Source organism: Amblyraja radiata, chromosome 45 (assembly GCF_010909765.2).
Source record: "Amblyraja radiata isolate CabotCenter1 chromosome 45, sAmbRad1.1.pri, whole genome shotgun sequence".
In the NCBI taxonomy this organism is placed as follows: domain Eukaryota; kingdom Metazoa; phylum Chordata; class Chondrichthyes; order Rajiformes; family Rajidae; genus Amblyraja; species Amblyraja radiata.
Window position 1 is genome coordinate 8,133,067 of NC_046000.1, and position 144,179 is coordinate 8,277,245.

At 45.6% G+C, this 144,179-nt stretch overlaps 2 protein-coding genes and 1 long non-coding RNA gene across 3 annotated transcripts; 2 read left to right on the forward strand and 1 right to left on the reverse strand.

Moving 5' to 3' along the window:
• Positions 1–13,797: 13,797 nt before the first annotated feature.
• Positions 13,798–95,232, forward strand: ahnak (AHNAK nucleoprotein). The gene is given in 8 exon segments (XM_033015172.1): positions 13,798–13,942; positions 66,727–66,833; positions 68,957–69,110; positions 70,987–71,177; positions 72,667–73,411; positions 73,523–76,572; positions 76,574–87,641; positions 89,397–95,232. Coding segments are annotated over 6 exon segments (19,635 nt in total). The 5' UTR covers positions 13,798–13,942; positions 66,727–66,833; the 3' UTR covers positions 93,824–95,232.
• LOC116968390 lies at positions 66,578–107,748 on the reverse strand. Its single transcript, XR_004410465.1, has 3 exons — positions 107,611–107,748; positions 68,293–68,374; positions 66,578–66,736 (listed from the first exon to the last, which is right to left on the reverse strand). It is a non-coding gene; the product is annotated as an uncharacterized LOC116968390 (long non-coding RNA).
• An 8,471-nt stretch (positions 107,749–116,219) lies between these two features.
• On the forward strand, positions 116,220–136,019 carry polr2g (RNA polymerase II subunit G). Its single transcript, XM_033015419.1, has 8 exons — positions 116,220–116,371; positions 120,587–120,696; positions 123,566–123,725; positions 127,196–127,246; positions 131,607–131,672; positions 133,806–133,877; positions 134,304–134,337; positions 135,473–136,019. The coding sequence occupies exons 1-8, from the start codon at positions 116,360–116,362 to the stop codon at positions 135,484–135,486; spliced, it is 519 nt and encodes a 172-aa protein (XP_032871310.1). The 5' UTR covers positions 116,220–116,359; the 3' UTR covers positions 135,487–136,019.
• Positions 136,020–144,179: the final 8,160 nt, after the last annotated feature.

Sequence of the window (144,179 nt, forward strand, 5' to 3'; positions counted from 1 at the left end):
AGCCGGTTCGAATCCCGCTTGGAGTGCATACTGTCGTTGTGTCCTTGGGCAAGACACTTCACCCACCTTTGCCTGTGTGTGAATGTGTGTGAATGTGTGTGAGTGATTGGTGGTGGTCGGAGGGGCCGTAGGCGCAGATTGGCAGCCACGCTTCCGTCAGTCTGCCCCAGGGCAGCTGTGGCTACAGAAGTAGCTTACCACCACCGAGTGTGACTGAGGAGTGAATGAATAATGCGATGTAAAGCGCCTTGAGTATTAGAAAGGCGCTATATAAATCCCATCCATTATTATTATTATTATTATTATTATTGTAGGCAAATGCCGAGATGTGGGTTCAGTTCTGCCCGAACAATTTCTAATCTTGTGATGTGATGTTCGGCGTCGGTGTTCCACCAGCCCGGCGTGAGGGCCTGAACATCGGGCCACCCGGGGCGGCGACTGCGGGTGCTAGGAAGGCCTAGACCACGAGTGAACATCTGGGAAGAACGGAGTGGAGGCTGGCTGGACTATGATGCCTTCCTCACCTTGGTGCCACTGTGTTATGTTGTGTCGTGGACTTACAGTGTTTGTGCTTTTTTTAAAATTCTATTTCATTTTTAATATGTTTTATTATTTATTCTTATTTATTATTTTTATGATACTGCCTGTAAGGGAAATTCATTTCGTTGTCTCTAACTGAGACAATGACAATAAATTTGAATACAATACAATACAATACAATGTGGACTCAATAAGAAGAAGTTGCTCTCGAGAAGAAGGTGGGATGAGCTGCCTGCCCAGTCCATCATCGGCTCTGACCTCCCTTCCATCGAGGGGATTTATCGCAGTCGCTGCCTCAAAAAGGCTGGCAGCATCATCAAGGACCCACACCATCCTGGCTACACACTCATCTCCGAGAACACTGATGCAATTATTAAGAAAGCACATCAGCGCCTCTACTTCCTGAGGAGATTACGGAGAGTCGGATTGTCTAGGAAGACTCTCTCTAACTTCTACAGGTGCACAGTAGAGAGCATGCTGACTGGTTGCATCGTGGCTTGGTTCGGCAACTTGAGCGCCCTGGAGCGGAAAAGACTACAAAAAGTAGTAAACACTGCCCAGTCCATCATCGGCTCTGACCTCCCTTCCATCGAGGGGATTTATCGCAGTCGCTGCCTCAAAAAGGCTGGCAGCATCATCAAGGACCCACACCATCCTGGCCACACACTCATCTCCCCGCTACCTTCAGGTAGAAGGTACAGGAGCCTGAAGACTGCAACGACCAGGTTCAGGAATAGCTACTTCCCCACAGCCATCAGGCTATTAAACTCGGCTCGGACAAAACTCTGAACATTAATAGCCTGTTATCTGTTATTTGCACTTTATCAGTTTATTTATTGATGTGTGTATATATTTATATAATGGTATATGGACACACTGATCTGTTCTGTAGTCAATGCCTACTATGTTCTGTTGTGCTGAAGCAAAGCAAGAATTTCATTGTCCTATCTGGGGGACACATGAGAATAAACTCACTTGAATCGTGAATCTTGCATTCCTGTCTCTTTCGTCTTGGTCCAGAAAAAAATGATTTTAACTCCTTCCAAGAAACAGTGAATCCCTCAGAATTGGAATCCATTTATTTGCCAAGTATGTGTACAGCTTCTCCGTGGATGGTCACCTTGTCGCGGTGGAGAAGCTTGTGTGGATTAGAGATCCTGAGAGCGATGCCGACTGGAGCGATGCTCCTGGTTGGGCCACCCATGGCGGTGAGGTCGAGGGGCGAGGTCTCTGACAAAGAGCCAATCCAACCAAGACCTCAACGGGGTGGAACAGGCGCAGGACGATGGCTGACCTTAGTGGAGGAACATGTCACGACGGCTGGGAAGGCGGATGAAGGCTGCGGCAGAAAAGGTCGTCTTGGACTCCACGCCACCGGATCCTGACCCAGATCTGTCAAGGTGGTTGTCTCTGCACCAGTCTCCCCACGTTAAACAAAGTCTCGCACAATGCGACCTCCAACCCTGGTCTGCCATGACCGAAGGGGGCCTAAGGAGGGATATGGACCAAGCACGGGCAGGTGGGACTAGTGTAGCTGGGACATGTTGGCCGGGGTGGGCAAGTTGGGCCGAAGGGCCGAAGGGCCTGTTCCCACGCTGTACCACTCTGTGACTCGATGGCTATCTATGATATATTAATGATCTGGATGAGGGAATTGAAGGCAATATCTCCAAGTTTGCGGATGACACGAAGCTGGGGGGCAGTGTTAGCTGTGAGGAGGATGCTAGGAGACTGCAAGGTGACTTGGATAGGCTGGGTGAGTGGGCAAATGTTTGGCAGATGCAGTATAATGTGGATAAATGTGAGGTTATCCATTTTGGTGGCAAAAACTGGAAAGCAGACTATTATCTAAATGGTGGCCGACTAGGAAAAGGGGAGATGCAGCGAGACCTGGGTGTCATGGTACACCAGTCATTGAAAGTGGGCATGCAGGTGCAGCAGGCAGTGAAGAAAGCGAATGGTATGTTAGCTTTCATAGCAAAAGGATTTGAGTATAGGAGCAGGGAGGTTCTACTGCAGTTGTACAGGGTCTTGGTGAGACCACACCTGGAGTATTGCGTACAGTTTTGGTCTCCAAATCTGAGGAAGGACATTATTGCCATAGAGGGAGTGCAGAGAAGGTTCACCAGACTGATTCCTGGGATGTCAGGACTGTCTTATGAAGAAAGACTGGATAGACTTGGTTTATACTCTCTAGAATTTAGGAGATTGAGAGGGGATCTTATAGAAACTTACAAAATTCTTAAAGGGGTTGGACAGGCTAGATGCAGGAAGATTGCTCCCGATGTTGGGGAAGTCCAGGACAAGGGGTCACAGCTTAAGGATAAGGGGGAAATCCTTTAAAACCGAGATGAGAAGAACTTTTTTCACACAGAGAGTGATGAATCTCTGGAACTCCCTGCCACAGAGGGTAGCCGAGGCCAGTTCATTGGCTATATTTAAGAGGGAGTTAGATGTGGCCCTTGTGGCTAAGGGGATCAGAGGGTATGGAGAGAAGGCAGGTACGGGATACTGAGTTGGATGATCAGCCATGATCATATTGAATGGCCGTGCAGGCTCGAAGGGCCGAATGGCCTCTACTCCTGCCCCTAATTTCTATGTTTCTATGCATCACCCTGATGGCTCCACTGGCATTGAGCAATGAGACCGGGATCAGTCCAGGTTTGATTGCACACAGTTGAGAATAGGATCTGTCAACAAGTCTCAGTGATAGCGAAAAGGGAGTGCTGCGCATTTGAAATGTGTCATCGTCTCCTGGGCGAGATTTAAGATGTAATGGCCATCCACCCACGCACAGGTGAATGCATAGGATTCTCAGCTCATGTTGTGTGGTCGGCTGGGGATCGTGGGCCGGCACGGATCCGGTGGGCCGAAGGGCCTGTTTCCACGCTGTACCATAAGCTCAGGGGCGACCCGTACTTTTGCGGTTGCCGCACCTAGACTGATACTCCAGGTGTGGTCTCACCAGGGCCCTGTACAACTGCTGTAGGACCTCCTTGCTCCTAAACTCAAATCCTCTCACAATGAAGGCCCACATGCCATTGGCTTTCTTCACTGCCTGCTGTACCTGCATGCTTGCTTTTAGCGACTGATGTACAAGCCCACCCAGGTCTCCCATTCTCCTAATCTGACACCCATTCAGCTCATCTGAACATAGAAACATAGACAATAGGTGCAGGAGTAGAGGCCATCTTTTTTTTATTTTTAGTTAGTTAAAGTGCTTTTGTTTCTGGAGTTCTAGACTTTTTTATGTGGGGGGGTGGGGGGGGGGGAAGGGGGAAACTACCTTTCAGGGTCCCTACCTGGTCGGAGAGGCAGCTTTTCTCCGGGCTGCAGTTTCGACCCGTCCTCGCGGCCTACCAGCGGGCCTGGAGCGGCGTTTCCTGTCGAGGACCGCCCAGAACCACAGCTTCGGCAGCGGCACAGCGCTGGAGCGCTATCGCGGAGCGGGCGATGCCTTGCCTGCGTCGCCGCGCTGGAGCTCCGGTGAGCTGAGACTGCCGGGAACAACATCGCGGAGCTGCGGGTCTGAGGAGCGGCCAGCTGTGGGCGGCGGCGCCGAACTGTACACCGGGAGGCTGGGATCTCGCGACGAGATCGCCAGTTGTGGAGCTCCAACCGGCGCGGCCTTGTCGGCTTTGGAATCCGCGGCCTCCAGTACGGAAGCGGCCGTTCCAGGTGTCCCAAGCCGCTGTGAGGACTCTCCCGACGCCGGAGCAACATCACCCGGCGAGAACGGCCTGGAACATCGGGCCTCCGTAGAGGCAACTGTGGAGGCCTCAATGGGCCCGACTATGGGTGAACTGGGGTTGGGGACTGGACTTTGTGCCTTCCCTCATGGTGGGAGCCATTGTGGGGGGATGTTCTTTATGTTTAAATCTCTTATTAATGTTATGTCTGTATTCTTTCTTTATGTGCTGCATTGGCAAGAAGCATTTCACTACACCTAGGTGTATGTGACTATAAATAACCTTTTGAACCTTTGATCTGGCCCTTCGAGCCTGCACCGCCATTCAATATGATCATGGCTGATCATCCAACTCAGTATCCTGTACCTGCCTTCTCTCCATACCCCCTGATCCCACAAGGGCCACATCTAACTCCCTCTTAAATATATCCAAATGAACTGTGTGGCCTCAACTACCTTCTGTGGCAGAGAATTCCACAGATTCACCACTCTCTTCCCATCAGAACTATCAAGTCTAGACTTAAAACCTATATCTATTCACAATCGTTTCTTGAGGTCCTCTGAGGGAGTGCTATATGTATGTATTTATGTATGTATTGTTAGATCTATGTACCACTGTTGTTAGTACCTGCACTGATGGAAAGCGCGGGAGTTGTTTTTAAATGTGCTATAGAAATAAAATTGACTTGACTAGACTTGACTAGTATCTCTAAACCAAATGCAGAGGAGGTCTCGTTGTCGTTCTGGCCAATAGTTATCTATCAATACCATCACTAAGAAAAACCCACCACCCCCAAACGAGCTCATTGTAGACTTCAGGAAGTCCAGGGGCGACACGCACACCCCCATCCACATTAACGGGACGGAACGTGTTTCCAGCTTCAGGTTCCTGGGGGTCAACATCTCCGATGACCTCTCTTGGACCCACAATACCTCAACTCTGGTCAAGAAGGCTCACCAGCGTCTCTTCTTCCTGAGGAGACTGAAGAAGGTCCATCTGTCTCCTCAGATCCTGGTGAACTTCACCATCGAGAGCATCCTTACCAACTGCATCACAGTATGGTATGGCAACTGCTCTGTCTCCGACCGGAAGGCATTGCAGAGGGTGGTGAAAATTGCCCAACGCATCACCGGTTCCTCGCTCCCCTCCATTGAGTCTGTCCAAAGCAAGCGATGTCTGCGGAGGGCGCTCAGCATCGCCAAGGACTGCTCTCACCCCAACCGTGGACTGTTTACCCTCCTACCATCCGGGAGGCGCTACAGGTCTCTCCGTTGCCGGACCAGCAGGTCCAGGAACAGCTTCTTCCCGGCGGCTGTCACTCTACTCAACAACGTACCTCGTTGATTGCCAATCACCCCCCCCCCCCCCTCCTCCCCGGACACTCCTCCCACCAGGAAAAAAAATACTATGACTGCATGCACGTAAATAGATTTATTTATTGCTCATATTCTATGTCGCTCTTCCAGGGAGATGCTAAATGCATTTCGTTGTCTCTGTACTGTACACGGACAATGACAATAAAAGTTGAATCTGAATCTGAATCTGAATCTGATTCCTCCTGCCCCCCCGAAGAAGAAGGGTCTCGACCCGAAACGGTTACGTCACCCATTCCTTCTCTCCAGAGATGCTGCCTGTCCCGCTGAGTTACTCCAGCACTTTGTGTCTACTTTCTATCTACAGAAAAAAAAGGTCTGTAGTCTGCAGTCGCCTAAAGAAAATCGTCTAAGTGGGACGGGGCGTCAGCAAATGTCACTTGAGCCGCGTGGTCGAATTTCTCGCCGTAATTGCTGGCCGCACCTACTACACCCAATGTAGCAAAGACCAGGAGCTGAAGCTGCAATCTCCTTGAGAAACTCAGCGGGTGCAGCAGCATCTATGGAGCGAAGGAAATGGGCAACGTTTCGGCCCGAAACGATGCCCATTTCCTTCGCTCCATAGATGCTGCTGCACCCGCTGAGTTTCTCCAGCATTTTTTGTGTACCTCCGATTTTCCACCAGCTTTCTGCAGTTCCTTCTTAAACGCTGCCGTTTCCTTGGTCTCTCACGATGCTATCTTTCTTCTCCGCTGCTCTGTCTGCCTGTTCAGAACGCTGTTGCTAGAGTTCTAACAAAGACCAAAAAATTTGAACACATTACACCAATTCTTAAATCCTTACATTGGCTCCCTGTATGTCAGAGAATTGATTTTAAAATCCTGCTGCTCACCTATAAATCACTACATGGTTTAGGGCCAAAGTATATCACTGACATGCTTCCACTATATAAGCCTTCTAGACCGCTAAGATCTCCTGAAACCAATCTGCTAGTGATTCCCAGAGTAAATACAAAACATGGGAAAGCAGGATTTAGTTACTATGCAACAAATAGCTGGAATAAACTTCCTGAAGATTTAAGACTTGCCTCAACTTTGACCACTTTTAAAACAAGACTGAAAACTTTTATGTTTACTTTAGCTTTCAGCTAAATCTTAACTACATTGCACTTTTAGTAATGCATTTTTAATTTTGCTTTTCTTTTCTTTTAGTTCTTCTATTTTATTTCATTTTATTATTTCATTTATTGTATGACATGTTTTATGTGAAGCACTTTGAGTCTGCCTCGTGTATGAAATGTGCTATATAAATAAAGTTGCCTTGCCTTGCCTTGCCTTGGGTTCATCCACTTCATGTAAGGCCGACTAGGAAAAGGGGAGATGCAGCGAGACCTGGGTGTCATGGTACACCAGTCATTGAAAGTGGGCATGCAGGTGCAGCAGGCAGTGAAGAAAGCGAATGGTATGTTAGCTTTCATAGCAAAAGGATTTGAGTATAGGAGCAGGGAGGTTCTACTGCAGTTGTACAGGGTCTTGGTGAGACCACACCTGGAGTATTGCGTACAGTTTTGGTCTCCAAATCTGAGGAAGGACATTATTGCCATAGAGGGAGTGCAGAGAAGGTTCACCAGACTGATTCCTGGGATGTCAGGACTGTCTTATGAAGAAAGACTGGATAGACTTGGTTTATACTCTCTAGAATTTAGGAGATTGAGAGGGGATCTTATAGAAACTTACAAAATTCTTAAGGGGTTGGACAGGCTAGATGCAGGAAGATTGCTCCCGATGTTGGGGAAGTCCAGGACAAGGGGTCACAGCTTAAGGTTAAGGGGGAAATCCTTTAAAACCGAGATGAGAAGAACTTTTTTCACACAGAGAGTCGTGAATCTCTGGAACTCCCTGCCACAGAGGGTAGTCGACGCCAATTCATTGGCTATATTTAAGAGGGAGTTAGATGTGGCCCTTGTGGCTAAGGGGATCAGAGGGTATGGAGAGAAGGCAGGTACGGGATACTGAGTTGGATGATCAGCCATGATCATATTGAATGGCGGTGCAGGCTCGAAGGGCCGAATGGCCTACTCCTGCACCTAATTTCTATGTTTCTATGTTTCTATGTTCCTGCTCACGTTGAATCCCGCAATCCTTTTCTCAGCTCAGCTTAAGTGGTTAGGTCACTGCACAAGTGTCTGCTTACACCAGCTACTGAGTTCAACCCTCCTCACCGTAGGTGGGGAATTAAACTCGGCCAAACCCCAATGAACCCTGGAGTCAACGTTTCACGACATGGCCACCAGGAAGTTGTAAAAACACATCGATGGCTTCGAGGAGAATAGGCCAAACAGGAGGGAAAGTTGGACTAAAGCTTGGATGGGGAATCTTGGTCGGCATGGACGAGTTGGGCCGAAGGGCCTTTTTCCATTGCAACATAGAAAATAGGTCCGATCATCCACAGTCAGTACCCCGTTCCTGCTTTTTCCCCATATCCCTTGATTCCGTTAGCCCCAAGAGCTAAATCTGACTCTCTCTTGAAAACATCCACTGACTTGTGGCCTCCACTGCCTTCTGTGGCAGAGAATTCCAACTCTCTGGGTGAAAAGGTTTTTCCTCATCTCAGTCCAAAATGGCCGACCCCTTATTCTTAAACTGTGTGTGTGGCCCCTGGTTCTGGACTCCCCCCAACATGGGGAACATGTTTCCTGCATCTATCCATGTTGCGTGATTCTACACTATCCTTCAGGAACCTGCTCTTCTATACGTGACTCCAGACACATAGCAATGTGATTGATTGGTGGTGGGGCCTAACGGCAGCGGCTCAACTACAGTCGACCATCTTTTTTTAAATTTTTGTCTTGTTAAATGTATGTTTTGAGCTTAGTTGTTATTATTTTTTAGCTGTGTATATGTGGGGGGGGGGGGGGGGGGATGTGGGGGACGCTGTTTAATCTCTTCCCTGTACGGGGACCCCACTTTTTCCCTGTCGGGTCTCGGATGTCGTTGGGCCCGACTTTGGAGCTTCGGAAGCTCCGGCTGTAGGCCCGGTGGACGGGAACATCGGGAGCTCCAGGCCCCTGGGGGGGGAGACCACTTTTCGGAGCTCCCGCAACGGCAGCTTCTCCCGCTGAAATCGCGTGGGTTGAAAGGACACGGAGCGAGGCCTGACATCGCCCGGTGCGGGTTAGTGGCCACAGGGACTTACCATCGTCACCGGGGGCTCTAACATCAGAGCCGCAGTTCGCCTAGACACTGCAGTTAGACCGCTGGTTGGTCTGCTTGAACCGTGAGGTTTAAAGGACAGGGAGCTGGGGCCTAACATCACCCAGCGTGGCTAAATGGCCACCGGACTTGCCATCGCCCGCCGGGGGCTTTAACATCGGATCCCCAGCTCACCAAGATGCTGCAGTTGGACCGCGGGAGAAGGAACAAAGGGATGAGATAAGACTTTGCCTTCCATCACAGTGAGGAGGTGTTGGAGACACACTGTGATGGATGTTTATGTAAATCGTGTTAAGTGTGGGTCTTGGTTTTTTTTGTAATGTAAAAACTGTAGTAAATGTAATTTCGTTCAAACCTAGGTTTGAATGACAATAAATAGCATTCCATTCCATACTTAAACACCCAGCAACAAATTAAAATATGTTCCAGAGTGTTTTTATACACCTTGTTACTGAGACACTCGCTGAAACCTGTAATATTGCGAGGAGCTTCAGAGCCTGTGGAGTTGTAATGAAGAAAGTATTACTGTTCCGGCTTCCACCTCCACTTCCTGAGAAGATTACGGAGAGTCGGTATGTCAAAGAGGACTCTGTCGAACTTCTACAGGTGCACAGTAGAGAGCATGCTGACCGGTTGCATCGTGGCTTGGTTCAGCAACTTGAGCGCCCTGGAGCGGAAAAGACTACAAAAAGTAGTAAACACTGCCCAGACCATCATCGGCTCTGACCTCCCCACCATCGAGGGGATCTATCGCAGTCGCTGCCTCGAATAGGCTGGCAGCATCATCAAGGACCCACACCATCCTGGCCACACACTCATCTCTCTGCTACCATCGGGCAGAAGGTACAGGAGCCTGAAATCTGTTACATCCAGGTTCAGGAACAGCTCCTTCCCCACAGCCATCAGGCTATTAAACTCACTAACAAACAGACTCTGAACTGCACTTTCTCTGCTTATTTATGTGTATATTGAACTGAACTGTTCTGTATTTTTGCTTACAATATTCTGTTGTGCTGCAACAAGCGCAAGATAAGTGTCCTATCTGGGACACATGACAATAAATTCTCTTGACTTGACTTGGCTTGAAAATTCAGGATTCGAAAAGTGACGAAAATTCAGTACACAAGTGATGGTTTGACCTGGCTTCAATGCGTTGTTAGTTAAGCTACCTTAGCCAGAATTAAGCAACGTGTACCGATCGCTCGCTTTGTTCAGGTCAGGTCGGGGGTAGATCCTCCCGCCACGGGTACCATGTAATCCCGTGCTACCTGCCCCATGGTTGGATAGTCGGCGATTAAACCGTCTTCCCACAGCTGGTTAGCCAGGTGAGGATGGGGGCTGTGGACCCCCAGCAGGACCAAAAACAAGACCTGTCAAAGGGCGGATGAGCTCCTAGCGAGTCAACGACCATCCACTCTTCAGTAGAAGTTGCGATCACTGTCGTACACGGCATTGTAAGGAGTGATGTTAAAGCACACACACACACACACTCCAAGATCCAATACTTCCAGAGGCAGGAACTGGAGGACGGGGGATGTGTGGTGCGTCCGTCACCGTTCCCGTCAGAAACCAGCGCCACTGCGTCGCTGATGTTTTCAACGGTGATGAATGAATGAACACTGAGGGTCTTATCAAATTCCCGACCACACCTGGAGTATTGCGTACAGTTTTGGTCTCCTAATCTGAGGAAAGACATTCTTGCCATAGAGGGAGTACAGAGAAGGTTCACCAGACTGATTCCTGGGATGTCAGAACTTTCATATGAAGAAAGACTGGATAGACTCGGCTTGTGCTCGCTAGAATTCAGAAGATTGAGGGGGGATCTTATAGAAACTTACAAAATTCTTAAGGGGTTGGACAGGCTAGATGCAGGAAGATTGTTCCCGATGTTGGGGAAGTCCAGGACAAGGGGTCACACAGTTTAAGGATAAGGGGGAAATCTTTTAGGACTGAGATGAAAAAAACCGGTTGCATCGTGGCTTGGTTCGGCAACTTGAGCGCCCTGGAGCGGAAAAGACTACAAAAAGTAGTAAACACTGCCCAGTCCATCATCGGCTCTGACCTCCCCACCATCGAGGGGATCTATCGCAGTCGCTGCCTCAAAAAGGCTGGCAGCATCATCAAGGACCCACACCATCCTGGCCACACACTCATCTCTCTGCTACCATCGGGCAGAAGGTACAGGAGCCTGATAAGGGGGAAATCTTTTAGGACCGAGATGAAAAAAACAAATTTTCACCCAGAGAGAGTGGTGAATCTCTGGAATTGTCTGCCACAGAGGGTAGTTGAGGCCAGTTCATTGGCTATATTTAAGGGGGAGTTAGATGTGGCCCTTGAGGATCAGGGGGTATGGAGAGAAGGCAGGTACGGGATACTGAGTTGGATGATCAGCCATGGTCACATTGAATGGCGGTGCAGGCTCGAAGGGCCGAATGGCCTACTCCTGCACCTATTTTCTATGTTTCTATGTTTCTATGCCAAGATAGCCAGGCTCAAGCTGATAAAACCCCAACTTTAGTCAAGGGAAACAGGGCCTTCGGTTCAAGGAGTCCGCGCTGACCAGCGATGCCCGAACACGAACAGTATCCTACACACGCCAGAGTCAACATGATGACGCCAAGCCAATTAACCTACAGACCTGCACGTCTTTGGAGTGTGGGAGGAAACCGGAGAAAACCCACACAGGTCACGGGAAGAGCGTGCAACCTCCATACAGAGAGCACCCAGAGTCCAGATCGAACCTGGGTCTCCGGTGCTGTAAGGCAGCCACTCTACTGCCGCCCATCACTGCCAAGTCCTATCACCATAGACACAAAAAGCTGGGGGAACTCAGCGGGACAGGCAGCATCTCTGGAGAGAAGGGATGGGTGACGTTTCGGGTCGAGACCCTCCCGTCTGCCTCATATTTCTTTTCCCTATGTTTCCCTACACTGGCTTTCTGGATGGGGACCTACAGTCCCGTTTGTGTCAACGGGGTCGATGGTTGAAAGGGTCAAGAGCTTCAAATTCCTGGGCGTGCACGTCTCTGAAGATCTTTCCTGGTCTGAGAACACTGATGCAATTATTAAGAAAGCACATCAGCGCCTCTACTTCCTGAGAAGATTACGGAGAGTCGGTTTGTCAAGGAGGACTCTCTCTAACTTCTACAGGTGCACAGTAGAGAGCATGCTGACCGGTTGCATCATGGCTTGGTTCGGCAACTTGAGCGCCCTGGAGCGGAAAAGGACTACAAAAAGTAGTAAACACTGCCCAGTCCATCGTCGGCTCTGACCTCCCTTCCATCGAGGGGATCGATCGCAGTCGCTGCCTCAAAAAGGCTGGCAGTATCATCAAGGACCCACACCATCCTGGCCACACACTCATCTCCCCGCTAACTTCAGGTAGAAGGTACAGGAGCCTGAAGACAGCAACGTCCAGGTTCAGGAATAGCTACTTCCCCACAGCCATCAGGCTATTAAACCTGGCTCGGACAAAACTCTGAACATTAATAACCCATTATCTGTTATTTGCACTTTATCAGTTTATTTATTCATGTGTGTATATATTTATATAATGGTATATGGACACACTGATCTGTTCTGTAGTCAATGCCTACTATGTTCTGTGTGCTGAAGCAAAGCAAGAATTTCATTGTCCTATACAGGGACACATGACAATAAACTCACTTGAATCTTGACTTGACTTCTCAAGGTTCTTTACTCTCTATAGAGGCTTGACGTACAGAAGGAACTCACATTTCGGCAGCGCCTTTCATGACCTCAGTGCCCGTTACGGTTTCGATAAGCTTGGGTGAACACAACAGGAAATAATCTGCTGGGGGAACATCGCAGCTAGGACAGCATTTGGCAGGGAGAGAGGGAAGAACTGTCGATCATCCAAAATCTACTGCAGTTGTACAGGGTCTTGGTGAGACCACACCTGGAGTATTGTGTACAGTTTTGGTCTCCACATCTGAGGAAAGACATTCTTGCCATAGAGGGAGTACAGAGAAGGTTCACCAGACTGATTCCTGGGATGTCAGGACTTTCATATGAAGAAAGACTGGATAGACTCGGCTTGTACTCGCTAGAATTTAGAAGATTGAGGGGGGATCTTATAGAAACTTACAAAATTCTTAAGGGGTCGGACAGGCTAGATGCAGGAAGATTGTTCCCGATGTTGGGGAAGTCCAGAACAAGGGGTCACACAGTTTAAGGGTAAGAGGGAAGTCTTTTAGGACCGAGATGAGAAAAACATTTTTTACACAGAAAGTAGTGAGTCTGTGGAATTCTCTGCCACAGAAGGTAGTTGAGGCCACAGTTCATTGGCTATATTTAAGAGGGAGTTAGATGTGGCCTTTGTGGCTAAAGGGATCAGGGGGTATGGAGAGAAGGCAGGTACAGGATACTGAGTTGGATGATCAGCAATGATCATATTGAATGGCGGTGCCGGCTCGAAGGGTCGAATGGCCTACTCCTGAACCTATATTCTATGTTTCTATGTTCAAAAGTCTGAAGAAGGGTTTCGGCCCGAAACGTCGCCTATTTCCTTCGCTCCATAGATGCTACTGCACCCGCTGAGTTTCCCCAGCAATTTTGTGTACCTTCTATGTTTCTATGTTTCCTGCCTCTAGCGTGTCCAAGCCCTGAACAATCTTATATGTCTCAATGAGATTCCCTCTCATCCTTCTAAACTCCAGAGTGTACAAGCCACTCAGTGTACAAGTACAGGTTGTATGGTGACCACAAATTTCACTGTTCAACTGGTGCATGTGACAATAAATATCTCTGATTTTCTTCCATAGAGAGGAGGCTGCCTGCGTTGTCTCCTTTGCTCTGGGTAGAGAGACTGTAATGCGGCCTCTGATCATATTTCTAGCTCGCATGTTGATGTTGACTTGTGCCACGGCACATGACACAGCCCTGACAAATGCTGGATGTAAATTTGGATTTTCTCCCTCCCCTCCCCTCCCTCTCTCCCTCTCTCTCCCTCCCTCAACACGACACCAGTCTCCACCCCTAAAGGACACACCCGGCTGTGTACAAGAGCCCAGCCCTGCAACAGGCGAGGTTTATTACCGAGATCTGGAGACTGGAGCTACACTCGTGTGCTGCATTCACTAACGGGGCTATTTCGCATCAAGCATAGGAGTGCCCTTGGCACACAATGCGACGTCGGAGGCTTTAGCTTGCAATCGCTGCCCACCCAGGTAAAGAACACATGAGAATTACTATTTAAAACAAATAATAATACTTGCATACTTCGTTTGAAGTTTTGGCTCGGAGATTTTTTTTAAAGGGGGGACTGAAGAGTTACAAAAAGTTTATTTTTCGAGATTTCAAGTGTTTTTCCAGCTGTTTTCTTGCCTGGAAGAAAGTTTGGATGTGGGGAGTGAATTCTTCCAATACTTTTTTTTTTTTAAGTTTGACTGTCTTGTGCATGGACAAATAGTGATCAAAAACACAAGGGAAAGTTGGGCGGGTATCTCAATCCGAAGCATTTGGAGATTGTAAACAGCTCAGAAAAGTTTTTTAAAAAAAACTCATTTTTGAAAGTTGCGAAACTCCCAAAGTTTTGGAATGCCAGGAGAAATCTCAGGTGTTGGGGGATTTGGTTGTGTGGGGGAAAAAAGTGAAAAGGGAGGGGATATTGTCAAGAGTTTTAATTTTGAAGGGATTTTTATATTTGCATCGTGCAAGATATGGGTGTGGGAGAAGTAGGAGAGAGAGGGAGACAAAAATCTCTCCTCGCCCAGCCTCTGGGCAACGAGCCAGAGTCTAAACCTTGGAATTCGTGGCTGTGGTTGGAAACACTAGGTAACTTAAAGCAGACTGGAGAAGGAGGGGAGGGGAGAGGGAGAGACCTATATACATTACCATGACCTTGTGAAAGGAAGGAACGAGAGGGGGGGAGAAAAAAAAGTGACTTTAAACCTGGGCGAATTAAAAAAAAACACACACACACATTTCGAGTGGGTGTGGCGAAGTTTTCTCGTTCAATTAACATACATTTTTGCAGGAATTATCTGGAGTCGTTAGACTTGCAGAGGGTTGGCTGAGTGTTATTTGTGTAGGTTGTGTGTGTGTGTGTGTGTGGTGGGGGGGGGGGGGGTGGAGGGAGTCTTTTCCTGTGTGTGTGTGTGTGTGTGTGTCGATTGCTTCGGGTTCAAACGGGTGCAGAATCTCAGTTGTGTCTGAAACTGCAGATGTATGAAACTAACATGCTGGAGTAACTCTGGAGAGAGGGATTCTGTCTGTTTGTCTTTTTGCACAAAGTCTGCGAGCATCGCCACTTTTTATTTCACTACACATCTCGTATGTGTGTGTGTGTGTGTGTGTCGAATAGACTTGACTTGACTTGGCTTGAAATTCCTCCCCTCCTCTCTCCAGAGATGCTGCCCGTCCCGCTGAGTTACTCCAGCCTTTTTTGTTGCGTCTATCTACAAGGGCAATCGGCTTGTTGATTCACATTGCAGCCCCTAGCAGATTATGGGTTAATATACTTTTTTTTTTTTAATAAGGGGGTCTTTTGATTTTTAAAAAGTCAAAGTCTCCTTTATTGTCATTAAGACCGAAAATTTCGTTCCTTGCAGTCATAAAAAAGAACAAAAACACACAAATTTTAACATCTACCACAGTGAGTTCTTTCACCAGGCACCTCCTCACTGTGATGGAAGTCTTAAAGGTCTTTGTCTCTTCCCTCCTTGTAACAAAAAATGCATACTTTTTTTGTTGTTAAAGGGCATCAGCGCCTTGTTTAAACTCGACATTAAAAAATCAAGCAGCATACAATAGCAGCATAGACAGTTTCAGTATAGACAGCTTGCATTAAGAGCTCTTCGATGTACAAGGGCGTGTCGCTGGGCATGTGCGCCTTGCGAGCTCCGCTTGAGTAACCGTGCCAAGAGATTGTGTAACTAACTTGGGTGGAGGAGTGTGTGTGTGTGACCCACCCCAGTCCCCGATAGCTCTTTTTCACCCTGAACCAAACGTAAAAACTCTAAATAATCTGTGAAACTCGAAATAATCTGATCAGTTTTCTGATTTAAAAATGCTGCATGGGCTGGCTGAGTCTGAAGAAGTCGGTTCTCGACCAGAAACGTTGCCCATTTCCTTCGCTCCAGTTCCAATCCCTTCTCTCCATAGATGCTGCCTCGCCCGCTGAGTTTCTCCGGCATTTTTGTCTCCCATGGCTGGGGAATAAATGTGTTTCAAATAAATTTTAAAAAAATTTTAAAAATCCAAAATGCTTTTTATTAAATTGGTGACAGAATCAAGACTGCCATTTGACAGTTTACAATCAAGATTAAATTATTGTCAACTTTTATCTACAATGCACTCGATCCTGGGGAATGTTTTGGGGGGGTTGTTGTCTTGAAAAGCTTTGGGAATGGCTTCCGAGTGCCAAAGCCAACCCCTGGTGTGTCACAGTTTGAGATTATTCTTCCCCCCACTCCCCTCCGCCCCACCCCATCTCATCCCAATCTGGGCTGTGGAAGAGTTACTGGTAAAGCGTTAAACATGCGAACCCCCTCACAGTGAGCAATGCAAAACGAGCTGCTGCTTTGGGTGCGGCTATGTGCAGAGTAACTCTGTCGAGTGCGTTTTGTTCTTGTTAACCTTTTCCATTCTGACTGGGGTTGGGCTGGGCTGGGTGGAATTGCAACGAAGGCTCTTGATGCTAGGTGGTCCATTCTTGCTCGTTCGGTGGGCAACCTACAACCTGCCTCTCCTCGCTGCTCACCTCTCGCCCCCCAATTATTTTTCGATGGCAGTGATTGAGGCATTGGCTGGTCCATATTTTAAAATGGGCACAGAGGGTCGGTGGAATAAGGCATGGCGCAAGACCAATGTAGACTCAATTCGAAACTCACTCCGACATGTTCTTCCCTCCCCACCCCAAATGTTTTTTTAAAAAAAAGACTTCTATAACTGGCACAGTAGTGGTAGAAGGTGCCGCAGACAAGACTGAAGTATAGAAGTGTGAAAACGAACGCACACACACCTCCAGATTGAGGGGCAGTTTCTTCCCGGCTGTTATCAGGCAACTGAACCACCCACAACCAGAGAGCGGTCCTGAACTAACATCTACCTCATTGGTGACCCTCTGGACTATCCTCGATCGGACTTTGCTGGCTTTACCTTGCACTAAACGTCATTCCCTTATCACCTATCTGTCAACGGCTTGATTGTAATCATGAATCATCTTTCCGCTGACTGGGTGGCACGCAATAAAAGCTTTTCACTGTAGCTCTGTACACGTGACCTTAAACTAAAACTTTAAGGTCTGTGCCCCTCGGTGTAGTGTGGATATAGGGTGGCAGAGAGGACAATGCATCTGGTCACTAGAGTCCTTTTGGCCAACGTGTTTGTGCAGAGATGTGAGGTGAGGCCCGTAACATACAGAAGCATAGAAGGATATGTGCAGGAGTAGGCCATTCGGCCCTTCATGCGAGTGCTAACATTCAATATGATCATGGCTGATCATCTAAAATCAGTACCCTATTCCTGCTTTTTCCCCATATCCCTTGATTCCTTTAGCCCTAAGAGCTAAATCTAACCCCCTCTTGTATACTCTAGAATTTAGAAGGATGAGAGGGAATCTTAGACATAGAAACATAGAAATTAGGTGCAGGAGTAGGCCATTCGGCCCTTCGAGCCTGCACCGCCATTCAATATGATCATGGCTGATCATCCAACTTAGTATCCCGTACCTGCCTTCTCTCCATACCCTCTGATCCCCTTAGCCACAAGGGCCACATCTAACTCCCTCTTAAATATAGCTAATGAACTGGCCTCGACTACCCTCTGTGGCAGGGAGTTCCAGAGATTCACCACTCTGTGTGAAAAAAGTTCTTCTCATCTCGGTTTTAAAGGATTTCCCCCTTATCCTTAAGCTGTGACCCCTTGTCCTGGACTTCCCCAACATCGGGAGCAATCTTCCTGCATCTAGCCTGTCCAACCCCTTAAGAATTTTGTAAGTTTCTATAAGATCCCCTCTCAATCTCCTAAATTCTAGAGAGTATAAACCAAGTCTATCCAGTCTTTCTTCATAAGACAGTCCTGACATCCCAGGAATCAGTCTGGTGAACCTTCTCTGCACTCCCTCTATGGCAATAATGTCCTTCCTCAGATTAGGAGACCAAAACTGTACGCAATACTCCAGGTGTGGTCTCACCAAAGCCCTGTACAACTGCAGTAGAACCTCCCTGCTCCTATACTCAAATCCTTTTGCTATGAATGCTAACATACCATTCGCTTTCTTCACTGCCTGCTACACCTGCATGCCTACTTTCAATGACTGGTGTACCATGACAGCCAGGTCTCGTTGCATCTCCCCTTTGCCCAATTGGCCACCATTCAGATAACTTGCGGCCTAGTTAAACTAATCCCTGCCTGCTCGTGCTTCACATGCCTCCATAGCCATGCGCCAATCTCCAAGCCTCTTGAATGCGGAGGAGGAACAGGGAGTCTGAAAAGGCTGATCTGTTCTTGCAAACGTTCGAGATTTCAAAATTAATTGGGGATTGAGTCGCCTGAATCTGTTGTGAACTGGCTGGTGTCTGGAAGTCCTGTTCAACCGCATTCTAATGTGTCTGTGCCTGCGTTAAATCGCGCTGAGGGGCAAGGGATCCACGAGTCAAACCGAACCTGCACAACTCCAACCACTCTTTGATGACTGTGCGCAAGGAACAGTCTTATCCCAGATGAAACAGAGAAACATCGCAAATAGGTGCAGGAGTAGGCCCTTCGACCCTGATCATCCAGAATCAGTACCCCGTTCCTGCCTTCTTCCCATATCCCTTGATTCCGTTAGCCCTAAGAGCTCTATCTAAAGGGCATGTCCCACTTGGCAATTTTTTTTGGCGACTGCTGGCATCATTGACTGACGTTTCAAGTTACCGAGAAATTCGTGGCGTGGTGACGTTTAGACGCGCGGCGTTTTTTCAAGTGGCGCACCATTTTCTCTATCGCCGCTGGAGTTTGAAATGTTCAAAATCTTTTGGCGACACTGATATGTAGTCGCCGAAAAAAATCAGCAAGTGTGACGGGCCCTTAACTTTTAAAAAACATCCAGTGAATTGGCCTCCACTGCCTTCTGTGGCAGAGCAATCCGCAGATTCACAACTCTCTGGATGGAAAAGCTTTTCCTCATCTCAGTCCTAAATGGCCGACCCCTTATTCTTAAACTGTGTGTGATTTCCCCTGGTTCTGGACTCGCCCCCAACATCGGGAACATTTGTCTTGCACCTAGCCCGTCCAATCCTTTAAGAATTTTCGGTAGACAAAAGTGCTGGAGAAACTCAGCGGGTGCTGCAGCATCTATGGAGCGAAGGAAATAGGCGACGTTTTGGGCCGAAACCCGAAAGAATTTTATATGTTTCTGTCAGAATCAATTTCAATCGTAATTCAGCATTGAACCTCATCTTCCAGCATCAGGGCCCTCAGACTGAAGAAGGGTCTCGACCCGAAACGTCACCCATTCCTTCCATCCAGAGATGCTGCCTGACCCGCTGAGTTACCCGATGAGAAAAACATTTTCCACACAGAGAGTGGTGAATCTGTGGAATTCTCTGCCACAGAAGGTAGTTGAGGCCACAGTTCATTGGCTATATTTAAGAGGGAGTTAGATGTGGCCCTTGTGGCTAAAGGGATCAGGGGGTATGGAGAGAAGGCAGGTACAGGATACTGAGTTGGATGATCAGCCATGATCGTATTGAATGGCGGTGCAGGCTCGAAGGGCCGAATGGCCTACTCCTGCACCTATTTGCTATGTTTCTATGTTACTCCAGCATTTTGTGTCTATCTTCGGTGTAAACCAGCATCTGCAGTTCCTTCCTACGCATGAGATATCGGTTAGTGCATAAAAGGAGTCACAACAAAATGTCACCTTTGGATTACGCACCTTGTAGGAACAAGTCAGTTCATTTTCTATTTTTATATCATAGATTTTGCTTTTGGTTTCTTTATAAACCCTGACATCCAGAAACAAGTCTATCAAATTGCCTTTTATTATAATCGCAATGCCAGGTCAAAGATGTGCCTCTGTTGGTCCCGATAGAGTAACAATAGCATTATATATTTACATAGATACCATCAACTACAAGTCGAGCGATAGGACGTTATTTTGGAAAATATTACAAATATGTGTCCGCTGATATAAATCTTTAAATGTAAATACATTCGGCGTTGCAAACACCCTTTAAGTACCATTTTTGTTCAAGAAAGAACTGCAGATGCTGGAAAAATCGAAGGTAGACAAAAGATGCTGGAGAAACTCAGCGGGTGAGGCAGCATCTATGGAGTGAAGGAATAGGCGACGTTTCGGGTCAAGACTTGCATATGAAGATAGACTCGGCTTGTACTCTCTAGAATTTAGAAGATTGAGGGGGGGATCTTATAGAAACGTACAAAATTCTTAAGGGGTTGGACAGGCTAGATGCAGGAAGATTGTTCCCGATGTCGGGGAAGTCCAGGACAAGGGGTCACAGTTTAAGGATTTTTAGGACCGAGATGAAAAAATCTTTTTTTACACAGAGTGGTGAATCTGTGGAATTCTCTGCCACAGAAGGTAGTTAAGGCCACAGTTCATTGGCTATATTTAAGAGGGAGTTAGATGTGGCCCTTGTGGCTAAAGGGATCAGGGGGTATGGAGAGAAGGCAGGTACAGGATACTGAGTTGGATGATCATATTGAATGGCGGTGCAGGCTCGAAGGGCTGAATGGCCTCCTCCTGCACCTATTTTCTATGTTTCTATGCTGCCTCATTTGGCATTTGGGGTCGGGTCCCGAAATGTCGCCTATTCCTTCTCTCCATAGACGCTGCCTCACCCGCTGAGTTTCTCCAGCATTTTTTGTCTACCTTTAAGTACCCTTGTTGGTGAGTTGGTGAGTTTCTGATTTGTGTGGTTAAATGCGTATAGACATGGCCTGGCATTGAGAGCCGTGGTCGAATGTGCTCTTGTATTCTGAGCTTTCGGTATTGGCAGCCCGCAGTCTGGCCAGTTCCAGGAAACTCTGAGAAAAGTTACTGAGTTAGATTCTGGCTTAATTCTTTGTCCGTGTGCAGAGGAATGTCAGCCTCATTCCCCGTCATCCAGAAATTAGCTTTTAAGATTGGAAACAGAAAACCTTATGCAAGAGAAGCAATACAAGATAGTTAAATGCAGGCTGGCGTGAAGGGCAGAGACCCAACGAGACACGCAGGCATTGAGAGTGACCAACTGGCACGTGGTTTGTCTTGCGAGACAAACAGCAATGGGGACATTAGGAGCATAGAACCATAGAAAATAGGTGCAGGAGGAGGCCATTCGGCCCTTCGAGCCTGCACCGCCATTCATTTTGATTATAGAAAATAGGCCCAGAGATACAATACAATAGACAATAGGTGCAGGAGTAGAGGCCATTCGGCCCTTCGAGCCAGCACCGCCATTCAATGTGATCATGGCTGATCATCCCCAATCAGTACCCCGTTCCTGCCTTCTCCCCATATCCCCTGACTCCGCTATCTTTAAGAGCCCTATCTAGCTCTCTCTTGAAAGCATCCAAAGAACTGGCCTCCACCACCCTCTGAGGCAGAGAATTCCACAGACTCACCACTCTCTGTGAGGAAAAAGTGTTTCCTCGTCTCCGTTCTAAATGGCTTACTCCTTATTCTTAAACTGTGTGTGGACCCTGGTTCTGGACTCCCCCAACATCGGGAACATGTTTCCTGCCTCTAGCGTGTCCAAGCCCTTAACAATCTTATACGTTTCAATGAGATCACCTCTCATCCTTCTAAACTCCAGAGTGTACAAGCCCAGCTGCTCCATTCTCTCAGCATATGACAGTCCCGCCATCCCGGGAATTAACCTTGTAAACCTACGCTGGGCTCCCTCAATAGCAAGAATGTCCTTCCTCAAATTAGGTTTGATATGTGGTTCGTTAGGTTAAGTGGCCGTTGTGAATTGGCCCCAAATGCACAGCTGAGTGGTAAAATCGCGGGCAATGTTGGTGGAATAAGTGTGAAAATGGGCACTTGGTGGACTATGTGGATTTGGTGGAACGGAGATCCTGTTACCATGCTCTATCTCCTCTCAGACTATATGACGGGAAGTAAACATTGATAGGCACATGGGGGAGGGAATGAGACTGCAAAACGGCACGATCCACAAATGAAGTACAATTACTAAAATAGACACAATCTCTGTAGCACGGATACTTGAAATACAAATATCCTTAAAAAAATTGAGATTAGACACAAAATGCTGGAGTCTTCTTCTTGCTAATGGCGTGCACAGCCTAATGTAGGTCATGAATGGACCTGTTTGTTAAGGGCCTGTCCCACGTGGGCGTCATTTGCGAGTCACGTAGATAGCGCGCAAAGACGTTGTACATCCCAAAATCCTGGGGCGCCGTGCGTCACCATGAGTGCGTCACGACAAGCACGTCGTGACGGTTAAATGATATCGCGTAAATAACACCCAAATGACACACAAGTGAGACAGGCCCTTAAGTTTGTGCATGTCGGTTTGATTGCGTTAGTCGAAACGGGGTGGATCGCGTGAAGGTTGCAAGCTTCCACCCCAATACTGGAGTAACTCAGCGGGTGAGGCAGCATCTATGGAGAGAAGGAATTGGCGACGTTTCGGGTCGAGACCCTTCTTCAGACTGTGTGACCCCTGGTTCTGGACTCCCCCCAACATCGGGAAAAGTTCTCCTGCATCTAGCCTGTCGAATCCATTAGGAATTTTGTATGTTCCTGTAAGATCCATTAACATTTCTGTCATGATAGAGCTAGATAGGGCTCTTAAAAATAGGGGATATTTCAGGGGATATGGGGAGAAGGCAGGAACGGGGTACTGATTGGGGATGATCAGCCATGATCACATTGAATGGCGGTGCAGGCTCGAAGGGCCGAATGGCCTACTCCTGCACCTATTGTCTATTGTCTATGACATAATTTAAATAACGATTCACAGCATACCTTTGTTTTCTCAAAATAAGAAGCAAACCCTTAGTCACGAATAAATTGGGATCCGTTCAGCCAGGTGTTCGACGAGAGGACATCTTGATTACCAGGTAGACAAAAGTGCTGGAGAAACTCAGCGGGTGCAGCAGCATCTATGGAGCGAAGGAAATAGGCAACGTTTCGGGCCGAAACCCTCCTTCAGACCATATAAGTGTGCAAATGTTTTTGTTTGAACGAAAAAGCATTTTCCCGCTTCAATATGGAGTGAATCCCCTTTGTTTTTGGGGTAATTTTAAGCCAAATTGTTGTTGAAATGAATGCTGGAGATCATATTGGACTGATTAATAAGAGGGGCCTTGTTTTCTTGGTATCCATGGCAACACTCATTCTTCAACCAACGTCACCGAAACCAGATTTAGTGATTATTTATCTTACTGGAATCGTTCAGTGAATTTGATTGAGTGTCAGTTTTTGATTATGCTTTTCTAAAGTGCCTTGGGACCGTTTCTGAAGATAAGGTCGACCGATGTTTGCCGTTACTGTGACTGTCACACTGCTGCCAAAAATAGCTGTGGTGTTAATCGATAATACAATTTATCAGACAATACAATTTATCACGGTACACTTTTAGGTATCTCTTGTGTTTCCGATGAGGTGCTAGATGGATGCAAGGGCTTTTCTGACAAGCAAATTAGCGTTGAAAGAGAAGATTGTTTCGCGAAGTGGTTTGGTGATATGACGATACACTTTGGGCGAGGTGGAGAGTGTGGAAGTAGGTTAAAGAAAACAAACAGAGCCTTGGAATCCGCAGTCGAGCATTTCAGATTTTGTCAGGAATGTAGCGATCAACCAGATTCTCAGCGGAATTGTTCATTTAAGAAAAAAAAAAACATTGTTTTGTTATATTTTAAAATAGGATGTTGCTTGAGAATATTTTCGACTTGTGGGAAACAATGTATAAATATTTACTGTCGGTCCCTGGCGGAGAGATATGTCAAACTTGGTGAATTCAGTGGGAATTGGCAGCGATGTGATATACAAAATCAGTCCGGTTGGGGGGAAGGAGGCCATTCAGTCCATCGATTTAAAAACTAGCCCCCAGAGGAACGACCCTGTCATCGCCAATACACTGTTCTTTCCCGATTCTCCCTGCAAATCGTCCCGAAGTCCAGGACAAGGGGTCACAGTTTAAGGATAAGTTTTAGTTTTAGGTTTTAGGAGAAAATTTGAGCACCCGGAGAAAATTTGAGCACCCGGAGAAAACCCACGCTGGTCACGGGAAGAACGTAGTCAGGATCGAACCCGGGTCTCTGGCGCTGTGAGGCACAGTTTTAGGACCGAGATGAGGAAAACTTTTTTCACACAGAGAGTGGTGAATCTCTGGAATTCTCTGCCACAGAAGGTAGTTGAGGCCACAGTTCATTGGCTATATTTAAGAGGGAGTTAGATGTGGCCCTTGTGGCTAAAGGGATCAGGGGGTATGGAGAGAAGGCAGGTACGGGATACTGAGTTGGATGATCAGCCATGATCATATTGAATGGCGGCGCAGGCTCGAAGGGCCGAATGGCCTACTCCTGCACCTATTTTCTATGTTCCTAAATCATTCTCTAAGTGGTTATCCAATTCCCATTGAATCCCTAACCTTTTTTCCACACTATAGGCTCTCTCTGCTTGCTTTATAGTCCTCTTGCATCTTTTCGAGGCTTTTAAATGTTTTAGTTTAGTTTAGAGATACAGCGCGGAATCAGGCTCTTCGGCCCACCAAGTCTGTGCCAACCATATAACAATTCCAGCACGGAAACAGGCCATCTCGGCCCTTCTAGTCCGTGCCGAACACTCATTCTCCCCTAGTCCCATCTACCTGCACTCAGACCATAACCCTCCATTCCTTTCCCGAACCATATACCTATCCAATTTATTTTTAAATGAAAAAATCGAACCTGCCTCCACCACTTCAACTGGAAGTTCAATCCACACAGCTACCACTCTCTTGAGTAAAGAAGTTCCCCCTCATGTTACCCCTAAACTTTTTTCCCTTAATTCTCAAATCATGTCCTCTTGTTTGAATCTTCCCTACTCTCATTTCCAACCAGCGATCCCCGCACACTAACACTATCCAAGACACACTAGGGACAATTTACAATTATGTCAAGCCAATTAACCTATGAGCCTGTACGTCTTTGGAGGGTGGGAGAAAAACTGGAGATCCCGGAGAAAACCCACGCTGGTCACGGGAAGAACGTAGTCAGGATCGAACCCGGGTCTCTGGCGCTGTGAGGCAGCAACTCTACCGCTGGGCCACAAAACTGTGTGCCACAGCACTCTTTGTCACAGTTCTTGAACCATCCACTAAATCGAGGGGACAGCTTCCCCTCGAACCAACTCGGTAATTAATTTTAAGTTGGTTTGCAACCTATCTTGGGAGTAGGAAAGATAAATTATAAATGAGGAAAAGAGCGGCATCTGGGGGTCAGAGTGGCCCGTATTCCCACGGTAGAGATTTTCTCAATGTAAAAACATTTCCAATTCTGTTTTTAAAGACTGAGAATAATCATATATGAGATTCAGATTATAAGTTCGAACAAAGTAAAAATGAGGTTGAAACAGATCGGAGGTGAAATAGACCCAAATTGGAAGTCAGCTCAGCGGCGGGTTTTTGTGGCACACAGCTTGCTCAGACTAAAATGGTGTTACTTTCAAGATGTGGACTCCATTTTGTTCCAGTGTCTCTCCCACTTTTGAGCCCAGAATTTAAGGGTTGGTTGCCTGTAAACCCGTTTGTTAGGGCAGCCTGTGGTTGGATAAAGCCTTTATTATTAATGTTTTGTGTGTCATTCTTAATCATCGCTGTTTGTCGTGTTCCTACTTGCAAGCGGAGCACCAAGGCAAATTCCTTGTATGTGAATTTTCATCATTGTTCAACTTATGTCAAGGAGAAGCTATACTTCACCCTCGTTAGACCCCATTTGGACTACGCAGTTGCAGCATGGGACCCATACACAAAATGAAAACATTTCTTCCATCGAACGTGTCCAAAGACAGCAAGGCAGCTCGATGTGTTACTAATACCTATGAGAGAGAGAAGCGAGTGTCACCAAACTTCTGAATTCACCGGTCGGGGTAGAACCCTCTCCAAGACAGACATGAAGCTCACCGTTTGGCCTGTTTTTACAGAATGCTAAATGGTCATAGATTACAAAACCTACACCAAACCCAAACCAATTAGGAGCAGACGAGGGCATTCGATCCAATTTGGGATTCCAGCGACCAAGACAGATGTGTACAGCAATTCGTTCTTCCCCCGCACAGTTAAAGCATGGAATAAACTTCACCCTACTATAGTTACCCAACCAGATGCAACTACATTTAAGGTAGCTCTTTCTTCCCAAGAACCCTTTCTGGCTTAAGTCCTCCCTCCACCACCTCCAGTTTAAATTCCATTTGGAATATTTTGGAGGGCCAGGAAACCAAGAACATACTTGGCCAATAAACTTATTCATAATTCATAATCTAACCCCCAAGCAGTTTTCCTGGTTGCTTCCCGCCCTCCACTGTGAAGAGAGTGCGGGGAAAATCTAAATATTTCTCATTGTGGCCATTACTTCTCTAAGTGGCACTTGTGGACATTTTGTGAAATGATTATTCTAGAAGATTTATAATGCCTTTCCCACTGATTTTCTGATTTGGGCGTTATTCCACGGTCCCAGTCGTTCTTTGATAAAAGTCCAAGACTAATGTGTAACCACTAAAATACTATTCAGCCACATGTCTGAAGAAGGGCCTGTCCCGCTGAGTTAAGGGCCTGTCCCACTTGGTCGTCATTTACGCGACACCATTTACGTGCCACGGAGCACGTGATGCGTGCATTACTGGTGCATGGTGACGTAGGCAGTGACAAATCTTGTCAGATTATAAGTCCATACAAAGTAAAAATGAGCTTGAAACAGACTGGGGGGTGAAATAGAACCAAATGGGAGGTCAGTGGGCAGGTTTTTGTCCAGCTGTGACACACAGCTTGCTCGGACTAAAATGGTGTTACTTTCAAGATGTGGACTCCAGTATTTCTCCCACTTTTGAACCCAGAATTTAAGGGCTGGTTGCCTGTAAATTCACGAAATCTTGACGCCCACGTGGGACAGGCCCTTAACTCCAATCTTCTATCTTCAGTGTCAACCAGCATCTGCAGTTAATTCCCACACAATGAGGATTGCATCTGACCTCCAGATTTGCCCCTCCAAATTGTGTACACTGACAACCAAGGCTGGACCTCATGATTCAAGTGAGTTTATTGTCATGTCCCCCAGATAGGACAATGAAATTCTTGCTTTGCTTCAGCACAACACAACATAGTAGGCATGACTACAGAACAGATCAGTGTGTCCATATACCATTATATAAATATATACACTCATGAATAAATAAACTGATAAAAGTGCAAATAACAGATAATGGGCTATTAATGTTCAGAGTTTTGTCCGAGCCAGGTTTGATAGCCTGATGGCTGTGGGGAAGTAGCTATTCCTGAACCTGGACGTTGCAGTCTTCAGGCTCCTGTACCTTCTACCTGAAGGTAGCAGGGAGATGAGTGTGTGGCCAGGATGGTGTGGGTCCTTGATGATGCTGCCAGCCTTTTTGAGGCAGCGACTGCGATAAATCCCCTCGATGGTAGGGAGGTCAGAGCCAGTGATGGACTGGGCAGTGTTTACTACTTTTTGTAGTCTTTTCCGCTCCAGGGCGCTCAAATTGCCGAACCAAGCCACGATGCAACCGTTCAGCATGCTCTCCACTGTGCACCTGTAGAAGTTCGAGAGAGTCCTCCTTGACAAACCGACTCTCCGTAATCTTCTCAGGAGACCTTAGAGGATTCTGTTCACTTCTCCCTTGCCCATCAGCAACAAATCTAGGTACAGTCCCGACCAGTTGCCCAGGCATAGCATAAACAGGAATATAGGGGGAGGTGCTCTCTCTTGCCTATCTGGCAACTGCAGAAGGACACGCACGCGGGTAGGAGAATGCAAGACAAGAAGAGGACTGTGACGTCATTCTCGGCTTGGCAGTTTGTTTACATTCGTTGAGAAATGATGATTACCCCGGAGAACTGTTGCTTAGGTTCTTCTTGGTTTCTTGGTCCTCCAAAATATTCCAAATGGAATTTAAACTGGAGGTGGTGGAGGGAGGGCTTAAGCCAGAAAGGGTTATTGGGAAGAAAGAGCTACTTTAAATGTAGTTGCATCTGGTTGGGTAACTATAGTTGGGTGGAGATTATTCCATGCTTTAATTGTGCGGGGGAAGAACGAATTGCTGTACACATCTGTCTTTGTAGCTGGGATCACAAATTGGATCGAATGCCCTCGTCTGCTCCTAATTGGTTTGGGTTTGGTGTAGGTCCTGTAGTCTATGTCGAGCTGACCATTTAACATTAACAGGTCAAACGGTGAGCTTCACGTCTGTCTTGGAGAGGGTTCCACCCCAGAGAATTTAGAAGTTTGGTGACACTCGCTTCTCTCTCATGGGTTAGGGAGAGGTGGGGGGCAGGGAGTGCAACTCCAGAAACCTATCTATCTATACGCAAACCAAGAGTCAGGCATTTACAGGCGAGGAGCGGGAAGAGAGGTAGATTGGGAAATATCCACGAGGGCAGAGCCTAACAGCTGGGGGTTGGGCTGCGTTAATATTACTGGACAGGTTAAGAAAAATGTCAAGTGAGCTTTGGTCACCTTAATCGGATGTGTAGGAAGGAACTGCAGATAACCGAAGATAGACACAGAATGCTGGAGTAATTCAGCGGGACAGGCAGCATCTCTGGAGAGCAGGAATGGGTGACATAGAAACATAGAAAAATAGGTGCAGGAGTAGGCCATTCGGCCCTTTGAGCCTGATTCAATATGATCATGGCTGATCATCCAACTCAGTATCCTGTACCTGCCTTCTCTCCATACCCCCTGATCCCTTTAGCCACAAGGACCACATCTAACTCCCTCTTAAATATAGCCAATGAACTGTGGCAGAGAGTTCCACAGATTCACCACTCTCTGTGTGAAAAATGTTTTTTTCCATCTCGGTCCTAAAAGACTTCCCCCTTATCCTTAAACTGCGTGACCCCTTGTTCTGGACTTCCCCAACATCGGGAACAAACTTCCTGCATCTAGCCTGTCCAACCCCTTAAGAATTTTGTACGTTTCAGACTGAAGAAGGGTCTCCACCTGAAACGTCACCCGTTCGTTCTCTCCTGCGATGCTGCCTGTCCCGCAGAGTTAAGGGCCTGTCCCACTTTCCTGAGTTGCACACGACTTCTCCCGAGTTTTCCCCTTGATTCAAACTCGGAGAATGTCCGTAGGGGTCAGTAGATATATCGTAATGCCTGCCGTAGGTACTTGGGGCATCAGGTAAGTCGGATGTTTTTTCAGCTTGATGACTTAAAAAACAAAAACAAAAAACAGCCCTAAGTACCTACGGCTGACATCTCCGAGTTTGAATCGAGGGGAGAATTCGGGAAAGTGGGACTGGCCCTTTACTCCAGCATTTTGTGTCCATCTTCGGTGTTCAAACGGATGATGGGCTTAATATTCTTTTAGTTTCAATAATTCAAAAAATGTGCATGGAGTACGAACATATTATTACTTTGCTGAAACGAGAATATATATACATATACTTTTTTTTCCCTCTAAGTTACTGCCTGTATATCAAGGCGTACTGAAGAAGTATTGCACCATCAGTTTTGGATGAAACATTAATATTCTGCTGGATCTGGTAACATTATAGCTCCCACAACACTTCTGGAAGAACAGCAGAGGCGTTGGAGTGATATTCTGGCCAAGATTCCTCGCTCAACAAAAACTCCCCCATCAAACGCAAAAGAACTGGCCATTCATTTTATGACTGTTTTGTGATGTTCATAAAATGGCTGCCATGATTTATATGCGTACGTACCAATGGCTTTTTTTTTCCCAAAAGGAACTCGTAAAACAAGTTCCTGAGACTAAATAAGGTGCGGGATCAATGCAGTGGTTAGTTGTGCAATATCTCATGGTGAGCAGAAACCTGGCACGATAATTCATGCAAACTCGCTAATAATTAAATCATTTGTATCGTGCTGAATCCTGTGGAATAATTTTCAGCAAGTTGGGGACTGGCAGAATTGTGCATGCCGGCAATACTTTTAATATTCCTGTGTATTTACAGCATAGAAATAGGCCATTCAGCCCAACAGTCCTGTGCTAGCATTCGCATTCCGTTCACAAACACACATTTCAATTCAGAAGGGAAAAAAGGAAACAAATGCTGGAGTAGCTCAGTGGATCAGGCAGCATGTGGATAGATGACATTTTGTGTCTTTTTCTGACTGGTTGCAATACGGGTGAGAAAGATGGATAAGAGGTGAGGACGGGACAAAGCCTGACATGTGGGGTTAGATGGAAACATAGACAATAGGTGCAGGAGTAGGCCATTCGGCCCTTCTAGCCTACACCGCCATTCAATGTGATCAACTCAGTATCCCATCCCTGCCTTCTCTCCATACCCCCTGATCCCTTTAGCCACAAGGGCCACATCTAACTCCCTCTTAAATATAGCCAATGAACTGTGGCCTCGACTACCTTCTGTGGCAGAGAATTCCAGAGATTCACCACTCACTGTGTGAAAAATGTTTTTCTAAAAGATTTCCCCCTTATCCTTAAACTGTGACCCCCTCGTTCTGGACTTCCCCAACATCGGGATCAGGCTGAGTCGGTCGACGAATTGCCGTGGGGAATTTGTCCCGTATTTTGACCGTTTGTCCCTTATTTGGGAGTGAGAAAGTTGCCGACCCTTTGGACATTTGAAAGATGAAGCCAGAGGAAGGCGATATAAGTGGAGGCGGACTTGGGGATGGGATAGTGGGAGAAATGTGTGCAACTACAGCTTCTTGTTCCCTTAGAGATACAGTGTAGAAACAGCCCTTGTGGCCCACCCAGTCCGTGCCAACCAGTGATCACCCCACACACCAGTTCTAACCTACTGATGAGGGACAATTTTACCGAAGCCAATTAACCTACAAACCTACACGTATTTGGAGTGTGGGAGGAAACCGAAGACCTCGCAGAAAACACACGCAGGTCGCGGGGAGAACATAAAACTCCGTACAGACAGCACCCGTTGTCAGGATCGAACCCAGTTCTCCGGCGCTGTTAGGCAGTAGTTCTATCGCTGTGCCGCCAATTTAAAGATGAGGTCTTAAACACTGTTAGCGATTTAAAAAGAAAGAATATTTGCTGCTGGCCCAGATGGCGTGTCACTCGATAGGATTTGCAAAATGGATAACAACACATTGAGTAGAAGATAGACACAAAGAGCTGGAGTAACTCAGCGGGACAGGCAGCATCTCTGGAGAGAAGGAATGGGTGACGTTTCGGGTCGAGAATTACAACCCAGTAGGAAGGAACTGCGGATGCTGGCTTCAACCGAAGATAGATACAATAAGCTGGAGTAACTCAGCCGGACAGGCAGCATCTCTGGAGAGCTTCTTCAGACTGAAGAAGGGTCTCGACCCGAAACCTCACCCCTTCCCAGGCATGGAAGTCGCTGTCAAAGCATGCGGGGGACACTATCTCGTGGCGGCCGCGTGCACGCGCTCACACACGCAGAGCTTCGGCCGTGGGCCCTGTGGACGGTAATATCGGGAGCTGACCTGGTTGGTGACCGACTCCGAACTCCAGCAATTTCGTCCACCCCGAATCGTGGGGCTTGAATCGGTCTTTCATTGGCCGGCGGGGACTTCAACATCGGGAGCCTCGGTGGCCTCGATGCAGCAGTTTGATTTTAAGCCGCGCCGGGCGATGAAAGGCCCCGCAAACGGGCCAAATCAGCCCTTAGAATGTGGCTGATAAAGTCCGGATTACAAAACATGGGGGGGGGGGGGGAATCATCCCCCACCTCTCAAAGCAGGGGGGGGACTTGTCCCCCTCAGGATTTCCGCCCCCGACCATTCCCTCTCTCCAGAGATGCTGCCTGTCCCGCTGAGTTACTCCAGCGTTTTGTGCCTGCAGTTTAAACCAGCATCTGCAGTTCCCTCCCACACACACACACTAGAATGTAGTCTCTCATGGCCAAATTCCACTTAGTGTCAAGAATAGCCGATGCAAGGGTGCAGCAGCTGGCGAATCCATCCAAACATTCGGATCATGTGGATGGGTTGTACAAAGGCTGCGGGCTCGCAACCTTAGTTTTGTTCAACAGCGAGTCACTTCAAACCGTGCTTGCCTGCAAATCACACGCAGACGCACACAAACAACACGCACCCAGGCACTTCATCCTGGGACCTCCCTCGAAATACCGACGCACTGAGACAAAAAGAAATCTTGACGTGTGAAAAGCAAAATCTGTAATGGGCCTGTCACACTTTCACGACTTAATTCAAAAGCTCTGCTGAGTTTAAAGGACCTAAAAAAATTGTGGTAATCTACGAAATCCTACGACCTTCCACGACTATGTTCGCGAACTCCTACGAGTATGTCTGCAAATTCCCACCACTATTTCGATGCCCTCCTTACGAGTAAAAAGTTGCAATTTTCTTTCATCTCGACCGACGTGGACATTTTTTTTATCGGGCTGGAAAAAACGTCCCGACTTACCTGATGCCACGAGTACCCGCGGCTGGCATAACGTGCCGCTACGATATATCTATGAACTCCTACGGACTCGTTAGAATTTAGAAGATGGGATGTCCCGGCTAATACGGGACAGTCGGCAACCCTGGAGTATTGCGTACAGTTTGGTCTCCTAATCTGAGGAAAGACATTCTTGCCATAGAGGGAGTACAGAGAAGGTTCACCAGACTGATTCCTGGGATGCCAGGACTTTCATCTGAAGAAAGACTGGATAGGCTCGGCTTGTACTCGCTAGAATTTAGAAGATTGAGGGGGGATCTTATAGAAACGTACAAAATTCTTAGGGGGTTGGGCAGGCTAGATGCAGGAAGATTATTCCTGATGTTGGGGAAGTCCAGAACAAGGGGTCGCAGTTTAAGGATAAGGGGGAAGTCTTTTAGGACCGAGATGAGAAATTCATTTTTTACACAGAGTGGTGAATCTGTGGAATTCTCTGCCACAGAAGGTAGTTGAGGCCAGTTCATTGGCTATATTTATGAGGGAGTTAGATGTGGCCCTTGTGGCTAAAGGGATCGGGGGTATGGAGAGAAGGCAGGTACAGGATACTGAGTTGGATGATCAGCCATGATCATATTGAATGGCGGCGCTGGCTCGAAGGGCCGAATGGCCTCTACTCCTGCACCTATTTTCTATGTTTCTATTCTGCGAGTTTTAATCAAGGGGAAAATTCGTGAATATATCTCGTGAAAGTGGGACAGGCCATTAAGTGTCAGCAATGTCCCATTCAACTAATGACATGCCCCAGAGGATTCTTAATAAATAGCACAGCCATTTTCTGCAGATTGCATTAAATAATTTACATGCGACTGAGACGCCTGCATTCACCCTGGCTGCAGAAGCCCAGAATAGAAAGACCATGCGCTTCGATAGTTGAAAGTTATATATAGATTGAAGGACCACCTGGCTAATGAAAGGGAAAGGGGTAGGGGGACAAAAACCTTCAGAGTTTTATTCCTGATTACTGCCTGCAGCATTTGAACATGTGTGAGTGCAGAATGAAAATCTATTCACCTCTGCTGTTTACCCCTTTTTCACAGGTGGGTGTATGGAACGAGCTGCCAGAGGAGGTAGTTGAGGCTGGGGCTGCAGCGACATTTAAAAGGCATTTGGACAGTTAGATGGGTAGGAACGGTTTTTAGAGCAGCGTTTCTCAACCTTTTTACCCTTGAAATAATTTTCATGTCTCGGGGGAACCCCTGAGTTGGGGGTTGCCGGGCCAGCCGCCATTTTGAGATCGCCATTTTGACTCGCGTCACAAATGGCGATCTCTGGCGTCACAACGGGTCAGCCGCGTCACAATTGAAAATGGCCGCCGTGTCACAAATGAAAATGGCCGCCGTCTCCCCGCACAGTTGGGGGTTTCCGGGGCCCGCCGCCATTTTGAGATCGTCAGCTGCGCCTGCGCAGTTAGCCCTCCGCCATTTTGACTCTAGTTTATCACTATTTCTCTCGGGACCCCTAGCGACCTCTCGCGGAACCCTCGCGTTCCGGGGTGCCCCAGTTGAGAAACGCTGGTTTAGAAGGATATGGGCCAAACGCAGGCAGGTGGGACTAATGTAGGTGGGCCTCTTGGTCAGCATGGCCAAGCTGGGCTGAAGGTAGACACAAAAATCTAGGTGATGTTTCGGGTAGAAACACTTCTTCAAACTAGAAAGAAGGGTCTTGTCAGACTCTGAAGAAGGGTCTCGACCCGAAACGTCACCCATTCCTTCTCTCCAGAGATGCTATGCCTGTGCTGCAGAGTTACTCCAGCATTTTGTCTCTATCTTCGAGTTAGGAGGACATGGGTAGGTGAAGTTTCGCAGAGGGACTCTTCTTCAGCTGTGTGCGTGCGATGATGGTGGGGGGGAGAATACTGCTTTAGCCCATTCATTTGTAAATTTACTGAGTGAGAAGATGTCTTACTTGAGACCATTCGCCGGAAGGTGTTTGGGATTGCCCCAGTCACTGTTATCTGCAGATTCCCTGTTTTGCTGGAATGGGATACAATAGATGCAGGAGTAGGCCATTCGGCCCTTCGAGCCAGCACCGCCATTCAATGTGATCATGGCTGATCATCCCCAATCAGTACTCCGTTCCTGCCTTCTCCCCATATCCCTATCTTTAAGAGCCCTATCTAGCTCCCTCTGGAGAACCCGCCTCCACCGCCCTCCGAGGCAGAGAATTCCACAGACTCACAACTCTCTGACGACAAAGTGTTTCCTCGTCTCCGTTCTAAATGGCTTACTCCTTATTCTTAAACTGTGTGTGTGTGGCCCCTGGTTCTGGACTCCCCCAACATCGGGAACATGTTTCCTGCCTCTAGCGTGTCCAAACCCTTAACAATCTTATATGTTTCAATGCGATCCCCCTCTCATCCTTCTAAACTCCAGAGTGTACAAGCCCAGCCGCTCCATTCTCTCAGCATATGACAGTCCCGCCATCCCGGGAATTAACCTGGTGAACCTACGCTGGGCTCCCTCAATAGCAATAATGCCCTTCCTCAAATTAGAGGACCAAAACTGCACACAATACTCCAGGTGGATACGTGGCTTGAATGTTGAGCGTTGAGCTGTTATGTCATGTCTATTGGCATTTATTAAAAGAATAATCTCATCAATTTCAGAAGTAGAAAGACTGCTTTTACAGGTCTCATGAGTTGCCTTGATGGTTCCTCTCCTTCTGCTGCTCCCCTAGTGGCCAAAGTGCTCTGTGCAGTTGCTTCCTTTATGACGAGATGCTCTCCGCTTGTCCGCGAAGAGTTCGGCAGTTCATTCGTTGAATTTAATTTGTTTCATTCCGGCCTATACTTTTCTTTCTAAACAGGATATGTATCCCCCAACTAGAACATTTGGCACAGTGTTCTGTCCCTATTCCCCCTCAAATCACTGAAGCAAAGCAAGAATTTCATTGTCCTATCTGGGACACATGACAATAAACTCTTTTGAATCTTGATCGCAAGCCAGCAGTCAATCCCCAGTACTTTTATCCAATAGACAATAGGTGCAGGAGTAGGCCGTATGGCCCTTCGAGCCAGCACCGCCATTCAATGGCTGACCATCCACAATCCGTACCCCGTTCCTGCCTTCTCCCCATATCAAGCATTGGTGCCTGTTCAATGATCTCATAATCATACTTTATTAGCCAAGTATGTTTTGCAACATACGAGGAATTTCATTTGCCGTACAGTCATACTAATAAAAGGCAACAGAACACACAAAATACATTTTAACATAAACATCCACCACAGTGACTCCTCCACATTCCTCACTGTGATGGAAGGCGCAGAAAAGTTCAATCTCTTCTCTTCTTTGTTCTCCCGCAGTCGAGGGGGCCTCGAGCCTTCTGTTGTCGGGGCGATCTTGGCTCCCGACCCGTGTCGGGGGTGGGAGATTACAACCTTCACGTGGTCCGCCCTGTTTCGACGAATGCAATCGACCTGGCCTGCACTATCAAATAAGATCAAATAGAACAAGTTGAATCAAATAGAATCCCAGCCAGGGATTCATTAGCTAGCAAACAGGAGTGTAAGAACACCATCCCCTTCTTCTTGTTTTAAGGGCCTGTCCCACTTACGTGTCCTTGGCACGCAAATTACACGACCTCGTGGTCGCGTTGAGCCGAGACGGTCGAGCGAATGTCGGGCGCGATTACATGCGTACGCACAGCCGTCTGGAGACTCTTTTTCAGTCTGAAAAGATGGGTCTTGACCCGAAACGTCACCCATTGCTTCTCTCCAGAGATGCTGCCAGTCCCGCTGAGTTACTCCTGCATTTTGTGTCTATCTTCAATTTTCTCTGGGAGTAGAAGTGGGGGCGGATCCGGACTGCAATGGCCGTGAGCCCTAGGCCGAGTTCGGCGATCGTTTGCCTGCTTCTGCTGCTGTTGGAGGGTGAGACGTTGCGTCGCGCCAGGGTCTTGGGCCTGTCCCACTTTGGCCGTCAGTTCCGCGACAGACTGTTGGCGCGCGAAGATGTCGTTCACTGCAAGAATTTCGGAGCCCCGCGCAATGTCGGGACCAGCCCCGCACAACTCCATACCCCTCCGCGCTTCTAACTGGGACCGGCCCCGCGTGGCCATACGGTGCCCGTACGCCTCAAGCGACCACGAGGTCGCGTAATTTGCGAGCCAAGGACGCGTAAGTGGGACGGGCCCTTTAGAATCTGAGACCAGTATGTGGGTCTGTTTAAGAGCCTTGGTGGGAAAACAAAACAGCTGCTTTGAGTGTGTTGGCAGTCTCTTTGGTGCTGAGGCACAGAAAAGGGATAACCTGCTAAGATGTAAACTATCTGAATTGTTGCTTACAAATATTTCCATTGAGCATATGTTCTGTGCTTATTTTACTGCATATTTTCATGTCTGTCACTGACAGATTTAGCAGTTCAATAAAGATATGTTTGCACGCAACAAAAGCTCTTCACTAAACCTCGCTACACGTGACAATAAACTAAACTGAACTCTGTTTACCTGCGCAGATGTTATCTCTTGCCAGGATTGTGAGGATATTAGCCTCCCTGCTGTAGTCTACAGGTGCCCAATATTTTCATGGGACTGATTTGAGTTTTTTTTTTGTCCTGCTTTGTACAGTTTGTTTTAGCTTAGTTCAGAGATACAGCGCCGAAACAGGCCCCTCGGCCCACAAGCACACCGACCAGCAATCCCTGCACATTAACACTACCCCACACACACACACTAGGGACAATTTACACTTGTGCCAAGTCAATGAACCTACAAACCTACACGTCTTTGGAGAGTGGGAGGAAATCGGAGATCTCGGAGGAAACCCACGCAGGTCACGGGGAGGTAGACAAAAACGCTGGAGAAACTCAGCGGGTGCAGCAGCATCTATGGAGCGAAGGAAATAGCGACGAAACGTTGCCTATTTCCTTTGCTCCATAGATGCTGCTGCACCCGCTGAGTTTCTCCAGCATTTTTGTCTAGTAAGAATTGCATTGTTCTGAGTGGGACATTTGGCAATAAAGCCCTCTTTCGGTCAGGTCACGTAGAGGCGGCACCCGCATTCGGGATTGAACCCGCGTCTCTGGTGCTGCAAGGCACCAACTCTACCGCTGCGCCACCCTGCCTTTCATCATCCAAAGCTTTCACGTTGAAGAGAAGAGCAAAGTGCTGCTCCCTTGTCTCCATCAAAAATGAGCATATCCATTTGTGCAACTGTGGTGATGATGTAACTCGGAGTCCAAGTGCCTGACAGAAATTAACTCGAAAAAGAATCGGGAGTCCTTGCCCACCTGGAAGCACGTGTCAGAAAAGGACTTGTATTTCAGAATGTCACTCGCTATCAAAGGCTATCCCAAACTCCTTACAGTTACCCCCTCCCCGGGCACTTTCCCTTGCAACCGCACAAGATGCTACACTTGTCGCTTTACCTCCCCCCTCGACTCCATTCAAGGACCAAAGCAGTCGTTCCAGGTGCGGCAGAGGTTCACCTGCACCTCCTCCAACCTCATCTATTGCATCCGCTGCTCTAGATGTCAGCTGATCTACATCGGTGAGACCAAGCGTAGGCTTGGCGATCGTTTCGCCCAACACCTCCGCTCGGTCCGCATTGACCAACCTGACCTCAGCACTTCAACTCCCCCTCCCATTCCGTATCCGACCTTTCTGTCCTGGGCCTCCTCCATGGCCAGAGCGAGCACCACCGGAAATTGGAGGAACAGCACCTCATATTCCGCTTGGGGAGTCTGCATCCTGGTGGCACGAACATTGAATTCTCCCAATTTTGTTAGCCCGTGCTGTCTACTCCCCTTCCTATCTCTCCCTCAGCCCTCGGGCTCCTCCTCCTCCTCCTTTTTCCTTTCTTCTCCCCACCCCCCATCAGTCTGAAGAAGGGTTTTGGCCCGAAACGTTGCCTATTTCCTTCGCTCCATAGATACTGCCTCACCCGCTGAGTTTCTCCAGCATTTTTGTCTACCTTCGATTTTCCAGCATCTGCAGTTCCTTCTTAAACAAAATCAAGGACCAATTCTCTTCTTCCCCCACCCATCAGGCGGAAGATTTCAAAGCTTGAAAACATGTACCACAGATTCAAGAACAGCATTTTCCTGCTGTCATCAAGCTCTTGAATTTGAATTCCTTTATTGTCATCCAGACCTTTCGGTCTGAACGAAATTTCGTGCCTGCAGTCATACATATAATAATAAATAACAAAAACACACAAATTAACATCCACCACAGTGAGTTCACCAGGCACCTCCTCACTGTGATGGAGGCAAAAGTCTTAAAGTCTCTGTCTCTTCCCTCCTTGTTCTCCCTCTGCGCTGAGGCGATCCAGCCTTCCGATCTCTCATATGTTAAGGATGAATTTCTGATCCTCCAATCTACCCTCGCGCTTTAAAAAAAAAATTGCGCTTTCTCTGCAGCTGTGAAACTATATTCTACGCTCTGTTTATTTTCTCTTTTGCATTACCTCACGCACTTATGACTTACCTAGATAGCAAGTGCAACTAAGTTTCTCACTGTGTATCTGTGCACGTGACAGTAACCAATATCAATAACAAGTTACTGCTCTACTGCAAGTTGATGAAGGTCTGGGTAGCCCGTGGCTCAGCTGAACTGAAAAAAGTCTGTGTTATTTTACTTGGGTTCACCTCACAAAGTCCTGTTGATATGAACTGGAGGAGTGCAGTTTGCAACCCCTTTAGTGGCAGCTTGGGAAACTGGCAGGGAAGGAGTTCGCAAATCCGAGGTAGCAAAAAATAAAGTTGTTTTTTAACCTCTGCGACTTATTACTCAACTGACGACAGATGGCACAATGGGCTAAGTGTTCGGCTGGCAACCGGAAGGTAGCTGGTTCGAATCCCGCTTGGAGTGCATACTGTCGTTGTGTCCTTGGGCAAGACACTTCACCCACCTTTGCCTGTGTGTGTGGATGTAATTATGTGAAGCACTTTGGGGGCAATGCAAGTTGACTAAAAATGTGCTATATAAATAAAGAAATTTAAATTTAATTTAACTCAATTTATTACTCAAGTCTTTGGGTTTCTTTTCACTTTTTTTCCTCATGGAATAGAAACATAGAAAATAGGTGCAGGAGTAGGCCATTCGGCCTTTCGAGCCTGCACCGCCATTCAATATGATCATGGCTGATCATCCAACTCAGTATCCCGTACCTGCCTTCTCTCCATACCCCCGATCCCTTTAGCCACAAGGGCCACATCTAACTCCCTATTAAATATAGCCAATGAACTGTGGCCTCAACTACCTTCTGTGGCAGAGAATTCCACAGATTCACCACTCTCTATGTGTGAAAAATGTTTTTCTCATCTCAGTCCTAAAAGATTTCCCCTTTATCCTTAAACTGTATATACGGAATTTAATATATGGAACTTAAACGGAATATACCTGTCCCGGGTCAAATTCAAGATTTCTCCTATAAAATATGAAAGAAAATCATTTTCCCTTTACTTCCATTCCAAATTTGACTTACCAAAAGATGAGACTTGTGGATGATCATCCACTTGCCCCTGACCAGCCTCGTGAAGCACGCATATTTATAAAAAGTGAACCGTGGCAGTGACTTTCTGAAGTGAATTCAGCCGTGGTCCCAATCCTGTTAATGTGAGCTGCTGCAAATTAAATATATTAACGGGTATGAAAATTAGTTTTGGAACTAATATTTAACCCAGTAGCAATGTGATCTTTCTATGTCTCTCCTGTCATGGGATGATAGCTCTAAGGGCCTCTGTGAGGACAATCTCGAGTTTTGCTTAAGTTATGTGGCTTGTAGATGATGGTCTGAGAGTTCTTCTAACCCTGCAGTCGCAAAAGACCTGGAGTCAGTTGGCCTGTCCCAATTAGGCGATTTTTTTTTAAGCGACCCTGGATTTGTCGTAGCTTGTGTTTAAGAAGGAACTGCGGATGCTGGAAATCGAAGGTAGACAAAAGTGCTGGAGAAACTCAGCGGGTGCAGCAGCATCTATGGAGCGAAGGAAATAGGCAACGTTTTGGGCCAAAACCCTTCTTCAGACTGATGTAGGATGGGGGGGGGGGGGGGGAGAAGAAAGGAGAAAGGAAGAGGAGGAGCCAGAGGGCTGAGAAGGGGAGGAGAGGAGACAGCAAGGGCTACCGGAAATTGGAGAAGTCGATGTTTATGCCGCTGGGGTGCAGACTGCCCAAGCGGAATATGAGGTGCTGCTCCTCCAATTTTCGGTGGTGCTCACTCTGGCCATGGAGGAGACCCAGGACAGTAAGGTCGCATTCGGAATGGGAGGGGGAGTTGAAGTCCGGTAGCCTCCCCTTCTCAGCTCTCCCTCAGCCCTCTGCCATAGCTTGTCTTCTCCTGACGTAGGTGCTGTCTTCAGTTGTCGCCAGGATGTCGTAGGTTGTTCGGAACTTCGGTGAGTTCCATTGTCGTAGTCGACTAAGAAATTGCTTAAGTGGGACAGGTCCATAGTGTTTATGCTTCCTGGTGCATAAGTCAGCGTAGTGACAACGTTTTTCTTCTAAAGGGCCTGTCCCACTGAACGAGGCAATTCAAGAGTTCTCCCGAGTTTCCCGGGATTCGAACTCAGAGAATTACGGTAATAGCCGCTCGTAGGTACTTGGGGCTCTCGTGGACATTTTTCAACATGTGGGAAAAACTTCACGAGCTTACTACGTTTCCCGAGTACCTGCCGTTAGCGTTACGAGCCGCTAAGAGACGTCCCGAGCTCCGATGGTACCCGCCACATACATTCTACACACTGTGTTTTTGATTTTCTGTTTTTGGATTGAATTCTGTTTTTAATTTGTGTCTCTGTGATGTCTTTATTACTTGTTATATTCCGATTATATGTTTTTATTTCGATTACTATGCAAGGTGTCCTTGAGATGTCTGAAAGGCGCCCATTAAATAAAATTTATTATTATTATTATTACCACGAGTTAGATTTATTTTTTTACTCCGGAGAGCTCTTGGGTAAACTCGTGCAGTGGGAGTTTTAGGATGAGTGTAGTTCTGTATTTGAATGTCAACCAGTTGGGGAGGGTGACAGCTGCAGTCTAAATCTCCAGCTAACGGACAGACATCTGTGCATTTCCACAACCAGGCATTATCCTTGGAACACATTTTGCTGTGGTTATTACACATAATAGACAACCATCTCAAATACAATCATCCATGATCAGATCTGTGTGTGCATATAAACATACTACCAGCAGCACAAAAGGCTCACGATTTATTCACCCAATGTTTGTAAAGATCAAAAGATTTTTTTCTTAACTGCATGAATTAAGAATGAAGGGTAAAGATGGGTGTTTGGGGTTATGCAGCTGACTCGTCATAAACTCACAAAATAGTGGGGTAGTCTCAATTAAATGAGTTAACCTGCAATGACGTGCCTATTCCCACTCGCTATCAAAACATGGAGGGGACGGGGGGCCACGCGCGCGAGACTTCGGAGGCTCAATCCAGCGCTAAATGCAGCTCAACTCTGCCTGTCTCACCGGGTTAACTACAGCCCTGTCTGGACTGACGGGACACCGGCGCTGCTTCTCCGCGCTGGCCATATTTCCCGCACGTCCAGGAAGGGTTGTAAGCTCACCTGGCGGGACAGGCAGGGCTAGCTGGGTTTAGCGCTATTTCTCTGCGCTGGCCCGACTGACTGCCCGACCAAAGATCCTATAGCGGAGGATCTTTGCTGGGTTCCTTCTTAAACAGTACTTTCGTCATTGCAGGAGCAATTTTAGTCTGAAGAAGGGTCTCGACCCGAAACGTCACCCATTCCTTTTCTGCAGAGTTGCTGCCTGTCCCGCTGAGCTACTCCAGCTTTTTGTGTCTTCGGTTTAAACCAGCGTCTCAAGTACCTTCCTACACTTTAGTCCTTGAGGTGGGCTTCTAAGAGTGTGTCAAAAGCAAGGACAGGAAGAGGACGGGTAATTCCAGAGTGTGGAGTCTACAAAGCTGAGGATACAGCTGGAATCTTGGAGGAAAAGAAGGCTGTTGTAGAGGACCAGGTTCAGAGGAACAAACTGGTTCAGTGGTTTGATGACGCTGCAAGAAATGATCAGGCTTTGGGGGGGGGGGGGGGGGGGTTACAAAGCTAGAGATAGGTACATTTAGGGAGATGAGCACAAGATTGAACATTGTAAATTTGTGCATGAGGCGACGCAGGGCCAAAGGCAGCCAGTGCCATCCAGGGATTAGTCATAGAGCAATAGTGTGGAAACAGGCCCTTCAGCCCATCTTGCCCACACCGGCCAACATGTCCACGCTACACTAGTCCCACCTGCCTGCGTTTGGTCCATATCCCTCCAAAGGGGGGGGGGATCTTATAGAAACGTACAAAATTCTTAAGGGGTTGGACAGGCTAGATGCAGGAAGATTGCTCCCGATGTTGGGGAAGTCCAGAACAAGGGGCCACACTTTAAGGATAAGGGGGAAATATTTTAGGACCGAGATGAGAAAAACATTTTTCACACAGAGAGAGTGGTGAATCTGTGGAATTCTCTGCCACAGAAGGTAGTTGAGGCCACAGTTCATTGGCTATATTTAAGAGGGAGTTAGATGTGGCCCTTGTGGCTAAAGGGATCAGGGGGTATGGAGAGAAGGCAGGTACAGGATACTGAGTTGGATGATCAGCCATGATCATATTGAATGGCGGTGCAGGCTCGAAGGGCCGAATGGCCTACTCCTGCACCTATTTTCTATGTTTCTATGTAAACCTGTCCGATCCATGTACCTGTCCAACTGTTTCTTAAACATTGGGATAGTCCCAGCCTCAACTATCTCCTCTGGCGGCTTGTTCCATACACCCACCACCCTTTGAGTGAAAAAGTTACCCTTCAGATTGCTATTAAATCTTTTCCCCTTGAACCTATGTCCTCTGGTCCTCGATTCCCCTACTCTGGGCAAGAGACTCTTATTCGTCTCATGATTTTGTACACCTCTGTAAGATCACCCCTCATCCTCCTGTGCTCCAAGGAATAGAGTCCCAGCCTGCTCCAACCTCTCCCTATAGCTCGGGCCCTCTAGGCCTGGCAACATTCTTGTAACTCTTTCAAGCTTGACAATATCTTTCCTATAACATGGTGATAGGATTGAAGAGTCAAGGGGGTTTTTGTGTTGATGGGATTATATTTATCTGCAGCTGTGAAGTGTACAAGAGAGAGCCCCTTCTGCCTGTGGCAAGCTTCAGACGGGGCCCAGGAATGCATGGAATGCAGCAGTGAATGTTCCTGGAGTGCTGGTGTTTGGAGCTGCTGATTTTCTTTAATGTTAATGGCCTCTCTATTTACACAGGAACCCAATGGCCTCTGTATTTGCACAGAGGAAAATCACAGATTGCAGATAGGAAAGTCTTAATCAGACATTTGGCTACACTGAACTCCTTGTTTACACCCTATAAGTTCCCAACCAGAGGGTGGAATTAGAAAAACTGGTGGAATTAAAAAGAAGCCAACCTCCTCCTTTGGAAACGAGCTCATTCGAGTTATTATGAGGTCCTCCAGATAAAAATACATGAAATCAGAAGTTAATGCGTGATTTAGGATCATTCTAACGGGGAAATCGTTCTACCTTGAGCATAATAAGATAAACTAAGATTCCAGGTCAACCTAATCATACTAGTATAACAATAATAATACACTTTATTTCAGACTCAAGGTGCAGACAAGGGACAACATTACATAAAAATACATTGTATATAAAATCAGCAGAAAATACATATAAAATCTTAGTATATTACTTATAAAAGCATCATAAATCTTCTTTTTTCTTTTTCTCTTTTTTTGTATGGCTTTGTAAATATTTGATTAGTGTATAAATGTAAATAGTTTGGTGTACATATAGCTGCTGGTGTACATATAGCTGCCATATTTGTATGACAATTATAAGCAGTTGAATAAGGGGTGGGAATGAATAAGCTTTGGCTTCTTCCTGCTCCTTTTCGGACACACATACGATTTCATTTATTTATAGATATTGGGGTTTTTTTAATCAAAATCTTCTTTATTTAGTTTTCAGGACATGACAAAGTGCAAAGTTGTCTATTTGTTACAGACAGAGTGTACGAAAAGAATAAATAAAAAACAACTTATGCTAACATATAACAAAACAACAATAAAAGAAAAATGAGATACCACAAATAACCCCTCCCCAGTCACTGCCTGTCACAACAATAATCCCCGATAATGAATGGGTAGACTGTTAAACTGTGCTCGATGATCAAGCATTTATAAAGTCTGGAAAGCATTTAAAAAAGGTCCCCGCGCTTTCTGAAACCTTCCATTTGAATGTTGAAGTGAGTACCTGATTTTCTCGAGCTTTAGGCAGGACATAATATCTGTCAGCCATTGAGTATGAGTGGGCTCCGTCCACCTGAGCAGGATTGTTCGCTGAGCCAGAAGAGAAGCACAAGATATAGTGCGGCGTTTATAGATATTGTTTTTGACAATTTATAAATATTCTTGTTTTTTTGTATGCTGTTTCACACTTCACACATTCTTTTATTCTGTTCGAAATAAAGAATTAAAAAAAAAATTTTAATAAAAAAATTATATATTAAAAAAAAACACAATACATGAATTAAAATCCAGAATATAAAAGAATGAGCAATGTCCTACAATGAGACAACGATACCAGTGTCTCCACAACTGGCATTCGTAGCGTGTAGTGCTAAACCTTATGTTTGACAAGGCCAATAATAATAATTTTTTTTATTATCTTACCAAAATATTTTTTTATTTAAAAAATACTTCCTGAATGTGTAGCAGGCAAGATTAAGGGTTATTTCCCCAGTTCCTCATTAAGACTATTCCTGAAAATGCGACTGGGGTTGTGGGGAGAATGGGGGGGGGGGGTTAGAATGGTTTTGGTGGATCGAGGGAGGGGGGGTACTGTGAGGGGATGAGAGGGGGTGGGAGATGTAGTCCTGGGGTGGGGGTTACTGAGTGTGGAGGAAGGAACTGGAGATGCTGGTTGATACCCAAGATAGACAGAAAATGTTGGAGTAACTCAGCGGGACGGGCAGCATCTCTGGAGAGAAGGAATAGATGATGTTTCAGGTTGAGACCCTTCTTCACCCGAAACGTCACCGTCACCCATTCCTTCTCTCCAGATGATGCCTGTCCCACTGGGTTACTCCAGCATTTTGTGTCTTTACTGAGGTCCCTTTTGGAAAAGGGAGGGGGGAGGGTGGGGCAGCAGGACCCAGGAGAGAGTGCAGGGGAGTTAGTCCACGTGATTTTGTTTGAACCGGCAGTGTGGGTCTGAAGAAGGGTTCCGACCAGAAACGTCACCTATCCGTGTCCTCCAGAGATGCTGTTTGACCTGACCACTTGAGTTACTCCAGCCCTTCTTGTGTTCCTCCACAGTCACAATATATAGTTTGGCAAGACTCATTGCTCAAAGAATGCAGGATAATGGGCCGGTCCCACTCAGGTGATTTTTTTTTTTGGGCGACCGCAGGAAAATTTTCAACATGGTGAGGCCAATTCTGGAATATGGTCCGCAATTCTGGTTGCCAAATTATAGGAAAGATGTCAACAAAATAGAGAGAGTACAGAGGAGATTTACTAGATTGTTGGCTGGGTTTCAGCACTTAAGTTACAGAGAAAGGTTGAACAAGATAGGTCTTTATTCTTTGGAGCGCAGAAGGTTAAGGGGGGACTTGATAGAGGTCTTTAAAATGATGAGGGACAGAGTTGACGTGGATAAGCTTTTTCCGTTGAGAGTAGGGAAGATTCAAACAAGAGGACATGATTTGAGAATTAAGGGACAAAAGTTTAGGGGTAACATGAGGGGGAACTTCTTTACTCAGAGAGTGGTAGCTGTGTGGAATGAGCTTCCAGTGGAAGTGGTGGAGGCAGGTTCGATTTTATCATTTAAAAATAAATTGGATAGGTATATGGACGGGAAAGGAATGGAGGGTTATGGTCTGAGTGCAGGTAGATGGGACTAGGTGAGAGTAAGTGTTCGGCACGGACTAGAAGGGCCGAGATGGCCTGTTTCCGTGCTGTAATTGTTATGTGTTGAAAAAATTTCGGTGACAGTGGTGACAATTTTTGCTGTCATGGGTTGTCACCAGGTGTCGTTGGTGAATTCCATTAAAACTAGTCCCTGGCAGTCGCCTAAAGAGTCGCCTTGGTGGGACAGGGCCCATAAGAATAACCACTCTGGATGAAAGTACTGGTGATTGACTGCTGGCCTGTGATCAGTGACTTTGGAGGGAAAAAAGGGACAGAACACTGTGCCAAATGTTGAATTTGGGGATGTTTAGAAAGAAAAGTATAGGCCGGAATGAAACAAATTAAATTCAACGAATTAACTGCTAACAAAAGATGACATTATCCGGTTAAGCCTCCTGTTGTTCGAATGACTCTTCCAGAATAAATGACTCTCCCTGTTTTGACAGTTGGCCTCTGTGTTACCCCCAAGAGCAGCTAATGTGGACAATTTTATAGGACACAGTGAAACAAAATGAGATTAATCAGAATAATGAGATCTTAAACCCAATTTTAATTCATCAGAGGAGCATATGGGATCTATCAAACAAAAGCGTGATTTTGTTAACTCGTGATTTTGTGCTCTGAAAACATCGCTGTCAACTTTTATATCTTCTTTACCACCTCCTCTCCTGCAATTGCTGTTGATATTCCTTTTTTTTTTTAGAAAGATAGAATAAACTGTCAATAATACAACTTAGGAGATAGGTCCATAGGTCAGCAAACCTAACTATTCATCTAGCCGGCCCAATCTACCCCTTCAAATAATCTATAAATGGAGACCATATTACAGTAAATAATTTTGGTTTGTCAATTAAGACTTAGAGGGTACTTGCCATAGAGGGAGTACAGAGAAGGTTCACCAGACTGATTCCTGGGATGTCAGGACTTTCATATGAAGAAAGACTGGATAGACTCAGCTTGTACTCGCTAGAATTTAGAAGATTGAGGGGGGATCTTATAGAAACTTACAAAATTCTTAAGGGGTCGGACAGTCCCGATGCAGGAAGATTGTTAAGGGGTTGGACAGGCTAGATGCAGGAAGATTGTTCCCGATGTTGGGGAAGTCCAGAACAAGGGTTCACACAGTTTAAGGATAAGGGGGAAATCTTTTAGGACTGAGATGAGAAAAACATTTTTCACACAGAGAGTGGCGAATCTCTGGAATTCTCTGCCACAGAAGGTAGTTGCGGCCAGTTCATTGGCTATATTTAAGAGGGAGTTAGATGTGGCCCTTGTGGCTAAAGGGATCAGGGGGTATGGAGAGAAAGCAGGTACAGGATACTGAGTTGGATGATCAGCCATGATCATATTGAATGGCGGTGCAGGCTCGAAGGGCCGAATGGCCTACTCCTGCACCTATTTTCTATGTAAATCTATTTTTTTTCCAAATGTGAGGTCTCCAACATCTCCATAATCCACATTTTGATTGTGGGGGTTGCTGGGTTTTTCCAAAATTTTAATATTAATTTTTTCCCAATTATTATACTATCAAGGAAATTTCTTTGGTTTGTTGTAAGTTTTAGGTATTGTTCAGATATGCCCTCTGTTGATATTCCTGTCCTCGCTCACCTTCACTGTGTTAGTATTTGTGTTCCCCCCACCTCCACCCCCATTCTCTACAACTCTTGTTGGCTTTATCCTGCCATCTACCTCTGTTGAAGTTTCTGCTTCTGCCAGTATGGATGCCTTTGCTCTCTTTCACCATCTATTTACCATACTTCTTCATCTATCAATTATATCTGCTTTTCTCTCTTGTTTCTGCTGGTTGTGTTGTAGTGAAAATCAAACAAAACCCCTGCAGATACTGTAAATGTGAAATAATTGTGGAAAGCGACTCGGAGAGCAATGGAAACAGGACCATCAGCCCAACTTGCCCATGCCGAAGAAGATGCCCCATTTACACTGGTCCCACCTGCCCATGTTTGGCCCATATCCCACCAAACCTTTCCTTTCCATGTACTTGTCCAAATATCTTTCAAGTGTTGTTATAGTACCGGTCTCAACCACCTCCTCCGGCAGCTCGTTCCATGTACCCACTACCCTGTGTGGAAAAACATTGTCCCCCAGGTTCCTATTCAATCTTTCCCCTTCACATTAAACCTATGTCCTCTGGTTCTGGATTCCCCTACTCTGGGTGAAGGAGTCATTTGGAAAATACTCCACAGGTCAGGCTACATCTGTCGGGGGTGGGAGATTGCAACCTTCACGTGGTCCGCCCTATTTCGACAAACGCAATCAACCCGGCGTGCACAATCAAATAAGATCAAATAGAACAAGTTATCTGACAACTTTAGGCTGTGCACGCCATACGCAAGAAGAAGAAGAAGCTATATCTGTCGGAAGAACTAACAGAGCTAACATTTTGGGTGGAAGATCTGTGAGGCTTTACATACTAAGCGAGGAAAAACCTTTTATTTTATCTCTCTGAACCGAGTCAGAACTCTCTGAACTCAGTCTTTAGGACTGAGATGAGATAAACATTTTTTACAGAGAGTGGCGAATCTCTGGAATTCTCTGCCACAGAATGTAGTTGAGGCCAATTCATTGGCTATATTTAAGAGGGAGTTAGATGTGGCCCTTGTGGCTAAAGGGATCAGGGGGTATGGAGAGAAGGCAGGTACAGGATACTGAGTTGGATGATCAGCCATGATCATATTGAATGGCGGTGCAGGCTCGAAGGGCCGAATGGCCTACTCCTGCACCTATTTTCTATGTACCCTTGTATTTCATCATCTGCTTCCCCAGTATCTTGGTGTGTTTTTTTTATTCTCGCTGTGTGTAAGCTCATAAGACATAGGAGCAGAATTAAGTCATTTGGCCCATCAAGCCTGCTCCACCATTTGATAGTGGCTAATCTATTTTACCCTCTCAACCCTATTCTCCTGACTTCTCCGCGTAACTTCTGACATCCTTACTAGTCAAGAAGTGTAGTTTTGTTATCCAATATCTACACAATATCCAATGTGTACTAGTCATGTCTCTACTATTTATTTCATTCCCCTTACATGTTTTTCCTCTACATGCTCAATTTTTGTAAGGTGTCCTTGAGACTCTTGAAAGGCGCCCATAAATAAAATTTATTATTATTATTATTGATGTAATGTTACCTTTCTCTTAGTGAAGGTTTTATTCCCAATTCGTTTGTGATGTAATGTTTCTTCAACATGCGTAGTGCTTTTGTGTTACATCCGCAGTGCATCCAGTTTCTGATAACACGAAGAGACCAAAAACTGGCTTAAAGTGATATAAAGGAACGTAATAAAATATTTACTAAGTGGGGCATACAGGGGCGCGTCACACACTATGGGTTGTATTAGCCGATGAATAGCGAGAGATTAACTGGGTAGTTTAACAGTGAAGGATATATCCAAGTGAATCAGAGTGAACGGTGTGGGGTATATCCGATGGTATATATATATCTATATATTTAAGATAGTGTTACAACAAGAAATGTCATTACATTGTTCCGTTACATGAGAGGTGTGGTATATATCAGAGAATTACAGCAATTGGTGTGAGATACTGTCAACCAATTGCCTGGTTGTAACACTTCACTCTTAAAAGAGTTAAAGGTTCAAGGCCCAGTGGTATTTGAAAACAAGGATGAGTTTTTAATGTAGGTGGTTTTCACTGGCATCTCGGCTAAGGCCCTGACCATAGAGGTGATGGGTGAGTAGGCTTCGTGTGAATCAGCATATGGGCAGCAGACTTTTGGATGAGCTTATCTTTGTCGTGGGTGGAAGAGTGGAGGCCAGCCAAGAACACTGGAATAGTCCAGCGTTAATGAGGGTCTGGCAGCAAATGGAGGCAAAATGGAGGGTTTAACTGGTTCGTGTGTGTTGGTGGAAAGGGAATTCACGGAGTGCAAATTAGCAAAGCAGACGGAGAGGTGGGGGGGGGGGGGGGGGGGGTAGCTAATGAAAGTACTTGTACATATCCATCATAAGGTTGACCAGACACCTAATGAAACATTTTTTTTTAAGTGCAGACAAAGCAAATATATTGTCATAACCAGAGGAGCCAACTGTTTGGTATTAACCCTGATCAGTTTAGTTTAGTTTAGAGATACAGCGTGGAAAACAGGCCCTTTTGGCCCACCGGGTCTGCGCCGACCAGCGATGCCCGCACATTAACACTATCCTATACCCACTAGGGACAATTTTTACATTTACCAAGCCAATTAACCTACAAACCTGCACGTCTTTGGAGTGTGGGAGGAAACCGCAGATCTCTGAGAAAACCCACGCAGGTCACGGGGAGAACGTACAAACTCCGTACAGACAGCGCCCGTAGTCAGGATCGAACCCGGCGCTGCATTTGCTGCACTCTACCACCACGTCACCATGCCGCCCAATTAATTAACTGATTTATCACTTCTCAATGGTCAAGTCATCTTGTGTAGAATTATCTTTGACCGAGATAAAAGGAATTGCAGATGCAGGAATCTTGCATGGAACACAAGGATAGACACAAAATGCTGGAGTAACTCATCCATTCAGGCAGCATCCCTGGACGACATGGATAGATGATGATTTGAGTATAGGAGCAGGGAGGTTCTACTGCAGTTGTACAGGGCCTTGGTGAGACCACACCTGGAGTATTGTGTACAGTTTTGGTCTCCAAATCTGAGGAAAGACATTCTTGCCATAGAGGGAGTACAGAGAAGGTTCACCAGACTAATTCCTGGGATGTCAGGACTTTCATATGAAGAAAGACCCGATAGACTCGGCTTGTACTCGCTAGAATTTAGAAGATTGAGGGGGGATCTTATAAAAAGTTACAAAATTCTTAAGGCTAGATGCAGGAAGATTGTTCCCGATGTTGGGGAAGTCCAGGACAAGGGGTCACAGTTTAAAGATAAAGGGGAAATCCTTTAGGACCGAGATGAGAAAAACATTTTTCACACAGAGAGTGGTAAATCTCTGGAACTCTCTGCCACAGAAGGTAGTTGAGGCCACAGTTCATTGGCTATATTTAAGAGGGAGTTAGATGTGGCCCTTGTGGCTAAAGGGATCAGGGGGTATGGAGAGAAGGAAGGTACAGGATACTGAGTTGGATGATCAGCCATGATCATATTGAATGGCGGTGCAGGCTCGAAGGGCCGAATGGCCTACTCCTGCACCTATTTTCTATGTTTCTATGTTTTCTGGCTGGTACACTTCTTCAGACCTTTGATGGATGTGCCTTAACGTTGGTGGGAATATTAGCAGCAGGGATCAGAGTCTGTAAAATAGCAAGAGTAGGAATGGAAAAGGGAGATCCTAGATTGGGTCCCGAGGAAAAGAAACTCAAATAAATAATGATGAGTTTTCAAGCAATGTCATTAAACAATAATAGATTACAAAAGGAGGAAAGATCTTCTTCTTGCCCTAACATGCTGGGCTGGAGCTTTGGTGACATTTATTGCCTGTGCCAACAAGTTAACGGATCCTCGAGGAATAATATTTGGGCCCATTTTTCTCTCCCAACTATGAGGGAAGCAGGTGAGAAAGAAAATGCAATAACCTGGATGGGTGTCCTCTCCCATCGAGACTTGACTCCGTACTGTCTGGGAGCAAGATTGATGGGGATAACACTGGGACTTCAAAAAGAAAAAATCCTAGTTTTGAGGTTGAAAAGAGGGAAATGGGGAAATTGAATGCTGATATGAATCATTACTTGAAGTATCAAGAGTTTATTGTCATGTGTCCCAGATAGGACGCATGACAATAATTCTTGCTTGCTGCAGCACAATAGAATAGAGTAAGCATAAATACAGAACAGATCAGTGTGTCTATATAGCAAAGACCACATATATATAGGTAGACAAAAATGCGGGAGAAACTCAGCGGGTGCAGCAGAATCTATGGAGCGAAGGAAATAGGCAACGTTTCGGGCCGAAACCCTTCTTCAGATGCACACATAAATAAACAGATAAAGTGCAATAGGCTGTTGTAGTTCAGAGTTTGTTTGATGGTGAGTTTAATAGCCTGATGGGTGTGGGGAAGAAGCTGTTCATTAACCTGTTCATGTACCAGATTTCTGAGAGGAAGAGTGGTTTGAAGCAAAGCAGAAGGGGAAAGAAAGTGGGGTAACCAGTGACTGTAGAAAAGAAGGTACACAAAATTGCTGGAGGAACTCAGCAGGTGCAGCAGCATCTATGGAGCGAAGGAAATAGGCGACGTTTCGGCGACGTCTGAAGAAGGGTTTCGGCCCGAAACGTCGCCTATTTCCTTCGCTCCATAGATGCTGCTGCACCCGCTGAGTTCCTCCAGCAATTTTGTGTACCTTCGATATTCCAGCATCTGCAGTTCCCTTTTGAACACTGTAGAAAAGAAAGCTGTCGTCTACAGAGAGGAAGAGTACTTTGGGATTGGGGTGAGCATAGTTGTACAAAGTGAGGGAAGTCTGCATGGTAGATGATAAAGAGATATTGAAGAGCTTCTCAAATGTGCCAATGATGTTCAAATCTTCAGGTAGATATTATATTTTAGGAAGTATGTTTGGGAACATTCAAATGGTATTGACATAGGTGATAATTGGCAGTATGTTTAACAAGTATTATTGTTGATCTTTTACCAGTAATCTACTTTGTGGTCAGGATAGTTGGTGTCCAAATCACTGCTAACTCTCCTTTGTGTCAAGGTGACCGTGTGATACAGCTATCAATCTGTCTTTTACACGGCCTTCTTCAAAAGATTATACTGCCGATAAAGATTTGGGGAAGATATCTTCTCAGAAATGCACTAAACACCTTTACATAACAGATCCATTTTTATACCTGGAACCTTCTGAATTGGTGAGATTTGATACTGAAACTAACAATAAGATTTGATACTGAACCTAACAATTGGCCAACACCTCCGCTCGGTCCGCAATAACCAACCTGATCTCCCGGTGGCTCAGCACTTCAACTCCCCCTCCCATTCCGAATCCGACCTTTCTGTCCTGGGCCTCCTCTATTACCAGAGTGAGGCCCACCGTAAATTGGAGGAGCAACACCTCATATTTCGCTTCGGCAGTTTACAACCCAGTGGTATGAACATGGACTTCTCCAATTTCAGGTAGTCCCTGCTTTCTCCTCCCCTTCCCAGCTCTCCCTCAGCCCACTGTCTCTGCCTCTTCTTTTCTGCTTCTCGCCCCCCACCCCGACATCAGTCTGAAGAAGGGTCCCGACCCGAAACGTCGCCTATTTCCTTCGCTCCATAGATGCTGCCTCACCCGCTGAGTTTCTCCAGTATTTTAGTCTACCTTCGATTTGCCAGCATCTGCACTAACAATAAGTGTGATCTACTGTTGCTGATGTAAGGTGACTTAGCTCAAATCTTCGGTTGAAGGTGAAATCAAGTCGAATTTCTTTGCATTTTCGACTAGTTCTTGGAATGCTAGTGTGTCAATGAGTGGAGAGCAGGCCTTGGCAAATATCCATTTAGACGGTTAAGAATTTGACATCCTCTCCTTTCAACCCAATTAGTTGGAAATGTTAGAACCCCCCTCTGTAGAGGTGGACTAGGCATGGGAAAACAGTATCATACTGTTGTAATGTTTATGGCTTGAGATTGGACGTTGCAGTATTCTGATGATATATCTAGACTTTTTTTACAATACAATACAATTTATTTGTCATTTGAACCCCTTGAGGTTCAAACGAAATGTTGTTTCTACAGTCATACACACAAAAAAGAACCAAGACACAACACAATTTACACAAACATCCATCACAGCGCATCTCCTCCACACTGTGATGGAAGGCAAAGACTTATCTCTCCCCTGCACTTCCCATTCCCCTCCCGATGTCAGAGTCAAAGTCAAAGTCAAAGCCCCCGGCGGGCGATGGTAACTTGGCTATGAATGTGACATTGGCCAATCGCAGAAGCATTCCGGTATAAAGTCACACCCCTGCCACTTTCAGGATTGGAAGAGAGGCAGGAACTTAAAGTAAAAACTTAAAAGGGAGGAAAAAAAATCAGTCAGACCACTTCAGTGAAAATATATTTTAAATTACTGCTTGGGTTGTGGTGAAGTAGCAATTAGATCACCAGACTAGTAATTCAGAGGCCTGAATTAACAATCCAAAGGGCGGGGTTCATATTAGCTATATAATTTAAATTCAGTTAAAATAAACATGGTGATTGTCAGAAAGGTATAGTCTTAAAGAAGCTGACCATGATTATTATGAAAATTCATTTATGCCCATTGGGGAGTGAAATCTACTATCTCCTTCTTCTTTCGTGTGGCGTGCACAGCCTAAAGTTGTTGGACAACTTGTTCTATTTGATCTTCCCGTTTGTGCACGTCGAGTTGATTGCATTAGTCGAAACAGGGCGGACTACGTGAAGGTTGCAATCTTCTACCCCAAATCTACTGTCCATACCTATAGAGTCTGGCCCATTTGTTACCTGTTGCCTCATAAATCCTCGTTGATATTCCTGGTAAGTCACTGCTGTGTTGCATTTGAGAAAGTATTAAACCAGAAGGGTTGCCTGGTATTGAATTGGATACTGAATTTGGACGAGGCAAAGCTTATCTTGCAGAGTCCTGCAACAAATGCACAGGGACTGGTGTATACATTTGGAGACCATTTTGGAAGACTAGTAATGCTGTAGCCTGATATAGAGCTGGGTAACCTTGTAGAGGCATCGAAGGTTGAGCGGGGACTTGATGGAATAGATAATTATATGAGGCATATATAGGGTATTCAGTCAGAATCTTTTTCCCATTGTGGAAATGTCAAGGACTAGAAGGCATAGCTTTAAGGTCAGAGGGGGGAAAGTTTGATGTACAGGGCAAGCATATTTCTCAGAGTGGTGGGTGCCTGGAATGCGCCGCTACTGGTGATGGTGGAAGCATATATGATAGTGACATTTAAGAAACTTTAAGGTAGGCATATGGATGTCAGGTCGGGGGGAGTTCCCCCCCGCCACGGGTACCATGTAATCCCGTGCTATCTGCTTCATGGTCGGATAGTCGGCGACTAAACCGTCTTCCCCCACCTGGTTTGTCACGAAAGGAGGACCCCCAGCAGGATCAAAAACAAGACCTGTCAAAGGGCGGATGAGCTCCTAGCGAGCCAACGGCCATCCACACTTCAGTAGTAGTTGTGATCACTGTCGTACATAGCATTGTAAGGAATGATGATAAAGCACACACACACACACACACCAAAATCCTATACTTGAAGCGGCGGAAGTCCGCAGGAACTGGAGGTCAGAGATGTGTGGTGCGTCCGTCCCTGTTCCTGTCAGAAACCAGCGGCACTGCGTCGCTAGTATTTTCAACGATAATGAATGAATGAACATGGATGTGCAGGGGACAGAGTAATGTGGCAGAGGTGATTAGTTTAACTTGGCATCATGTTTGGCTCAGACATGTAGGCCAAACACCGTGTTTCTGTTCTACACTGTTCAGTATGTTCCATCCACAATGATTCTCTCGAACCTCTACAGATGTGCTGTAGAAAGTATTCTGACAAGGCATCTTCAGCCTGACTACTGTTGTTGCTACTTGACCCTGCAGAGTCGTGAGCAGGTCCATCACAGAGGATGTCTCCACTAGTGGGAGAATCTAGATTCTAGAACCAGAGGTCATAGCTTCAGAATTAAAGGACGTTCCTTTTAAGATGAAGAGGAATTTCTTTAATCGAACAGTGGTGAATCTGTGGAATTCTTTGCCACAGAAGGCTGTGGAGGCCAAGTCAATGGATATTTTTTAAGGCAGGGTTGGGTAGATTCCTGATTTGTACGGGTGTCAGGGGTTATGGGGATAAGGCAGGAGAATAGGGTTAGGAGGAAGCGATAGATCAGCCATGATTGCATGGCGCAGTAGATTTGATGGGCCGAATGGCTTAATTCTGCTCCTATTACTTAGGACCTTATGACTCATCGCTTCCTTTCATCCATTCCATCATCACGGTGCGTTGCACTCAGGAAGGGTGGAACTATCGTCAAGGATGCCTGCCACCCTGGCCATTCCCTTTTTCCTCTTCCACCTTAAGAGAGAAGATAAAGGAGCTTGTAAGCTTGGATGTCCAGACTTAAGACTTCTCCAATGCTATCAAATTCTTGAACCTATCACCTCAATCTCACCCCACTTCCAGACGTGCTGTCATGTGCTCTCACTCTTAACTCTACCTCATTAAGTTATTTCATTACTTCATTTTAGTATTATTTTGCAATGTTTCAGATTACACTGCAATTATTGCATTTGTCATTGTATTGCCATATGTATCATCATGTATGCTTTGTACTCTGAGCTTAATGTGAATAAAGAATTTCATTGCTTCCTGTTGCATATGAGAATAAACTAATCTGATCTGATCAATGAACAGGTACTTAATTGAATAGGTCATCAGCAGTGCGACCAAGCCTCACTAAGTAATAACCTGCTGATGGATGCCAGTTTGGGTTTTGCCAGAATCGCTTGGCTCCAGATTACAATTTGGTCTGGAGCCGAGCGATTCCTGTATCTTATTCTAATCAGGCACCAAAGGACTGAATTCCAGGGGTGAATTGAGAGTGACTGTACGTGGTTGATGATAAAACTTAAGTCAATGAGCATCAGAGGGAGAACCACTTCAGTAGTTGGAATCGTGCCTCGCATAAAAATGGCTGTGATCATTTCCAGGCCAAGTCCTTGCCTGACCATCTTCAGCTATTTCATCGATGGCATTTCTTCACTCACAAGATCAGAAGTGTAGATGTTCCCTAATAATGGCACTATGCTTAATTCCATGTTCACCACACGGTGGCGCAGCAGTAGAGTTGCTGCCTCACAGCGCCAGAGACCCAGGTTCGATCCCGACTATGTGTGCTGTCTGTACGGAGTTAGTACGTTCCCCCCGTGGGTTTTCTCCGGGTGCTCCGGTTTCCTCCCACACTCCAAAGACGTGCAGGTTCAAGGCAAATCAAGTCAAGTTTATTCGTCACATACACATACGAGATGTGCAGTGAAATGAAAAGGTTTGTGGGTTAATTGGCTTGGTGAAATAGTAAATTATCCCTAGTGTGTGTGGGATAGTGTTAGTGTGCTGGGATCGCTGGTCAGCGTGGACTCGGTGGGCCGAAGGGCCTGTTTCTGCGCTGTATCTCTAAACTAAAAGGAAACTTCTCTGTAAATTAAGCGCATGAATGAGCCTCTGCCTGTGTGCAAGAAGACTTGGGCAAGATTGAGTGATTGACTAATCAGTGGCAAGTAAGATTTATAATAATAATAATGGATGGGATTTATATAGCGCCTTTCTAATACTCAAGGCGCTTTTTATGCCCTGGAAGTGTCAAACAAAGACATCTCCAACAAGAGAGTGTAACCACTTAACCTTGATACTCAGTGGCATTACCATCACCAAGTCCTGCTGCCACTTGTAGTCCAGTAGCGTGTCTGGGCAATCACCATTGACCAGAGGCAAGCCTGGACTCATAATGGCAAGTCACAGGGCGGGTATCTTGCAAAGGGTGACTCATCAGCTGGCGCCACAGAGCCTTTCCAGTATCAACGAAACACAAATCAGGAGAGTAATGAACTACTCTTCATTTGTCTGAAAGAGTACAGCGCCCATAACTCAAAAAGCTTGACACCATCCAATACAAAGCAGCTTGCTTGATTAGTACCTCACTGACTGCCCTGAACATTTATTCCCTTCATCAGAGGCATATGAACACCACCAATGCCATTCCAAATTGCTCACCATTCTCACTTAGAGGTACCTCACCATTCCTTCATCACTTTCTAAATCTAAGAAATCTCTTATAACACTGTTGGAGAACCTTCACCAGAAGGATTACAGTGGTCAAGAAGGCATTAATGGATGGCAATAAGTGTTTGCCCCAGCAATGCCAGGATCCTGAAACATATATAAATATTGGGGATTTTCTTTTGGCATTGATGGAAATACAGTATTGGTGGATTGGTGGAAAATACCATACTGGTGAATTGGTGGAAAATATCGTACTGGTGGATTGGTGGAAAATACCATACTGGTGGACTACAGTATCCTGTTGTGCTGCAGCAATGCAAGAATTTCATTGTCCTATCTGGGACACATGACAATAAACTCTCTTGAATCTTGAACTGTCATTGTATTCACTATCCTGTTATCCTATACATTAAGTTTGAAGCTAATTTTAAACGTTTAGTTTATAGATACAGCGTGGAAATAGGCCCTCTGGCCCACCGGGTTCGTGCCGACCAGCGATCCCCGCATACTCACACTATCCCACACACACTAGGGACAATTTTTACATTTACCAAGCCAATTTACCTTCATACCTGTACGTCTTTGGAGTGTGGGAGGAAACTAAAGATCTCGGAGAAAACCCACGCAGGTCACAGGATGAAAGTACAAACTCTGTACAGCACAGCACCTGTAGTCGGGGTCGAACCTGGGTCTCCAGCGCTGCCTTCGCTGTAAGGCAGCAACTCTACTGCTGCACCCTTTCTGTCCTAACTAATTTCTGTCCTAATTTTAATTTTGCTGTAAGTCACTATGTTTATAGTTTCTGCTGCTTTGTGTCATCCCTGATGACAGTGTCATAGAGTCATACTGCACGGAAACAAGCCCTTCGGCTCAGCTTGCCCATACCGATCAAGGTGCCCCATTTACACTAGTCCTACCTGCCTGCACAGTGGTGCATCCTTGCCTCCTCTGCGGTCTCTGGTGGCAACCTACTAAGTATATTCAAACAAAGCCCTTTGGTAATTTACTCCCCTAGGGTGTGAACATGTAACTTGATCTCTCATTTTAGTTCTAAGCTTTTCTAGGCAGAAGGCAATTTAACTGAGAGGTGGTAGACAAAAAATGCTGGAGAAACTCAGCGGGTGAGGCAGCATCTCTGGAGAGAAGGAATAGGCGACGCTTTGGGTCAAGACTCTTCTTCAGACTGATGTCCGGTGGGGGGAAAAAGAAAGGAAGAGGCAGAGACAGTAGGCTGTGGGAGAGCTGGGAAGGAGGGAGAAAGCAAGGACTACCTGAAATTGGTGTTCATACCTCTGGGATGTAAACTACCCACAAGTGAAATATGAGGTGCTGTTCCTCCAATCTGCACTGGGCCTCACGCAAACTGAGAGATGGGGTCTTTTTAATGTCTCCCATTTTCTAGGAGTCTCCAGATAATGTTTTGGGTCCCAAAATAAGTTATTCCTTACTGCATTTTCGTTCTTTATCCCTATTCATCATGCCCCAATAAGACAACACCATCTCAGGAGATCCAATTTGAACATGGAGGCCTTTGCATGCCCTGCTATTCAAGTGAATAAGCATGACTATACATGGGGAGAGGTAAATTGATCAGAGTACCAGAGATCTCACCATTGTGCATGATTTTGCTTGCTCTAGGTGTTTCATTTATTTTTCAGTGTTGCCCTTGTTGACACAGGCCTATCTCCAAATTCCTACTCCGTTTATCTTTGATCAACAAGAGATGTTTATACTTGTCTGCACAGTTGCTCAATAGCAACCTATGTTTTTCATAGTTGGTGGTGGTATTGCCTTTGAGCCAACACCCACTTCACACAATGAGATGGATTATATTTCAGCCCAGAGGCTATGTATCCAGAAAAAGTCCCAAAATAAGTTATTCTTTACCGCATTTTCGTTCTTTATCCCTATTCACCTGCGTCTATTCTTGTCTGGATACATGAATACAATAAACTCTAGACACAAAGTTAACCGCTGAGTTACTCCCCAGCGGTATGAACATTGACTTCTCCAATTTCAGGTAGTCCCTGCTTTCTCCTCCCCTTCCCAGCTCTCCCTCAGCCCACTGGCCCCACCTCTTCCTTTCTTCTTCCCGCCCCCTCCACCCTCGCATCAGTCTGAAGAAGGGTCGCGACCTGAAACATTGCCTATTTCCTTTGCTCCATAGATGCTCCCTCACCCACTGAGTTGCTGCCTCAGAGGGCGGTGGAGGCAGGTTCTCTGGATGCTTTCAAGAGAGAGCTAGATAGGGCTCTTAAAGATAGCGGAGTCAGGGGATATGGGGAGAAGGCAGGAACGGGATACTGATTTGGGATGATCAGCCATGATCACATTGAATGGCGGTGCTGGCTCGAAGGGCCAAATGGCCTACTCCTGCACCTATTGCCTATTGTTTCTCCAGCATTTTTGTCCACCACCGCTGAGTTACTCCAGCGCATTAGTGTCTTTTTAAATATAAAATAACTCTTGTCTGCTTGTGCCATTGTCCAAATCTACACGATGATCATCATGTCCTGGAGTCACTAGATTCAGTGATTAATTTGGAAGACCTCTCATTTACAGATCAGAAGAATACTGCCACCGCCTCCCCACCATTGCTCATTTGAGTCGGGAGCGTTAGCTTGGAACAGATGAGGAAAGGTCATAGGGAATAGGAGTAGAATCAAGCCATTCGGCCCATCAAGTATATGTTGTCATTCAATCATGGCCGATTTTTCTCTCCGTCCTGCCTTCTCCCCATAAGCTCTGACACCTGTACTAATCAAGAATCTATCTATCGCTGCCTTAAATATATCCAGACTTGTGGCCTCCACAGCCGTCTGTGGCAAAGGATTCCACAGATTCACCACCCTCTGACTAAAGACATTTCTCCCCATCTTCCTAAAAGAACGTCCTTTAATTCTGAGGCTATGACCTCTAGTCCTCTAGACTCTCCCACTAATGAAAAACATCCTCTCCACGTTTCCAGGTGAAGGATTTTTAGGGCATTCCCATTCTTTGTGGTTGCACAATCGGACAGGACACATTTGTGAGTCATTCTCTGGCTTGTGGACATGTCCCAGTAAAAGGAGGTGGGGTTTTTTTGTCTTTGCCTTGTTGTGGATGGAATAGCCCATTTGCAGCTGTTACATCTCTCATGTTCCACTGAGATAATTTATTATTGCAGCTGTCTAACTAAAGCTTTTTAATGCTTCGGTCATACTGTTGGAATATGATTTGGAATGGGTTTGGGTTGTGGGGTTACAAAATGAAATTGTACAAAAGCAGATGGCCCATCAACAGAACACAGTCTGCACAAATTGGCAGCAACACTTCATCCTCGATAACCATCAGCACAGGGGCACCTCAACACTGCGTGCTCACTATACTCACTGTATACTCATGAATGTGTAGCCGGACACAATTTCAACTCCATCTTCAAATTCACCGACGCCGCCCCTGTTGTTGAACGAATTACAGATGGTGATGAGTCAGAGTATAAAAGGGAGATCGATCGACTGACCAAATGGCGCCTGGACAATAGCCTTGCTCTCAACGTCGGTGAAACCAAGGAACTGATTTGGAAGAGGAAGGGTCGAGGATCCATAAATCTATCTTCATCGATGGGACGGTGGTGGTGAGAGTCAAAAAACTCCAAGATCCTGGATTGAAGATCTGTTCTCGACCCAGCTCATTGATGCAATCATAAAGTAAGCTGATCAAGGCTTCTTCTACTTCTTTAGAAATTTGAGGCGATTCGTTAAGTCAACGAACACTCTCTTGCACCTTTACAGGTGTACAATAGAGAACATGTTGATTGGTTGCATTACGGCCTGGTTCTGCAATTCGAACGTCCATGAATGAAGATTCCAGAAAGTGGTGAGCACTGCCCCAGTCCATCACGGGTACTGACCTCCCCACCATCAAAGGGATCTACAGGAGTTGCTGCCTCAAAAAGGCAGCCAGCATCATCAGAGACACACCAACCTGGCCACACTCTCATTTCACTCCTGCGATTGGGAAGAAGGTAAAGGAGTTTTAACACTGTAATATCCAGGTTCAGGAGCAGCTTCTTCCCTGCAGCCATCCGGCTATTAAACACTGCAACTCCGAACTACATAGACTTGAGGGTAGCCAAAAATGTCGGAGAAACTCAGCGGGTGAGGCAGCATCTATGGAGCGAAGGAATGGGTAACGTTTCGGGTCGAGACCCTTCTTCAGTCTGAAGAAGGGTCTCGATCCAAAACATCACCTATTCCTTCGCTCCATAGATGCTGCCTCACCCGCTGAGTTTCTCTAGCACTTTTGTCCACCTTCGATTTTTCCAGCATCTGCAGTTCTTTCTTAAGCATAGACTTGGGGGTATTGTTTTTGTCTTTGCACTATTATTGTGTGTGTGTTTGAAACATTTTTGTGGTTAATGACAGAGTGCTTAGAGAGTACTATGTTTACGTATCTGTCGTGATGTTGAAATTAAGAATGTCATTGTTCCGTTTCAGGACATATGGCAATAAAACACTCTTGATTCTTGAAGTCTTTGTCAAAGTTGAACAAACAAACGTAATAAATAGTTTATGTTATGTAGGATTTTGTCACATCGTTTTGGCTCTTAACAACCCATAAATTTAAAATGTTGGGTGCAATGTGATCTTTTGTTTGTTCTCAACAGTTTAATGAAAAATGACTTCCTCAGTATGTTGCTGCAATGTCAACATAGGAAATGGGTTTGAGTCTCTGGAATGGGATTTGAACCCATATTTTCTGACTCACCAATGACTGTGCTTTTACTCAGCCAAGGGTGATTTTTTTAAAAAGCAAACAGTGTCAGCTAGGTTTTAGGTGGCCTCCCTTATTTGTAACAAGTAGAAAATAACTCACCATTCCTAAAGTCATTGGGCACAAGATTCTGGCTAGCTCAACCACAAAACCATGTTTACTTATTTATTTTGATGCATGCCAGCTCGTTTAATAACAAACATTTTTTGGACCTTTCAAAGGTTTTATTCAAAGCCACTTTCTCTTCTTATGTCGATGGTGCAGATCCACGGGAAGCCCTCTTTGTACCTCAACCCAGTTGCTCACAAATAGTTTTTAAGAAGGAACTGCAGATGCTGGAAAATCGATGGTACACAAAAAAATGCTGGAGAAACTCAGCGGGTGCAGCAGCATCTATGGAGCGAAGGAAATAGGCAACGTTTCGGCCCGAAACGTTGCCTATTTCCTTCGCTCCATAGATGCTGCTGCACCCGCTGAGTTTCTCCAGCATTTTTGTGTACACTATCTAGTAGTCTCTAGCCCTAGATGTTGAACGTTGGTATTACTGCTTGCCTGCAGAGTAGAGTGGTTGAGCTGAACTTGACCTCTGCCCCCCCACCCATCCACACCACATTTCACGGTGCAATGAGTGATCAGGAGATCAGGGCGGGGCGTTGGCGCAGTGGTAGAGTTGCTGCCTTACAGCGCCGGGGACCCGGGTTCCATCCTGACTGCGGGCGCGTGTCTGGACGGTGGTTGTACGTTCTCCCCGTGACCGTGTGGGTTGTCTCCAAGATCTTTGGTTTCCTCCCACACTCCAAAGATGTACAGGATTGTAGGTTAATTGGCTTGGTATAAGTATAAATTGTCCCCGGTGTATGTCAGGTGGTGTTAATGTGCAGGGATCGCTGGTCGGTGTGGATTCGGTGGGCCCGTTTCCACGCTGTATCTCTGAACTAAACTAGAGGAGTGGGAATGGCAGATAATTCGTGGTCTATATGAGTCGTGCACGAGGGAGCAAAGCCTGGTGCGGATGATTTCATGTTTCTTTTTTCAGGCAACAGCTTTCCACACTGCTGCCAGTAAGCTTGAAAATATACTTGCGTGACAATGGATGCACAGAGGTTGTGTTTCAGATCTTGAATGAACAATGTTGGCATTAAGCATAAGAATTCCTCCTCCCGAAAAGACTGATCCTCACAGGGGATGGTTTTCAAACGGGTCACTAAGCTGACTAGATAATGTTGCCAGTTACTATAGTGGCGTTTAAGAGGCGTTTGGATAGACACATGCAAATGCAAGGAATGGAGAGATACTGGATCATGTGCGGGCAGGCGAGATCAGTTCAGCTCGGCATCATGTAAATGCCCCTGTCCCACTTAGGAAACCTGAACGGAAACCTCTGGAGACTTTGCGCACCACCCAAAGTTTCCGTGCGGTTCCCGGAGGTTGCAGGTAGTGGAAGCAGGTAGGGAGACTGACAAAAACCTCCGGGAACCGCACGGAAACCTTGGGTGGGGCGCAAAGTCTCCAGAGGTTTCCGTTCAGGTTTCCTAAGTGGGACAGGGGCATTAGGCATAAACATTGTGGGTAGAAAGATCAGTTCCTGTGCTGCACTATTCTATATTAAGATCGGGGTGAACGTTATGCATTGAACAGGAAAGTGAGGTAAACTTTGAATGAAACCAGAGTCTTGTCTGACAGGTAGACAAAAACTCAGCGGATGGGGCAGCATATATGGAGCGAAGGAAATAGGCAACGTTTCGGGCCGAAACCCTTCCCTCCAATTGCGAAATCTCGTCTGACATGTTGTTAATAAATTATTCCTTTTCTTCTTGTCACTGGAGATGTTTTAATCAGATCAAAACATTTTGTCATATCAGAGCCTAATATGGGCAGTAATACGAGACTGGCCCCAGTTTGCTGCGTATCAGGGAAAAGTCACTAGATAATCACGTTGTAACTGCTTTCAACCCTTTGGAAGCTATAATTCCCTCACAGCTGTCAAAACACAAATCTTTTATGGCTTAGAACACAACCGATGCAAAAATTAATTGTCTTCAAAGTGAATTGTTCTGGTCTTGAATCCCTTTTGAAGCTTAATACAAGGTGTGAGAATTCCAATCCTGGGAGAACATTTTCGCTTAAAGCATTAGAAGCAGTAAATTTGCAAGAGTTTTGGTACAGAAATGGTCAGGTCGGGGGGAGTTCCCCCCCCCCCCCGCCACGGGTACCATGTAATCTCGTGCTACCCGCTCCATGGTCGGATAGTCGTCGACTAAACCGTCTCCCCCACCTGGTTTGCCAGGTGAGGAGGGGGCTGTGGACCCCCAGCAGGAACAAAAACCAGACCTGTCAAAGGGTGGATGAGCTTCTAACGAGCCAATGGCCAACCACACTTCAGTAGAAGTTGCGATCACTGTCGTACAGAGGCATTGATGTTTTCGACGATGATGATGATGATTTGCAAATCGAGTAGTTCCGTAAAATTAATTTGGAATGTTATTTCCCTCTTCCCAATATGAACATCTCCCAAAGGTTCTGTTTTCTGTTGGTAAATTATTTCTTGGACCTGGGCTTTTAAGAGTCTCTTGAGTGGCAGCGAGCGGACAAGTAAACACGGTGACAGTTGAGGCTGAGCCTAGCCCTGTCCTTCGCTGATGATCATACTGGTAGAAACAGCCAGCACATTGTTGCTATTAGTAGATCTTGTCTCACGGTTCCAGCTACCAATGGTGCTTTCAAGCCTGATCAATGACGTTGTCCACCTTCATCACATGGGTTTGCTCTGGCTTCCTCCCATATCCTAAAATTTATGGATTGGCAGGTTATTTGGCAATGGTGCGTAGGTGAGTGGTAGAATGTTGGAGGCTGTGAAATGATGGGAATATTGGTAGAATAAACAGGGTTATGGTTCGATTAGTGTATGAAAAGTGGTGTTTGATGGTCGGTAAGGATTCAATTGGCCAAAAGGCCAATTTCCAAATTGCATCTCTCTACAGGGCTCTGTAAAAATATTCAGATCATTATTTGACCTTCCCTAGACTAATGAGAGCCTAAGCACTGAATTCGTTGAATCAGCTTAGTTTATTGTCACGTGTACCAAGGTACAGTGAAAAGCTTTTGTTGCATGCTATCCGGCCAGCAGAAAGACAATACATGATTACAATCGATCCATTTACAGTGTGTAGATAAGGGATGATAAGGGAATAACGTTTAGTAAAGTCAGCAAAGTCCGATCAAGGATGATCCGAGGGTCACCAAATAGGTAGATAGTTCAGAATTGCTCTCTGATTGTGGTGGGATGGTTCAGTTGCCTGATAACAGCTGAGAAGAAACCCCATAAATCTGGAGGTGTACATTTTCACACTTCTATACCTTTTGCCTGATGGGAGAAGAGGGAGTGGGCAGTGTGTGCGACTCGACCTTGATTATGTAATATTGGGATTTTCCCTGAATTCTTGGCTCATTTGATCACAAAATCAAAAAGGTGAAGTGGGATGGTGTGGTGGAGGCATTGTTTCTACTCCAGCAGAGAATTCGATACACAATTTATAGTCTACAAATGATTGATAGTGTTTCCTAAGTGGGTTGCTGGGCCACCACAAAAAGCACCATGAAAATGAGACTGATACATGTGTACGTCAGGCCAAGTTATGCCCCTGTCCCACTAATGCCCGTCCCACTTAGGAAAACTCTGGAGACCACTCAAGGTTTCCGTGCGGTTCCCGGAGGTTGCAGGTGGTTGCAGGTAGTGGAAGCAGGTAGGGAGACTGACAAAAACCTCTGGGAACCTCCGGGAACCGCACGGAAACCTTGAGTGGGGCGCAAAGTCTCCAGAGGTTTCCGTTCAGGTTTCCTAAGTGGGACAGGGGCATTGATGGTAGGTTCCCTTCCCCGAAAAAGTTGGGTTGATAAGACAGGATGGCAGGTTCCCTTCCCCGAAAAAGTTGGGTTGATAAGACAGTCCCGATGTGTTCTGGTATTTTTTTCTTGTTCTATTGCACCAACAGTGGAATAAACATCCCAGCTTTTGAACTCTGAGTTTGACTCCTGTTCCTTCTCTTCCAGTGCCGTGAGCCTGAAGCAAGCACAAGTGAAGTAAAAGACCCATTACCAGCCAAAGAAGTGGCAGCGATTTTGTTTCCTGTTTAAAGAGACAAAGAAATTGCACAAACGTATGTCCTTTCAGCATGTCTGCTTTTGACCTCATAGATGTAGTAATGTTGAGATGAATTTGTTTAAAATAGTTGTATATGTCATTTCGATATGTGATGTATAGCTTTAGACTACTTAACAAAAGTAACATCATTACATGCTACGTACATGCTTTATAAGTTATAACACAAAATCTTACAAAGCAAGGAAAAACGCTTTCATTAATATAGGAGATTAATTATAAAGGATTATTAATCTGCTCAAGGATCCTCCAAAGGAAACTTATGTCAGATAGTTTCTCAAAGTCAATCCGATAGCTTCCAACCAAATGGAGCATCAGAATGCCAACATCATCCGACTGCCCTGAGGTCCCCCATATATAACATCCCCAAAGAGACTCTTGAGTTCTCTACTGGGAAATACCAGGTACATTTGTTGAGTATGACCAGAAGATCCAGACATAGAGTACAGCGTGGAAACAGGCCCGTCCGCCCAACTTGCTCATACTGGCCAACATGTCCCAGCTACACTAGTCCCACCTCCCGACGTTTGCCCCACATCCCTCCAAACCCATCGTATCCATGTACCTGTCTAACTGTTTCTAAAACATTGGGATAGTCCCAGCCTCAACTACCTCCTCTGGCAGCTCGTTCCATACCCCCACCATGCTTTGTGTGAAAACGTACCCCTCAGATTCCTATTAAATCTTTTCCCCTTCACCTTAAACCTATGTCCTCTGGTCCTCGATTCGCCTATTCTGGGCAAGAGACTCTATGCATCTACCCAATCTATTCCCCTCATGATCCAAACATTCTACCATGTCACACCTGAAACGCAACAGTTGTAGAGATATCTGAAGGCCAATACCCAACAGAACTCTGCCCATAATCTAAAGTAACATGAGGAGTGCAGGAGGACCAGCAACATCATCATAACCATAATGTGTGCAGGATCTTCAGCACCATCAACTCCATTTATGGCCCAAACATCCATGTACTAATCTTGCTGACTCCATTCCAAAACTATTCCATCCAGCCTAGCCAGATCAAGAAGAAGCCTGAATGGGCAGATAGAATCGTACAGTGTGGAAACACGCCCTCTGACCCAACTTGCTACACCAATCAACATGTCCCATCCACACTAGTCCCACCTGCCCACGTTTGGCCCATATCCCTCTAAACCTGTCCTATCCATGTACCTGTCTAAATGTTGCGATAGTACCTGCTTCAACTATCTCCTCCGGCAGCTCGTTTCATACACCCACCACCCTTTATGTAAAATAAGTTACCCCTTGGGTTCCTATTAAATCTTTTTTAACTAGTTTTATCTCACTTTTAACTAGTTTTTGATTCCTCTACTCTGGGCAAGAGACTGTGCATTTACCCGATCTATTCCTCTCATGATTTTGTACACCTTGATAAGATGACAAATGAAAAACAACAGGGCCCCAAGAACAGATAGTACACTCTTACACCTTACCCAACATTTGAGGCTCCTCTCCTCCACCGAACTTCAGAATCCATATTGCTTTTCTTCCACCACGACACTTATCCTTCTGTCACTGCAGAGGTTCAATCAGGTGCATCGTTAATAGGTATACTGACCCTGCGCTGAGAACAGATTTCAGGTGACACAATTTTTACATGGAAAATAGATGTTTTTCGAGCCAGCACCGCCATACAATATGATCATGATAATTAGAAAATGTACATCAAGTGAGCCAGTGATCATTGGCTCCCTGTTACAATGTTCATTTGGTACACCGCTGGAATTCCTTGGCCAGACTTTAAGCTGAAGTTTAATTATTGTTTTACTATCTCTCAGTGCTTCTGTTTATAAATCTGAGATCCTCTATATACTTCATTAAATGCTCTGGCAACTATTACGTACACAATCCCAGGTCTTTTTGGTCTTGTGCTTTCTTTAGAAGTGTACGGTTTAACTTGTCTTTCTTCTCATTTTTCCAATCAAAATGTATCACTTGCTACTTTTCTTTGTTGGAACAGTAAACCATGTAGCAAGGGCAATACTAACCAGCAGTCCTCTTGTACAGATCTAGTGCCAAACAATGAATCTCCAGTCAGCAATCTCTGCACAGTGAATAAGTATTTGACTATTACTTTGTCCCCTCTTGTTTCTGTAGATGGCCAAGAAAGAGGATGACCTTGATGTGTTGCTCCCTAGCTGGGCGGGGGCAGCTGCACATGGGTTTACTATAAGTGGCAGTGATGATGGCATCTTCATCAAGGACGTGGTTGAAAACTCCCCAGTAGGAAAGAGTGGAGTAATGAAAGAAGGTATGGTTTCCGCTCCTCAACTGCTAGTTTTCCTAATTACTTGCTGTACGTGCAAATGATTAGCCTTCAGCTAATTTGCTTCAGGTCACCCATTTCCCCCTGCATCTCAAGGCTCTACAACCTTGACTCTTTTTCTCAGTAGTTATGATGACTGCAAATCGGTGATGATTGGTTTATAAGAACAGAACTATCATTTCATTTTACATAGTGTAGCAGCAGATTTTCATATCTTTCAGGTTAATTAGCACCCTAGCCGCTATTTGGATGAGAATGGTCTTCTAAACGCATGCAAGCTCACTCACAGAGACCTTCAGAGCTTCTTCTCAGATATGGCTTAAAAACACAGTTTTTTGATTAATAAATGCTTTATTGTTGATAGAAAACAGTAAGATACATCCAAAGTACACAAAAATGCTGGAGAAACCTAGCGGGTGCAGCAGCATCTATCAGTCTGAAGAAGGGTTTCGGCCCGAAACGTTGCCTATTTCCTTCGCTGCTGCACCCGCTGAGTTTCTCCAGCATTTTTGTGTACCTTCGATTTTCAAGCATCTGCAGTTCCTTCTTAAACAAGATACATCCAAATTTCTTCCAACTCGTTGATACAATCTTCTTCGAACTCCAGCTTATTACTTTAGACATTAGAAAACTCCTTGTGTCTCCGTGACACTGGCAAGATCCGCATGATCTCACATGGACCCTGCATGGCCCGCATGATCTCACATGGTAGAACCTTCCCCATCGGCTCTCCAAACTAATCTAAAAACTAAACTTCTGCGCAAGCATCTAAGCTCCAAACACGCCCAAAAACACGTCATAAATCCCACCCACAATATAACGGGCAGTCTAAAATTTAAAGGCACATGCCATCCTCAATGACATGCAAAACAGGCCAAATGGCCACTACACATAGTGCATTCTTTTAATCCAGCATCATTGCCTCTTATCAATCTGGAGATTCTATTAAACAATAGGTTCATGTAATATGAGAACAGTCAAAGTTGACCTGATGTTTAGGAAATTATGAAATATGTTAGTCAGGCTCATAGATATCACTATTACGTTGCTTTGTACATTGGTCTTCATATTATTTGTAATAATTAGTTAACAATAAGCTATGCTCACAAACAAAGGACAATAAACACATTGCGGCACTTTCATTTACAAGCCTAATTTTCTTGACTGTATTAAAAATTCGTCCTTGGTCATAACACAATATATTACCTAGTAATCAGCTTCCACATTTCATTTTTTTTTTTAAATCACCTCAAGGTAATTTTGAGGTGTCATCCCCAGAGACTACTAGATAGTGTACACAAAAATGCTGGAGAAACTCAGCGGGTGCAGCAGCATCTACGGAACAAAGGAAATAGGCAACGTTTCGGGCCGAAACGTTGCCTATTTCCTTCGCTCCATAGATGCTGCTGCATCCGCTGAGTTTCTCCAGCATTTTTGTGTACCTTCGATTTTCCAGCATCTGCAGTTCCTTCTTAAACACTACTAGATAGTGTGTTTAGTACTCCAGGTATCCAACCCTATATAAAAATCTGCATTCTATTAAGCTCTTTGCTCCTTTTTTTAAATCTCTTTTTGTAGTTTAACACTTCCATCTGTACAGGTTGCAATATTCCTGCCTTTAAAATGTGGATTTGTATCTTTGTCATCATCTAAGTTGTTTATTGTGAATAGTTTGATGCCCTTGCATATCTTTACAAGTAGAGATCTTTCCTGTCCATCATCCATACACTTTGGCTCCCATTGCACTGTCAACTTACCAATCAATGGCCTTCAGCTCTGTAATGTATGCTTTAGAATCTTATAGCTCTTAAATTTCACTTTATAAGTATATAAATATAAATTCTTGCTCCCCTACGCCTAGGTGACCAAATCGTAAGTGCAACTATTTACTTTGATGAAATGGGGTATGACGAAGCACAGAAAATTCTACAGACAGTGGATCGACACACAGTGGGACTGAAGTTACATCGGAAAGGAGAAAGGCTTTCTCCTGGGGGAAATTACTCCTGGGACCCAGATCGATTTGGGGCCACGAGTCCAGATGCTGTATTGGTATGTGTTGTGCAGGATTAAGTAAAGTCATGTAAATGGCAACTTTTGCTTTATGGTTTGCAATTGTGAATTTGTGGAATTCCCTGCCACAGAGGGCAGTGGAGTGGATTTAAGAGAGAGTTAGATAGAGCTCTAGGGGCTAGTGGAGTCAAGGGATATGGGGAGAAGGCAGGCACGGGTTATTGATAGGGGACGATCAGCCATGATCACAATGAATGGCGGTGCTGGCTCGAAGGGCCGAATGGCCTCCTCCTGCACCTATTTTCTATGTTTCTATATTACTGGCTGATGCTAACTTCCTGTTGCAGAAATGCTTCAAAGTACAATGAATCTGAAATATTCCCAAACCTCAGCAGTTTGCATTGCAGAAGGCAAAAATGGCCACTGCTATGTGAAATGCGCAACGTTGCACGTCAACTTGATTGGGCTTGGCTACGATGGCATCCACACTTGGATAGCAAAAGCTGCAAGCACCCGGAAATCTAAAATAATAACAGAAAATGTAACCACTTATCAGGTTAGGCAGCATTTTTGGAGAATGATTGACCTAAAATGCTACTTAGTCTCTCTTCCCAAATGTTGACTAATCTGCTAGGTATTTACAGCATTGTCCTAGAATTTAGTTTAGTTTAGAGACACAGCGGGAAACAGGCCGTTCGGCCCACTGAGTCAGCGCCAACCAGCGATTACCGCACACTAACATTATCCTAGGGACAGTTTTCAATGATACCAAGCCAATTGACCTACATACCTGTATGTCTCTGGAGTAGGGGAGCAAACTAGAGCTCCCAGAGAAAACCCACGCAGGTCATGGGGGAGAACATACACATTCCATACAGCCAAGCTCGGAATAGTCCGCTTTGCTGACAGACATGATTAATTGGTCCCTTGTGTCAGATAACAGATGATCACCAAGAAAATGCAGCCACTCCTCAAAAGGAGAAGGGAAGAAAAGCTATGAGAAAAATAATAGATGGAACAGAAAGTGCATTAAACAGCTTAAATCATCCTAAATATTCCCATGAACTTCACCTTAAATGCATACCCTCTGGCTTTCGATTCTCCCACTCTGGGCAAGAGGCTGAATATTGGTGTCGTTCAATATTTTAACATGCGCGGAGAGGTAGCAAGAAACGGGGTGCTAAAGAAGAGTTTGTGTGAGAGACTTCCCCAAAGGTTCTTCTCCAAAGCATGGAAGGCTCCTTTAGAATGGGAGATGGAGAAGATTCAGTTAAAATTGGGCACCAATCACAATAGGACACAGGATGGTGGAGGGAGTTAATCTAGACTGTTTACCAAAGATGATAATTCAACTTGGTCCTATCTTTAAAAAACATCAGCATCTTGAATTTCATTTCTTACAATCATACTGTGTGAAATAGGCTTGCTCAGTGCAGGCTGAATGGAGGACTTTTCTGGCCTGCAGGGATTTTGTTAATTATTCAAAGACACAGAGCTGGGTATGATACAGATTTTTTATTTCCTCTAGAGTGGAGATGATGAAGACTATCAGAGGATTTTCAGAAAGAAAATCAAGCCTCGTCTGAAGTCAGAAGATGGCACAGAGGCATCAGATCAAGATGACATATCTTCCAGTGTACGTATCACCAGAAAGGTCATTACACGCACAGTTCATGTGACTAATCCCACAGTTATGACAGATGTAGACATCCACAGTCCAGAATTTAAAATAAAAGTCCCACGGCATGAGCAAGTCAGTATTGAAGGATCAGGACCAAGGCTGGAATCATCAGAGATGGATATGGATGTTAATCTCGCGGGCGCGGAAGGTTTAAAATTTCAAATGGGAGATGGTCAACGGACAACACACACCATGCACATTGTAAAAACAAAAGTTGTAGAGGTAACTGGACCTGATACAGAACATGGCCAAACTACTTTCCACATGCCGCAGATCAACTTGGCAGGTGGAACAGTGCAAACATCCAACCTTGATGTCAAATTTGCAAACACAGACATGGGTAGGTCTGCACCAAATGTTGATGTCAGTCTCCCAAAGACAAGTATTGGCTTTTCAGACCCAAACGTTACAACAGGTATGCAAGTGGCTGCCATTGATACAACAATAATGAAACAAAATGTTCATACTGAAGATTCAGATGGAAAAAGCAGCATGCATTCAATCAAGATGCCAGCATGTACTATTTCTGAAATGCACATTGAAAGCAAATTCCCAGAAGGCGATATTAAAGCAACTGGAACCAAGATCAAAGGTAATGTTGAAATGCATGATACAGATCTGGCTTCTGGTAAAATCAGAAAACCACAATATAAGATTTCAGGAGTCAATGTTTCAGAATCAAAATATCGTATCTTTGATCCAGATCTGGAAATCAAACATACAAAAGTGACAGAAGATCTTGACGCCCCAAAGATCACTTTTGAGCGTGACATTAAAGTTCCAAATGTGAATATTAAAGGCACCAAAGTTGATATTGAGACAACTGCAATGAAACAAAGTGGCCTCAAGTTTGAAGCGCCATCTACACATTTTCCCAAGCAACAGGCTCCAGGCTTTGATTTGAGTCTCAAGGGCCCAAAGGTGAAAGGAGAACATGGCATTCAAATGCCTTCTGCAAATACAGAGGTGAGGATCAAAGGTCCTAAGGTGGATGTGGATATGCCAGAGGCTGAAATTGAAGGGCGCAGTGCAATGTTCAATTTGCCAAGATTCAAAACACACAAATTCCAAACTAGTGGGTTGAAGTTGGAAGGTCAAGATGTGAACATTGATGCCAATCTTCCCGAGGTAGATGTTAACCTATCAGGACCCTCGTTGAAAGGAGAAGCTCAAATGCCAAATGTCAATATTGAGGGAGCCAGTAAAATATCGGGAGCAAAATTTGGTATGCCAGGATTCAATGTCTTAGCACCTAAAACAGGAATGGCCGATTATAATCTGGACTTCAAAGGTCCAAAAGTGGAAGGAGATATTGCCGTTCCTGATGTAAATCTGAAAGGTGACATTAAGGGCCCAAAAGTAGATTTTAAAGGCCCCAAAGTTCAAATTGAGGAAACTGATATAAAAGGAAGTGGAGCCCAGTTTTCAATGCCACATATGAACTTGCCCAAGGTTCAGGCTCCTGAAATTGATTTGAATTTCAGAGGCCCAAAACTGGAAGGGGATCATCGTATTGGTGTACCTTCGGGAAAGGTGGAGAAAGAGCTCAAAGGACCTCAGGTAGATGTTGATGTGGGCGTATCAGGAGCAGGAGGTATAAAGTTTGGCCTGCCAAAACATAAACTGCCCAAATTCCACATGGATGGGTCCAAAGTGGAAGTTCCAGTTGTCCACATGGGTGCGAACGTTCGTGGCGCTGATGTTAAACTCTCTGGATCAAAGCTAGGAGGGGATATTAAAATACCAGATGTAGATGTTGAGGGAACTGGTAAAATAAAGGGCTCAACATTGAAAGGGGTCTTGCCTTCTGGAAAGGTGGAGGGAGGGATCAAAGCACCTAAGGTTGATGTTGACATGGATGTGCCAAGCGGTGATGTTGAAGGTGTCAGTGGAAACATGCGCGTGCCAAAATTTAAATTGCCCAAATTCCAAATGAGTGGGTCTAAAGTGGAATGTTCAGATTTGGACTTTGATGTGGATATTCCAAGTGGCGACATTAAACTATCTGGACCCAAGCTAGAAAGAGATGTTGAAATGCCTGATGTAGATGTAGATGTTGAGGGAGCTGGTAAAATCACAGACCCTAAATTCAGAATGCCAGGATTCAATCTGTCAGCACCCACGATAGGAATGCCTGATGTTAATCTGGACCTCAAAGGAACAAAAATAGGACAAATCGAAGTCCCCGATGTCAAATTAAAACGTGATATCAAGGGCCCAAATCTCGATATTAAAGGTCCCAACGTTAATATCGAGACACCTGACTTAAAGGGAAGAGGAGTTAAGTTTTCACTGCCATCGATGCATTTGCCCAAGATAGAGGCACCAGACATTAACTTGAATTCCAGAGGTTCAAAACTGAAAGGAGACTATGATGTTGATGTACCTTCTGGTAAGGTGGAGGGTGAATTCAAAGGACCTAAGGTTGATGTTGACGTGGATGTGCCACAAGTTGATGTTGAAGGAGATGGTGGAAAGTTCAGCTTGCCAAAGTTTAAATTGCCCAAATTCCACATGGGTGGTTCAAAAGGAGGTCCAGATGTGGGAGTTGACATGAATCTTCCTGAGGCCGATGTTAAACTATCTGGACCTAAGATAGAAGGAGATGTTAAAATGCCAGATGTAGATGTAGATGTTGAGGGTGCTGGGAAATTCAAAGGCCCAACATTCAAAACGCCAGGATTCGATGTCTCAGCACCTAATATACGAATGCCTGATTTTAATGTGGACCTCGGAGGTCCAAAAATGGGAGTAAATTATGACATGGATGTGCCATCTGGAAAGGTGGAGGGCAAGATCAAAGGACCCAAGGTTGATGTGGATATGGCAGGGGGTGATGTGGAAGGAGTCGGTGGAGGATTCAGCATGCCAAAATTTAAATTGCCCAAATTCCGAATGGGTGGGTCTAAAGTGGAGGGCCCAGATATGGACATTGATGCAAATATTCCTAGTGGTGACATTAAACTATCTGGACCCAAGCTGCAAGGTGATGTCGAAATGCCTGATGTAGATGTAGATGTTGAGGGAGCTGGTAAAATCAAGGGATCTAAATTCAGAATGCCAGGATTCAATATCTCAGCACCTAAGATCGGAAAGCCTAATTTTGATCTTCAGCTCAAAGGTCCAAAGGTGGGAGCAGATATTGATGTCCCTGATGCTAATCTGGAAGGTAACATTAAGGGCCCAAGTGTGGATATTAAAGGCCCCAGAGTTGATATTGAGACACCAGATGTAAATGGAAGCAGGGGCAAGTTGTCAATGCCATCCATCCACATGCCTAAGTTTCAGGCACCAGATATTGATTTGAATTTTAAAAGTCCAAAACTAAAAGGAGACTATGATGTTGAAATGCCTTCTGGAAAGTTCGAGGGAGAGATCAAAGCACCTAAGGTTGATGTTGACATGGATGTGCCAGGGGGTGATGTTGAAGGAATCGGTGGAAAGTTCAGCTTGCCGAAATTTAAAATGCCTAAATTCCACATGGGTGGCCCTAAAGTAGACGTTCCAGATGTGGGCATTGATGCAAATATTCCTGAGGCTGATGTTAAACTATCAGGACCTAAGATACAAGGAGGTGTTGAAATGCCTGATGTAGATCTAGACATTGAGGGTGGCAGTAAAATCAAGGGACATAAACTCCATATGCCAAAATTCAATATCTCAGCACCCAAAATAGGTATGCCTGATTTCAATCTGGGCGTCAAAGGTCCAAAAGTGGAAGGAGATGTTGGTATTCCTGATGTTAACCTGGAAGGTGACATTAAGGGTCCCAAGTGTCGACATTAAAGGCCCCAGAGTTGATATTGAGACACCAGATGTAAATGGAAGCAGGGGCAAGTTTTCATTGCCATCCATCCACATGCCTAAGTTTCAGGCACCAGACCTTGATTTGAATTTCAAAGGTCCAAATCTAAAAGGAGACTATGATGTTGACATGCCTTCTGGAAAGGTGGAGGGTGAATTCAAAGGACCTAAGGTCGATGTTGCTGTGGATGTGCCACGAGTTGATGTTGAAGGAGATGGTGGAAAGTTCAGCTTGCCAAAGTTTAAATTGCCCAAATTCCACATGGGTGGTTCAAAAGGAGGTCCAGATATGGGAGTTGACATGAACCTTCCTGAGGCCGATGTTAAACTATCTGGACCTAAGATAGAAGGAGATGTTAAAATGCCAGATGTAGATGTAGATGTTGAGGGTGCTGGGAAATTCAAAGGCCCATCATTCAAAACGCCAGGATTCGATGTCTCAGCACCCAAGATACGAATGCCTGATGTGGACCTCAGAGGTCCAAAAATGGGAGGAAATTATGACGTGGATTTGCCGTCTGGAAAGGTGGAGGGCAAGATCAAAGGACCCAAGGTTGATGTGGATATGCCAGGGGGTGATGTGGAAGGAGTCGGTGGAGGATTCAGCATGCCAAAATTTAAAATGCCGAAATTCCGAATGGGTGGGTCTAAAGTGGAGGGCCCAGATATGGACATTGATGCGAATATTCCTAGTGGTGACATTCAACTATCTGGACCCAAGCTGGAAGGCGATGTCGAAATGCCTGATGTAGATGTAGATGTTGAGGGAGCTGGTAAAATCAAGGGATCTAAATTCCACATGCCAAAATTCAATCTCTCAGCACCCAAAATAGGAATGCCTGATTTCAATCTGGGCGGCAAAGGTCCAAAAGTGGAAGGAGATGTTGGTATTCCTGATGTTAACCTGGAAGGTGACATTAAGGGCCCAAGTGTCGACATTAAAGGCCCCAGATTTGATATTGAGACACCAGATGTAAATGGAAGCAAGGGCAAGTTTTCATTGCCATCCATCCACATGCCTAAGTTTCAGGCACCAGACCTTGATTTGAATTTCAAAGGTCCAAATCTAAAAGGAGACTATGATGTTGACATGCCTTCTGGAAAGGTGGAGGGTGAATTCAAAGGACCTAAGGTCGATGTTGATATGGATGTGCCACGAGTTGATGTTGAAGGAGATGGTGGAAAGTTCAGCTTGCCAAAGTTTAAATTGCCCAAATTCCACATGGGTGGTTCAAAAGGAGGTCCAGATGTGGGAGTTGACATGGATCTTCCTGAGGCCGATGTTAAACTATCTGGACCTAAGATAGAAGGAGATGTTAAAATGCCAGATGTAGATGTAGATGTTGTGGGTGCTGGGAAATTCAAAGGCCCAACATTCAAAACGCCAGGATTAAATGTCTCAGCACCTAATATACGAATGCCTGATTTTAATGTGGACCTTGGAGGTCCAAAAATTGGAGGAAATTATGACGTGGATTTGCCATCTGGAAAGGTGGAGGGCAAGATCAAAGGACCCAAGTTTGATGTGGATGTGCCAGGGGGTGATGTGGAAGGAGTCGGTGGAGGATTCAGCATGCCAAAATTTAAAATGCCCAAATTCCGAATGGGTGGGTCTAAAGTGGAGGGCCCAGATATGGACATTGATGCGAATATTCCTAGTGGTGACATTAAACTATCTGGACCCAAGCTGGAAGGCGATGTCGAAATGCCTGATGTAGATGTAGATGTTGAGGGAGCTGGTAAAATCAAGGGATCTAAATTCCACATGCCAAAATTCAATATCTCAGCACCCAAAATAGGAATGCCTGATTTCAATCTGGGCGGCAAAGGTCCAAAAGTGGAAGGAGATGTTGGTATTCCTGATGTTAACCTGGAAGGTGACATTAAGGGTCCGAATGTCGACATTAAAGGCCCCAGAGTTGATATTGAGACACCAGATGTAAATGGAAGCAGGGGCAAGTTTTCATTGCCATCCATCCACATGCCTAAGTTTCAGGCACCGGATATTGATTTGAATTTCAAAAGTCCAAAACTAAAAGGAGACTATGATGTTGACATGCCTTCTGGAAAGTTCGAGGGAGAGATCAAAGCACCTAAAGTTGATGTTGACATGGATGTGCCAGGGGGTGATGTTGAAGGAATTGGTGGAAAGTTCAGCTTGCCGAAATTTAAAATGCCTAAATTCCACATGGGTGGATCTAAAGTGGAAGTTCCAGATGTGGACATTGATGCAAATATTCCTGAGGCTGACATTAAACTATCAGGACCTAAGATACAAGGAGGTGTTGAAATGCCTGATGTAGATTTAGACATTGAGGGTGGCAGTAAAGGCAAGGGATCTAAATTCCACATGCCAAAATTCAATCTCTCAGCACCCAAAATAGGAATGCCTGATTTCAATCTGGGCGGCAAAGGTCCAAAAGTGGAAGGAGATGTTGGTATTCCTGATGTTAACCTGGAAGGTGACATTAAGGGTCCGAATGTCGACATAAAAGGCCCCAGAGTTGATATTGAGACACCAGATGTAAAAGGAAGTGGATTCAAGATGTCAATGCCTTCCATCCAGTTGCCCAAGTTTCATGCACCAGACCTTGATTTGAATTTCAAAGGTCCAAATCTAAAAGGAGACTATGATGTTGACATGCCTTCTGGAAAGGTGGAGGGTGAACTCAAAGGACCTAAGGTCGATGTTGATGTGGATGTGCCACGAGTTGATGTTGAAGGAGATGGTGGAAAGTTCAGCTTGCCAAAGTTTAAATTGCCCAAATTCCACATGGGTGGTTCAAAAGGAGGTCCAGATGTGGGAGTTGACATGGATCTTCCTGAGGCCGATGTTAAACTATCTGGACCTAAGATAGAAGGAGATGTTAAAATGCCAGATGTAGATGTAGATGTTGTGGGTGCTGGGAAATTCAAAGGCCCAACATTCAAAACGCCAGGATTAAATGTCTCAGCACCTAATATACGAATGCCTGATTTTAATGTGGACCTTGGAGGTCCAAAAATTGGAGGAAATTATGACGTGGATTTGCCATCTGGAAAGGTGGAGGGCAAGATCAAAGGACCCAAGTTTGATGTGGATGTGCCAGGGGGTGATGTGGAAGGAGTCGGTGGAGGATTCAGCATGCCAAAATTTAAAATGCCCAAATTCCGAATGGGTGGGTCTAAAGTGGAGGGCCCAGATATGGACATTGATGCAAATATTCCTAGTGGTGACATTAAACTATCTGGACCCAAGCTGGAAGGCGATGTCGAAATGCCTGATGTAGATGTAGATGTTGAGGGAGCTGGTAAAATCAAGGGATCTAAATTCCACATGCCAAAATTCAATATCTCAGCACCCAAAATAGGAATGCCTGATTTCAATCTGGGCGGCAAAGGTCCAAAAGTGGAAGGAGATGTTGGTATTCCTGATGTTAACCTGGAAGGTGACATTAAGGGTCCGAATGTCGACATTAAAGGCCCCAGAGTTGATATTGAGACACCAGATGTAAATGGAAGCAGGGGCAAGTTTTCATTGCCATCCATCCACATGCCTAAGTTTCAGGCACCGGATATTGATTTGAATTTCAAAAGTCCAAAACTAAAAGGAGACTATGATGTTGACATGCCTTCTGGAAAGTTCGAGGGAGAGATCAAAGCACCTAAAGTTGATGTTGACATGGATGTGCCAGGGGGTGATGTTGAAGGAATTGGTGGAAAGTTCAGCTTGCCGAAATTTAAAATGCCTAAATTCCACATGGGTGGATCTAAAGTGGAAGTTCCAGATGTGGACATTGATGCAAATATTCCTGAGGCTGACATTAAACTATCAGGACCTAAGATACAAGGAGGTGTTGAAATGCCTGATGTAGATTTAGACATTGAGGGTGGCAGTAAAGGCAAGGGATCTAAATTCCACATGCCAAAATTCAATATCTCAGCACCCAAAATAGGAATGCCTGATTTCAATCTGGGCGTCAAAGGTCCAAAAGTGGAAGGAGATGTTGGTATTCCTGATGTTAACCTGGAAGGTGACATTAAGGGTCCGAATGTCGACATAAAAGGCCCCAGAGTTGATATTGAGACACCAGATGTAAAAGGAAGTGGATTCAAGATGTCAATGCCTTCCATCCAGTTGCCCAAGTTTCATGCACCAGACCTTGATTTGAATTTCAAAGGTCCAAATCTAAAAGGAGACTATGATGTTGACATGCCTTCTGGAAAGGTGGAGGGTGAACTCAAAGGACCTAAGGTCGATGTTGATGTGGATGTGCCACGAGTTGATGTTGAAGGAGATGGTGGAAAGTTCAGCTTGCCAAAGTTTAAATTGCCCAAATTCCACATGGGTGGTTCAAAAGGAGGTCCAGATGTGGGAGTTGACATGAACCTTCCTGAGGCCGATGTTAAACTATCTGGACCTAAGATAGAAGGAGATGTTAAAATGCCAGATGTAGGTGTAGATGTTGAGGGTGCTGGGAAATTCAAAGGCCCATCATTCAAAATGCCAGGATTCGATGTCTCAGCACCCAAGATACGAATGCCTGATGTGGACCTCAGAGGTCCAAAAATTGGAGGAAATTATGACGTGGATTTGCCGTCTGGAAAGGTGGAGGGCAAGATCAAAGGACCCAAGGTTGATGTGGATATGCCAGGGGGTGATGTGGAAGGAGTCGGTGGAGGATTCAGCATGCCAAAATTTAAAATGCCCAAATTCCGAATGGGTGGGTCTAAAGTGGAGGGCCCAGATATGGACATTGATGCGAATATTCCTAGTGGTGACATTAAACTATCTGGACCCAAGCTGGAAGGCAATGTCGAAATGCCTGATGTAGATGTAGATGTTGAGGGAGCTGGTAAAATCAAGGGATCTAAATTCCACATGCCAAAATTCAATCTCTCAGCACCCAAAATAGGAATGCCTGATTTCAATCTGGGCGGCAAAGGTCCAAAAGTGGAAGGAGATGTTGGTATTCCTGATGTTAACCTGGAAGGTGACGTTAAGGGTCCGAATGTCGACATTAAAGGCCCCAGAGTTGATATTGAGACACCAGATGTAAATGGAAGCAAGGGCAAGTTTTCATTGCCATCCATCCACATGCCTAAGTTTCAGGCACCAGATATTGATTTGAATTTCAAAAGTCCAAAACTAAAAGGAGACTATGATGTTGACATGCCTTCTGGAAAGTTCGAGGGAGAGATCAAAGCACCTAAAGTTGATGTTGACATGGATGTGCCAGGGGGTGATGTTGAAGGAATTGGTGGAAAGTTCAGCTTGCCGAAATTTAAAATGCCTAAATTCCACATGGGTGGATCTAAAGTGGAAGTTCCAGATGTGGACATTGATGCAAATATTCCTGAGGCTGACATTAAACTATCAGGACCTAAGATACAAGGAGGTGTTGAAATGCCTGATGTAGATTTAGACATTGAGGGTGGCAGTAAAGGCAAGGGATCTAAATTCCACATGCCAAAATTCAATCTCTCAGCACCCAAAATAGGAATGCCTGATTTCAATCTGGGCGGCAAAGGTCCAAAAGTGGAAGGAGATGTTGGTATTCCTGATGTTAACCTGGAAGGTGACATTAAGGGTCCGAATGTTGACATAAAAGGCCCCAGAGTTGATTTTGAGACACCAGATGTAAATGGAAGCAGGGGCAAGATTTCAATGCCATCCATCCACATGCCTAAGTTTCATGCACCAGATATTGATTTGAATTTCAAAAGTCCAAAACTAAAAGGAGACTATGATGTTGAAATGCCTTCTGGAAAGTTCGAGGGAGAGATCAAAGCACCTAAGATTGATGTTGACATGGATGTGCCAGGGGGTGATGTTGAAGGAACTGGTGGAAAGTTTAGCTTGCCGAAATTTAAAATGCCTAAATTCCACATGGGTGGTTCAAAAGTAGAAGTTCCAGATGTGGACATTGATGCAAATATTCCTGAGGCTGACATTAAACTATCAGGACCTAAGATACAAGGAGGTGTTGAAATGCCTGATGTAGATTTAGACATTGAGGGTGGCAGTAAAGGCAAGGGATCTAAATTCCACATGCCAAAATTCAATCTCTCAGCACCCAAAATAGGAATGCCTGATTTCAATCTGGGCGGCAAAGGTCCAAAAGTGGAAGGAGATGTTGGTATTCCTGATGTTAACCTGGAAGGTGACATTAAGGGTCCGAATGTTGACATAAAAGGCCCCAGAGTTGATTTTGAGACACCAGATGTAAATGGAAGCAGGGGCAAGATTTCAATGCCATCCATCCACATGCCTAAGTTTCATGCACCAGATATTGATTTGAATTTCAAAAGTCCAAAACTAAAAGGAGACTATGATGTTGAAATGCCTTCTGGAAAGTTCGAGGGAGAGATCAAAGCACCTAAGATTGATGTTGACATGGATGTGCCAGGGGGTGATGTTGAAGGAACTGGTGGAAAGTTTAGCTTGCCGAAATTTAAAATGCCTAAATTCCACATGGGTGGTTCAAAAGTAGAAGTTCCAGATGTGGACATTGATGCAAATATTCCTGAGGCTGACATTAAACTATCAGGACCTAAGATACAAGGAGGTGTTGAAATGCCTGATGTAGATTTAGACATTGAGGGTGGCAGTAAAGGCAAGGGATCTAAATTCCACATGCCAAAATTCAATCTCTCAGCACCCAAAATAGGAATGCCTGATTTCAATCTGGGCGGCAAAGGTCCAAAAGTGGAAGGAGATGTTGGTATTCCTGATGTTAACCTGGAAGGTGACATTAAGGGTCCGAATGTTGACATAAAAGGCCCCAGAGTTGATTTTGAGACACCAGATGTAAATGGAAGCAGGGGCAAGATTTCAATGCCATCCATCCACATGCCTAAGTTTCATGCACCAGATATTGATTTGAATTTCAAAAGTCCAAAACTAAAAGGAGACTATGATGTTGAAATGCCTTCTGGAAAGTTCGAGGGAGAGATCAAAGCACCTAAGGTTGATGTTGACATGGATGTGCCAGGGGGTGATGTTGAAGGAGATGGTGGAAAGTTCAGCTTGCCAAAGTTTAAATTGCCCAAATTCCACATGGGTGGTTCAAAAGGAGGTCCAGATGTGGGAGTTGACATGAATCTTCCTGAGGCCGATGTTAAACTATCTGGTCCTAAGATAGAAGGAGATGTTAAAATGCCAGATGTAGATGTAGATGTTGAGGGTGCAGGGAAATTCAAAGGCCCATCATTCAAAATGCCAGGATTCGATGTCTCAGCACCCAAGATACGAATGCCTGATGTGGACCTCAGAGGTCCAAAAATGGGAGGAAATTATGACGTGGATTTGCCATCTGGAAAGGTGGAGGGCAAGATCAAAGGACCCAAGGTTGATGTGGATATGCCAGGGGGTGATGTGGAAGGAGTCGGTGGAGGATTCAGCATGCCAAAATTTAAAATGCCTAAATTCCGAATGGGTGGGTCTAAAGTGGAGGGCCCAGATATGGACATTGATGCAAATATTCCTAGTGGTGACATTAAACTATCTGGACCCAAGCTGGAAGGCGATGTCGAAATGCCTGATGTAGATGTAGATGTTGAGGGAGCTGGTAAAATCAAGGGATCTAAATTCCACATGCCAAAATTCAATATCTCAGCACCCAAAATAGGAATGCCTGATTTCAATCTGGGCGGCAAAGGTCCAAAAGTGGAAGGAGATGTTGGTATTCCTGATGTTAACCTGGAAGGTGACATTAAGGGTCCGAATGTCGACATTAAAGGCCCCAGAGTTGATATTGAGACACCAGATGTAAATGGAAGCAGGGGCAAGTTTTCATTGCCATCCATCCACATGCCTAAGTTTCAGGCACCAGATATTGATTTGAATTTCAAAAGTCCAAAACTAAAAGGAGACTATGATGTTGACATGCCTTCTGGAAAGTTCGAGGGAGAGATCAAAGCGCCTAAAGTTGATGTTGACATGGATGTGCCAGGGGGTGATGTTGAAGGAATTGGTGGAAAGTTCAGCTTGCCGAAATTTAAAATGCCTAAATTCCACATGGGTGGATCTAAAGTGGAAGTTCCAGATGTGGACATTGATGCAAATATTCCTGAGGCTGACATTAAACTATCAGGACCTAAGATACAAGGAGGTGTTGAAATGCCTGATGTAGATCTAGACATTGAGGGTGGCAGTAAAGGCAAGGGATCTAAATTCCACATGCCAAAATTCAATCTCTCAGCACCTAAAATAGGAATGCCTGATTTCAATCTGGGCGGCAAAGGTCCAAAAGTGGAAGGAGATGTTGGTATTCCTGATGTTAACCTGGAAGGTGACATTAAGGGTCCGAATGTTGACATAAAAGGCCCCAGAGTTGATATTGAGACACCAGATGTAAAAGGAAGTGGATTCAAGATGTCAATGCCTTCCATCCAGTTGCCCAAGTTTCATGCACCAGACCTTGATTTGAATTTCAAAGGTCCAAATCTAAAAGGAGACTATGATGTTGACATGCCTTCTGGAAAGGTGGAGGGTGAGTTCAAAGGACCTAAGGTCGATGTTGATATGGATGTGCCACAAGTTGATGTTGAAGGAGATGGTGGAAAGTTCAGCTTGCCAAAGTTTAAATTGCCCAAATTCCACATGGGTGGTTCAAAAGGAGGTCCAGATGTGGGAGTTGACATGAATCTTCCTGAGGCCGATGTTAAACTATCTGGACCTAAGATAGAAGGAGATGTTAAAATACCAGATGTAGATGTAGATGTTGAGGGTGCTGGGAAATTCAAAGGCCCAACATTCAAAATGCCAGGATTCGATGTCTCAGCACCTAATATACGAATGCCTGATTTTAATGTGGACCTCGGAGGTCCAAAAATGGCCGGAAATTATGACGTGGATTTGCCGTCTGGAAAGGTGGAGGGCAAGATCAAAGGACCCAAGGTTGATGTGGATGTGCCAGGGGGTGATGTGGAAGGAGTCGGTGGAGGATTCAGCATGCCAAAATTTAAAATGCCCAAATTCCGAATGGGTGGGTCTAAAGTGGAGGGCCCAGATATGGACATTGATGCGAATATTCCTAGTGGTGACATTAAATTATCTGGACCCAAGCTAGAAGGCGATGTTGAAATGCCTGATGTAGATGTTGAAGGAGCTGGTAAAATCAAGGGCTCACAATTCAGAATGCCAGGATTCAATATCTCAGCACCTAAGATCGGAAAGCCTGATTTTAATCTTGAGTTCAAAGGTCCAAAGGTGGGAGCAGATGTTGATGTCCCTGATGTTAGTCTAGAAGGTGACTTTAAGGGCCCAAATGTCGACATTAAAGCACCCAAACTTAATATTGAGGCACCAGATGTGAAAGGAAGTGGAGGCAAGATTTCATTACCATCCATCCACTTGCCCAAGATTCAGGCACCAGAACTTGATTTCAGTCTCAGAGGCCCAAAAGTAAAAGGTGACTATGATGTTGAGGTGCCTTCTGCAAACATAGAGGGAGGGATTAAAGCACCGCAAATTGGCGGGGATGTATCTGGGGTAGACGCAGATGGAGGCAGAGGAAAATTCAACTTCCCAAAATTCAAAATGCCCAAATTCCGAATTGGTGGGTCCAAGGAGGGAGGCCTTGACATGAACCTAGGTGCTAATGTTCCTGGAGCTGATGTTAAGGTATCTGGACCCAAGATGGAGGCAAAGAGTCCAGATGTTGATTTTAGTCTGAAAGCTCCAAAAGTGAAAGGGGATTATGATATTAATGTACCTTCTGGAAAAGTACAGGGTGAGATCAAAGGACCCAAGCTAGATGTTAATATGCCAGGGGCTGATGTTGAAGGAGGCACTGGAAAGTTCAGCTTCCCAAAATTTAAAATGCCCAGATTCCATGTCGGTGGGCCTAAAGTGAAAGGTCATGATATAGAAATTGAAGGCCCCAAAATTGATCTTGAAGGACCTGACATAAAAGGTGGTGGTGGCAAGTTATCAATGCCCAAGATACATGCACCAGATGTTGATTTGAGTTTCAAGAGCCCAAAATTGAAAGGAGACTATGATATTAACATGCCGTCTGGTAAAATAGAGGGAGAGATGAAAGCACCAAAGGTAGACATTGATATGGATGTGCCAGGCACTGAGGTGGAAGGAACAAGTGGAAAGTTTGGCTTCCCAAAATTTAAAATGCCTAAATTCCATATGGGAGGACCTAAAATTGAAGCCCCAGATTTGGACATTAATGCTAAGCTTCCCCAGGCAGATGTTAGCCTATCTAGACCCAAGCTGGAAGGCGATGTCAAAATGCCTGATGTCGATGTAGATGTTGAGGGAGCTGGTAAAATCAAGGGCTCTAAATTCAGCATGCCAGGATTCAATATCTCAGCACCTAAGATCGGAAAGCCCAATTTTGATCTTGAGTTCAAAGGTCCAAAGGTGGGAGGAGATGTTAATGTCCCTGATGTCAATCTGGAAGGTGATATTAAGGGCCCAAATATCGACATTAAAGGTCCAAAAGTTGATATTGAGACACCAGATGTAAAAGGAAGTGGATTCAAGTTGTCAATGCCATCCATCCACATGCCTAAGTTTCAGGCACCAGATATTGATTTGAATTTCAAAAGTCCAAAACTAAAAGGAGATTATGATGTTGAAATGCCTTCTGGAAAGTTCGAGGGAGAGATCAAAGCACCTAAGGTTGATGTTGACATGGATGTGCCAGAGGGTGATGTTGAAGGAATCGGTGGAAAGTTCAGCTTGCCAAAATTTAAAATGCCTAAATTCCACATGGGTGGATCTAAAGTAGAAGTTCCAGATGTGGACATTGATGCAAATATTCCTGAGGCTGACATTAAACTATCAGGACCTAAGATACAAGGAGGTGTCGAAATGCCTGATGTAGATCTTGACATTGAGGGTGGCAGTAAAATTAAGGGACCTAAAATCCATATGCCAAAATTCAATATCTCAGCACCCAAAATAGGAATGCCTGATTTCAATCTGGGCGTCAAAGGTCCAAAAGTGGAAGGAGATGTTGGTATTCCTGATGTTAACCTGGAAGGTGACATTAAGGGTCCGAATGTTGACATAAAAGGCCCCACAGTTGATATTGAGACACCAGATGTAAAAGGAAGTGGATTCAAGATGTCATTGCCATCCATTCACATGCCTAAGTTTCATGCACCAGATATTGATTTGAATTTCAAAAGTCCAAAACTAAAAGGAGACTATGATGTTGAAATGCCTTCTGGAAAGTTCGAGGGAGAGATCAAAGCACCTAAGGTTGACGTTGACATGGATGTGCCAGGGGGTGATGTTGAAGGAATCGGTGGAAAGTTCAGCTTGCCGAAATTTAAAATGCCTAAATTCCACATGGGTGGCCCTAAAGTAGAAGTTCCAGATGTGGACATTGATGCAAATATTCCTGAGGCTGATCTTAAACTATCAGGACCTAAGATACAAGGAGGTGTTGAAATGCCTGATGTAGATCTAGACATTGAGGGTGGCAGTAAAATTAAGGGACCTAAAATCCATATGCCAAAATTCAATATCTCAGCACCCAAAATAGGAATGCCTGATTTCAATCTGGGCGGCAAAGGTCCAAAAGTGGAAGGAGATGTTGGTATTCCTGATGTTAACCTGGAAGGTGACATTAAGGGTCCGAATGTCGACATAAAAGGTCCCAGAGTTGATATTGAGACACCAGATGTAAATGGAAGCAGGGGCAAGTTTTCATTGCCATCCATCCACATGCCTAGGTTTCAGGCACCAGATATTGATTTGAATTTCAAAAGTCCAAAACTAAAAGGAGACTATGATGTTGAAATGCCTTCTGGAAAGTTCGAGGGAGAGATCAAAGCACCTAAGGTTGATGTTGACATGGATGTGCCAGGGGGTGATGTTGAAGGAATCGGTGGAAAGTTCAGCTTGCCGAAATTTAAAATGCCTAAATTCCACATGGGTGGCCCTAAAGTAGAAGTTCCAGATGTGGACATTGATGCAAATATTCCTGAGGCTGATGTTAAACTATCAGGACCTAAGATACAAGGAGGTGTTGAAATGCCTGATGTAGATCTAGACATTGAGGGTGGCAGTAAAATTAAGGGACCTAAAATCCATATGCCAAAATTCAATCTCTCAGCACCCAAAATAGGAATGCCTGATTTCAATCTGGGCGGCAAAGGTCCAAAAGTGGAAGGAGATGTTGGTATTCCTGATGTTAACCTGGAAGGTGACATTAAGGGTCCGAATGTTGACATTAAATGTCCCAAAGTTGATATTGAGACACCAGATGTAAAAGGAAGTGGATTCAAGATGTCATTGCCATCCATTCACATGCCTAAGTTTCATGCACCAGATATTGATTTGAATTTCAAAAGTCCAAAACTAAAAGGAGACTATGATGTTGAAATGCCTTCTGGAAAGTTCGAGGGAGAGATCAAAGCACCTAAGGTTGATGTTGACATGGATGTGCCAGAGGGTGATGTTGAAGGAATCGGTGGAAAGTTCAGCTTGCCAAAATTTAAAATGCCTAAATTCCACATGGGTGGATCTAAAGTAGAAGTTCCAGATGTGGACATTGATGCAAATATTCCTGAGGCTGACATTAAACTATCAGGACCTAAGATACAAGGAGGTGTTGAAATGCCTGATGTAGATCTAGACATTGAGGGTGGCAGTAAAATTAAGGGACCTAAAATCCATATGCCAAAATTCAATATCTCAGCACCCAAAATAGGAATGCCTGATTTCAATCTGGGCGGCAAAGGTCCAAAAGTGGAAGGAGATGTTGGTATTCCTGATGTTAACCTGGAAGGTGACATTAAGGGTCCGAATGTTGACATAAAAGGCCCCAGAGTTGATATTGAGACACCAGATGTAAAAGGAAGTGGGAGCAAGTTTTCATTGCCATCCATGCATTTACCTAAATTACACGCTCCGGATATAGATTTGAATTTCAGAGGCCCAAAAGTGAAAGGTGACCATGAAATTGATGTGCCTACTGGAAAGATAGAAGGAGATATAAAAGGACCTAAAGTTGATGTTGATGTGCCAGGGATTGATGCTGAAGGAAGTACTGGAAAGTTCAGCTTCCCAAAATTTAAATTTCCCAAATTCCGACTAGGAGGGCCTAAAGTGGAAGGTCCAGATGTGGACATTAATGCTAAGATTCCTACTGCTGACATCAAACTATCTGGACCTAAGATGGAAGGAAATGTTGAAATGCCAGATATGGATGTAGATGTTGGGGGAAAAGTCAAAAGCCCAAAATTCAAAATGCCAGGATTCAATATCAACGCACCAAATATAGGAATGCCTGGCTTTAAAGTGGAAGGTCCAGATGCGGACTTTGGTGCTAAACTTCCAGAGGCAGATATTAAATTAGCTGGACCCAAGGTGGAAGGAGATGTTAAAATACCTGATGTTGATGTCGAGGGTTCTGGTAAATTCAAGAGCCCAAAATTCAAAGTGCCAGGTTTCAATTTCTCAGCACCAAAGATAGGAATACCTGATTTTGATCTTGAGTTCAAAGGTCCAAAAATGGGAGGAGGTGTTGATCTTCCCGATGTCAATTTGGAAGGTGACATTAAGAGCCCACATGTCGATATTAAAGGCCCCAATGTTGAGATTGAAGCACCTAATTTAAAAGGACGTGGAGGCAAGTTTTCATTACCCAAGATCTCTGGTCCCAAGGTAGCTGGTGTTGAAATTCCTGATGTTGATCTAGATGTTGAAGGAGGTTCTAAAATCAAAGGTACGAAACTAAAAATGCCAGGATTTGATATCTCAGCACCCAAAATAGGAATGCCTGATTTTAATTTGGAGCTCAAAAGCCCGAAATTGGGAGGCGACATTGATGCCCCAGATCTTAATATGGAGGGTGACATCAAAGGCCCAAATTTTAATATTAAACCTCCGAAAGTTGATCTTAAAATGCCAGATGTGAAAGAAGGTGGCCCCAAGATTTCACTCCCTTCTGTACATTTACCTCACATAAAAACACCTGACTTTGATTTGGGTTTCAAGGGATCAAAATTGAAAGGCGGTTCGGACATTGACATTTCTTCCCCAAACATTGGTGGAGAAATGAAAGGGCCAAAAATAGACGTTGAAGCACCTGATATTGACTTGGAGGGTACAGGTGGACATTTCCATATGCCAAAGATTAAAATGCCCAAGTTCAAAATAGGTGGCACAAAAATAGACAGGCCTGATGTAGACATTGATGCCAGTGTTCCTAAGGCAAATGTTAAAATTGATGGGGCTGATGTACCTGAAATAAATTTGGATGCAGACAGTAAAATCAAAGGTCCTGGATTTCAAATGCCAGGGTTCAATATCTCGTTACCCAAATTTAAAGGTCCTAATGTAGATGTTAGTTTAAAAGACCCAGAACTAAAAGGTGGTGCTGAAGTCCCTGACATTAATATGGGAGGTGACATCAAAGGCCCAGAGTTTGAAATGAAAGGTCCTAAGGTAGATATTGTGGGGAGTGGAATTAACATTGAGGGACCTGATTTAAAAGGAGATGGACACAAGTTTTCAACACCTGCATTGGACATTGGCTTGAAAGATCACGATTTGAAAGGCACTGCTGACATTAGATCCCCTGGTTTTGGTATTGATGTAAGTGCACCCAAAATAGATGTAGGTGGTGAAGGAGGAGCACACCTAAAAATGCCAAAGATGAAGAAACCAAAATTTGGATTTGGAGTTAAAGGACAAGGAGACATAAGTGCTCCTTCTCTGGATGTAGATGTACCAAGTCCAGATGTAGATGTTAATGTTGATTCCCCAGACATTAGTGTTAAAACAAAGGGGAAAAAGGGGAAATTTAAAATGCCTAAACTCAACATCAAGTCAAAGAAACCGAAGAGTGAACTTGATTTATCCAAATCAGATATAGACATTAAATCCCCAGATCTAAGTGCAAGTCTTGGATCATTTGATGAACAGTTAAATATTAAGTCATCAAAACTAAAGAAACCACGTTTTGGAAAAGTAAAGTTATCATTTCCAGATATTGAATTTGATTTGGCATCACCAAAAGTGAAAGGGGAGTTACCTAATGCAAAGGCCGAAGGAGAATTACAAGTACCCGATGTCAATTTATCATCACATGATATGAAAGGTCCCCATATTGACATTAGAGCACCTGGGATAAATGTCAATACAGATGCTGACTTACAAGGGCCTGGCGTTAAAGTAAAAGGCTCAAAATTTCCTAACGTAAACATCAAATCGCCTAAAATGGCTGATACAAATATGGATATCAATTTGAAGGGCACTAACCTGAAAGGTGAAGCATCAGGAAACATAGAAGGGCCAACAATAGGCATAAAGAGACCAGAAATAAATTTTGACGTTGATGCTCCAAATGTGGATATTGAAAAACCAGAAGGTAAATTAAAAATGAAAATGAAGAAGCCAAATGTTACCGTTTCAGGACCAAATGTAAACCTAGATACATCAGGAGGTGCAGAAGGAAAGTTAAAAATGCCTAAAATGAAACTCTCGAGTTTTGGTTTGGGTAGCAAAGCAGGAGAAATAGATACAAATGTTGGTGTCAACCTTCCAAAAGCAGAATTTTCAGGTCCAAAACTCGAAGGTGGCATTGATATGCCATCAACAGATGTCAATATTAGTGCTCCAAAACTGAATCTTGAGTCTCCAGATGTTCGTTTTGGGGGTCTTGAAGGAAAGCTGAAAATGCCTGAATTGAACATCTCTGGTGGTAAAGACAAAGGGTCTGGTCTGAATCTTGGCATTAATGCACCAAAGATAGGAGGTGACTTGAAGACACCGGGTTTAGGTCTGACTGTTGAGGCGCCTGATATGGATATAAATACTGAAGGTAAAATCAAAGGCCCACAAATTGATATGTCAGCACCTGATGTGAGTGTGGATTTAAAGGATCCACAGCTCAAAGGCAGCATCAACCTCCCTGATCCAAATATCAAAGGAATCTTTAAAGGACCACTTATGGATGTGAAAGGTCCTGGTATTGATGTTGATGGGGGAGATTTCAACATTGAAGGTGGGAAAGTAAAGATGCCTCAGATCAACATTCCAAAAGTTGATACTAACATTGCAGGACTGAAGGTGAAAGGTGATAACTTTTCAGGGTCTGGAATTTCCACATCTGATTTTGGCGTTAATGTAAAGGGGCCTACACTAGGTACTAAATTATCTGGACCAAAGATGGACATAAAATCCCCGAAAGTGGAAATTGAAGGGCCAAGTATGAAACTGAATGGAGCAGACGTCAATATTGATGGTCTAAAAGAAAAATTCTCCAGTGCTGCACCTAAAGCTAATATTGAATTTTCCGGGGCTAAGTTTGAAGGAGGTAGTTTAAGTGCTGATGTACCAGTAAAAGGTGGCATTGGAGTGTCCAGTTCCAAAAGTGTTTTTTATGATCCCGAGTTAGATGTCAAGGCACCTGGAATGAGTGCAGACATCAGAACAATTGAACTAGATGTTCCATTGGACAAAATGAAAATACCAAAATTCAAGCCGTCCCAATTTAAAATTAAAAGCCCAAATTTAGAAGAGAGAGAAATTGCAGTGGGAGCCAGAGTTCCTGAAATTGTATCTTCTGCACAAGGTCCAGGTATCAACATCAAAGGACCACAGGCCAGTGTCAACCTGCCAGAAGGCGAGATGGAAAGCACGGGGGTCAAAGTTAAAAAGGGTAAAATTAAAATGCCCAAATTTAATTTCTCCAAGTCAAAGGGGAAAAGTAGTTCAGAAGGATTAGAGGGAGATTTCAGTGCATCTGGACCAAAGATTGATATGAAGGGCTCCAAAGGAAGCCTGGATTTTGGTGATATTGAGGTGGAGAAATCAGAAATATCAATAGCTGGGAAGGATCCTAGCTTGGACATTACCACTTCCCCTAAAGGGAAGTCAAGAACACTAGATTTCTCTTTATTTAAAGGCAAACGGTCAGAACGTCACAGATCATCATCTCTGAGTGATGAGAATGAACTCTCCCCTTCTTCTCCCAAGGGCAAATTAGAATTTGGAGAGGGGGCTGCGGGTGCAAAAGGCAAAAAGTCTAAGTTGAAATTTGGAACATTTGGAGGCTTTGGAGCTAAATCGAAGGGCTCCTATGAGGTCACTCTCAATGAAGGCGAAGCGGAAGTCGAGGGCAGTGGAATCGCTCTGGTTTCCAAAAATTCCCGTATCCCTTCCACTTCCAGCAGTGACAGCGGATCTCGAGCAGGATTGCGCTTTCCTAAAGTAGAACTAAATATCAATAAGAAAAAATAATAATTATGTAAATATGCCCGAGTCACTGTAAATAGAAATTAACTGCATTACTTTACATGGAAAAGCCAAGGCATGGAGATCCATTAGACTTCATCCCTATTTCATTTGCAGGTCAAAAGTAGGATGGAATATTTAAAGTGTTGAATTCCTTTTTCTTTAATGCAAGGAATAGAATCGTGTCAGACCTGACCTGCAGATATTTCAGTACACTTCTGTATCAGCTAAAAATCTAATTAAAGTTCTATTACTACAAGCTGAGAGCAATAGCTTACTAGCAGGAAAAAAATAAAACCTATTTTGATACATTTTCTATGTAGCAGTTTATTATTTTCATATATTTGGTAAAATGGAGGTGTTAAGACATGTAATCACTGGTGCTCTCTCTGGCTTACTTTATTCGATAGAGTTGCAGCTAATGTATGAGAGGTTTTACTGAAATTTGACTTCTGATGAAAACACACAGAGACATTGGTAGAGGAAGAATTTAAGCTGTCTTTAGACAAATAGGTTATTGCTTACCCACGTAAGGTGAAATTTGGCAAAAAGACAAAATAACCTCAATTCACACTGTCATAATAGCAGTATTGTCCGAATCCAACAACAATCAGTTTGGCCTGTATCTTTTCTCCGTAAATTATTAGGACTGCAATAAAATATGAAATTCTGTTCTGGGTAGTTTAAATTCTTCAGCTTTGTAAATGTGTAAGTGTGTTCTGTGGAACTAGTTAGGGCGTATTTCTACTGTGAATTAGTACATTAACACCACCATCGCTTCCCTGACCCGAGCCACAAATTTGTGGTGATGATGCTGCTGCTGCTGTTGTAATCTTTTATTTCCATATCCTTCTTTCACAAGAGTGAATTACTCACTACTCAACCATCATATATCCAGTTTGGTTGCACTTTAAACTTCCCATCTCCTCCGCGACTTCTCAAAGCCACTCTACCTTCTACCCCTACAATCCGGTGTGGCTCAGTTGAGAAGTGCACTGCCTCATGTGGAACAGCCTAACGGATGTCCAAGATTTTAGGTTGGATTGACCAGTCTGAACCAAATTAGCTGATCGTGTAGGTGTGCTGTTGCAGGAGTCTGGAACATTCAATTTCCTTGCATTGCGAAGCACAATACAAGAGTATATCTTCCCTACATGCAAAATGAAGTCTCACAGTAAAGCAACGCCTTGCTGAGTTCACAGAAAGCACCTAATATCCTTGTAACATAATTAGCAAATTCCTTTTGTTATGAATGGCGAGAATTGTGATTTTGCCAGATATTTTTGTTTCACTCAATAATGTTAATAGAATTCTTTTTTCATAATTCTGTCTGCACTTCTGCGGCAAATAGACGATGGGAATGTAAGACAAGTGTGTACCTTGTAAAAATCAAATAAATCGTTCATTACCCTGAATTAAAGGTTGGTCTTTCTTCCTCCATTTTATAAAAATTATCAACCAAATGCCTCGGCCAATACATTGAAACACTCGGAAAGCTCCAACTGGCATTGGGGCTGAGGTACAGAAAATAATTTAGGCAAGATCCCGATCCCTTTTATTCTCAGAGAATTAGTTTAGTTTAGAGATACAGCGCAGAAACAGGCCCTTCGGCCCAGAGTCTGCACCGGAAGGATCCCCACACATTAACACTACCCTACACATACTAGGGACAAGTGTACATTTATGCCAAGCCAATTACCCTACAAAGCTGTACATCTTTGAAGTGTGGGAAGAAACCAAAGATCTCGGAGAAAACCCACGCGGTCATGGGGAGAACGTACAAAGTATGTACAGGCAGCACCCATAGTCAGGATCGAACCCGGGTCTCTGGCGCTGTAAGGCAATAGCTCTACTATGCCACTGTGCTGGCCCAGGTGTGTGGAACAAGTTAAATGTTTATATTGGTTGAGGAAAACATTGGTTTAACTGAATTTTCATGTCCAACTAACCTTCCAAGTCTTGGGCCCTGAGATTGCTGGAAATCTTCCTGCAATCATCACTTTTGTGATTCTGAATGGTCCTATGTCAATCCTATTCAAAATCTCAGCAGCAATGGCACGTAGAGGAGGTGAGGGGTGTTCGGATTAAAAGGGCCCAGATGTAAATGTAAACATTTTTTTAGTTTAGCTTACACATACCACCGAGTCCACGCTAACTAGCGATCCCCGCACATTAACACTATCCTACACACACTAGGGACAATTTACACACATACACCAAGCCAATTACCCGTACGTCTTTGGAGTGGGAGGAAACCGAAGATCTTCGAGAAAACCCACGCAGTCACAAGGAGAACGTATAAACTCCGTACAGATAGCATCCGTAGTCGGAATCGAAACCAGGCGTCCGGCACTGCAAGCGCTGTGAGGCAGCAACTCTACTGCTGTGCTGTGGCTGCTTTGAACTATGGAAGCTTGGAATAAAACACCTTGCCACAGAAGGTTACGGAGACCGTCATAGATAGATATATTCTTGATTAGTACAGGTAATGGCGAGAAGGCAGGAGAATGGGGTTAAGAGGGAAAGATAGATCAGCCATGATTGAATGGTGGAGTAGGCAAAGGACCGAATGACCTAATTCTGCTCTTATCCATTATGAACACTACTACTTACACTCCAAACACAAAGCGGGTACAAGAAAAACCTACACATTCCAGACTAAATTACCCAATAATCACAAGACTTGGAAAATCAATCTTTCCACACCCCTCCCCTATATACTCCTTGATATACTGTATTTGGTCCACTCTGCACTGGCAATTTCAATATTCCACTCATATCTGAAGAATGCCAGATTCATGATGAGGTAATATGGAACTGCAGGTGCTGTTGCAAAGGACCAGAGGAACTCAGCCGGTCAGGCAGCATCATCGGAGGAAATGGATAGGTGATGTTTTGGGTCAGCACCCTTCTTCAGATAGGAGTAGCCTATTCTCAAACAGGAATGCAGAAATCAGATGAGTAACAGCAGCTAAGCCACGGAGGAGAAACCAAAACCAAGTGCTAACAATTAACGTTGACACCACTGCGAGCAAAACATGACACAAAGTGCTAGAGTAACTAGGTAGGTCAGGCGGCATCTCTAGAAAATATGGATAGGTGACATTTCAGGTCGGGACCCTTCTTTAGAATCCAAAAGGCAACTGAAGGGTTCCGACCTGAAAAGTCATCTAGCCATGTTCCCCAGAGATGCTGCCTGATCCGCGGAGTTAGTACAGCACTGTTTATTGTAAACCAGCATCAGCAGTTCCTTGTTTCTCCAAGGGGAACCTGCCACCCATAGGCTTGGCAAAGATCTCTGACACATCACAAGAAATAGGAATAATTCTTTGACAGAATTTCATTTATTTGAAGTGAAACTGAATATTTTGTTTTATTCTCAGTGTAGATGAGACTTTACAATTCCACCCCACAGATTTATTTGTTCGTCATAATCCACATTATATCATTACTGGAATTTACACATAATATATTAATTCTATCCATATACATAAGATACATTAGGTCATCCAACACAATGCAGACTACTCTCTGGATTTCAAATCCAAAAGGCAGCCATCAGGAATGAAGGGGAGAACTGACCGGGGGGGGGGGGGGGCATCGAGAATAAAGGGGGGATCCGGGGAGGGGGCGCCGAGCACGAAGGGGTGACCAGGCAGGGTAACGCCGAGAATGAAGGGGGGGACCCAACGAGCAATCACCGAGAGCAAAGGGGGGAACTGAGGGGAGGACAACAAAAGGGGAACTTGGCTGGGCCACGTGCGGCGGCAGGCCACAGATAGAACTGTTCGGTGAACTTTTCTAACTTTGTCGGTGCCAGATATGTGTACTGCCTAAGAGAGGTCTGCTGTATGATTTTACAGGGTTGTACGCAAAACAAAGCATTTCACTGTACCTAGGTACATGTGACAATAACGTGTCATTGAAACATTGTCTACCTGTTGTTACTTTCAGGGAAATATGCACTTGTACTCCAAGGTCCCTCAGTTCAACCACACTGTCATTCACTGTGTATACACGGCCCCGGTTTTAACTTTACGAAATGTGTCACATATACATTCTATCACTAGGACTATTTCTACCTGCATTACATCGATCAACTCCACTCTATCTCAGCTCATTGGTTGCTGGAGTGCACATCTTTGTCCACGTCTGCGTGTTTATCTTGACTATGAACGCATCTCCTGCCTAGCCTCCTACCTTTTATTTATTTGTGCTTCTCCAATTCTTTCTAGACCAATGGTTCCCAACCTTTTTTTGGCCATGCCCCACCTAATCACCTCTAAAATCCTGATGCCCCCCCCCCCCATCCCTTTTTTACCCCAAAAAAATTATTTACTCAAAATAACATCTGAAACATAAACTACATATGTTTACCTGATGGAAAATCCAAAAAAATTAAAATCGAAAATTTGGACCCAGACCTCAGTCGCGCTCAATTGCCCCCCTTAAAAATCAAATTGCCCCCCTGTGAAGCGTACGCCCCACGTTGGGAACCACTGTTCTAGACTCTATCTTCATTCTAGGTTTTTGGTCACCCTTCACTACCAACAATGGTTTCAGCTCTAACAATGACTTGTTCATACTTTATGACTAATCACACTTATTCCTCTTTCAGCTCCTCAACTCTTCTAGATCTTTGCAGTTCTGGCCTCGTGCATATTGCAGCACCAATTACACAATATTTTCTACAGATAGACACAAAATGCTGGGAGTAATTTCAGCGGGTCTGGCAGCATCTCTGAAGAAAATGGATAGGTGACGTTTCGAGTTGGGACTCATCTGGGTCCTAAATTCTGAGGGTAGACACAAATGCTGGAGGAACTCAGCAGGACGGGCAGCATCTCTAGAGAGAAGGAATGGGTAACATTTCGGGTCGCGACCTTTCGTCAGACTAATTCACCTAAATTCTGAAATACCTTCGCTCATCTCTACCTCTTTGTGATGATACTCATCTCATCACTTTATGAAGATTTAAAAAATATCCATCTTTGATCAAACCATTGATTAACTAATGTGATACCTTTACTTGTAACTGTTAACTTGTAATCATTTTTTGGGTTATAATTGCACTTACTTGTAATTACCACCAGCAGTTAAGAGTTAAAATCTGTATAAGATCAAAGCATGGTACTTAATTATGGCTTGTAGCATTTCTTAAACATATAATCATCTGTCATACAGTTCTTATTTTGTTTCTTATAGAATGCTATTAGATCATACAGTATTTAAAATTAGCTGCAGTGTTACTTAGTTCCAATAAACATTTAAAAGTTCTGGGTCACGTTGTTCCAAATGGCTTGATATCAAGGAGGACTATCTATTATAAGGTTGCGTATTCCAGTAAGATGTACCAATGTATGGTTTTATTTTAATGATTCGTGATTTAGCATCAGCATTACACACAAAACATAATAAGTACAAATACCCTGGTTATAACGGACCATAAGAGGGGGGGGGGGGGGGGGAATGGTCAACTACAACCGAGTAAGAGATTTGTTCCAACCACCTAACAGCCATTCCATGAAACAACAAGTTGTTTTCAAATGCAAGGTTCTTTTTAACAGGGGAAAAAGAATCTCCTGTGGCGTTCTGTGCTGCGTCTTGGTTGAACCAGTCAGTTGCTGAAGGTGCTCATCAGGTTGACCAGTATGTCATGGTGAGCTGTATTGTCCATGACACTCCGCAGTTTGAGGAGCATCCTCCTCTCCAAGACCACCTCCCGTGAATCTAACTCCACCCCCAGGTCGGAGCCAGCCTTCCTGATGAGCTTGTTAATTCTGTTGATGTCCGCGGCTTTCGCCCTGCTACCCCAGCACACAACAGCGAAGAAGTGATCAGCACTGGCCATCACCAACTGATAGAACATCTGCAGCATCTTACTGCTGACGTTACAAGAGCAGAGCCTCCTCAGAAAGTACAGACGGCTCTATCCCTTCTTATACAGTGCCTCAGCGTTCCTGGACCAGTCTAGTTTACTGTCCAGGTAAACTCCAAGGTACTTCAACTACTTTGTAAACTGCATATCCACACCATTGATGGAGACAGGGGAGTTCCTCTCCTCCTAAAGTCTACCACTAACTCCTTATCTATCTATATCTATTATTATATATTTAAAACTCTGTGTGTGTCTGGCTGTGTGCGTTTCTGACTTGTGGCTGCCAGCCTTTGATTCGTTGCTACGCCAACACCCGACCCACAAACGCCCTGATTTTTTCCATTTCAGTAGAGATTTCACTTTTCATTCCAAGTATCCACTCCTCATTAAATTTCGTCGTGTTTATGTACACTTTTTTAATACAATCCTTCTCCCCCCCCCCCCCACTCACTCATTTTGTCGCCTCCTGCTGGCCAGCGACCATAATGGCTGCTGGCGCCCGCATCTCGCCTCAAAGACGCCATTTAAAAACAGCCGCACTGCTGATTCCTGAGCCGCTTGAGTTGGAGGACCACGTCTCCCGTGGGGGCTACGGGTAGAGAACGGCTGCGTTGGGGGAGCAGACCCAACGGGTCTGCACTTGGTCTAGTAATATGTTAAAACTGTGTGGCTGCTGGCTGTGTGTGTTTCTGACTTGTGGCTGCCAGCCTTTGATTCGTTGCTACGCCAACGTCAGACCCAGAAACGCCGACTTTTGTTCCATTTCGGTAGAGATTTCACTTATCATTCCAAGTATCCACTCCTTATTAAATTTTGTCGTGTTTATGTACACATTTTTAATAAAATCCTTCCCCCCCCCCCCCCCCTCACTCATTTTGTCGCCTCCTGCTGGCCAACGACCATAATGGCTGCTGGCGCCCGCATCTCGCCTCAAAGACGCCATTTAAAAACAGCCGCACTGCTGATTCCTGAGCCGCTTGAGTTGGAGGACCACGTCTCCCGTGGGGGCTACGGGTAGGGAACGGCTGCGTTGGGGGAGCAGACCCAACAGGTCTGCACTTGGTCTAGTAATATGTTAAAGCTGTGTGGCTGCTGGCTGGCTGGCTGTGTGTGTTTCTGACTTGTGGCTGCCAGCCTTTGATTCGTTGCTACGCCAACGTCAGACCCAGAAACGCCGACTTTTTTTCCATTTCGGTAGAGATTTCACTTATCATTCCAAGTATCCACTCCTTATTAAATTTTGTCGTGTTTATGTACACATTTTTAATAAAATCCTTCCCCCCCCCTCACTCATTTTGTCGCCTCCTGCTGGCCAGCGACCATAACGGCTGCTGGCGCCCGCATCTCGCCTCAAAGACGCCATTTAAAAACAGCCGCATTGCTGATTCCTGAGCCGCTTGAGTTGGAGGACCACGTCTCCCGTTGGGGCTACGGGTAGGGAACGGCTGCGTTGGGGGAGCAGACCCAACGGGTCTGCACTTGGTCTAGTGAAATATAATTTTGAGATAAGAACAGGATAGATGCTGTGCAGTTGTCTTCCCTTATGGCAAAACTAGGACCAGGGTAGCATAATTGCAAAATTAGGGACCAACCATTTTGAATAAAGGGATTTAGGTTGTGAAACTTCATCATCGAAACAAAAGCGGATTCCACATTCTGATTTCCAAGTTATCCATCTCCAATGCATTTGTTTCAATGTAGAGACTTTCCACACAGGTACAATGCATCTTCCTTCTTCCTCAGCCATGGGGCTTCCCCTCACCCACAATGGACTACATCTCATATATTCCTGCATTTCTGCTCTCACCTCCTGGACAGAGCAAGACAGAGTTCCCTGGATTTTATCTTCCATTTCCCCAACCATGTCTTCAACAGATCATCCTTCACAATTTTCACCAGTTCAAACAAGACTCCATCACCTGACACTTCTCTCCTTTCTGCATTTCAAAGGGAACACATTTTTCGCACCTCGTTGGTCTGCTCTTCCATCTCCACAAACCTCTTCCCATCTTGTGGCACTTACCCCTGCAAACAGAGATGATGCAACACAGAGACGATACAGAGACCGGTGGAGGCCGGTTCACTGGATATTTTCATGAGAGAGCTAATTAGGGCTCTTAAAGATAGCGGAGTCAGGGGATATGGGGAGAAGGCAGGAACGGGGTGCTAATTGGGGATGATCAACCATGATCACATTGAATGGCTCAAAGGGCCGAATGGCCTACTCCTGCACCTATTGTCTATTGTTAACATCTCTTTCTTCCCCATTATCTAGGGACCCAACAAATTATTCCAGGCAAACCAGTGATTCGCTTGCACTTCTTCCAATCTTATGTGCTCTACTCAGAATTCACACTAAATGAGAAACTAAATGCAGATCTGCGGAGAAATTGGATAACGTCCACAAAACGTATACGTGGCACTGAGTAGGACTAATGCACGTAAGGCTGCTGGCCCTGACAGCATCCCCGGGCGCGTGCTCAGGGCCTGTGCTGCGCAGCTGACAGACGTCTGGACTGACATCTTCAACCTGTCACTTGCCCAAATAGTTGTCCCCACGTGCCTTAAAACCACTTCCATCGTGCCAGTGCCAAAACACTCCACTGCGGCAAGCCTCAACGACTTCCGCCCAGTTGCACTTACACCCATCATCACCAAGTGCTTCGAGAGGCTGGTCCTGGCACACCTCAAAAGCTGCCTACCCCCCACACTGGATCCCTATCAGTTTGCCTACCGCAAGAACAGGAGTACGGAGGATGCCATCTCAACGGCACTTCACTCCGCCCTCTCCCACCTCGACAACAGAGACACTTACGTAAGAATGCTGTTCATCGATTACAGCTCAGCATTCAACACCATTATACCATCTAAACTGATCACCAAACTCGGTAACCTGGGCATCGATCCCTCCCTCTGCAACTGGATACTGGACTTTCTAACCAACAGACCACAGTCTGTTAGGTTAGACAAGCACACCTCTTCAACCCTCACCCTGAACACCGGCGTTCCACAGGGCTGTGTGCTGAGCCCCCTCCTCTACTCCCTCTTCACCTATGACTGCACACCTGTACATGGTACTAACACCATCATCAAGTATGCAGATGATACAACGGTGATTGGCCTCATCAGCAACAACGATGAGTCGGCCTACAGGGAGGAGGTCCAGCACTTAGCAGCATGGTGCGCTGACAACAACCTGGCCCTTAACTCCAAGAAGACCAAGGAGCTCATTGTAGACTTCAGGAAGTCCAGGGGCGGCACGCACACCCCCATCCACATTAACGGGACGGAGGTGGAACGTGTTTCTAGCTTCAGGTTCCTGGGTGTTAACATCGCCGATGACCTCTCTTGGACCCACAATACCTCAACTCTGATCAAGAAGGCTCACCAGCGTCTCTTCTTCCTGAGGAGACTGAAGAAGGTCCATCTGTCTCCTCAGATCCTGGTGAACTTCTACCGCTGCACCATCGAGAGCATCCTTACCAACTGTATCACAGTATGGTATGGCAACTGCTATGTCTCCGACCGGAAAGCACTGCAGAGGGTGGTGAAAATTGCCCAACGCATCACCGGTTCCTCGCTCCCCTCCATTGAGTCTGTCCAAAGCAAGCGTTGTCTGCGGAGGGCGCTCGGCTTCGCCAAGGACTGCTCTCACCCCAACCATGGACTGTTTACCCTCCTACCATCCGGGAGGCGCTACAGGTCTCTCCGTTGCCGGACCAGCAGGTCCAGGAACAGCTTCTTCCCGGCGGCTGTCACTCTACTCAACAACGTACCTCGGTGACTGCCAATCCCCCCCCCCCCCCCCCCCCCGGACACTCCTCCCACAGGAAAAACACTATGTCTGTATATATGCTAATGTAAATATTTATTCAAATCATATGCTATGTCGCTCTTCCAGGGAGATGCTAAATGCATTTCGTTGTCTCTGTACTGTACACGGACAATGACAATTAAAGTTGAATCTGAATCTGAATCTGAAATTCTGACCTCTGTCTGCAATCGCCTCTACTGTTACAACGCCCAGAGCAAGCTTTAGGAACAACACCTCATCTTCATCTGGGCACAATTTATCTTTCTGGAATCAATATCAAATTCTCCAATCTTGGTCTTTCTTTCTGTCTGTATCAGAAATGGTCAATTCAGCCAACATCTGTCATTTTTGGCCCGGTTACTCAATTTCCTTTGATGTAGCATTGCCTTCTGGGGCCTTTCCAGCACTATCCCCGAGCCCTGCTATTAGCAACACATAACATAAACAAAGAAACATTGTCAACTTCTGGATGCCACATTATCTTTTTCAGTCTTACTCCAGCAGATATTTACTTTGTTTTACCCATTTCTTCCCAATTTTTTTTATAAATGTAAGCTAACTTGTATTTTTCTGGTTCCCAGTTCTAACACATGATCTTGGACCTTCATCTTCTCCTAAGAATCAGAGAAGGGTTACAGCATTCTGCTAATCAAACTAACCTGGCTTCTGGCAACAGCAATGGAGTCAGTCCAATAAGCGAGTTCGGTATCTCAATAAACACAAGGAATCATGATACACAAAAAAGCTGGAGAAACTCAGCGGGTGCAGCAGCATCTATGGAGCGAAGGAAATAGGCAACGTTTCGGGCCGAAACTAAGGGTGGCTCAGCACTTCAACTCCCCATATCATTCCGAATCCGACCTTTCTGTCCTGGGCCTCCTCCATGGCCTGAGTGAGGGCCACCGTAAATTGGAGGAGCACTTGGGCATTTTACACCCCAGTGGTATGAACATTGACTTCTTCAATTTCAGGTAGTCCCTGTTTTCTCCTCCCCTTCCCAGCTTTCCCCAGCCCACTGTCTCCGCCTCTTCCTTTCCTCTCCCCGCCCCCCCCCCCCACCCTCACATCAGTCCGAAGAAGGGTCTCAACCCGAAACGTCGCCTATTTCCTTCGCTCCATAGATGCTGCCTCACTAGCTGAGTTTCTCCAGCATTTTTGTCTACATTCGATTTTCCAGCATTTGCAGTTCCTTCTTAAACTAAGCAATGCCTACTCGCTGCAGAAACTTTTTTTCACCTACCTCTTTTGCCAATTATTTGAATCCTTTGCAGTTTTATCTTTCCTCCAATCTAAACATTTCTCTTTATTCAATTGTCTCAATCTTTTATGATTTTGGCACCTCCATCAAATTGCTTCTCAGCCGACTCTATTCCAAGGTAGACAACCCAACCTCCAGTCCACTCACTGAAGTCTCTCCTCTACCAAAACCACTCTACTAAGCCTTTTCTGCACCCTCTCAAAGCCATTACATCTTTCCTGTAATTGGGGTATTTTGGATTCCATATGATAGATAAAGGTTCAACATAACTTTTTAAAAGGGAACACACAGAACCTCTGCTGGCTATTCATTGTGGAATGAGAAAGGGTGCAAAGAAGTATGATGAGAAAGCTGCCAGAGCTGCAGAACTATAGTTATGAGGCCAGATTGGTCACGCTGGTAGTGTTTATGCTGGAGCAAAGGAGACCGAGGAAAGATTTAACTGAGTGTATAAAATTGTAAGAGGTCTAGACAGGATGAATAGAAAGGATTAATTTCCCTTAGTGTAATGTCAGCAACTGAGGCAGAGATTTAAGTTGAATTGGTACAAGAGGGAAGCTGAGAAGAAGTTATTTTATTCACCAACTGGTAGGGATTTGGGACTCTCTGTGACAGAAACCCTCATCACATTTATACAATATCTGAACAACAACTTGAAAAACCATAAAAGGACCCAGTGCTAGAGTAACTCAGCAGTTCAGGCAGCATCTCTAGACAACATGGATAAGCTCCTACACAATATTTCAATGTCAAGTCAAGTCACATTTATTTATATAGTAGGTATGTTGCAAAGCCTACCTGAAGCGTCGTTGAAGATCTGCTGCTGAGGGTGTGCGCGATTTTGGCGCCGTTTAGAGGGGGCGGGTTTAAAACGCGATTTTCTCTAAGCTGTTCCAATCGAAAATGTTCAGCCTAGTTAATTATTAACGAAAAATCGCTGGAAGACCCCGTCGCAAAAGCTATTATTAGGTTTAAAGGCCTTGAATAATAGTTATAGTAGTTTAAAAATCAATCTCTAAACCCGCGACCGCCAGCAACCGCAGGGTCTCATAAAGCAAATAGCAGAAGTTAGGTTGTATATTTTTACATTAAAAAGGGCTTCTAAAGATCCCTTTATACTAAGTTTAATATTGCGAGTAGCTCAATTTGGGCCCATTATATCGCGCAGTATTTTTCTCGGCATTTGGGGCACAAATCTACCGCAATGTGAACGTTCTAAACCAGCGCGTTCCACAGGGACCCACTGGAAAGCTGATTTAAATGGGCATTTATTTACAGCAATTAAACACTAAATTCCTTCCATTTGGCCTATAAATTAATGTAAATGAGATTTAAAAATCATGTTTTATTGTGAATTATTTGTGAATATTATTTGGACATTTATTTAGGCTATTTAAAAATGTTAATCATTTATTAAGAAATGGATAGATGTTTAGATCTAGTAATTGAAGTCTGAAATTAGCTACAATTAGGTAACTAACTAATTATATGCTTTAATTTCAGGTCATCCAAGTAAGATTATTTTATATTTGTTTCAGAATGCTTCAATCTATGATAACTGAAAATTTCATTCAGTTCTCTTAATTTTTAAGAAAGTTATGGGCTTTTGACTGTTCACGATCACAGCTTTTTTGTTATGTCCATAGAAAATCAATAGGGAACAAGATGCTCATTTCCCAGTATGAAAATGGCCATAACTTTTTAAATACTTGAGATATGAAAGTGAATTAGGTGTCAAATTAAACTTATTTTTATGCTTTATCTGATGGGATAAATTACAGACTTGATTTTTAAAATCTCAAAATTTTGTAACATTGCTATATATAGCACCTTTAAAAAACAACTCTTGTTGGCCAAAGTGCTTTACATTTGTTATAAGAATAGTATAAACAAACAAACTACATACATATATACATATAGCCCTCGCTCAGAGGACGTCAAGAAAGGCTTGGGAGTACAGATAAGTTTTTAGTCTAGATTTAAAGGAGTCGATGGAGGGGGCAGTTCTGATGTGAAGGGGGATGCTGTTTCACAGTCTAGGAGCTGCAATTGCAAAGGCGCGGTCGCCCCTGAGCTTATGCCGAGACCGCGGGATATTCAGCAACCCCAAGTCGGCCGATCTGAGGGAGCTGGAGGTGGAATGGTGGGTGAGAAGACTTTTAATGTAGGTGGGGCAAGCCCATTGAGGGCTTTGTAGACATAGAGGAGGATCTTGAAATTTATTCGGAACCGCACAAGGAGCCTCGATGAAGCCACTTGAATGTGGCTTCATCGACGTCCTGTACATATGTAGCATAACATACCAACCCCTAAACTCAACATCCTGACTAATGAAGAACGCAGGATGGCTAATATTGCACTGCTATTGAGAAGGGCAGCAAGGAGAAACCAGGGAACTACAGGCTGGTGAGCCTGACCTCAGTGATGGGTAAGTTACTGGAGCTGATTCTAAGTGATGGGATCTCTCAGCATTTGCATAGACTGATTTAGTCTAGGGTTAGTCAACACAGTTTTGTGTGTGTGAAATCGTGCTTCACAAATCTGCTAAGAGTTTTTTGAAGCGATAACCAAGAGGATTGATCAAAGCAAACCAGGAGGTCTATAAGGACTATAGCAAGTCATTTGATAAGATCCCCGTTGGGTTATTTTGAAGAGGTCCGATCCGGCCCGTGGAATTATTTCCCCGATGCCAGAGCGGGCATGAAGTCACATTTTGCCCGTGACCTAAAATGAGTTTGACACCCCTGCTATAGGCCTAACCTTCGGCCTCCAAGACGCAGGTAATTTTTTGGGCCTTATTTTAGGGTATAAAATAGCATCTTCTACGCCGGGAAATACGGTACCTTCTTTTGCCAGGAATGCTTGGCTGACTTGAATGAGGGTGGCACGGTAGAGCTGCTGCCTCAGTGCCAGAGAACCGGGATCGATCCTGACCATGGGTGGTGTCCGAACAGAGTTTGCACGTTCTCTCTGTGACCGCGTGGGTTTTCTCCGGGATCTTCGTTTTCCTCCCACACTACAAAGACGTACAGGTTTGTAGGTTAAATGGCCTGTGTGTGTGGGAGAGAGGGGATGCAAGGGTTACATGTCGTTGGAAAAATCTGTGTGTGTGTATATCTACATTACTAAAAGTCTGTTCTTGACCGGTTTTGGCCATCTGTGCTACGATTTCCGAGAGAACGCCGCCACCTACGGCTGTCATTTTTGGCCACCTTGCTCAGAGCCCCCCTCCGCCGTATGTGTGCCGAGGATTTTTCCCGTCGATGAAAAATGACAGAGATATTAATGTTTTTACAAAATTCCCCATTCTCTCTGCTGCCCCTGCTGGCGGCAGGGGGGGAGGGACTATAAAACCAGGAAGTGGTGTGCCTCATAGTCTCTTCAAGATGGAGGAAGGCAGAGGGTCACGTTTCTCTGAGCTGTGAATAACACTGAACACATGTCTACTCAAATGTAAGTGTCCTTAGTGGTTCTAAAACGCTTGCAGAATGTGTCTATTGGTTCTAAAATGTTTGCAAAAAGTGTCTATTGGTTCTAAAATGTTTGCAAAAAGTGTCTCTTTTGGTTCTACAATGCTTGCAGAATGTGTCTTTTTTGGTTCTAAAATGTCTTTTTTAGGTTCTCCCCCCCCCCTCCCCCCTTTCCTCTCCCCTCCTCTCCCCTCCCCACCTCGCCCGCCTTCTCCTCTCCCCCCTCCCTCTCCTCCCCGCTCTCTCCCCTCTTTTTCTCCCCCCCTCCCCTCCCCCACCATTCCTCCCCTAAACCCCCCTCCCCTCCACACACCCCTACCCCCTTCCCTCCCCCTCCCTGCTCCCCACCCTCTCTCTCCCCCTCTTTCCCCTCTCTCCCCGCCTCCCCCACCCCCCTAAACCCCCTCCCCTCCACACCCCCTACCCTCCACCCTCCCTCCCCCTCCCTGTTCCCCACCTCTCTCTCCCCCTCACTCTCACCCTCTCTCTCTCCTCCCCCACCTTTCTCCCCTCACCCACCCTCCCTCTTCTCCTCCACTCCACCCCCCTCTCCCTCTTGCCCCTCTCTCTGTGTCTCTGTCTCTCTCTCTGTCTCTGCCCCTTCTCTCTCTGCCCTCACTCTCTACCCCCGCCCCCCCCCCCCCCTAGGTGACTGCAAGTTGGGGGCTATGCGTCAGTAGATAGGGTGTTTATGGGGTAAAAGGAGCAAATGAATGATATTCATATAATATCAAGGGGGGTAATTAGCGTGAGTGGGGGGGGGGGGATAGTTAGTGTGTGTGACGCTGCATGCCGCCTCCCCCCCCACAACCGCACGTTGGGGGAACAGACCCAACGGGTCTGCACTTGGTCTAGTATATAAATGAACATTTGTGTGTAGACACAAAATGCTGGAGTAACTCAGCAGGACAGGCAGCACCTCTGTAGAGAAGGAATTAATGGCGTTTCGGGTTGAGACCGTTCTTCAGACTGTTGTCACATAGATAAGGAGGTGTAAGGTATGCAAATAGGACAAAGGGAATGGAGATGAAGGAAAATGTAGAATAGATAGATCATTGTTAGCTGGAAGAAGGTAACAACTGAGAAGACATGTAGTCAGAGACAGTAAGACTGTTTGGAGAACTGGGAAGGGGAGGGACGGACAGAGGGAAAGCAAGGGTTACTTAGAGAATTCAATGTTCATACCGTTGGGGTGTGAGCTGACCAAGCGAAATATGAGGTGCTGTTCTTCCAATTTGTGCTGGATCTCATTCTGACAATGGAGGCCCAGGCCAGATTGGGAATGGGAGGGGGAGTTGAAGTGTTTAGCAAACGAGAGATCAGGTAGCTTTAGGTGGACTGAGCAGTGGTGTTCAGCGAAACGATCGCTGAGCCTGCGCTTGGTCTCGCCGATATACAATAACCTAGTCAATTCCCAATAACCCTTTCTGGCTTAATCCCTCCCTTCACCACCTCCAGTTTAAATTCCAGTTGGAATATTTTGGAGGACCAAGTAACCAAGAACCAAGAGTCCACACCTGGAACAGGGATACAGTAGATGAAGTTGGAGGAGGCGCAAGTGAACCTCTGCCTCACCTGAATGGGCAGTTTGGATCCTTGGACCGAGTCGAGCGGAGGAGGTATGGGGACAGGTGTTGTATCTCCTGCGGTTGCAGGGGAAAGTACGTAGTTATGTATATTTATGTATATATATGTGTGTGTGTGTATATCTCATCCTCTCTCTCACTCCATCCCTCCCCAGTTCTCCGACCAGTCTTGCTGTCTCCGACTATATGTTATCTCATTTTACTTTGTTGTTACCTTCTCCCAGCTAACAATGATCTATATATATAGGAAGGAACTGCAGATGCGGGTTTAAACTGAAACATAGAAACCAGAAACATAGAAAATAGGTGCAGGAGCTCATTCGGCCCTTCGAGCCAGCACTGCCATTCATTGTGATCATGGCTGATCGTCCCCAATCAATAACCAGTACCTGCCTTCTCCCCATATCCCTTGATTCCACTAGCCCCTAGAGCTCTATCTAACTCTCTCTTAAATCCATTCAGTGACTTGGCCTCCATTGCCCTCTGTGGCAGGGAATTCCATAAATTCACAACTCTCTGGGTGAAAAAGTTTTTTCTCACCTCAGTCTTAAATGGCTTCCCATTTATTCTAAGACTGTAGCCCCTGGTTCTGGACTCGCCCAACATTGGGAACATTTTTCCTGCATCTAGCTTGTCCAGTCCTTCTATAATTTTATATGTTTCTATAAGATTTCCCCCTCATCCTTCTAAACTCCAGTGAATACAAGCCCAGTCTTTTCAATCTTTCCTCATATGACAGTCCCGCTATCCCGGGGATCAATCTCGTGAACCTACGCTGCACTGCCTCAATCACAAGGATGTCCTTCCTCAAATTAGGAGACCAAAACTGATAGACACGAAAAGCTGGAGTAACACAGGCAGCATCTCTGGATAGGAATGGGTAACATTTCAGGTCGAGACCCTTCTTCAAACCCTGTGTGTGTTTAAATATAAATTGTCCCTAATTTGTGTGTAGGATAGTGTTAGTGTACGGGGTGATCGCTGATCGGCACGTATGTATATTCGGTGGGCCGAAGGGCCTGTTTCCGTGCTGTAGGATCTAGATCTTGATGTAGGATGCTAAACAGCTTCTTCCCACAAGTAATGAAAATGGTTAATGACTGTGTCCCCTCCCTATACACATACACCCTCACATCTAACCTCGCCCAAACCTTGACAGCTAGACACCTGTCAACGTAAAGTCACTGTTCGGTTTGAATGTCTGTTTTTAGTTCAATTTTAGGACTATTTTAGATATGATAATTTTTAAGTTGTATGTATTTATTTCTGGTTTTCTCAATTGCACTGGCAAAAACTGATGAGAAACAATTTTTCGTTTCTTCTGTGTATGCAAGTACTCGGTGAAATGACAATAAAGTTAACACTGAAATGTAGAACATAATACAGAAATGTAGAACTTAATACTGAAATGTCCGAGAACACTAATGAAATTATCAAGAAAGCACATCAGCGCCTCTACTTCCTGAGATTACAGAGTCGGTTTGTCAAGGAGGACTCTCTAAATTCTACAGGTGCACAGTAGAGAGCATGCTGACCGGTTGCATCGTGGCTTGGTTCGGCAACTTGAGCGCCCTGGAGCGGAAAAGACTACAAAAAGTAGTAAACACTGCCCAGTCCATCATCGGCTCTGACCTCCCTTCCATCGAGGGGATTTATCGCAGTCGCTGCCTCAAAAAGGCTGGCAGCATCATCAAGGACCCACACCATCCTGGCCACACACTCATCTCCCCGCTAACTTCAGGTAGAAGGTACAGGAGCCAGAAGACAGCAACGTCCAGGTTCAGGAATACCTACTTCCCCACAGCCATCAGGCTATTAAACCTGGCTCGGACAAAACTCTGAACATTAATAACCCATTATCTGTTATTTGCACTTTATCAGTTTATTTATTCATGTGTGTATATATTTATATAATGGTATATGGACACACTGATCTGTTCTGTAGTCAATGCCTACTATGTTCTGTTGTGCTGAAGCAAAACAAGAATTTCATTGTCCTATCATTCTTTACTCAGAGAGTGGTAGCTGTGTGGAATGAGCTGCCAGTGGAAGTGGTGGAGGCAGGTTCGATTTTATCATTTTAAAATAAATTGGATAGGTATATGGATGGGAAAGGAATGGAGGGTTATGGTCTGAGTGCAGGTAGATGGGACTAGGGGAGAATAAGTGTTCGGCATGGACTTGTAGGGCCGAGATGGTCTGTTTCCGTGCTGTAATTGTTATATGGTTATATGTTATATGGTTATATCAGGGACACATAGAAACATAGACAATAGGTGCAGGAGTAGGCCATTCAGCCCTTCGAGCCTGCACCGCCATTCAATATGATCATGGCTGATCATCCAACTCAGTATCCTGTACCTGCCTTCTCTCCTTACCCCCTGATCCCTTTAGCCACATCTAACTCCCTCTTAAATATAGCCAATGAACTGGCCTCAACTATCTTCTGTGGCAGAGAATTCCACAGATTCACCACTCTCTCTGTGTGAAAAATGTTTTCCTCATCTCGGTCCTAAAAGATTTCCCCCTTATCCTTAAACTGTGTGACCCCTTGTTCTGGACTTTCCCAACATCGGGAACAATCTTCCTGCATCTAGCCTGTCCAACCCCTTAAGAATTTTGTAAGTTTCTATAAGATCCCCCCTCAATCTTCTAAATTCTAGCGTGTACAAGCCAAGTCTATCCAGTCTTTCTACATATGAAAGTCCTGACATAATAATAATAATAATAAATTTTATATTTAATGGGCGCCTTTCATACAAAATCTCAAGGACACCTTACATAGTAATCGGAATAAAAACATATAATCGGAGTAAAACAAGTAATTAAAGACATCACAATGACACAAATTAAAAACAGAATTCAATCCAAAAACAGAAAATCAAAAACACAGTGTGAAGAGAGAGCAGCGGCAACCAAATCGCGCCAGCGTCCACTCTCTCTTCACGGCAGCCATCTTGGACACAGACCTACAAGACTACAGTTAGACAAAAAAAAATCATCCCCCCACAGTGGATAGCACTGTGGAGGAAGGCACAATGTCCAGTCCCCACCCCATGTTCACCCCAAAGTCAGGCCTATTGGGGCCACCGCAGTTGCCTCTACGGAGGCCCGATGTCCCTGGCCGTTCTCACCGGGTGGTCTTGCCCCGGCGTCGGGAGAGTCCTTTCGGCGGCTGGGCCACTTGGAACGGCCGCTTCTTGGTTGGAGCCCTCGGCTGCCGAAGCCGACAAGGCCGCGCCGGTTTGGCGCTCCTAGGCTCCAGATGAAAAAGTCGGCGCCCCGCTCTCCTCACTGCCGCCTTGCCGCCTCTACGCACGCCGTCTCTCTGCACGCCGCCTCTCCGCTCCGCAAACCCGCAGCCCGGAGATGTTGCTTACGGCGGTCCAGCTCGCCAGAGCTCCAGCGCGGCGACCCAGGCAAGGCATCGCCCGCTCCGCTCCGCTCCAGCGCTCCAATGCAGTGCCGCCACGCAGGCCGAGGTGCTGGGTGGTTCCCGCCAAGAAACGGCGCTCCAAGCCCGCTGGTAGGCCACGACGACGGGTCGACGGGCAGCCCGGAAAAAAGGCTGCCACACCGACCAGGTAGGGACCTATAAATAAAGTAACACCAACCCCCCCACATTAAAAGACCATATCCCCTACAAACAAAAAAACAGGAATTTTTGACATCCTTGTCTGACATCCCAGGAATCAATCTGGTGAACCTTCTCTGTATTCCCTCTATGGCAAGAATGTCCTTCCTCAGATTAGGAGACACATGACAATAATAATAATAATAATAATAATAATAATAATAATAATAATAATAATAATAATAATAATAATAATAATAATAAACTTATTACGGACTCAAGGTCCAGACAAGGGGCAACATTACATTAAAAATGCATTGCATATCAAATATTATAAATACATATAAAATCTTGGTATATCACTTATAAAAACATCATAATTTATATTTAAAAACCCCCCACAATACATAAGTTAAAAATCCAGATTAAAAAATGATCAATGTCCTACAACGAGACAACGATACCAGTGTCTCCACAGCTGGGATTCGTAGCGTGTAGTGCTAACCCTTATGTTTGACAAGGCCACAATAAGCACATTTTTAGTCATTTATCCTGCAAATGAATTTATACATGTGGTGTCTTAGGATAGCTTCTAAAGTACTGACTCCTGCAGCCACAAACATATTACTGGCACTACGCCATCTAGGTTGCCTTAGCAGTGTTATATGCCACCTTTAGTCTCTGCATACTTGTCTTTCCATAGTTCCAGAGCCTGGGAGTTGTGCAGTGTAGAGTGGTGTGCAGTATGCTCTAAATAGCGACATCTTCACCACATCTGCACACGCACCAAATTTACGCAAGAGAATATTTGCCTGTACATACAGCATGTGTCGTTGCCTATAAATATCCTCATCATCTGTCATCATCTACCAACCCCCACGGTCCCTCAGATCCACATCAGCCGGTCTCCTCTCCATCCACAAGTCCAACCTCAGCAGTTTTGGGGACAGAGCCTTCTCCAGGGCAGCTCCCAGGCTCTGGAACTCCCTCCCCCAACTGATCCGCAATTCCTTGTCCCTCACCATCTTCCAGTCCCGCCTCAAGACCCATCTCTTCACCTCTGCCTATCCTTAGCCCCACGTCCCCCTCCCTTTTCATCTGTGCATTAATTGCCTCATATTGTGTTTTGAATTGTATTCTGTCTTTACTTTGTGTACTAGTCATGTCTCTACTATTTATTTCATTCCCCTTACATGTTTTTCCTCTACCTGCTAAATTTTTGTACGGTGTCCTTGAGACTCTTGAAAGGCGCCCATAAATAAAATGTATTATTATTATTATTATTATTTGTTCTGTAATAATATGCCCTAGAGTTAGATGTGGCCCTTGTGGCTAAAGGGATCAGGAGGTGACTTGGATAGGCTGGGTGAGTGGGCAAATGTTTGGCAGATGCAGTATAATGTGGATAAATGTGAGGTTATCCATTTTGGTGGCAAAAACAGGAAAGCAGACTATTATCTAAATGGTGGCCGACTAGGAAAAGGGGAGATGCAGCGAGACCTGGGTGTCATGGTACACCAGTCATTGAAAGTAGGCATGCAGGTGCAGCAGGCAGTGAAGAAAGCGAATGGTATGTTAGCTTTCATAGCAAAAGGATTTGAGTATAGGAGCAGGGAGGTTCTACTGCAGTTGTACAGGGTCTTGGTGAGACCACACCTGGAGTATTGCGTACAGTTTTGGTCTCCAAATCTGAGGAAGGACATTATTACCATAGAGGGAGTGCAGAGAAGGTTCACCAGACTGATTCCTGGGATGTCAGGACTGTCTTATGAAGAAAGACTGGATAGACTTGGTTTATACTCTCTAGAATTTAGGATATTGAGAGGGGATCTTATAGAAACTTATAAAATTCTTAAGGGGTTGGACAGGCTAGATGCAGGAAGATTGCTCCCGATGTTGGGGAAGTCCAGGACAAGGGGTCACACAGTTTAAGGATAAGGGGGAAATCCTTTAGGACCGAGATGAGGAAAAAAAAATTCACACAGAGAGTGGTGAATCTGTGGAATTCTCTGCCACAGAGGGTAGTTGAGGCCAGTTCATTGGCTATATTAAGAGGGAGTTAGATGTGGCCCTTGTGGCTAAAGGGATCAGGGGGTATGGAGAGAAGGCAGGTACAGGATACTGAGTTGGATGATCTGCCATGATCATATTGAATGGCGGTGCAGGCTCGAAGGGCCGAATGGCCTACTCCTGCACCTAATTTCTATGTATGGAGGGAAGGCAGGGATGGGATACTAAGTTGGATGATCAGCCATGATCATATTGAATGACGGTGCAGGCTCGAAGGGCCGAATGGCCTCTACTCCTGCCCCTATTTTCTATGTTATATGGTTATATCAGGGACACATGGCAATAAACTCACTTGACTTGACTAGTACACGCTGAAAAGCTCAAGGTAAGAGCATCACTCAGCGCTATGATGGTACTTGTTTGATCTCTCAACTCTTGGCTGTCGGGCGGGAGTCTCCGGGCGTCGAGCTGTCGCCGTGAGGGGAGGAAGGAGAAGATGGCGGCGGCGGAGGAGGAGGAGGAGGGAGAAAATGGGCGGGAAGGTCAACGGGCTCGGCTCGCGCGGCAGAGGGCGGGCGGTTGGGCACCACGTCACCACGCTGACGCTGACACTGACGACCCTGCGTCATCGCGCAGGCCCGAGAGCGCGGCAGAGGGCGGGCGGTTGGGCTCTACGTCACCACGCCGACGCGGTCTACGTCATCGCGCAGGCCCGAGAGCGCGGCAGAGGGCGGGCGGTTGGGCTTTACGTCACCACGCTGACGCTGACACTGACGACCCTGCGTCATCGCGCAGGCCCGAGAGCGCGGCAGAGGGCGGGCGGTTGGGCTTTACGTCACCACGCTGACGCTGACACTGACGACCCTGCGTCATCGCGCAGGCCCGAGAGCGCGGGCCGGGACGAGGCGCGCGGCGAGTTCGTTAAACCGGCGCCTTCCTCACAGAGTCGACAATGTTTTACCACGTGAGTACACTTCGGTTATTTATCGATCTATCTATCTATCTATTGATTGTTTGATGCAATTCAATCGATCTGCAACGAAGACGGGGACGGTCGGTCGGTCGATCGGCGAGTTTTCTGCTTTCAGCTTCAGGGAAAGCGGCCTGGACACCAAAGTATCTTTGCTGAAAACTAAGGTGAAGGTGCAGGTTGAGGAGCAGCGGCTTCCCCACAAACACAGTCACTGTCATCACTACCCAAAGATATATCATCTTTGGTCACTACTGCCTACAAATAAGCTCCCAACTACATAGACTTGGAGGCGTTGGTTTTGTTAATATGCACTATTATTGTGAGTGATGTATGTATGGGTGATGTATGTGTGAGATTGGCGTGTGTGTGATGTATGTGTGGTGTGTGAGATTGGTGTGTGTGTGAGTATGATGGATGTGTGTGTGTGATTGATGTGTGTGTGTGTGAGATTGATGTTTGTGTGTGTGATTGGTGTGTGTTTGAGTGTGATGTGTGTATGTGAGATTGATGTGTGTGTGAGTGTGATGTGTGTGAGATTGATGAGTGCGTGTGTGTGAGATTGAAGTGTGAGTGCGATGTGTGTGAGATTGATGAGTGTGTGGGTGTGTGTGTGAGATTGGTGTATGTGAGTGTGAGATTGATGTGTGTGTGTGTGTGAGTGATGTATGTGTGTGTGAGATGTGTGAGTGTGATGTATGTGTGTGAGATGTGTAAGTGTGATGTATGTGTGTGAGTGTGATTGTGTGTGTGATTGGTGTGTGTGATTGAGTGTGATGTATGTATGTGTGAGATTGATGTGCGGTGTGTGTGAGATTGATGTGTGTGTGTGATATATGTGTGCGTTTGTGTATATATGTGTGTGTGTGTGTATATATATATATATGTGCGTGTGTGTATTCAATTTAATTTACACACACACAGACATATATATATATACAGGTACATGCATACACACACACACACACACACACACACACATATATAGACATACATATACATCTCTCTATCCCTAATGTGTAGGTGGATGCAAAAGTGGGATAATATAGAACTAATGTTAATGGGTGATTCGTCTGAAGAAGGATCTCGACCCCAAACGCCATCCATTCCTTCTCTCCGGAGACACTTCCTGTCACGCTCCGTTACTCCAGCATTTTGTGTCTATTGTCAGCGTGGGCCAGTTTCCATGCTGTATTTAAAAAAAATCAAATTAATTTATTGTCATATACAGTAAGGTGCAATGAAATTACCTGTTCACCTGAAGCTGATGGAGGTTTACGGTGAAAGGGAAAAGATTTCAAGGGTCTCCGAAGTGGAACGTTTTTCACAAGTGGACACATGGAACTAGCTGGTGGGGTTAGTGGGAGAGACAGTGTTTAAAGAACATCTGGAGAAGTACGTGAATAGCAATGATTTGGAGGGGGTTGGGTGAAATGCAGGCAATGCTCAGGTAGGCAACTTGGTCAGCACGGGCGAGTTGGGCCGAAGAGCCTGGTTCCATGCTGTAACACTCTGACTCTGAGATTAGCCCCAGGTAGTGGTGCCATGCAGCCCAATAGAAGGTGCCACTTTGTCTGCTTAGTGCTGTGTTCTTATCACTGCTTTCACGGACAGATGCATTTGCTACAGGTAGATTGATGAGAACAAATACCAAGTAACAAATACTAAGTCATCACGAGTATTTATGCTCTCCCCTTGCAGAACACCTAGTCTGGCAAAACCCTGCTTCAGCTGCACTTTGTTCATGGCATTGAAGTCCCCGGTGCATTCTGTGTTTTCAATACTTCTGGTAATTCTTTTATGCTGTAGATGGAAATCAGCTGCCTTATAAATTTCAACTGGTGTTGTGTGGAGCTCCCAAGAAACATTACTCTGGCTTTAAAGTTGCAAATGGGCCAAGCTGTTTTCCTCCCCCTCAATGACACTCGTGAAACAATTGTTTTTTACTTCAGTTTGTCAGTTTGGAGATTTTAAGTTTAGGTTTAGGTTTATTATTGTCACATGTACTGAGGTACAGTGAAAAGCTTTGTTTTGCATGCATTCAAAACAGATCAGATATGCCATACATAGATACAATCAGTTCAATAGATAGAGCAAAGGGGAAGGTACAGTGTGGCGCTGACGATGGCAGCCACGGTGTACTGCTCCTTGCTGTTTTGTATGTGTTTGTTCATTTGTGCCGTCTGTGAAAACCCTACAAAGATCATTTTCATGAGAGAGGTACTCATAAACATCGGACATCCGGTACCTCCAAACATTGTTCCAGATTTCCCTCCCTCGTTGGATTAGTTGGACATACTCGTCGGCAGGGCTGTAACTGCGTACAAGGTCTTGAGACAGAGGAGGACCCGTGAGAAGCGCTCTGGAGCACTCACTCGACACCAGCGACGAGGATCACGCACTCCACTCCCGAGCGTATTCCTGGCAAACGTACGTTCTCTCAATAACAAAGTGGACGAACTGCAACTCCTGCACCGGACAAACAAGGATTTCTCTCGAGCTGCTGCCCTGTGCTTCACCGAGACCTGGCTGTGTGAGTCGACCCCGGACAGCGCGCTGCAAGTGGCTGGCTTCCAACACCACAGAGCAGACCGCAAAGTGGAGGCAGCGGGGAAATCAAGAGGCGGTGGGATATGCTTCTGTACCATCCAGGTGCAGAGGAATCAGAGCTGCCAAGGAAAGGTACTCTGAGAAGTTCTCAGCGAGTGACTCTTCTTCAGTTTGGAAGGGTTTGAAATAAATCACCAGCTACAAGAGGAAAGTCCCCCTCTCTTTGAACAATCGTCAGCTAACCAACGACCTGAACGAGTTCTACTGCTGGTTCGATAAACAGAAACTTAACCCTGGTACCCCCTCCCCAACCAACACTTCACACCTACTTACAGCTTGACTCCAGTCTGCTGTTGATAAACAGCAATAAAAGTTTCCAAAGGTGATGGATAGACTGGAGGAAAGACTAGGTGCTGAGAGCTCTCTTATACCTGCATTAAGGAGGCAATTAAATACACCTGAGCAATTACACCTGTAAAGCTATGGGTCCCAAACACTATGGTGCCCTGAAGTGAGGGGACTATGAATAAACACAGCTGTAATTTCTACATGGCGAAACCTAAATGTAAAAAAAATACCCTTTAATAAAATCTGACAATGTGCACTTTAATCACATGTGATTTTTTTTCCTCTCTATTACAAATCTCAAATTGTGGAGTACAGAGGCAAATAAATAAATAAATATTGTCTTTGTCCCGGACATTATGGAGGGCACTCGATAATCGGGCATTTGTGAATCGAACAATACCCTAGTTTATGGAAGTAACGTTCGGAAGCCTGATAATGGAGGGCAAGAAACGGTTCCCGAGCCTGGTGGAGCTTCTGTACCGTGTGCCGGAAGTGAACGGGGAGAAGAAAGAATGACCAGGGTGGGACTAGTCTTTGATCATGCTAGCTGCTTTTCTGAGACAGGGTGAAGTACAGATACAAGTACAAATACAGAAGTACAGGAGTTGTTGTTGAGAACCATTAACTCCATCTGCAATACTGCTCTTCAATATCACTGAGAGCAGCTTATTTATTTAGGTCTCGGTATCTTCACATTAAATCCAGAATATGCAGCCCCAATTTGAAGAATTTTTGAGGAATCATGTGGGGTTAATGTCTCCGGGAATTGTAGGCACCTCCAGCAATGCCACCATCCCCCACTGGTTTAGTTTATTTTGTTTTGGAGATACAGTGCAGAAACAGACCCTTCGGCCCAGTGAGTCCGTGCCGACCAGCGATCCCACGCACACTAGGGACAATTTACAATTATACCAAGCCGATTAACCTGCACACCTGTAGGACTTTGGAGTGTGGGAGGAAACCAGAGATCCCGGAGAAAACCCACGCAGGTCATGGGGAGAACGTACAAACTCCGTACAGCCAAGCCCCCGTAGTCAGGATCGAACCCGGGTCTCTGACGTTGTTAGGCAGCAGTTCTACCTGCTGCGCCACCGTGCCACATTTGCAAAAACAATCTGGAATTCCTGTTTGAATCTGTGGACCACTTCTGACAGGTTGGCATCTCCTCCCCTCCCAGCATGGGTGATGCAGTCCTTCCTGAAAATCCAGCCTGTGTGACTATATTTGTTTGCTGTCTTATAAAACTTTCTGAAGCCCCTTGAAAATATTGATTTTTAACCTTGCCATGTTTTTCTTTCCTTGTAAATACAGATTTCTTTGGAACATGAGATCCTCCTTCACCCTCGATACTTTGGCCCTAATCTCCTCAATACCGTCAAACAGAAGCTCTTCACTGAGGTGGAAGGAACCTGCACTGGAAAGTGAGTGAACAACCAGTCCTGTTTATAATGGAGGCGCAAGAAACTGCAGATTCCTCACAGAGCTTGTATTGAACACAAAGTGCTGGAGTAACTGAAGAAAGGCCTTGACCTGAAACATCAGCTATTCATGTCCTCTGCTGATGCTGCCTGACCTGCTGAGTTACTCCAGCACTATGTTCCGGTTTAAAATCCTTATACAAAACTGTGTCTGCCCAAAAAATATAGAAACAAGGAACTGCTGGTGCTCGTTTAACAAGGAAAGGCACAAAGTGCTGGAGTAACTCTGTGGGTCAGGCAACCTCTCTGGAGAACATGGATAGGTGACATTTTGGGAACGTTTCAATGTGAAGAAGAGTCCCAATCTGAAATGTCACCTCTCCATGTTCTTCAAGGATGCTGCCTGACCCATCAAGTTACTCCAGCACTTTGTGTCTTTTTGTGCACAAAACATATATTGTCTCATCTGCAAAAGTGTCTGATGCTGTTTTATCAGGGTCGACCATTGCCTGAGCAAGCCTTTTGCGTGGGCCATCTACCAGGGAGGCCCAGTGGTGCAGCCGGACGAGTTGCTGCTTTACAGCGCTAGAGACTTTGGTTCGATCCTGGCTACGGGTGCTGTCTGTATGGAGTTTGTATGTTCTCCGGGTGCTCCGGTTTCCTTCCACATTCTGAAGACATGCTGGTTTGCAGGTTAATTGGCTTGGTAGATATGTAGGTTAATGGGCTTTGGTAAAATTGTTCCTACTGTGTAGGAGAGTGTTAGTGTATGGAGTGATTGTTGGTTGGTGCGGGCACGGGGGCCAAGGGCCTGTGTCTGCGCTGTAAAGTCTAAAGTCAAGCCAGGACTAAAGGTGATATAATTTATGACCACAGAAGGCCTGTTTCTATTGGGGGGGGGGGGAACACAAAATGCTGGGGAAACTCAGCGGGTCAGGCATCGTTTCTGGAGAACACGGACATGTGATGTTTCAGGTTGGGACCCTTCAGATTGATTGCAGGGGTGGGTGGAAAGAAAGTTAGAAGAGTGGAGGGCCAGGTCAAATTCTTGCAGGTCGTAAATGAGCTTGGCCGCAGGGGGTTTGGATAGGCAGAACGTTGGACAAAGGCCAGAGATGAACACACAAAGTGTGAGACAAAAAGATTAGAGAGTTGCAAATCGTGACGCTAGAGGATTGACGAGCTAATTGTGGAGCATGGGGAAGGAATATAAGTGGAGGAGGAGGAGGAGGGGGGAGTTTGGGAAGATGGGGAGCTGTTTTGTAGAGTTGATGTACAGTTGGAGACATCAACATTTATTCTGTTGGGTTGTAAGCTGCCTTGGGTAGCGTCTATGAGGTCCTGTTCCTCCAGTTTGTGTGTGGCCTCACTCTGGCAATGGTGGAGGCCCAGGACAGAAAGGTCCGTACGGGATTGGGAATGGAGGTTAAAATGTATGTGTCCTCCATGTTCCACCCAGTCTTTTATGAGGTTACCATATTTAAATATCGACAAGATAAAACTTGTTCAAACTTTTGGAATCCATGAGGCTCTTTTTTAATTATAAGATGGCAGGGAAAGAGCAGGAATAGCCAACACAAACGCCATGGGCTTCATCTGCTTTGAAGGAATCTGTGGCTGCTTATATTATATTCTGTTTATATTGTGTGGGCTTTATTCCGAGCCTGCCGATCGAACCAAACTAATGTAGGACTTTGGAAACACAAGGAACCGCAGCCAATGGAATCTTGCATAGAACACAAAGTGTTGGAGTCACTCAGCAGGTCTCTGGGCAGCATCTCTGGAGGACACAGGAAAGCAACTTTTCGGGTCAAACCTCCCTTCAGATGCAATAGATGACATCTCGGGTCGGGACCCTTTTTCAGACGCAATAGGCGACATTTCAGACTGGGACAATTCTTCAGACTTAAAAGGTCCGGAGAAGGGTCCCAACCCTGAGGACTGAACTTTCTGGTGCCTTTCCCCACAATTGAATTTTGGATTCATGTGGAATTCTATAATGTGTTGTCATTTAAAAAATGGGTGTACGGAAACCTAATTAATGATTTTTTCTATGTAAAGCACTTTGGTTTCAAGACGTGCTATATAAATAAAATGTACTTACTTACTTACTTACTAACCCAAAATGTCACCAGTCCATAGACACAAAATGCTGAAGTACCTCAGCGGGTCAGGCAGCATCTCTGGAGAAAAGGAATAGGTGACGTTTCGGTTCAGTTCGGAACCCTTCTTCAGACTGAAAGATAGGGAAGGCCAGAACAAAACAGGGATGGCAACAGATGACCTCAGGAAGGGTGGAGCCCACAATAGCCCATTGTTGACTGGGGAAGATGTGCTAACGATGAGGGTACAAGGATGCGAACAGTGGAACTAGTAGGATCATGACCTCCAGAGATAGACATAAAGCTGGAGTAACTCAGCAGGACAGGCAGCATCTCTGGAGAGAAGGAATGGGTGACGTTTCGGGTCGAGACCCTTCTTCAGAGATCGAGACCCGAAAAGTCACCGATTCCTTCTCTCCAGAGATGCTGCCCGTCCTGCTGAGTTACTCCAGCTTATTGTGTCTATCTACACTTTAAACCAGCATCTGCAGTTCCTTCTTACACATGACCTCCAGAGATGCTGCCTGACCTGCTGAGTTACTCCAGTTCTTTGTGTTCGAATATAGGACTTTATACTGAGCTTGCTAATCGAGCTGTAGCCGAGCCATCATAACGTGATAGAATGTGGAAACAGGCCCTTCAGTCCAACTTGCCAACACACTGACCAACACGTTCCAGCTATACTAGTCCCACCTGCCCGCGTTTGGTCCATATCCTTCCAAACCGTGTTGTAAACTACAACATTAAGTTTTTGTTCCTTGATTTTGCAGGTATGGATTTGTCATCGCAGTCACTACCATAGACAACATTGGTGCAGGCGTCATTCAGCCCGGACGGGGATTTGTGCTGTACCCTGTCAAGTACAAGGCCATTGTTTTCCGCCCCTTTAAGGGAGAGGTTGTCGATGCTGTGGTCACGCAGGTCAACAAGGTAATGTCATGGTGTATTTATTTCACTATAGCTCCTGCGTGCAGTTACGTGAAACATTTAGAACCTAGAGATACAGCGCTGAAACAGGCCCTTCAGCCCACCATGTCCACCCCATACGCTAGCACTATCCTACACACTAGGGGCAATTTACAGAAGGCAATTAACCTACAAACCTGTGTGGGAGGAAACCGGAGCACCCTGAGAAAACCCACATGGTCACAGGAAGAACGTTCAAATAGCATACAGACAGCACCCATGGTCAAGATGGAAGCCAGGTCTCTGGCGCAGTGAGGCAGCAGCAGTATCGCTGTGCCGCCAACAAATCCTTTTAAACAAAGGATTGTTCTATTATTTTTTTCCCTGTTTATTTACAGGGGGACAGAGAATAAACATTACTTCACAATTCAGGGCATATTTCATTGAGCAGCTGTCAGCTTTGTCTAGTATGAAGCCTTTTCTGGCTTTGCTCTTAAACATTTAGCAAGAATGAGCTTGTGTCTGTTGGCAGCGGTCCAATCACTCAGCTTTAAACTTAATACTTAATTGCTGACTTTCCAATAAAATATTCATATCCCCCAGAGATGCTGTCTCACCCGCTGAGTTACTCCAGCGCTTTATGCCTGCCTATTATGTGCATGGCTTTGTCCTGCCCTATCTCTCTTCCAGCTTTCTTCCCTCTACCACAATCAGTTTGAAGAAGGGCCCCGAGAAAAAACATTGCTTCAAGTCAAGTCAAGTGAGTTTATTGTCATGTGTCCCAGATAGAACAATTAAATTCTTGCTTGCTGCAGCACAACAGAGTATTGTAAGCATAAATACAGAACAGATCAGTGTGTCTATATAGCATAGACCATATATATACACATAAATAAACAGCTAAAGTGCAATAGGCTGTTATAGTTCAGAGTTTGTTTGATGGCGAGTTTAATAGCCTGATGGCTGTGGGGAAGTAGCTGTTCCTGAACCTGGATGTGCCAGATTTCAGGCTCCTGTACGTTCTACCTGATGGCAGCGGAGAGATGAGTGTGTGGCCAGGATGGTGTGGGTCCTTGATGATGTTGGCTGCCTATTTGAGGCAGCGACTGCGATAGATCCCCTCAATGGTGGGGAGGTCAGAGCCGATGATGGACTGGGCAGTGGTCACAACTTTCTGCATTCTTTTCCGCTCCTGGATGCTCAGGTTGCCGAACCAAGCCACGATGCAACCAGTCAGCATGCTCTCTACTGTGCACCTGTAGAAGTTCGAGAGAGTCCTTATTCATGTCCTCCAGAGATGCTGCCTGACCCGCTGAGTTACTCCAGCACTTTGTATCTGAAGACCAGATGCCTGTCTCCTGTTCCTCCTTTTACATCAGGCTTTGTTTAAACCAAAAGTACAGGGTGGCATTCAGAGGATGTGACCTGCCGCTCCGTGAATCCAACTTTATTCATTGTTTGCACAGAAATAACTATGTCTACTCTCATTCCTCCCAATATCCTTCAAGGCACCGCTAATGTGTACGGTGGAGATAATGTGGGCTATATAAGAGCTTCTTTACCCATGAGTTAAGTCATTCAAAATGAAAATGGTGCAAAATCGTGGGGCGGTACAGTGGCGTAGCTGGTAGAGCAGCTGCCTCACTGCGCCAGAAACCCAGGTTCGATCCTGTCCTCTGCTTTTTCCTGTGTGGAGTCTGCACGTTCACCCTGTGACCACGTGGGTTTCCTCCAGGTGCTCTGGTGTCCTCCCGCATCCAAACGACGTGCAGGTTTTGTAGGTTAATTGTCCCTAGTGCGTAGGGAGTGGATGAGAAAGTGGGATAACATAGAACTAGTGTGAACAGGTGATTGATGCCTCAGTGGGCTGAAGGGCCTGTTTCCATGTTGTGTCTCTCATCTAGACTATAATTAACTGGGAATACTGCGCAGCCTAGATTACTGTCTGTGGACAGAGAAATTGTTAACATTTCAGGTTAATAGCTCAGATGCATACAGTTCCCCTTTGTTTCATGGGGCTTTGTGTTTAGAACATACAGCACAGGAACACTTTGGTCCACAATGTTTGTGCCAAATGTGATGCCAAGTTAAACTGATCTCATCTACTTGTACATGATTCATATCCTTATGTTCCTTGCACTTCCATGTGCTATCTAAAAGTCTCTTAAATTCCACTATGGTATCTGCCTCCGCCACTATCCCTGGCAATGTGTTCCAGGCCCCCACTAAGCTCTGTGTATTAAAATAAAACTTCCCCCGCACATCTCCATTAAACTCTCACCTTATCTCCAGTGTTCGACATTCCACCCTGGGAACAAGGTTCTGACTGTCTACCCCTATCTATGCCTCAGAATTTTTTTTATACTGCTACCAAGTCTCCCCTCAACCTCCAATATTACCGATAAACCAATCCAAGTCCATTCAACCCGATTCCCTCAAATCTAATTTCTCAATGTGTAATTGTTAAAGATCTGTACTTTAGACTTTAGAGATACAGCGCAGAAACAGCTCACCATGTCCGCACCGACCAGCAATAACCTCCAGCACCATCCTACACACTAGGGACAGTTTACTATTTTACCGAAGCCAATTAAGCTACAAACCTGTTTGTCTTTGGAGTGTGGGAGGAAACCGGAGCACCCGGAGAAAACCCACGCACACAGGGAGAACATACAAACTCAGTACAGACAGCACCCGTAGTCAGGATAGAACCTGGATCTGACGCTGTAAGGCAGCAACTCTACCATGCCGCCCTTCTAAGAATTAATGATTCCTTATTGTATCTGCAATATCCAGAATAAGGATCAATTGTTAATATTTTAGTTTAGTTTGGAGAGATACAGAGTGTCCTGTTATAACAGAGTAAAGATCAGACATGTAGGTGCAATGACAGGCTGGCTACAGTACAGCGATCGCTGAGTTTCCATTTATTTATTACTTGCCCTAAGGATGCGAGTAGTGAGGATGTACAAGGGTATAAAGATTGCACCTTCAGAATGGAGATGAGGAGGAATTCCTTTAGCTAAAGGGTTGCAAACCTGTGGAATTCATTGCCACAGACGGCGGTGGAGGCCAGGCCATTGGATAATTTTAAAGCGGAGATTTATAGGTTCTTGATTAGGAGGTGGGGTCAAGGGTTACGGGGATAAGACAGATGAATGGAGTTGAGATGGAAAAATAGATCAGCCATGATCAAATGGCGGAGCAGGCTTGATGTGCAGGAAGGAACTGCAGATGCTGGTTTACACCGAGATAGACAAGAAGCTGGAGGAACTCAGCGGGTCAGTCAGCATCTCTAGAGAAAAGGACAGATGATGTTTCGGGTCTGTAAAAGGATCGTGACCCGAAACGTCACCTATTCCTATTCTCCAGAGATGCTGTCTGACCCGCTGAGTTACTCCAGCTTCTTGTGCCTATCTCCAGAGCAGAATTAATGGGCTGAGCAGCCTAATTCTGCACCCACGTCTCATGCTCTTATGTTCTTTGCCCTCTAGGTTGGACTCTTCACTGAAATTGGTCCAATGTCCTGCTTCATCTCCAGACATGTAAGTTTTTTTTCCCAAAAGTAAACCTTAATCGGAATTTATTGTTAAAAAATTGCAACAGCACTTCAGATGTTATTAGCGTCTGTGCATTCATTAGTGGCATACTCTGTAACGTTTGTATTAAATATCATTAGACAAAACCCTTGCAACTCATGCCCCCTTCCCAACCCCACTCCCCAGGGGGTGATATCCCTTTCCTTCTTTGAGGCGTATGTCCCCACCAGACTCTGCCCCCAATGTCCAGCAGCGGAAGGACCCAAGACTGTGGGCCTCCCCCCACAGAGCTTTGGCGTTGGCTGCACCGAACTTCAGCGAGTCCCTCAGCACATACTCCTGCAGTCTGGAGCGGGCCAGTCAGCAACATTCCCCGACTGGACATCCCTCTCTGCTGGGAGGCCAACATGATTCAGCCAGACCAAAGATAGACTTTCACCTAGTTGATGACCTTCCAGCAGCACTTGATGCCCATCATCTTCAGACTCTTCTTCTCTCCAGAGATGCTACCCGACCCGCTGTTAACTACAGCATCTTCGGTTCAAACCAGCATCTGCAGTTCCTTCCTAAGTCTGAAGAAGGATCTCGACCCGAAACGTCGCCCATTCCTTCTCTCCAGAGATGTTGAGTTACTCCAGCATTTTGTGTCTCCAAATGTGCCCCTGTTCTTTAGTGTCAGCTATGTGGTGCCAGGGGGCAGAGAACAGCCTGTAAATCAGAGTCCTCACTTACGGATGAATCAACGTGTAAGTTGTAACCGGCGGGCACTTGAATATTGTTAACTGGCGAAGTTTCTAGACAAGTAAATCCAGTGTTTGTGAGTTCTTGTCCCATTATGGCAGCTGCAAGTTGACATTGTTTCATTACAAATGTATGGAAATTATATGCTGTTGTGAGTAATAGTCACCACAGGGCCTTTGAATTGCCAAATAATATAACTCCCCCACTTGATTCCTTTTGTGCGGTTGCTTGTACTGTTTGCCTTCTGACCAATTACTACGACAGTCACAATGAAAGAATCTTCTAATCCCACTCCCTCCTCTTAACCCCAGCAACGTTCCCCTGGCTGCTCCGATTTCCTCCCACATTCCAAAGATGTACAGCGCTTTTTAGGTTCATTTGGCTTCGGTAAAAATTGTAAGCTGTCTCTAGCGTGTCGGCTAGCGCCAGTGTACGGGTTGGCGCAGACTCGGTAGACCAAAGGGCCTGTTTCCGCGCTGTATCTTTAAGCAGCACGTTGGCGCAGCGGTAGAGTTGCTGCCTACTGCCCCTGTCCCACTTAGGAAACCTGAACAGAAACCTCTGGAGACTTTGCGCCCCACCCAAGGTTTCCGAGCGGTTCCCGGAGGGTTTTTGTCAGTCTCCCTACCTGCTTCCACTACCTGCAACCGCCGGGAACCGCACGGAAACCTTGGGTGGGGCGCAAAGTCTCCAGAGGTTTCCGTTCAGGTTTCCTAAGTGGGACAGGGGCATTACAGCGCCAGAGACCCGAGGTCGATCCTGACGACGGGTGCTGTCTGTACTGAGTTTGTACCTTCTCCCTGTGACCGCGTGGGTTTCCTCCGGGTGCTCTAGGTTCTTCCCACGCTCCAAAGACGTACAGATTTGTAGGTTAATTGGCTTTGGTAAAATTGTAACACTGTCCCTAGTGTACGGGCTCCCAACCTTTTTGGTCCCGTTTACCTGTGGCAACTTTAATAGCACATAACAATGTTATTTCACTTATTTATACAATATTTATTACATGTCATTTGAACCTCAGTGAGGCTCAAACGAAACTCCGTTTCCACAGCCATACAAACAAAGACAATTTCCTACAGACATACACACAATTCAATTTACAGTAACATCCATCACAGTGAACCTCCTCCTCACTGTGATGGAAGGCAAAGTCTTTTCTCTCCCCTGCTCTCCATTTTTCTCCCGATGTTGAAGCCCCAGGCGGGCGATGGTAAGTTCCACGGCCATTTTAGGCCACGCTGGGCGAAGTACGGCCCCGCTCCCGGTCTAAAAGGGGTAGGCGGAATTTAACCCCATGGGGTAAATTTACCCCAGATTGGGAACCCTTGCCCGAGTGTGTGTAGCACAGTGCTTGTGTACGGGGTGATCGATGGTCGGCGTGGAATTGGTGATACTGCTTCTGCGCTGTATTTCTAAACTAAACTAAATTGGCTAAACCTCCTTAACCAAGAGAAGAATGAAGGGAATTTTTTTTTTTCAACTTGTGGAACTGTTGGCTACAACAGACACAGAAGAGAGCTCTCTTGCGAGGATGTGTGGGCGGTGGAGCCAATGCCAGAGTACATAGCTGAAAGAGAACGCCTAACAAATCCCCTGAGGTATTCGAGGAAAGGCTACACTCAGAGGCTGTTGTGAATGTGGAACTCTCTCTCCCAAGGTTGGTTGACTTAAAGAGCAGGCTACAAATTCTGCACAGCATTAATGGAAAGTCTTCGCCCAGGCATTAGTAGCACTCCCCTCCCCCCCACCCCCCCTCCCCCCACCCCCCCCCCCCCCCCCACCAAACTAAGTTTAGTTGACACAAAAGGAAATGGCGGCGCAGCGATAGAGTCGCAGCCTCACAGCGCCAGACCTGGGTTCGATCCTGACCACGGGTGCTCGTCTCTACAAAGTTTGTACGTTCACCCCGTCACCTGTGTGGGTTTAAACCGGAGCACCTGTGTGGGTGCTCCGGTTTACTCCCACACGCCAAAGACATACACGCTTGTAGGTTGATTGGCTTGGTATAATTGTACATCATCCCTAGTGTGTGTAGGATAGTGTTACTGTTGGGGGATCGCTGGTGGGCCGAAACGCATGTTTCCAACGCTGTATCTCTAAACTAAAAACCAAAACAAAGGGATACATTTAAAAAAAGAATTGTAAGGAAATACACAAGAGAGAAGTAACGGGTGGTGGGACAATATTTTGTGTAATGTAACCACTGCAGCAACCGTGCCGGCCAAGTTGGCCTCTTGGCATGGCATCTACTGTGTTAACGAGCAAATCTATTTCTATAAAAGTGGCATAACCTTACTTGAAACCTTAGAGATATTGTATTGTATTGTATTGTATATCTTTATTGTTATTTTCCTGAGTACTCGCATACCCAGAGGAAACAAAAAAACGTTACTCAAACCAGTGTCCATTCAGTGTGCAGTAAAAAATAAATAAATAGAAATAAAAATACATATATCATGAACAAGTTTAACACTACTCTCAACTAAACATCAACAGGCGTTCCGATCGGCAGCGGCACGACAGTGGCTCTGTCCAGGTTGGTGGTTGGTGCGCGATACTTTGGCAGGGGGCAAAGTCCGTTTAACAGTCTTATAGCCTGCGGGAAGAAGCTGAGGAGCATCCTGCTGGTTTTGCAGCTAATGCTCCTGTACCTCTTCCCAGATGGCAGGACGGAGAATATGTGATGCGATGGGTGGTAGGGGTCTTTGATGATGGAGATGGCTCTGTTGATACATCTCTTCCTGTATATGTCCAGCAAGAAAGGGAGTGGAGCACCAATAATCCTGCTGGCGGTCTTCACAATCCTGTCAAGTTGGTGCCGTTCGTACGCTTTGCAGCTCCCGAACCAGGAAGTGATGCCGTTGGTTAATGTGCTCACAATTGTCCCCCTATAAAAAGATACAGAGTGGAAACATGCCCTTCAGCCCACCGAGCCTGTACTGACCACACTAGCACTATCCTACACACTAGGGACCATTTACAATTCATACTTACTTACTTGTAACATGTAGGGCAGCAACGAAGGTCCTCCACCCAGTGGTGTTGATTCCTTCAGTTGCTGTTTCTGTAACATATTTGTTTTACGAGACAGGGTTGTTAGCCCTGTGCTCAACCTCCAACCTGGAGGACCTAGTGGATTGCTCTTCGTCTCGCCTCTACCCTTCCACCTGTCCAGCATGGGAGACCCTAACAGGAGACGAATCTCCCGCTGGCATAGCTCTAGGGGTCACTGAGACACACAAGCTCCCCGACCACGACAAGGTTGCAATCCAACGGGGAGATTTACAATTCTCCCAAAACCAAATAACCTACTAACCCGCACTTTTGGGAGTGTTTCCTCCCACACTCCAAAAACTTACTGGTTTATAGGTTAATTGGCTTGGTGTAAATGTAAAATTGTCCCAAGTGTGTGTGTGTGTATAGGTTAGTGTTAATGTGCGGGGGATAGCTCGCCGGTGCGGAATCGGTGGGCCGAAGGGCCTGTTTCCGCGCTGCATCTCTGAACCAAACTAAACATTTTTTTTAAACTGAATCGAGATTTAGGGTCTTGAAAGTCTGCATCTTTGGCAGGCCATAAAATTGATTTGAGTCTGTGAGTGTTTAATCTTTGTGTTTTCTTTCCCAGTCTATCCCATCAGAAATGGAATTTGACCCCAATTCCAACCCTCCCTGCTACAAGACCAGCGATGAGGTACGGTGAATGGATTTACTGAATAAACCTTATGCTCACAACCTCAGTTGCTCAAGCAAAATATAAAGTGCTGGAGCAACTCAACGGGCCGGACAGTATCTGTGGAGGGAATGAACAGGCAATGTTTCTGGTCGGGACCCTTCTTTAGAGCCCCTACGTGCCTGAAGAAGGGTCCCGACCCAAAGTGTCATCTGCCCATTTCCCTCCTTTCGGCCTGAAACGTTGCCTATTTCCCTCGATCCATAGATGCTGCTGCACCCGCTGAGTTTCTCCAGCATTTTTGTCTACCGTCTGATTTTGAGTGTTCCTTGAGTTTTCTGTTTTTTAAATTTCTGATTCCTGCCGTTTCATTTGATTATTTCTCATTCACTTCTGCCGATGTGGTGACCATTGCTAGAGTGGTGACCATAATCTCTCCAGAACGGCCCCCTTATGTCCTATTTAAATCGTTAAATTTGACAATGATTAAACCCACTACCACCGCAAGTACCTGCTTTCGAGCCTGGTGAGGTTCTGGATTGCTTTGTCGGGCCGTACATTGCTGAAGTTTCTCTACGTGCCTCCAAGGTGCACCTTGAGTTTAGTTTATGTTAGCTTTCATAGCAAAAGGATTTGAGTATAGGAGCAGGGAGGTTCTACTGCAGTTGTACAGGGTCTTGGTGAGACCACACCTGGAGTATTGCGTACAGTTTTGGTCTCCAAATCTGAGGAAAGACATTATTGCCATAGAGGCAGTGCAGAGAAGGTTCACCAGACTGATTCCTGGGATGTCAGGACTGTCTTATGAAGAAAGACTGGATAGACTTGGTTTATACTCTCTAGAATTTAGGAGATTGAGAGGGGATCTTATAGAAACTTGTAAAATTCTTAAGGGGTTGGACAGGCTAGATGCAGGAAGATTGCTCCCGATGTTGGGGAAGTCCAGGACAAGGGGTCACAGCTTAAGGATAAGGGGGAAATCCTTTAAAACCGAGATGAGAAGAACTTTTTTCACACAGAGAGTGGTGAATCTCTGGAACTCTCTGCCACAGAGGGTAGTCGAGGCCAGTTCATTGGCTATATTTAAGAGGGAGTTAGATGTGGCCCTTGTGGCTAAGGGGATCAGAGGGTATGGAGAGAAGGCAGGTACGGGATACTGAGTTGGATGCTACTCGAAGGGCCGAATGGCCTACTCCTGCACCTAATTTCTATGTCTATGTTTAGAGATACAGCGCGGAAACAGGCCCCACCTCGTCTGAGTCAACAACAATCCCCGTACACTAGCTCTATCCTACACACTAGGCACAATTTACAATGAACCAACAAACATGTACCTCTAGTGCCACCCAGGTTTTGTTGAATTTTATGGGAAGCAATATTAAGGAATTTTCCATCCAATTTCATCCTTAGAAGTCATACAGCAAGGAAACAACTTGCCCATACCGGCCAACATGCCTAATCCACACTAGCCCCATCTGCACTGGTCCCACCCATCTGCGTTTTGGCCCATATCTCTCGAAACCCCATCCTACCATGTACTTCAGATTCAGATTAAATATTTATTGTCATTGTGCAACGTAGAGTACAGAGACAACGAAATGCAGTTAGCATCTCATCCAGAAGAGCGAACATAGAATAATAGGTAGACAAAAATGCTGGAGAAACTCAGCGGGTGCAGCAGCATCTATGGAGCGAAGGAAATAGGCAACGTTTCGGGCCGAAACGTTGCCTATTTCCTTCGTTCCATAGATGCTGCTGCACCCGCTGAGTTTCTCCAGCATTTTTGTGTAACATCGATTTTCCAGCATCTGCAGTTCCTTCTTGAACATAGAATAATGTTTGTTTCTCAAACGTTGGACTTTCTGCCCTTGGACCTTCCCCTGATTGTATATCAAGATCTTGCATCAAATCCTTGGACCCAGTGATCTCTCGGGCAGGGATTATCCCACTTTAGGAGCTGGGAGGATTTTTTTTTTTTTTGTCCAATTTCCTCTCCTCTGGCCCAGGACCTCCTCACTAGTTTCCTGCCTCCACCGGATTACATATACACAGAGTAGCCGGTCCTTTCCTGATGGTGCTTTTTGTATGTCTGTAAAGGTTGTATGCTGGGTTTAGCATCAAGACCTTTCTAACTGTCTGGGACTTTTATTCCAGGACATCGTCATCCAGCAAGATGATGAAATTCGACTGAAAGTTGTGGGAACCAGAGTGGATAAAAACGACATTGTGAGTATACAGACCTATGTTTTGTAGACTTCTCCCCATATCCCCTGACTCCGCTATCTTTAAGAGGAGCTCTATCTAATTCTCTCTTGAAAGCATCCAGAGAACCGGCCTCCACTGCCTTCTTTTGTAGGTTAATTGACTCGGTATAAATGGAAAATTGTCAGCATTGTCAAAAGAATTGTCAAATTGTCCCTAGTTCGTTCAGGCGAGAAGGCAGGAACGGGGTACTGAATGTGGATGATCAGCCATGTTCACAGTGAATGGTGGTGCTGGCTCGAAGGCCCGAATGGCCTACTCCTGCACCTATTGTCTATTGAAACCAAATATCTCCATGTGTGGGGATCGCTAGCCGGTGCGGACTCGATGGGCAGAAGGGCCTGTTTACGCTCTGTATCTCTAAACTAAATGGTGCTTTCTTTCTTGCAGTTCGCCATTGGCTCTCTGATGGACGACTTCCTCGGTAAGTACAACTGCTGCCCTGCTGCGTGTACATCTGATTTATTTGATAGAAGCCTCCACTTGCTCTGGATGTACAATAAGATGCCGAGACTACACCCACAGGCGTGCAATGGCTCTCGCTGTGCCAAGAGTAACTTCTGGTACCGTGGGTGAAAGGGCTGGCTGGGATAGTTATGGTGGACAGGCTAAGTAAGGGTGTAACGCTGAGGCTTTGTCAGGTGGTGGTGACACCACATGTGGAATACAGTAAACCTTCGCTAGAACGGAGCACTTGGGGGGGGGGGGGGGTAAATATTGTGTAGGAAGGAACTGCAGATGCTTATTTAAACCGAAGATAAACACAAAATGCTGGAGTAAACCAGCGGGACAGGCAGCATCTCTGGAGAGAAGGAATGGGTGACGTTTTGGTTTGAGACCCTTCTTCAGGGGAGAGGGAGATACATAAACAAGGAAGTGTAAGGTGTGAAAACAGGACAAGGAAAACGCTCATCATAGGGTTAACCACTCGTTCCTGGGATCGTTCTTGTGAACCTCCTCTGGACCCTCTCTAGAGCCGGCACATCCTTCCTCAGATACGGTGCATAAAACTGCTCGCAATATTCCAAACGCGGCCTAGACCAGCGCCTTGTAGAGCCTCGGCATTACATCCCTGTGTTCGAGCTCGCTCGAAATAAACGCTAGCATTTATTGTGCACCCACTAAACATTATAATAATAATAATAATGGATGGGATTTATATAGCGCCTTTCTAATACTCAAGGCGCTTTACATCGCATTATTCATTCACTCCTCAGTCACACTCGGTGGTGGTAAGCTACTTTTGTAGCCACAGCTGCTCTGGGGCAGACTGACGGAAGCGTGGCTGCCAATCTGCGCCTACGGCCCCTCCGACCACCACCAATCACTCACACACATTCACACACAGGCAAAGGTGGGTGAAGTGTCTTGCCCAAGGACACAACGACAGTATGCACTCCAAGCGGGATTCGAACCGGCTACCTTCCGGTTGCCAGCCGAACACTTAGCCCATTGTGCCATCTGTCGTCCCATTATAGAATATATGGACCAGATCTCACCTGCTTAATGGTTAAACACCCCATCATTGTTTCTCTCTCTCTCTCTCTCTCTCTCCGCAGGACTTGTGAGCTAAAGCTACCGCAGGCCACCCGGAGCCGCTGGAGGGGGGGGGGGGGAGCGGATACAGACTCTGAAGGCGATCGCTTGCCTTCCCCAGTGCAATGTCTTCACGCCACCTCTCCCGGACCCGCTCAATGTCAACACGCCTGCTCTTGGGTGCGAGCCTGTGGGTGCCGATCTGTTCCGAGCACCAAGCCTGCTTTAAAACGGCCGTGTTGGTTGGAGCCACGATGCCCTCTTCCCTGGATTAGCCACGGTGATCCTTCTCGGCCCAAAGGCAGGCGTTAGTGGTTCAACACACAGAGAGAGAGGGGCTTCACTGGAGTGACTCTGCTCCTCCTCCCAGAGCAGCAGCTTGATCCTGTTTGTATAGATTTTATATCAATGGTGCGCAATGCAAATATCAGAAGTTCTCGCAGCGGAATTAGGCCGTTCGGCCCATCAAGTCTACTCCACCATTCCATCATGGCTGATCTGTCTGTCCCTCTCAACTCTATCCTCCTGCCTTCTCCCCATAACCTCTGACACCCGTACCAATCAAGAATCTGTCAATGTCGCCTTGACTTGGCCACCAAAGCTGTCAGTGGCAATGAATCCCACAGATTCACCACCCTTCTGACCAAAGAAATTCCTCAAGGGTAGACAAAAATGCCGGAGAAACCCAGCGGGTGAGGCAGAAACCCGACCCGAATCGTCACCTATCCCTTCGCTCCATAGATGCTGCCTCACCCGCTGAGTTCCTCCAGCATTTTTGTCCACCTTCGATTTTTTTTTTAATCCAGCATCTGCAGTTCTTTCTTAAAGAAAATCCTCACCTCCTTTCTAAATGTCCTGCACCTCACTGCCCTAGTAGGCGTGGGCCTGCCTCAAACCCAAAGTAGCCCAGCCCCTCTCTCTGTGCATGTGTGGAAGCACGTAATCATTTGTCAGCCGTGTCCAAGACGTGGAACATTCGAAGGAAAGACTGATCTTTCTAACATCCACCGCGATGATAATTCAATTTTGAGCTCTTTGGCTCCTCCTGTTGGTCGTGTGATTAAATCCAGAACTAATTGAGGTTTAGGGTGTTGGCTGGGTCTTAAATGACGAGTCCAATTGTTCTAATTCCACAGTTTCAAATTATGTTTGACTTGCTGGTCCTCAAATGGATTTTTTTTTTCCCTTCTTTATTTTTAAAAGAATTGTAAGCCTTTGCATTTCCTGTTCAATAAAGAAACCTTTGATCTTGAATTGTGCCGATGTTTTCATTTGTGGGACAAACACTGTAAAAAGATGGGACTTAATGCCTTGCGCGCAGTTATGAAACAGATTATACATTGTTTACCCATCGGTTGGAGTAAACGGATCAGAGGAGGAATGAAGCACATGATATGAATTGGTCTGCTGTCAACGTTTTTAAAAACAATTAAAATGTTCAGAAGAGGAATTTGGCCTTGGCTCAGATTGCAGTCTGTCCCTCCTGTTGAGGTTTGCTGGAGAAAATACAGGGTGTTGTCCTGAGCCAGTTCTTTTAACTATAGATAGTTCCAGTGCTCGGTGAAGTCATTTCATTCTGAATCGGATTAGGATCCAGCCAACACCCGAAACGCTGAAGTGTTGGGTTCTCTGGCTCATTGGGTGTCTGTCCCCACAGTTCAGAGTGAATAGCAGGAACAAAGCTTTCAAATGTGGTGATGCTGCAGGAAATTAAACGCCAGGCATTGCTGTTCCCAATAGAGTTTGGTTTATATTACATGCAGTTCAATCCGTGCTGACCAGCTGACACTAACGCTATCCAACCTGTACTGGGGACAAATTATAATTTTACCAAAGCCAATTAGCCCTCAAACCTGTTCAAGAAGGAACTGCAGATGCTGGAAAATCGAAGGTACACAAAAATGCTGGAGAAACTCAGCGGGTGCAGCAGCATCTATGGAGCGAAGGAAATAGGTGACGTTTCGGGCCGAAACCCTTCTTCAGACTAGCCTACAAACCTGTATGTCTTTGGAGTGTGGGAGGACAATAGACAATAGGCGCAGGAGTAGGCCATTCGGCCCTTCGAGCCAGCACCGCCATTCAATGTGATCATGACTGATCATCCCCGATCAGTACCCCGTTCCTGCCTTCTCCCCATATCCCCTGACTCCGCTATCTTTAAGAGCCCTATCGAGCTCTCTCTTTAAAGTATCCAGGGAACCGGCCTCCACTGCCCTGAGGCAGAGAATTCCACAGACTCACCACTCTCTGTGAGAAAAAGTGTTTCCTCGTCTCCGTTCTAAATGGCCGACCCCTTATTCTTAAACTGTGTGTGTGGCCCCTGGTTCTGGACTCCCCCAACATCGGGAACATGTTGTTCAAGAAGGAACTGCAGATGCTGGAAGATCGAAGGTACACAAAATTGCTGGAGAAACTCAGCGGGTGCAGCAGCATCTATGGAGCGAAGGAAATAGGCGACGTTTCGGGCCGAAACCCTTCTTCAGACTGATGGGGGGTCCCCTATCTACCATCGGGAACATGTTTCCTGCCTCTAGCGTGTCCAAACCCTTAACGATCTTTATATGTCTCAATGAGATATCCTCTCATCCTTCTAAACTCCAGAGTGTACAAGCCCAGCCGCTCCATTCTCTCAGCAGGAAACCAGAGCTCCCGGAGAAAACCCACGCAGGTCTCGGGGAGAACGTGCAAACTCTGTACAGACAGCCCCCGTAGTCAGGATCGAACCCGGGTCTCTGGCGCTGTGAGGCAGAGCTCTGCACCACTGTGTCACCCTAAACTTAAAAAAAAGATAATTCTGCTGCCGTTCTAACACTATTGTGGATATAGGACAATCACTAACACTGCCTTTCAGATTGCCATGAAGCAACTGGGGTGGAGTTTGCAGTGCTGAGGATTCAGTGGTGCTGGATATACCCTTCCCATATCGCAGCATGTTGGGATGAAAACTTACAGCCCTGAGGATATATAGTAATTAAATATTTCATCATCCAAAAAAAACCATGCAAGAAAACCATCTCAAGAAAGAAGCAAAAATCACTTTATTTCAACAACAGCATTTCTAATCTTTCACACGGAAGCATTCCAAATAGCATTTGGACAACAAATTCACATCATTATTGTAAAAAGGAACTTTGCAACAGCTAACTCCGCCGTTTAGGTTTAGTTAGTTTAGAGATACAAGCGTGGAATCCGAGTCCACGCCGACCATCGATCTAGTTCTATGTTATCCCACTTTCTCATCTACTAGGGGGCAATTTACAGAAGCCAATTAACCTACAAACCGGCACGTCTTTGGGATGTGGGAGGAGACCGTTGCACCCGGAGAAAACCCACGCGGTCACAGGGAGAACGTACACACAGCACCCGTGATCAGGATCGAACTCGGGTCTCGGGCGTTGTGATGAAGCTGCTCCGCCAGCCTTAAAAATAGGATTGTTGTTTTTCCTCCAAAGGTTTGGACGTCCTATGCTGTCCTGTTCCTGAGACGAAGGCGCGACAATAGCTTACGTATTTCCTAAAATTCCCACAGTGGCAGAGTTGCTGCCTCTCAGCGCCAGAGACCCGGGTTCGATCCCGAGTGCTGTCTGTACAGAGGTTTTCTCCCACCCTCCAAAGACATCTACGTTTGTAGGTCAATTGGCTTCAGTAAAATAGTAACTTGTCGCTAGTTTGCAGGGTCATCGCTGAGGACCCGTTGGGTCTGTTTCCCCGCTGCGTCTCTTGAGACCCATCAGCTGAGCCAGAGCACAGGGAGTACCAGGTCCTGACGTGCTCAAACCTGAACGCTGGGAAGAGCGAGCGAGGGTGCACTGAAATTCTGCAGCCGCCCCTTGTCATGTGGGAAGCAACTGGATCCCCAGTACATGCTCCAAACCCACGAGAACCACTCCAGTTCGGCAAATGAGCAAAACAACCTTCACATTACTGTCCAAATCCATCAGACGAAAAATCTGTCTTTAACGAGAAATATCTCTGCTCCGAGTTCGTCGCAGAGATATTTCTCGTTAACAGATTGAGTGCCACATGTTTTAAACTCGATTGCAATCCGGTTAAACTGAAATCAACGCGCGCGGAGAGGATTTACAAGGATGTTGCCAGAACCCGAGGGCCCAAGCTACAGGGAGGGGCTGGGCAGGGCTGGGACTCTATTCCTTGGAGCACAGGAGGGTGAGGTGTGATCTTATAGAGGTGTAGAGGATCACGAGGGGAATACATACGTTAGGTGGACTCAATGGGCCGAAGGGCCTGTTTATGCACTGTATCTCTAAACAAGCTTGAATAAAGGGGCTGATCTTTAGTTTCGGGGTACGGGCGGGAACAGGCCCTTCGGCCCACCGAGTCCATGCCGACCAGCGATCACCCCGAACACTAGCACTATCCTACACACACACGCACTAGGGACAATTTACACAGAAGTCAATTAACCTACAGGCCTGCACGTCTTCGGAGTGTGGGAGGAAACCGGAGCACCCGGAGAAAACCCACGCGGGTCACGGGGAGAACGTACGGACTCTGCAACTGTGGCCAGGGTCGAACCCGGGTCTACGGCGCTGGGAGGCAGCAGCTCTACCCGCCGCGTCACCTTCTCCGACAGTAAAACTCCTTTAATGCAGGAATATCAATGGAGCAGAGGAACCGGAGCCCGGGGATGCATCAGGGAGCTCAGTAACTTAGACTCCAGTTGTGTGAAATGGAGTATGGGAGTCACTACCCCATAGCCACATGCCAACACCCATAATAACCAGCTTTAGACAACCGAGGCAGGAGTAGAGGCCATTCGGCCCTTCGAGCCGGCACCGCCATTCAATGTGATCATGGCCGATCATCCCCAATCAGTACCCCGTTCCTGCCTTCTCCCCTGACTCCGCTATCTTTAAGAGCCCTATCTAGCTCTCTCTTGAAAGCATCCAGAGAACCGGCCTCCACCGAGGCAGAGAATTCCACAGACTCACAACTCTCTCTGTGAGAAAAAGTGTTTCCTCGTCTCCGTTCTAAATGGCTTACTCCCTTATTCTTAAACTGTGTGTGGCCCCTGGTTCTGGACTCCCCCAACATCGGGAACATGTTTCCTGCCTCTAGTATGTTTCACTGGTTAATCCAGTTTTACGGCATTAAAATCTATATTGGAATAAAGCTTCATGAAATATGGCTTCAATTATGCAAGCGCATTAATATTCTCCACTCCAAACCACACGACTCAGTGTAGATCTTTGCGCCCGATAGATAAGGGTCCGATTCATTCTTGCTCTACTAAAGGTACAAAGTGCTGGAGTAACTCAGCGGGTCAGACAAGCAGCATCTCTGTGGAGAACGTGGACAGGTACGAAGTGCTGGAGTAACTCAGCGGGTCAGACATGCAGCATCTCTGTGGAGAATGTGGACAGGTACAGAGTGCTGGAGTAACTCAGCGGGTCAGGCAGCATCTCTGTGGAGAACGCGGACAGGTACAAAGTGCTGGAGTAACTCAGCGGGTCAGGCAGCATCTCGGTGGAGAACGTGGACAGGTGACGTTTCCGGTTGGGACCCTTCTTTGTGGTGGGGAGGGGGAGAAAGAAAGCTGGATGAGAGGAGGGGGGGGGGCAGGACAAAGCCTGGTGAGCGATAGGTGGATAATTTAGGTAACTAGAAAACTCCCCCCCTCCCTTTCTTCCACAGCTCTCCTCTTCATTCACTTCTCTCTGCCCCATCTAATCTCGCACCAATTTCTCTCCCCACCTTCATTCCTTTCTCCAGCTTCACAATTCGCAGCTCTTCAATCGCTTTGATCTCACATTTTCCGCCTTTTCATCTCCTGAAGAAGGGTTTCGGCCCGAAACGTTGCCTATTTCCTTCGCTCCATAGATGCTGCTGCACCCGCTGAGTTTCTCCAGCATTTTTTGTCTACCTTCGGTTTTCCAGCATCTGCAGTTCCTTCTTAAACACTCCGGCCTTTGTCGACCTGACTACCAAAGTCTTTTTCCCTGCCTCTCCTTCCTCCCCCTCCTCCCCCACCCTGTCCATGTTCTCCAGAGTCGCTGCCCGGACCCGCTGAGTTACTCCAGCACTTTGCCCCTTTTTTCTGGGGTAAACCAGCATCTGCAGTTCCTCGTTTCTACCCTCCCAGCACTGCTCAATATTCATTAAAAATTTAAAGCACATAGAAATGACAAGCAAGCTAAATAAATCCTACATTTCGGTTAAAAAAAATAGAGTAAGAAAATATATTTATACATTTGAAACTTATTCCCGCTGGTGATACTTTATCATTGAACTTCATAATGTCCTGACCTCAAAGCCAAAGAATTAGTAGTCAAAGGAGCAGAGATATTCGAGGTGTTGTTAACAGTGATAGACACAGAATGCTGGAGTAACTCAGCGGGACAGGCAGCATCTCTGGAGAGAAGGAATGGGTGACGTTCCGGGTCGAGACCCTTCTTCAGCGTATCTGTGTGCGTGTGCCTGACTGTCCATGGGTGGGGGGGAGGGTGGGTGGAACAGGTGGTGGTGGTGGTGGGGGGGAGATAAGATAGATAGATAAGGAAGCGCGAGGTGTGAAAACGGGGCAAAGGGGATGGCGATCATGGAGAATGTAGAGAATAGATGTTTGCTAGCTGGGAGAAGGCGACCACAAAGCAGACAAGAGATAAAATGTAGTCGGAGGCGGTCAGAGAACGGGGAAGGGAGAGGGGATGTGGAGAGAGAGGGAAAGTAAGGGCTACTTGAAGTTGGAGAAGTCAATGTTTATACCGCTGGGGTGTGAGCTGCCCAATGGACTATCTTCCTTTGAATACAGGAGGTATTCGGTCTGGCTGAAGATAGTCTGACTGATTGTGGGGCTGGTAGGATTGACTGGAAAACCAAGCATAGACTGGATAGCATGCGACAAAAAGCTTTACACTGTACCTCGGTACACGTGACAGTAAGGAACTAAACGCAACTAGTCAGTGGTTTACAATCCGCATCTTGCAACTACAATCTACAATCGGAGGTAGACAAAAGCGCTGGAGAAACTCAGCGGGCGAGGCATGATCTATCGAGCAAATTCCTTCGCTCCATAGATGCTGCTTCACCCGCTGAGTTGCTCCAGCTTTTCAGTCCACCTTCGATTTTTCCAGCATCTGCAGTTCTTTCGTAAACATTTTATCTACAAGCGGAAATGCATTGGGCGAACAGTGCCATGTTGGTTGCTGCCTGTTAAGATGGCAGCCGAGAACACTGCTTGATGGTGAAGAACGACACAAGGTGCTGGAGTAACTCAGCGGGAACGGGCAGCATCTCCGGAGAACGTGGAGAGGTGACGTTTCGAACCGGGACCCTTAGTTTAGTTTAGTTTAGTTTAGAGACAGAAACAGGCCCTTCGGCCCACCGAGTCTGCTATCCCAACACACTGGGGGCAATTTACAATCTTTACCGAAGCCAATTAACCTACAAGCCCGGAGAATTCTTTATTCTTAGAATAAATGGGGAGGTCATTTAAGACTGAGGTGAGAAAAAACTTTTTCACCCAGAGAGTTGTGAATTGTGTATTCACTGGAGTTTAGAAGGATGAGGGGGTGGTTTCTTGTAGAAACATATAAAATTATAAAAGGACTGGACAAGCTAGATGCAGGAAAAATGTTCCCAATGTTGGGCGAGTCCAGAACCAGGGGCCACACACAGTCGTAGAATAAAGGGGAGGCCATTTAAGACTGAGGTGAGAAAAACCGTTTTCACCCAGAGAGTTGTGTGAATTTGTGGAATTCCCTGCCACAGAGGGCAGTGGAGGCCAAGTCACTGGATGGATTTAAGAGAGAGTTAGATAGAGCTCTAGGGACTAGTGGAGTCAAGGATATGGGGAGAAGGCAGGCACGGGTTATTGATAGGGGACGATCAGCCATGATCTCAATGAATGGCGGTGCTGGCTCGAAGGGCCGAATGGCCTCCTCCTGCACCTATTTTCTATGTTTCTATGGGAGAAAACCCACGTGGTCACGGGGAGAACGTACAAACTCCGTGCGGTCGGCACCCGTGGTCAGGGTGGGACCCGGATCCCCGTCGCTGTAAGGCCGCAACTCTACCACTGCACCGCCCCTTCTTCAGACTGAATGTGGTGGGGATGGGGTGGGGGGGAAGAAAGAATCCTAAGAGAGAGGAGGAGGGCAGGACAAAGCCTGGCGAGTGATAGGTGGATACAGGCGAGGGGGGGGGGGTTGATGGATGAGGGATCACGACCCAAAACGCCACCTGTCCACACCCTCCAGAGAAGCTGTCTCGCCAGGGGTACTCCAGCACTTTGTGTCTTTCTTTGGTCAACCAGCACCTGCAGTTACTTCATCCTCAACGCTACCGTTGCAGTCAAGCCTCAAAGACCAAGTCAAACCCGACACTCGTTCAGCAATCAATGTGGAGAGTTGACTCAGGCAGGCTATTGTCGTGACACTTCTGCTGACTCGAAACCTTTCACTGTTGCCAACCCGATCCACAAAACCATTTGTTTTCGGAGTCAGCGCAGAGACCAACAACAACTATTTTTTTTTTTTTTTTTAAGTTCATGAGTTCAAGGAGCAGAATCGGGCCATTCGGCCCATCGAGTCTACTCCGCCATCCAATCGCGGCTGTTCTATCTCTCCCTCCTAACCCCATTCTCCTCACAACCCCTGACACCCGCACTAATCAAGAATCTGTCTCTCTCTGCCTTACATACCCTCCACAGCCGTCTGTGGCAAAGAATTCCACAGATTCACCACCCTCTGGCTAAAGAAATTCCTCCTC

Excerpts from the sequence above, each read along its gene's own strand:
- polr2g (XM_033015419.1), top strand. Across the intron at positions 120,697-123,565 it reads GAAGGAACCTGCACTGGAAA|GTATGGATTTGTCATCGCAG; the intron begins GTGAGTGAACAA and ends TTGATTTTGCAG. Across the intron at positions 123,726-127,195 it reads TGGTCACGCAGGTCAACAAG|GTTGGACTCTTCACTGAAAT; the intron begins GTAATGTCATGG and ends TTTGCCCTCTAG.